This window comes from Orbicella franksi, chromosome 4 (genome assembly GCF_964199315.1).
Source record: "Orbicella franksi chromosome 4, jaOrbFran1.1, whole genome shotgun sequence".
Taxonomy (NCBI): domain Eukaryota; kingdom Metazoa; phylum Cnidaria; class Anthozoa; order Scleractinia; family Merulinidae; genus Orbicella; species Orbicella franksi.
In genome coordinates, this window is record NC_138148.1 from 7211914 (window position 1) to 7333809 (window position 121896).

Sequence of the window (121896 nt, forward strand, 5' to 3'; positions counted from 1 at the left end):
TCGGCCCAGATGTATTTCCCTGGCTGTATCCTCTCTTTAAGCACGAAATATATGGCACTAGGGGGTAGTCTAAATAACGCTCCTGTTAACTTTTAAAAATAGCGTCTGGATAGCTAGTTAGCCTAAATATTACTGACTCGACAGTTGTTAGCTCTCGATCATTGTAAGGGTTAAGTTAACCCTTACAAACACTCCTATCCCACATCGAATCTTACCCTTAGTGCCATTTTGTCAGTTTGTGTTCTTTTAAACACCCCTCTCCCACCACTCCAATATTGAAAATGAGGTTATGAAGGCCTTAATTCTAACTCAGCTCACTTCTAGTTTTTTAATGAAGGAAAACCGCTCGGAGATTAATCTTCAGACTACAAATTTCCTTTTTCTTCACGCTGTGACAGTGTGAGTGCAAGCAAAACTTACGCAAATTAAGTCACGCACGAAACAGACAGGGCGATCAAACACTGACACGAGCGTGTGATCACAGAGCAAACTTCCGGGTAAACTTGGACTAAGTTCATTGGACGAGGGCCGCAAGCAAGAAAATTATCGGGTTTGTAGACAATAGCTCCTTAGACATAAACAGGGGCAAAACTATGAGTCACAAGAAAGACTTCACACAATTCACTTGTGGAGCAAAACGTTATTCTACAAAACGCCAAAATGCGTTTGTCTTTTCGAGCTTGTTTTATCGCAATCTCGATTATACTGGGCGTGAATGCTGACAAATCTCCCCCATCTTGCCCCAAACCATACGACAAGATGACGGCCTGTAACCTGATTTGTAACATGATTCACGATTCGGACGCCAACAATGCCATGAAAATGCTGCAAACAAAACTGGAAAGCCTTACTTCAGTGATCAAGAAACCTTCTTCACATCCAGGTAAGAAATCTAATTTTGCCAGCATGTTTTCAACCTATTCTTGGATTGACGCATTTCGAAAATAACCGGAGTTTTATATTCTTTGCAGCTGTTCCCGCTTCTTCATGTAAGCAACAGTATGAAAAATACAAGTAAGTTGGTTTACACCTTGTATTTTGTTTCAAACTCACTACGGTTTTATTACAGACCTGATCAATCCTTCCTTAACCCCGCGGGTTTTGTCCAGCTCTCGAAGTTGGTACTTCGTAAAAATCGGGGCCGTTTGGTCAAAACCCGGTTAAGTTAACTCAGGGTTAGAGAGAATTTCGATTTTAAAATTAATTTGCAACTTTTCGATAAGTTTTTCTGTTTATTTGCTTTAATTGTCCTTCTGTTTTGAGTTTGAATAATTTCAAACTACAGTGAAAAGCATTTGTATCCAAGAAAAATTAATACATTCAGTTAAAATAACTTAGCGTTAACCGGCTTTCGAACAACCCGACCCTGGGTTCTAAATCAATATTTCCCTCCATGTCTATTTGAAAAATTAAAAAGCGCGTTCTCAATTGACGCACTCATTTCATTGCTGCGCTTCCAAAACAATGCGTTACACAGGCACGCAATACGTCCATAGGGCGACTTAAATTCTGCGCAATTTTGTGCACTCGACAGGGGGTACGTTTCCATTCCAACAATGAAAAACAACCATAATGTAGAGAGCAAATACTGTAATGTTGAGAGATGCATCTGTCAATTTTAGCAGTGCCTACTCCCCCACGCAAAACTTACTAACAAAAAAGACGGCAAATGCCCCACATCAGTCTCCAAAAGAAAACAACGGGTGAAAATGTAAAAATGCAGGAATCTGAAACAACATTACCTGCATTTGCTTTCGGTTTATTATTTTGTACAAGCACATTTCATTGGGTAAATTCAAATTGGTAAATTTAGACAATTTAATATTAAAATGTAAATGTTAAAAAAAAATCCTTAAATACGTGATTCTACATTCAAAAACGAAGAAAAAGAAGTGAAAAGACTTTTGTGAAACTGATCATGTCATAACATAGGCCTAAAATCAATTTATTCCCATTGATCCGCATTTGATCAAGATAATTGAGCAATAACATGTTTGACTACTCAAGAGCAAGACCAAAACCACAAAGGCGCCAAATGCCCCAGGGTTGTCCCATGGGTGGATAAATGCCTGCCCCAGGCATGCACTTCAAATTCCCCACCTGCTGGCTTAAAGCTCAAACAAATACCCACCTAATACCCAGCCATTAGAAGTTGATTGAAATGCATTTCTTTTCACTCATTACCTGTATCATTTTTATGATGAAATCACTTTTCGATGGCTACTGTACTTTAATAGGCCTTTTGCAAAACTTAGTGACGTGACCAATTATTAGGAGCATGTTCCAGTTGCCCAGAAAGAAGCATTCAGACTGGTGTTGTGAAACAGTGACATTTTATGCCAGTTTGAACATTTCAGAAATTTGAAGGTTTTGTGTGAAAGTGAGAGGACCTTGTAGTTAAATAAATTTACTATAATGCCGTATGTCTGTTAAATTAAAATCTCTAAAAAAGAGACACAGGTGCTACATATACACATGTAACAGCAAAAAATTGAAAGATCAGGAGGTTTAAAATTAACCATCATAGAGAATGGGAGCCCAGTTAGCCACATTTAGGGTTGGATTTTGTGGTAGTTTAAACATTTAAAAACTTTGAGGGACTTGTGATGAGAAACACTAGACCGTGACAAAATGGCGATGCTTAAACAAATCCCTTTATTTTCACATGCACACTCCCTTTTGAAATAATTTTTGGTCTGAAAATTTGAATGAAAATTCATTTCTGCAGGCTCTTTCTTCACAGAAATTAGGTAATGTGACTAACTTTTGCAAAAGGCCTATTAAATGGATGAGTTAACCACCATCACTTTGACTGCACACAGGTGGACAAAAAGTCAAGTGCTTCCACTGAAGTTTGGTTCACAAGAGATTCCTGTTTACTGTCACATGGGAGACTTTGGATGTGGAGATGGAGGATGGACGCTGGCCATGAAAATTGATGGCGCAAAGGTCTGCAACTCTCTATTATATTCTACCGGTAACCTTAACAAACTGCAGTTAGGTAACACATTCTTATTGTTTTTTAGAAAACATTCCACTATGATTCTCAGTTTTGGAGCAACCGAAATGCTTATAATCTTCCAGGAGGCAAGACTGGCTTTGACCTACAAGAGACCAAGTTACCGACCTACTGGAATACACCCTTCTCTAAGATCTGTCTTGGTATGAAGATCAGCCAACAGATCAAGTTCATCACCATGACCAAGCAGGCAAACTCTCTGTACTCACTGATTGCTGATGGGAAATACCGCAAAACCTCACTGGGTCGTAGCACATGGAAGTCTCTGATTGGCTCCTCAGCCTCATTGCAGACTGGGTGTAATAACGAAGGGTTTAATAATGTTGGAGGTTCTAAATCTTATGCTAGAGCAAGAATCGGCATCCTTGGAAATGACCAGAGAAATTGCAACACTTGTGATTCCAAAATTGGTTTTGGAATAGGAGGGGCGACAGATGACTCCAACACATGCGGAAACAATGCTATTAAGGGTTATACTGCAGATAATGGTCCCAAAAACATTAAAGCCATGGGATACATCTTAGTTCAGTAGAGGAACTAGCTTGTTCCTTGCTGTAGAAAAGGCCATCAATGCAATAAAGAATACTTGACATCTGACCACTTTTTACTGGTGTTCTTATTCTAAGTGACTGACTATCTGTCTGACTGACTGAGCGACTGAGCAACTGAATGACTACCCACTTGCCCACCTGCTTGCCTGACTCCTGAGACACCACCACCAATTTTTCTGGGAGTACCCCCTGGGGACGCACATGTACAGACGGACGGACGGATGGACAGATGGATGAACGCACTGATGACTGACTGACTGACTGACTGACTGACATGTGCACATCTGAATAAAAAATTAATCACATATGCTCAGGTCAACAGCTGGTCCCAAAACGTATGGAATTTTCACCGGTATAAGTGCCAAAAAACACTCAATTTTCAACCAGCAAATTTATTCGCAATTTTTGAAGTAACGAATTCATTGAAATTGATTGTTGTTTGAAAGATGGTTAACGCTACCCACGAGTTAAAGTATGAGTATTCATTTTTCCTTTGTAAAATTGTTTTCCCCTGGTTTTGTTTTGTATAGTTCAGGTTTGAGATTATTCAAACACAAACTGAAGGATCAACAATAGAAAACCTCACCAAAAAGGTTACAGAGCTGTAATCAAAATTCTTGCCAATCCTGGGTTAGCTTAATTGGGCTTTGAATAACCCGACCCTGAAGTGCTTCTGCTGCCACAGATATAGCCTACAATTTTGCAAGTTCTTCATTCTGTAATCCATGTCAAGATTACACAGTCTAAATCAACCTTGTTTCTTTGACTTACATGTATTAATCCCTATTCACACCTTCGCACCTTGGTTAAATATTAAATTGTTGTTCATTTTAGGGTGATTTGGTGTTTTTTAAAAAAGAGCCTTATATACATACAGTAGTGTGGTCAATTTTTTAATGTACCAACATTTATTAGAAAGAGCCAGCTTTCCTCTTCTAAAACAACATTTTTATCAATGATAATAAAACATACTTTTTCAAAATCCTTTCCAACTGTTGTACAGCAAAAAAGTACAAAAATGTGAAGAGAATATAGAGTGTGGGAAGAAAGAAGGAGAAAATATGGTTTGGTCATGCACAGTACATTAAATTACTGGCACATTAGCATACCAAAGGAAGTAATAATAAAATAACAATTAAACGATCATGGCAGGTAACACTGTCAATATGATAATTAACCAAAATTGAAATTAGAGTGAAATAAAATGATGCATTCTCTAAGTTGAAAACAAGTCCACACGGTATTTTTATAGTCTGTTTGCTGCACGTCTACCTCAGGTCTATAAGAGCCTGCAAAACTTTGCATACCTCATGGAAGATTCTTAAAAATACAGTAATGCTGTTTTGAAGACAGTTAAATAAGATGCTCTCTAATAAACCAACCCTCCCATTCCTTTTTGTTCCTTTCCACCAAGAAACAGTGAGTAAAAAAGCAACGATGCCAAGTCTTGTCATTATTGAGTCATAGTGTTCTTTACTAATTGTCTTATGATCTGGTGATGTGTAGCTTTGCTAGCCGTGGTCGACCCTCATTTTCCTGAAAGAAACAAAAAGTTAGAATGGTTTAAACAAATTTATTAGTTCTAGATACCATCCAAAATTCAAAAATTATCTGGGAGATTGTCAACGTTGCTCAAAGATGCATTGTCTCGATTCTCAGTGCCTAAACATGACCTACACAACAAGTAAAATGGTCCCCAAATTCCATGGAATAAATGTCATCAGCATCCCACATTACTGGGAAGCGCCTTGCAAGGGTACTCATTCCACGTTCGTGTGCTCCCTTTTGAGATTATTCTCTATTCTCTCTCTTTTTTTCATTTGTTATGATTTTAGATAAAGTTGTACATATATCTTCCCAATAAAGCTGATTAAAGATTACCAGTGCCCAAGATAATGCCAAAATCAGTTGGAAACTACATTGCATGACTTGTAATTGCAGTGTTTTTGTGCCTGGAAGGTTTAGCAACCCATGCTGCACACCAGAAGATTCAGTCTGTCTTCAGGAGAGCATGTTGGCATACTAGTATGAAGCAGGGTCATCATTAAGGGCTGTAACCTAAAACACACCGGTTATGGCTGAGAATGCTTGATTGCACGCCCTGTTCGGGCCAGGAGCCGCTGTGGAAGAGCATCACGACTCCCTGTGAGACTAGACTTGTAATGTAGCCACCCTACTGGGGATATTTGTTGTCTTAATGTTATGGGGTGCCAGAACATGTGCTTTTCGCTCGAAGAATTGTACTCATTGTTCGAAGCTAGTACTAGTTTTTCTTCAGATCATTAAAGGGATTGTTTACTGTTGTCAAGAGCAAAGGTTATTTCGTAGCCTGAACAGAACAGGCCCAAAACACCCCAAATTACTGAGATCCAAGGACTAAATTCGCTTGCAACAAGTGTACACTTTCCTTTCTCACATTTTCACTTGTAGTGCATAATTTATTGTTAGCATGTGTTTCCATTTCCACTGACTCTTTCCTATAATTACCTTGAAGTTCATTTTGTTTCCCAAGAACTTGAGATCAACCAATGGTATAATAGAGGGCCTGTGGAAACAACACCAAACCATGTAGTTATAAATCTACATGAACTGAAATTGTAAATATTATAACAAGCAAGCTACAGTGTATGTCCTGTAGCATCAAAACTGACATAATCTTGCAGACACTTTCTAATATCAAAGGCCTCCTGAAACTGAAATTTACTTCCTTTTTGTGAACTGGTGAAACCAACTAACATTAGTCAAGAGTGGTTTTCATTTGAGTGTCGAAAAGCAATTGGTTTTGCATCAACTATGCTACATGCGTCACTTTTCCATTCAATCAGAGGTAAAACCAAAACCAATCGTAACTCATTTGTACAAGTCCTGTTTATGTCAGTTACATGAATGGGCAATTATTTTAAGTTCTGATTGGTTCACTGGATTGTCTGTGCCCTTTGTGATTGGTCAGAGTGATTATTTTGGGTTTGGTTTAACAATACTCACTTGAAAACCCCTCTAAATCACCCCTCATTTCTCTTGTACTTCACAGTTGTTGCTTTTGCACCCACCATGCAAACAGGTTGGGGCATCAAAAGGATCAGCGATAAGATGGTCACTCCACTCACCTGCCATGAGCACACTGAAAAGGTAACTGACACTTGGACAGACACTTGATGAGCTCCTGACACTCACTTCTACCAAGAGGCTCCCCAAACTTTACAGCACCTGAACAACAAAAGACACCTAAGGTTTAAATAAGGATAAAATCCCAATTAGTTGGAGTATGGCTACATTGATGTGCGACGTCCTCGTCATTTTTTGCTAGCCATGTTGTCCATGAAAAAAGAGTTGAATGGTTTTGTAAGTTTAGGCATGCATGTGGTTCTGTTCGTACAGAACTTTATGGTGCTCTGCTTGGCAGCTCTTTGGTCTGCCAGAGCTCTGCTATTAAGGTTTGAAAATACATGCACAGGTGGTACACTGACATTTGAGCTTTGCATAGTTGCATACACATGTACATGTAAGAAACAAAGATGCCAGGAGAATAGTTTAAAACAAGACAGGTGTAAGTGGTTTTTATACCATGGCATGCCTGGGAGCTGATCACTTGAGAGATGACTTTAGGAATCACTGCTGGTACTCCATGTGTGCTTGTAAGATGCTGTTAAGAAGGGTTAAGAGATGTTATTCATTGTATAATGTACAATTTAAATGTTTTCGACCATAAAAATATTTCAGTTTTAATTAACAGAAACACCCAGCCCTGGTCATTCAAAGGGCAGATAATGATATCTGTCAAAACAAAATAAGTGCACATAAGTGTTAACAATTTCAGCTGGTAAAGTAGCCCATGCTGCTGGTGTTTAGTGATTTTTATATCGTGTGACTAGGAGTACAGGTAATTACTTCCTAACATAATTGTCTGGTTGCCCTGACAATAAGCAGATGCCCACTGATCCTCCTGGTTTGCAAGAGGTACTATGCAGGAGAAGCCTCTTGCACCAGAACACAAATTTCTACAACTTCAACCTTACATGTAACCTAGACCCCTTGCTGATTGTAAAAGTTGAAAATTTTAAGTGTATTTTCAAGGAATAAGTTTTAATTACATTTTTCCTGGTTTCTGACAAACAAATGCCCAATCACTTGTGAACAAGTTGAGGAAGGGATTCATTGTCCACCAATGACTGGTAAAACTGCTTGCTTGACACCTTTATGTGGCATTTTCCGATAAAGAGTGGCAGTGTTGATCCATCAGAGCACAAGAGCTGGAAACTGATATCAGCCACCTTAATTAATGATGCAAACTACCTCATCCATAATCGCTGTTATACCACTAACTCCAGACATTCTGTCAATACTTACTTCAAGATGCTCCCTGATCAGCCCCTAATAAGAAATAAAATAACATAATATACATTGAAGAAAGTACATGTACCCATTAAGTTGTGTCAATGCTTATCAAAGGGAAAATAACTTAGCCACTTTTTGACAAAAGATGTATTATTACATGTAGACTATCGCATTTTTTGAAAACTTTACAGAAACAATATGGGTAATAATCAGACACTGTTATCATCTTGCAAATGTAAATGTAGATCTAAGATGTCACTGGTTTCTGTCTCAGTTGGCTTGAAATGATAGGAGCATTGAGCTACATATACTACTACTAAGGTTACTTTCATGAAGTATTTTTTGTCATAGATTGTCAGTGACTTTGTCCATCGTCATAAATGGTAAAGTAAGTCACAGACAATTCAGTACTCAAGATCAGTCACAATGGAGTGGACAGTACGATAGGCCAACTTTCTTTCCATTACAGAACTTTTTCATACAGTTACAAGTAAAGATCACCAAATGATTAGCACAAATTTAGGTCTGTAACGCTCAGTTGTAACAAAAGGTCGGCTAAAATAAATGCTAGACTTCAAATGGACATTGGTACCTTGACCAAGCACCAGGAGTCTTGATTCAACAGTCAATCTAACTTATATACATTCATCATTTACTTCAACCAAACATTTTCAAATACTTTATGAAAGTCAAGGAATATGGTATACCACAGAGACATAAAATTAATGTAGAAAGAATGTCAGTGATTAACATTACATTTACCTTTACTTTACTGATGGCAACTGAAGGCCTTCCACGTTTCACTTCTGATACCTCCCGCTCCACAAACACTGATGGTACACCATGTACAAGGATCACTGTCTCCTGTGAGACTTGTGAAGATTCACTGATCACAAAGCGTATTCCAATACGCTCAATTTCAGTCTGAAATGTTTTTAACAGTTGCACTTCTTCTGGAAACAAGGTAAATTCTAAAGGAGGTGAGACTGAGGACGATTTTATGCAAGGTTTGTCTCTATTCCAGCATATACCTGTATCATCATCTTCAAAGAGTTCTATAAATTAACACAGAAAATACAGTACATACATCTCTAGTTATTAACCAAGCACGAGAGCCGTACTGGGAGAATATTAACCAGGCTGAGGTCCTGACATTATGGACTGAGCACAGCAAGATCCAAACAAAAAGACCAAGGGCAAACATATATTTCCCTGAAGGGTTCCAAGCAAGCTTGGTGAATAAGAGATTTGTTACAAAAATCCACTATCACAGATTGGAAATACATTCTGTACACCATAATAATTGTGATTCTGATAAAAGATCTGCTTTAACATACATGTACACTCCAATTTATTGCTCTCAATAGAAAAAGAAAGAAAGAAACGCAGAAGAGAAAGAAAACAAATCTCTCGTACATATAATAATAAATCTTACAGAAAAATAAGCTCAAAAAATTATAAGTGACAAAACATCTGAGGGTGGTTGCAGCAACTTGCCTTGAAATATTCATGTTGTTTTGCAGCTGTGCGTACCTGATTGTAGATGTTCTAATCGAACTCGCTCATGAGCAGCATGTTGATCCACTAACACCAGCAAGCCATTGTTTTCTCCTACAAGGATGAAGAAAAGGAGACAAGTGAGTCACAAAATGATTACCACATTTTTGAGGGTGTGTTTAAAACATGAAATGGCGAAATAACAAAATGACAAAATGGCACTTAACAGTTAGCCTCAATAGTGCTTTCGTTAGCCTAAATAGCACTCAGGTTAACCTAAATACAGTCATGTATCAGAAGTTGGCTCTCAATAACTATATGGGTTAACCCTTACAGACAACCGTATCCCACATTGACTCTTATCCTTGATGCCATTTCATCATTTCACTATTCCGTGTTTTAAACATGTCCTCTTTTTGAGTCAGTAATTATGTAACCTGCCATCAGGCATTGCTTTTTTTCAGGATTTCAGTAGAACTGAATGATGTTATTGGCCCATAGTGTTCCCAATGCAAACTTTGGAAATTTGCCACATTTCCACTTTTCCATGCTTACACATAGGGGATACATGGTAAGTTCACTCTTAAAGGAAACAATCTCACCTTCTTGTGAAACTACCCCGACAATAAACTTCTCATCCAGCTGTCGCAGTACTCGCATGCTTGTCAGCATATCTCTTGTGAAGCAATATGGGTGAACCACGTTGTGAACTAAGACCTGTGTCTTATCGCTGGCTGCTTTGTTGATCTTCATTATATCCTTGCAAAATATATACAATAAAAACACTGATTTTCAAGAATAAGCAATAATGTGAAAACTAAAATAATTAATGTAGTCTTAGGAAATAAAGCAAAAGGAAGGGAGGATTGAAGACCGGAAATCTAGTGCACAGCAGGACCATTACCACAAAAATTATGACTGAGGCACTGTCCATGGTTAAATTCTCTTTGTAGGGACAGTGCAAATGAGAACTTACAAGGTTTAATGTGTGAAAAAGGCCAACATCATTTAAAATGAAATTTTACTCAAAGTGATGCACAGTAGTGTTCACTTGATCTCATTGACAAAAGTAAATGCTTTAATTTATGTGCCACTTTACCCATTCCTGTCGATGTGATCTCACCTTTTCTGGTGCAGTAAACACAGGATTCTGCCAAGAACCGAGCAGTTGTGCCACAGTTTTGCTTCTGTTATTTAACACATCTCGTTCGTAAGCTTGCAACATGTTGGCATCCTTCCATTTGCAGAGCTTTTCTTTCTGTTCTAAGTGTTCCTTGTATAGATCATTCAACTGAGACATAGGCAAGTCTGTAATGATAAACTGACCTTAATATTACATCAATGAATGAAGAGGGTGGGAAAGAGAAGGCAACAGGGCAATAAGTAGAGAAAGTCTAAAGGAGTGACAAAGTAGTCTAGATGTACATGTTTACAAACTTTTTTCCAACCTCCTGATTATTTACTTAAGGCAACTTACAAGATGAATACTATTTTCCTTGGCAAAAGTGTCAAGGAAAAAAAAATGCTCTTGATGTTTTAAACCTCCCAGTGTGATTTTTCAAACCACTTTGAATTCCGTGCCCCAAAGTATAAAGTCTACAAACTGGGATTGCACTGTAATTTTGCAAAATAACTGAACAACTGAATCCTTCACCAAGTTACACACACAACTTGGGATACTATGTATACTAAAAAATGTCCTCGAGAAACCCCTGAGGCCCTGACCCTCCCTAAGATAGGTTATGAGTCCTTTGTACGTTTTCCCTGAGTAGGATTCTGGGTAGGTCTCATCCCCATTTTGACTGTACTCATTTATAAACCTAGACTATGAGAAGCCTGAGGGTGTGGTGGCCTCATGGTTAGTACGCTTGACTCCAGACAAAGCAATCCAGGTTCGGGTCCTGGCTGGGGACATTGTGTTGTGATCTTGGGCAAGACACTTTTACTCAGGGTGCCTCTCTCCACCCAGGTGTACAAATGGGTAACAGCCAATTTAATGCTGGGGGTAACCCTGTGATGTACTAGCATCCCATCCAGTGGGGAGTAGAAATACTCACTTCATGCTACAGAAACTGGGAAAAGCTCCGGCCTGATGCGCCACTTGACTCATATGCAGACTTAACCTTTTTTACCCACGAGAAGCACTGTGAGTAAAGTGTCTTGCCCAAGAACATTAATCAGTGACCCCCAACCAGCAGACAGGAACTGGACCTCAAGTCCAACTGAACATTAGGCCAGTGCATCTACCACTGAAAGTATTTTGTAACATGTATCGCATACAAGTCAAGTCAGAAATCAAGTATTACCATTAGTTTTACAAAACAGTAGGTTCGCCAATGACATTATGTGTACATACCTTGAGAACACAGAACACCATTTCCATCATCACAAACAGATTTTTGCTGTCTTCGGTCCCCTCGTGGAAGCCATGGAGTGCATGAAAATGACAAGTGGGAAGCACATGGGTGTGGCAAGTGCTGGGAACAGTGTTTTCCTATCTCATTAGCTTCAGGTACAATCTGCCCAAAGCAGTCATCATCTTTAATGCTAAATCTGCAGGGAGCTTGAAAAGATGAGTGCCCAGTTCGAGTGTTGATGAAGACTTTTTTTCCAAGTAGCACATCAAATGTACAATGCCAGTCCTCATTGGGAAAGTTTGTTCTTTCATCAATGTCATTATTATCAACTGATATTAATTTAGGCTCTGAGTTTGACTCTGCCATCACTGAGCAATGATTTTCATCCTGCTCCAGAAACACTTCATTTCCTTCGCTCTCTTTCTGAACACAGTCAAAATATTCTGTACGTTTGTGTGCATTCCTTTGTTTTGCAGTAACATTTAAGTTTGAACCCACACAGCTTAGACTGTCATGTTCTTCACAATACTTGTTTTCAGTGCTAAATCTTGTCCCACACATTTGGCCCCCAGAATCTCCCAAACATGGTTGGATGAAATTGTTAGAATGATCTGTCTCAAAGGTCTTGTCAATTGGCACAGACAAACCAGAAATGGAAGCATCGCAGTTAACTTCACTGTTGTATATGGCAGTATTTGACAATGTGCATGTACCAGTTCGAGTCACAATATTATCACCAGAGGTTGCCGAAAGCTTACTGCTACAATTATCTTCAGGCTTGTGTGTATTGTGGCTACAGTTTGTATCACAATCCCTACCTTCTCCAACCTTAACATTAGCTAATAATTGTCCTGCGTTATTGCAACCACATCTAACTCTTCTTTGACAGCCTCTGTGTAATGTGATGAGTTTTCTATTCTTTGATGGCAATGCCAGCTCAGCTACAGATGTTTCCTTGCTGCTCTGATGTCTCTTTCTTGTGCACTGCCCTTTCAGTGTGATAGGGCGTGGAGAAGTAAATGCCGGCATTGTGAAAGTTCTTGCTTTGTTAATCTTTGTGCTAGAGGTTTTAGTTCTTCTACGTAATGCAACAGAGGGCTCTGGGTCATGACTTCTGCTTGACAGAGGTGTAAATCTTTCCAATTTAGATGAGTGAACAAAACCATTGCTTTTTACCGGCAGACAGTCAGGTTTCTCAACAGAGACTGATAAACCCAAGACCTCATCACATGTAGTTCTTGTGAATGTACTAGAAGTACATACTCTACCATTACCATTCTTGCTTGAGAGGTCATTCAAAAGAGTTGTTGTATGGTGCCCGACACCATTATCACCAGAATGACTGGAAGAAATGTGTTCCAGGTCACTTAGAACACAACAATTGCTGACATCTGACAATGCGCATACAAGATCTGCAGTTGCACATATATCATCTGTTTCATTTTGAACCTCTTTGACAGCGACTGATTTAGTAATTGAGGCACAGCCTTCTGCGTGAGGTACATGGCATGTCTTGTCATTACAAGCAACTTGCTTTGTACTTTCATTCAAGTGTTTTGCATCTTTGTTGGTGCAAAAAGAGAAATGTTTGTCTACATTTATTGTCACAGTATCTGAGACTGCTACTCTTGAAACAGACTCAGAACCCAAAGCTGTGAGATCTCCAGAAATAAAATCATTTGAGGTTGCCTTAGCATCACAATTGATGTGACTGAGTTTTCTATCAGAATGTAAAAAATCTGAAAGCCCTTTCTCAATGCAGCTAGAAGTTTTCTCTTGGCTCACACATTCCCTTTTTGACCTAAACACAGTGGAGGAGTGTAGACTTTTCTTCACATTACTCGTTTCAATCTCTCTTTTGTACTCAAAAGCCTCAAGATTTGTGGGGCGCCATGAATCCCCTGAGTGACAGTCGTCATCATTAGCTTCCGATTCTGTTGAGTTTGCAGAATCATCAAAGTTTAAAATCAAATTGTTTTTAATTAGAAATTCTTCAATACATCTTTTTGTGCAATAGAGGACTTTGTCCCAGTCCTGAAATTCAATCAAAGTCTTTGCTGGTTCAAGGCAAATGTCAAATTCAGTGACAAGACACTCTATGTTGAGGACAAAAATGCCATATTTGTCAACAATCTTTCCATGTTGAGGACTTGTTGTTTTAGTCTGATAACCTTCTGATCTGATACTTTCTTTAACCTCAACCAAAGGCAATTTTCTTAAAAGCTCGGATTTCCCAAGAATGTTATTAACCAGCTTGTGAATACTTGTCTTCAATAGCAGACGGCCATTGACAAACAAAAATTGCAAGCTCTTACTGTGGTGAGTGTCAGTTGAAATGAGACCTGAAACTTTGAAATTCTTGTGCTCAAATGTGACTGGCTGCAGATTCTTGGATCTTTGATTACCAAACAGCTGAGAGAAAGTGGAGACAACCGACTTGCAGACATGAGTTTGCAGGCATTTTGAACCAGTTGAATCATTAATTAACAAGAATGATGTCTTAGGGTGAATGAGAGCAATGGATGCAATTCTGTGCCGAACACGTTCAAAATCAAGAATTTCAGAGACGGTTTTCCGCCTTACTGGAAGGTTTGCGAAAATGCCATGAATTGTTACACTTGTTCCAGCGCTAGTTCTTGGAAATCTAGACTCTGTGAGTTCCAGAACTTGCGAATTTCGAAAGATTTTGCAGTAAGTGTGATAAGAAGACCGGTGGCGAGTGACTAATTCTAGCACATCGCACATCTCACGTAAGCTTGCAAGCGCTTCTCCTCTGAATCCGTAAAAACTCAGCTGTTGCAGATCTTCAAGAACGTGGCATTTACTACTCGAGTATCGTTCTCCGACAGATTTCAGATCACCAAAGGCGATTCCATTACCATTGTCAGACACTTGAATCTTGAAATTAGGGATGTCTATTCGAACTGTTATGCAGGAAGCTTCAGCATCCAGGCTGTTCAAAATAAGTTCTTCCACACACTGCGTCAGGTTTGTGATAGCGACCCCTGATCTCAAATGGGAACGTACTTCTTCCTGCAAAGGGCGGATCATTCTTGGAGAGCTGAGCAGTTACTTCAGTTATTCGACATCAGTAATCTAATTAGTCAAATGAGTTTCTCTTCTTATGTTAGAAGTAAACAAAAACATAAGCTTATCAAGTTAAAATTGTCTTTGGGACGCGCCATATTGAAACTCTTTCGCGCGATATCCCGTAGACCTTTGCGGTTTCTAAAAAAGTATACTTTTCATGGACTCTTACATGACCCATTAAGGATCACCATCTTAGGTTCTTGCATTTTCCAAAAGCAAAGAAGTAAGCTATTTTTTGCTGCTTTTTTCCTTTTAAATGTCACTGGATTCTAAGCTTATTCTTGTCTTTTGCTAATTTTCGGTTTACTTTCGATTTCAGTGGTAAAGTCAAAATCAAAGTAAGTGGCTAGTCTTTGCAAACCACACTACTGTAGGCGAGCCTCTAGGTTCACGGCTATGTTTGACGACCTTATTACGATTTGCTACAGTTGTGAGGGATAATGTTAGCTGAAACCCCAGCTGCTTAAGTTTGAATCTTTTGCTTTACAGAAGAATACACAACCGTGTATTTGCACTCTAAGAGGAGTACAGTTTAATGCTTCGTTCTGCAAAGCACATGCGTTGCGTCTACCAGAGTGTTCTGCAATAATGCAGAAGACTTAAGAATGATATACTGAAATTGAAATTTCTACGGTAATGTAGATGGGAAGTAGGGGTCTGTTGTTGAACTATGTCATATTCATTCACATTTACTCTTATCTCTTCACAATACAAAGTAATTCCTCAAGCAGGGGTAGGGGTTGGAGTGTTAGAGGGAACTTGGTACCAGTTCTTGAGACGTAGACCTACAGTTAAATACCCCTTTTTATGGTTAATTTGTCTTATTTAATTCAACGCGGATGCAAGGCAATTTCGGACAGACTACAAAACTGCCAGAAACTGCCTCACACCTCTTGGCAACTCAGTGTCTGAAAAGTTTCATACATGTCATGGATTTTCAGTATTGTGGGAAATCTCTCATAACACAAAACAGCATTCAAAGAACTCTGTTTACACATGTTGCACAGATCTTAGCATAACTGCAAATTTTGTGTTCTCCTCTGAAAGTTTTTCAATCTTGACTCTGTTATTTCTCTTTAGACGTATAATTGTACGCCTTGTTAGCATGGCTGGGACAGGGTATTACTACATGATGACAAGAAACAGACTTAAACCCAAGCTGGAGTTTATGAAACATGATCCTATTGGTAGGCAACAGTTTAAGAATCACATGTGTTCCAGACAAAGGAGAGTAAAAATGCAACCAAACTGATACATGTACATGATCTGAAAAGCCAAAAGCAAATTTAAACCACTTGCACATACCTACCGGTGTTTGTGGGTCCAACATAGGTTTGGTGGGATGCAGGATAAGAGAAAAAATGAAGGCAGGATGTAGAATGACAGAAAATTTAATGGCAGGACACAGGATAAAAATACTTTGGTGGGAGCAGGATTTTCTCATTTTGATCAGGGAGATGCAGGTTATGGGATGATAACAGAAAATCATGTGTTATGTGGAGAACTGCATCTTCAACCAGGCCAGATCAAGAGAAACATTCTGATTGTGGAAGGATTGAGCTAAAATAGAGGCCAGATGCAGGAGTGAAAAAGTCTATGTTGGACCCTCTTAGACTTCTCAGAAATGCTACTACTAATTTTAAGCCTAAGCTGTCAGCTCCTACTGGATGTATAGACCAAATGGTATTCTACATATATTTATTCATAATTAGAATATTGCATATCCATGGTAAGGAAATCTCTCAGGCAAATTGTGAAGCCTCTGGAAATATCTATAATTATGTGAAAACTGTTTTGTCACAAAAAATACAAAAAGCAAAAAGAAAACAATTTATCTGCCATTTGTTTAGTCAGTTTTCTGTGGCAGTAGTCTGTATTGTGAGAATTTAGGGACGCTTCACATTTGGAAAATAACTGAATTGACAAAAATCAGATTAAACATTTTGGCTGTTTAAATGGGATAATATGGAGCTACCTAATAATAATTATATATTAACAAAGACTGACTGTCTGATGGAGGGACAGACAGACAGACAGACAGAAAACATTATTCTGATATAAATCTTGTTTACCATGTCACATCCCTTTTTTGTTCCCTAGTGAACAAGCATGTGCTATTTGTGGAACAAAAGGTCAAGAAGGGCAAGCAATAAGCACTGGAAACATAGACAGACAACATAGAAACATTCATATATGCAGAATAAGCTAGCATCATCATCTTAAAACTTTGGACGTGTGCCTCAAGCAGCAGAAAAGAAAATATATCCATAGTGTTTGAGGATTGCCATGTTACCACAAGATGTTATTTAACAAAGCAAAGATATATACACCTGAGACTAAAGAATTTTTTTATTCTTGGTAATTTAACATAGTGAAATGCAAGGACCATATCTAGGTTATCAATGAATAATTCATGAACTGGTTTTCAGTACTCTAAGAGTGTGTGATTAACCAGGATCCTAGGTATACAATAGTAATCTGTGAAGTTTTGTAAAGATTGTTTATATTCAATACTTTCAATGCCACTTATCTGTAACATGAACACTAAGTGTGATATATATGAACAATAATCTCCATTAATTTGGTGCGAAAATATGCTCAGATATTTGTCCGCAGACATTATCTGCTCTAAGAAGCAAACAATTTTCTGCGAGTGTAGCTTGAAGAAATCTGTGAGCTTTGAGGAACAGATAATGTCCAAGGACGCTTATCCTAGCATATTTTCATGCCAAATAGAGGCTGTGTTTATTATCCTTCAAGTATTTTTTGCAACATGTGCAGTTTTTAAAATTGGGGAATATCACTCGGATATTCGTCAGCATTAACTGCGGCATATTTAGTTGTGTGACGTGTTTAGACCAATCATGTGCAAGCAAAATATTTGGAATAGTTTAAGTCAAAGCCAGCCTCCCTTTAGTGTGTGAGAACTTCACTCTTTGCCATTTTTTGCAAGCCCAGGCAGCATGAAAAGCATTTAACTCCTAAACCCTAGCAGGTGAAACCTTGCTTAAAGCAGCTATTTAAAATAAGAGCTATTCAGGAGTACTTCATTTGGTATTGTTCATTGTTGCTTCATTCACTGTACAATTCACCGTTATCAAAGTATCAGTGGACACTTTAGTCACAATTTAATTCCATTCATCGGTAATTACTTCGAAACCTAGAAATATATACAGGTGCAAACAAACATGAAACTAAATGAAGAAAAGCAAAGTGAAGTTCGATGCCTCATGACTAACACTTACCCAGTAGCTCAAGAGAGTTATAGCAAAACAAAACTACAACTCAAAATCTACAGTAACCATTACAAGAACGCTGATTGCGAAAAACTGATAGAATATGCTAATACGTTAACTGCAATTATTCATGCATATCTAAGCATGTGCAGGCTCAAAATAACACTTTCTTTTGTGAACGAAACAATCATGCTTTTTCAAACTCATAAATAATTTATCAAAGTGATGACCATGACAGTGTTTGGATGTCTGATCTCAATTAGCACAGTTTTTTTTCTCCCGCGTTTTAGTTTCGATTGAGACAATAATATTGAACACTCAAGACAGTGTTTGAAGTTTGTCAAATATACTCTGCTGCACATCATACTTTCAACTCTCCACTCCATCTTTGAAAATGTGGTCTTTTGTGTTTATATATTATATACAAGGTTCAAATTGTTGTTGATAGCTTTCAAAGACACACACTTTTGTGATTTGTAAGAAAGGAACTTGACACAAATTTAATTTAAGCTCCATGTTTATTATGAACAGTTAAAGTTTCTGAGAAAATAAGATTAAACTAACTAGTGCTGAGTCTCATTCCATTAGTTATTTTTAATCAATACCACCTCCTACCCAGCACAGTACCTGTTTTTTGTAGGAAGCCATTTAAATCTAAATTTTTAAGTAGATTTAGACCAAAATATTATATGTCAGTGACCAACATCATCATCAACATTATTCATGGTAGAATCTTACAGGGATTCAAAATATTTATCTCTGCCATCTAGGCTATTCACTGCACTCACACCAACAAGAAAAAAAATACCCACAATCTTATTTGTTGCTGTTTACATCAATTCAATGTCAAACAGAGACCTATTGCAATTCAAAACAGCGTAATTAAGAGATACATGATCATCTTGTTGAACTGTAATTTAAATTCTCATAACTGGTACAAAAGTAGAAAATAATGTTTTAAAAAATCAATTCATCTCTAAGGAACATTTTTCTGTCATTGATGATATTATAAAAATCACACTTTATCATTCATTGCCCTGTATAAATTTTATTTATTATTTATTAATCCTAATAGTGATTTTGGAGGCAGGCAGGCTTTTAGCCAGGATTTGAGGAGTGGGTGTCCAAAACGTGCTGTAAGGGAACAATTTAAAAAGCAACATGAAAATTACAACACTTTTCTTTAGAAAGTGGGAGTCCACAGGATGCCTGGACACCCATCTGGCTAAAAGCTTATTTAAGATTAAAAGATTATGTCATGTTGTGACAAGAAACCATCAGATGCTGTTAATTACAGGAGTCCAAAAATATTTATTAGTATTAAATCTCCTGATGAGTAGTGATGGATACTGAGACATGCCTTGTATCTGAGTGTTCATAAATGTGACAGAAGTGAACAGAAACAAGGCAAATCAAACTTTGTTCATTACAGGAACAAATGAAATGGTAGATGTAATAACAAAGTGTCCCCACTGCAGAGGTAATAATAATTACGAAATTCAACTCAGTTTCTCTGGGACCAAGTGAACTGCTCGTACCATAAAGGTGCCCACAAGGATGGGTTTGGCTGTATCTAGACAACCAATGTGCTGTCCATTGTTCTCTTTCACCTGAAGACATTCCTTAAAAGCTGCTATGTACATCAGTACTCAACTCCACAAACAGCTATAATATTTAGAGCGATACATAATAATAATTATAATATTATTATTATTACTGAAAATAATATAATTTGTTCTTGATTATTATAAGACTTCTGAAGTTCACGTTGACAATAACCTGTCTCTTGGAACAGTATTGCTAAAGAGAGAAGGGGGCAGTTCTTTTCTTTTCGGATAACTTGACTGTGTCCCTGTGGTCAGTACTGTCGCTCGAGCAATTTCACCTGATCTCCTAACCATCTCATCAAAGGGAAGCCGGTCTTTGAATTTTGCCATGTAAAATGCTAGAGCTCCAATAAACGCATCTCCAGCACCCTAACAGCAATGATACCAGGCATGAGTTATTGTCATATTCAAATGTTTTAATGTAATAGAATACCTTAGAACCTTAGTTAGTCAATTAACAGATGTCTCTCTTAATGAATGCATGCCGATTCTTCCTGTTATCAAGAATTAGATGTTTGAGATTCAACTGAAAAATTCCACACCGATGACATAACATTTTAGCTATGCTGACAGTGATCCGTGCAGTACCTCATGTCATCACCCAAAAGTGACAAACAACCAGGTGCCAGTTGTTCAAGAAAGATGGATAAATCACTATTTAGTTGATAATTATAAAAAACAGGCCATCCGTTACGATGGATAGTGATTTATCCCGTGGATAGCATTATCCACCTTTCAAACAACCCAGGCCAGTCCTGCATGGCAGATTGTTAGCAACAATATTATGAAGCTTCTTGAACTCCTATGCAATAAACTAATTTTAATTATTAATATTAATTTCCAGAAAATAATTATTAAGTACGCTGCATATGAGTAGTAAGTTACCGTTGTATCAACAGGTTCTGCAGGCGTAACTGGAATGTGTTTTGGCATGCGGTTTTCCTGAGTCCCAATAACAGAACCTTTTCCACCAAGAGTTATCACAGCTTTTCCAGCTCCTCTCTCCAATATCATGAGCACAGCTTTCTCAGCATCATCTATTGTTTTTACTGATAAGCCTGTTAATAGTTCCGCCTGAAACAAAATAACAAATATTGTATTAATTAAACAAGGCTTACATCAGCACCATGAGTAAACAAGTATACCAGAGGCACTGGAGGTTCTTTGGCCTCAACCTCAGAATGAATGCCAAGTTCCAACATCCCAAGATGGCATTCAACCAGGGCTCCGGAGGGAAAGAGACAATGTGGTAGACAGAGGGAGACTTGTGAAAAACCACAGAGAAAGAAAGGACAGCCTTTGGTTTTGTGTCATGGAGCGGGGCAGCAGTGGTCGCATGTGACTTCTGACTAATGGACACCTCCTGTGAGTGGACACTCAGTCATGGTCCAAACCATTAAAAACACAATATTTTTAATCTCCCATTATGGAGACACCTCTGACCAAAGCGGACCTGTAGACACTTTTTCAGGTCCCAGGGGTATATGTTCACAAGACGTTTGACTGCACAAAACATTTCCAGCTAGTAAGAACATGAAAAAAAAATATTCTTACAGGTGTTCAAAAAATACATTGCTTTACCGCTCTGCTATTACATTGATGTGCATCTTTGGGAACAATCAGATGACCACAATGAAGAAAATATTACAAACTCTAAATATGACAATAAATCATCAGTGAGGTTTATTTTTCATCAATTAGAGTTTATCAAGTGTATATTCTTACCTCACTTTCATTGGCACAAAATACATCACTTAGTCTATAATAAAAATAATCCAACCATGACAAGGCTGGAGCAGGGTTGAAGATTGTTTGCACTGCAAAGATAAAAGGAAATAAGTACAGTCTCATACCGTTTGCAAACAGGCAGGTAATAAACATAGCATCAAAAAACTTTGATATCTACTGCATGTGGTGACTTACGATTTGTTATTCTCAACCTTTGTCAGGCAAAAAGGTAATTTAGAAGTCTGCATCTGGCCAAGTGGTCAACGTTACGACTAGAGTTTATCCCCATTTCCAAAGCATTAAGTGACTAGGAGTATTTAAAGCTATGTCCCTGCCCCCTGCCCCTCACCCCCTCCCCTGGATGGGGTAAAATAAATATCACTGGGTAAAATAACTAATCTGAACATTGCACTTCCTGCAATACTCACCTCCAGCTTTCTTTGCAAGAGATAGCGTGTAATGTGTCACTTCTGGATTTATTTCCAGTTGACAAACGCAAACTGACGATGATGATATTACAGACTTTGCCTTTTTTATGTCTTCTTCAGAGAGAATATCATTAGCCCCACTCACAATGACAATGGAATTCTCTCCTACAAATAAAACAGATTCAAATGATCAACAGCTACTACAATAAACAACAAATACAGCGCTTTCTATAAAAATATATTGAGGTGCCTCCATTTTGGCAGCACCTGTCAAGGTGCACTCAGAGAGACCATAGCAACTTCCTCTAAAGGGCCAATGTTTGTACACTTTATTAAGAATGAATTATAGCTTCAATATTATGGGTGACAAATATATTATTCCTTAATTTTGGTGCAAAATTTCAGTGTTACTTTATAATTTCACATGAGAAATTACAAAATTACCATGGCAATGTTTGGTGAGAAATTTCTCACTAACAATAAACAAGTCAAAAACCCAGGATTGTAGGTGTAATTTGTCACCCATAAGATTAAAAGGTAACCAACCAAATGTTATACTCGTAAAATAAATAAATAAATTCACTTACCTTTCATCAGAATTCTAATACTGTAATATCCCTTGCCAAAAGGCTCAAAAAAATTATTAGAATTTTCACAAAACGTGTGAAGTTATTTCGTAGTTTCACTCGTCACCATTTGACTACCCATACAAATGACGTAAAGCAGTTACCATTTACCATTTGCATTAACTGAAATTGGAGCAACCCCTGTAGCAGCCTCTTTTGTTATCCCCACATGACCTGTAAAAGGTCAACAGTGAGAGGTCAGAATTAATACGTCAGCCATTAGCTGCCTAACAAATTATTTTAACAAATGTTTGTATTACACGACTATAAATATTTGTATGTGATCAAGCCACAGAGTTTCAAAACAAATGTCAGTTTGAAAATCAATGCAAATGATGCATTGTATAAATAAAACGAACCTGTGTTTACACCATTTTGTTTAAAATTCTCAATGTATCGCTCTCCAAAGGAGTCATTGCCAACCTAGAGAAAAGTTTACAGAGGTATGATTAGCACATCATTCTCCTAGCCACCTGTAGACATAACTGCATGGTTAATTGTGTTTAACAAAATACCCTGCCCTGACCTCATCAGGGACAGAATGCAACAAAAGTCATGTTTCATAGACAGCACAGAATGAATCAGTAGGACTATAATAGCTGAAATAGCTAGATTCAAAATGCTTAAACTGAATAGAGATACTGGCTGGTTACTGAAGGTAATCAGCTTCACATGTCAGGAGACAACTCAAAAAATTATTGAGTTCTTTTTACTCCCATGATTGATTTTTCTTTGCAGCCTTGATGCTTTTGACAAATCCCATAGCCAATCAAAATGAAGAAACACATAACACAAATGATAATACAGCATGTTTTGCTAAACAGAATGTAAACATTCAAACAGACAATTCTGCTCTCTGCTAAGTAAAGTGAGAAAGCTCTAATTTATAGCTTGTTGTGCATACTTTTAGATGCACTCTGTAGTAAAAGTTTGAACAAGGGAATCTCCTCTAAATTTTGTGTAAACTGATTGTTTGCCACATTTTGTCCAAGCTTTTTAAAACCAGCATGAAAGAGATTTGAATAGTTATATTTAACATGCCAAACATGCCAATGGGCATAAGTGAGGTCACGCCATGTAACACTAATTACGGGTTCATCCACAAAGTATAGAATTGCGGCTCTCAGAACTGTCATACAGATTTCATGTTCACGACCCAAGTTGAAAGTCAACTGCCTGCAAAGAAGATTAGTACACAGATGTATTCACTCCATTCCAAGAAAGCTAAACCAACACTCAAAACACAGGCTCGTCCCTACCAACTCCAAATATTTGTCACTTATTTGTTAAGATTATCTCTAAGGCTGTCTTAATATCTGAAAGTCTATAGATCTCACAAAGGAATAACATTCCCGGTGGTTCTTCTGTCAATTTTACTGTCACTCAACTACCCAGACAAACACTCATGAATACAAACTTCCCAAATAGGAAGCGTACTTTCAAAAGAGCATGGGATGTTTTAAGCTTATCTTTCCTCTTTCTGTCTAGCAAACAGCTGCTCGACTGGAGTCTGGAAAATTTGCATTTCAATGGAGGAACTTGTCTGAACCATTAAAAGAGATTTAGCAATTGACATTGTCCAAGAATTTAATTACATCACAACAGGGATGAACAGAAGATTAACGACTTTTGCCAAAACGCATCGATTATTTTCCAGCTGAACTTGAAGTGTTTCTTTAAAATGGCAAGAGAAATCTTTTGTACAGAACAATCCAGAGATCGCTTAGTCGATTTTCGCACTTGTTCGTCAGAAGTTGTGTAATTAAAATTGAAGTACCGTTGGCAGTTTCATCTAGTTTTTAAAGGCAACAAATAGAAGTCTCGCATAGTCTGTTTACTTTTGTTATTTTCATTTCTCGCCATCGGCGATTTCGCAAGCATTCCATATGACTCAAATCGAGAATTGAGTTTTTAGAAGTGATTAACTTCAATTAAAACATACCGAGGCGTGCAGTTTATTTTTTCTGTGATACCTATAGATTTCATTTCTTGAGCTCTTTACCCAGTTTAATACTTCCATATTAAACACAAACAATAAAAGAAATGGGCAACATCTTTACCTGATCTAAACAACCAAGAAGACAAGGTGGACAACATTATGGAAATGATAAAAAGGTTAAGAACCTAATTCAAGGCCGGTACGTATTCAACATGTAAGCTAAGCGTAGCTTACAAATTCCCATTGATTAGGAAAATGTACTGTACAATACCTGATGCTCAAAAAAAAGACACAACTACATTTGCTTCTACACACCTTAGAAAAAATAGCAATTAAAAGCACGAAATCATCAACCAGGTCCTCGGAAAACCAAACACATGTTGGTAGTGATGGCTACAAATTGCAAATTTGCTTGCCGGCAAAATTTAAACTGTGAACATGCCCACATGTTTAATAGTCAACACAGTTCTCTGTGTCTTGAATGAAGAATATCACCATCTCATTTCGTTTAAATCATGTGGTACTCACTTTGGCGACCATTGCTGTTTTAGCTCCCAGTCGAGCAGCCATGACACATTGATTCGCTCCTTTACCACCGAAGCCCATCAAGAATTTCTCGCCATGTATGGTTTCGCCCGCTTTTGGGAGCCGCGGAACGAAGCTGTAGAAGAGCGAAAGTAGAACAGTTATGCAAAATACTTTTCGCGTGGTTATGCAGGAGATGCTAAGGCTGTCGCCAAGCCTACCTCACGAGGTCTGTCATGCAAGAACCGACAACCACAACATCGAAATTTTCAGCCTCTCCCGCCATTTTGAAAGAAAGCGGAGCCGGAAAACCGGAAGCGCAATCTCCCACGCCAGCAGAAGACTGGGAATACCGGAAATAAGGTACTCATGTTTGTAGCCGCTGATTGTTGTGTTTGCGGTAGGGTAGATGGCCTCGTTTTCGTTCAAGAATCGTTCAGAAGCTTTCAGGAGCTATTTCACAGGATAGAGAAGATTTCGAAGATTGCTGTGAATTTCTGATGTGTTTTGAACTTTTCCTTTGAGATGACAGAGATATAATGCCTTTGTTTGACGTTATTGGACTTGGGGGAGAAAAGCATGCTGTTGTTATCGACATTGGGGCAGCCTATACAAAGTAAGAAGGGTCTTATATTGAGTACACAGTAAGCTTTACAACGACACCCAGCCTTTATTTTAGCAACAGACCGCTCAGATTTCTATGGGTTTATCGGCGCAATAAACCCACGCGGGTTGTTGTTATAAGCTCATATATAGCTGATCATGTTCTGGGTAGCTATAGCTGTTGTACTTTAACTGTTTTACTGTGCAATAATTTTTTTAAATTACAAATCCACCACTGGGTCACATTTGACAATTACTCTCTGAATTGTACAAAGGATAGTTCAGGTACTAATTAAGCCTATCAACATCAAAATAGGCTATATTCGTTTTCTTGGTATTGGAGTAGAATTAGCGTACAATGGAGGCTCGTGTAGGTGAGTATCATTAAAACGAGATTAATATCATTTGCATTTGAAAAGACTCCCCATGTAAGCCTTAGTTGCAAGCTAGTTCCAGTCCAGTACCGACAGTACAAATATGGCCTATTCAAGTTTGGAAATACTTTGAGAACTGCTTTTAAGTGGAGAACTGGGGGGCAACAACAATAAGGCGCATGCAGTTAACCTGCAAATGCTGTAGATTTCTATAATTCCAGGTATCCAATTTCAGAAAGCTGAAAATGGACACCCAGATGATTTTACACCAATTACATCACAAATAGAGATGCAGAGAACCAATCACAATCAATAATTAAATAGGTCAGCAACTTGGGAATGTCAAGGTTATATGATATATTTTGACTGAGAATTCATGAACCTGAAAGCTGTACTAATTACTGGCACACCGTCTGTGACTGTCAGTAGCAGCCTTGGAAACTTGGTAGTAGTAGTAAAACACCATTAACAGTAAGTAAGGAAGAGTAAATTGCTTGTCTGCTCTTAAGGACAGGCACAATCAATAACATATTTGTCTATAAGTCCACATCAGTCCTCTGGAACTTGTGGACACATCTGTTTGCCGCACCCTGTTATTAATAATATTGCATGTCGTCAAACACACAATAAATGGAGAGGTACCATTTATAAATAATATTGCTTACACCTCAAGTGATTATTATCAGTATTGTTGTCTTAGTTTTAATCTTTAAATAAAGATGTTATGCTTTTGTATTCAGATGTGGTTTTGCTTCAGAGACAAGTCCTCGTCACATCATTCGCAGTGTCGTCACACACACAATAAATGGAGAGGTACCATTTATAATTAATATTGCTTACGGTACACCTCAAGTGAAATTTTCAAAGTCTTATAGCCAATTGCATTGGAATCACAATTTTTTGAACCTCCTCAGGGCTCAAAAAAATACACATGTAAATTTTTCTGCCAGGCAAGTTATTTTTCATTTTCACTTTCCCAATGGTCAAGGACCCAGGCAAGTCATTGGCAAACTAAAACACAATAAAAGTAAACTAATCTTGACTTTCCCAGGGCAGGAAAAATTTGAGAGCTACATGCTCTGAAGGGCAAGTTGGAATTCAAGTTTTTCAAGCCCTTTTTCAAGCCCTGCTCCTAGGGAAACGAACATTAGTTTGAAAAGTTGTGTACAATTTCAAAAATTGGGGTAAATTACAGTTATTGAGAGGTTTGAAAAATCAAGTCCTGATTTAAAAAATGACAGGATTACACTGTATTTGGAAGTTTCCAAAATACAACCTGTTGATTTTCATTTTGCACACAATGGTTTGTGGTTTTTTCCCTATTCAGATAGAAACAGTGAATGTTATTGCCAATGAACAAGATAGAAGGCCTGATGAATTGTATGCTATCCTTAGAGACTTTCTCCACCAAGTGTACTTCAGGTAAGGCCAAACTAGCATGCAAAACAATAATTGTTTTGCATGCTAGTAGATTATTGTTAAGAAATAGAAAACGTATTGCATTTCTATCGTGCTGAGAAACACGAGTGGAAGTTTGGGAGAATGAGAATTGAGCATTGTGGGAACATGAGCTGAGAGGCGAGCGTTTCCACAGCTTTCTTGAGTTTCTGTCGAGTTACAGAAACATGATTTTAAACCATTTTATCAGCACATATTTAGACTCTTTGCACTATTTTCTAATTTCTTTTGATGAGTTGAATTAAATATAATCAAGCAGGTGAACAGAGTAGGATATGTGAATGAACACTTAAAATTACAAAGTTCATGGAGTATTGCAAGTCATACACTTGCAATTGAACCCTGTTAATTCAGACATTACAGAGACTATCAGGGTTGCCAAATGTCAGAAAAAATGTTTAGGAAAATATTTGCCAGTTCAGGGAAAACTCACTGACAGGGAATTTAGCACATTAGGCAACTGATCAAATAAATGAACATTATTTAAAATAATGATATAAACAAGTGAATATTAAGGTTAAGAGCCGACATTTCAGCATTATCGTGACACCATTCTCAAGACAAAGTGAATAGACTAATGCGAAGATTTGAAGATCATATTTATTTAATTTATTCACTTTGTCTTGAGAATGGTATCACAATGACTCTGAAACGTCAGCCATTAACCTTAATATTCACTTGTTTATGTTTTAAAAGGTTGTTATTGTTCAAGACTTTAAAATAATAATAATAAAATAAAAAATAATTTGGACTAACTTAGGGAAAAGTCAGAAATTATTTGTTTCAATTTGAAGATTGAGTGTTACTGATTATAACAAAATTTTGAAGCATAAATTGTGTACATGTACTTAAGGTTAAAATAAAACAAAAGTTACCTTTTCCCATATCAGGTACCTTCTTGTTAACCCACGTGACAGAAGAGTGGTTATTTGCGAGTCTGTGCTTTGCTCAACTCTTTGGAGGAATACAATTGCAAAAGTTCTTTTCAAGCACTTTGAGGTATAAAATTGTGATTTAATTCTACAATGAAAGAGATCTTTTAATAATTCATCTTTCTTTTCTATAATTTATATAAACACTTGGTGGAAAATTGTGTAAAATATGCATATTTATAAAAACAAATTAAAATGTTTCTTCATGTTATCCATGTATTTGATTTAATATGTATTTGCCATATCAGAGGTCTGTAGCTAATCCCAGTTGTTGCCTTTGTTTTGTCTTTTTGAAAATCTGTGCAGTTTACAAATTAATGTACATGTACTATCATTGCCAGTGCTTCATTTCACCCAAGTGAACAAATCTCTTGACAGACAGTATATAATGGTATTCACTTGTGTTATGAGAGTCGAAAAATAATTGGTCTAGCATTACAATGCCATATGATTGGCTTAAAAAAGTCGCACCACTTTTTCATCCAATCAGAATTTAAACCAAACCAATAACCAATCGTTCGTTTATGTTTTTCCGCTTTTCACATGAGCTACTTTCGTAAGTTCAAGTTTTGATTTGTTCATTGGATTGTTTGTGTCTTTTGTGATAGGCCAGAGTGATAACTTTGGTCTTGGTTTTACAACACTCAGTTGAAACCGCTCGTCTCAAACTCATTAATAATTCATTAAGTTCAAACAAAGGAAATCATGATCGTGACAGTGTTTGGATATCTGATCTTAATTAGCATAGATTTTAACAATTATATTTCTCTGTTTTCTCCTTAGTTTTAGTCTTGATTGAGAAGATATATCAAATACTCAAGATAGTGTTTGACCACATTTCCAAACACCTCTAAGTTCGCCAAAAATACTCTGCTGCGCATCGTATTTTCAACCCTCTTCTCAGTGTTTAGAGATGTGGTCAAACACAGTCTTTTGTGTTTGATATATTACATGGCTAGGAAGCTGGACAAGTTAGCCTCAACCTAATACACTGATTATCAGGCTACACCTACTTCTCTCTCTTTTAACCATTTATTTTGTTACAATTTGAACAGGTTCCATCATTATTGTTTGCGCCCCATCACCTGTTGGCACTATTTACTCTTGGAGTACCTTCAGGCCTGGTCTTAGACTGTGGCCTTACAGAAACAGCTGTCTTACCAATATCCTTTTAATATGTAATATAGATAGGACCCTGTCCGCCCTCTGATTGGTCAAAAACCCATGTTTTATCAGAGTATAAAACATAGAAAAAGCTTGTTTTACTGAGTCTATATCATAAAGCAAATGAAGAAGCCTAAGCTGTGTATTACACTGTGATAAAACACTCTGGACATTTGAGAACACTCAAAAAATGTAGAAAACACTCGCCCGCAGCTCATGTTTCCTACATTTCCCTCATGTTCTCAAATGCCTGTCGTGCTTTATTACAGTGTAACACACAGCTTAGGCTTCTTTATTTGTTAAATATGTACATCAATACTTCTGGAAAACTCAGGGCTGTGCTCTAGAAGCGAGTGGGTGCCACAGGCGACTAAATTTTGCCTTTCGGTGACTGGAAAAACCTACTTTTCTTATATATGCTTATAATAAATGATGGGCACACAGGATTTCATTGTTGGGAACCTTTGGGCTCCTCATGAATTTTTTTATACCAGAACCTTGAAACAGTAAATTTCATTATAATCTATCGTGAATGTTTTTGTTGGCATGTGAAGTGATTGGTCTAAACACATTGTCATGGGATTAAATATGCGCCAGCTGAAACTGAGGAATATCTGAGTGATCCTGCCTGTTAATGCTGCCAAAAATATTTGTAGGAACAAACACAGTAGTCTCCATCTGTCGTTAAAAATATTCTTGTAATGAATATTTGTTCTTGGGCATTATCTGTTCCTTAAAGCTCGCAGTTTTCCTCATGCTTTGCTGTCAGAAAAACTGTTTGCTTCTTGGAACAGATAATGTCTGCAGACAAATATCCAAGCATATTTCTGTGCCAAATAGAGGTTATAATTGTTTATTTATTAGCAAGTTCCAATCAGAAACCTTTCTATGGGCACCTGACAGAGTCTGTCATCAATTTAGAAATTAATTGGTAAACTCATATATGTACCAAGGTATTTATTTGTTTGATATTTATTTTAAATTATATATAGCTGGAATTTGAACGAGATCAAGTTTTAATGTAGCAGAAAGTCAACATAATCCCTTCTCCAGATGAATTGGACTTTTCATGTTTATTTAGAAGTTGTATTACTTGACTCATTTTTGCTTCTGCCATCACATCTATGAAGGGATGGCCATTCTGAAGGCTGTTGAAACAATTCCCCTAGGATCACAAGCCATTCACAAGTAAGATTAACTTATAGCTCTTTCTTCCAAGCATTGACAGAAGTGTCTGTTAAGCCCTGGCCAAATGGACTCGCAAGTATTATTGGAAAGACTTAGTAAAAAAAAATGTACAGTATTTTATGTGACAATGAACATTTTGCAATTTCAGGTACTTAGAAAAGCAGCTTATGGATAGAAGTCTTGTGCAAATAGAAACTGGAATAAAACCTTTGTCATCTGTTATGAGTGAGTAAACTCTGTCATAGCTCAGGCTGATATTATTATAGATAATTATTAAGATTTTAAAAAACACACCAGTCATGAACCTGTGGGAGGTGCAGTGGCCTCATGGTTAGTGCCCTCCACTCCAGATCAAGCGATCCAGCCCTGGCCGGGGACATTGTGTTGTGTTCTTGGGCAAGACACTTTACTCTTGCAGTACCTCTCTCCACCCAGGTGTACATTGTACATGTATAAATGGCCATCCAGGGGGAAGTAGAAATACTCCTAGTCACCTCATGTGACAGAAACTGGTATTAAAGCTCAGGCCTGATGAGCCGCTTGGCTCGTATGCAAACATTACATTTACCCTAGTCATGAACCTACTGTTGCAAACTTGAACTGTGTAAGTTTGGCTTGAAGCTGTGTAGTTTAAAACAGTGATTGTGACAATGATGTGGTGTTTCATAAATTTGGGGTTGCTCTTAAATCTAGAAATTGATTTTTTTGCCGCTAATGTCTTGTAAGAAGAGTGTATCCAACCTCTTGAGAAAATTAGTAAAAGTAAAAAACATAAGTCACTGAGTGATGATTTGTTATTTAAATGATTTTTCAGATGCTGTTGAAACGGAAACTTTGGAAGATATCAAAGGTAAACTTGTCATTCAAGACAAGTGACTTCTTTGACCTGGTCACTACTCAAGACCTGTTTTGCTCTTTCAACTGGCAGAAGTGCAAAAATAAATAAGGAACAGTTCTTTTGATCTGGACAGTCCAGAAAGTGAACCTATTGAGTGGGAAAAATTCTCCTTTTATTAGTTAATTATTAACTGACTGACTGACGAACTGACAACAGACAGACAGACACAGACAGATAGACTAGTAGACAGACAGAAACATACCCTTATGGGTGAACTTTATTTTTACAAACACAATAAAATGTTCATGAAGAATTTTTGTCTTGCACCCTTGTCAATGCAACTCATGGAAGGCTTGACTGATCGTCTGTCATCTTATTTGTAATGTTCAGAGAATTGGTCATAGATCAGCAGGGCCAGATTGATCTCCCAGCTACGAGTTACACATCATCTACTCTGTGTGTTTTGAACATTGTTATGGTTGCTCTGTAGTGCGTACCTGCTTTGTGGCACCAAAGTTCAGTGGCCCAGAGGGAGAACCACGGCCAGCATCACAGGTGCCAAAGGTTGATTATCCACTTGATGGTGGAAGGATACTCAGAATTGAAGGTCAAATCAGGTAAAATAGACAGGACAGGATGTACTGAGATTGTGTAAGGAATATGCTCAAAACACAACCTATTTGACTATAAATAAATTGTCTAATTAATAAGCAAAAAGTCCCTTGCCTGAAGTACTTGCTTTTCACTTTTTCATTTTTACTTTTAGCCGTAACCCCCTGGGGTATTGGGCCAGGAATTTTAGCTGGTTATTTTTGTTTAAAGTGGCTTACTACAGTTTTGATGGATTATAACAGCCCAACTTCTAACTCTTTTGAAAAATGTTCCAAGATGTTTTTCCTTTCTCTATTTGCTGTTTACTTAAGTCTTTTACCATTCTATGTGAAACTTGAACAATTGCATGTAAATGTCAACAAATGGCCAAAATGAACGACCGAGTGCTTAAGGAGAGACTGGGCACTAGTAGGTTAAATCACATTTTTCTCAAAATCTACCCATATGACCCCACCTCAAACTTTCAGGGATAAGAAATTGGCTCTGACTTAACATTCATGCAAAGTAAAAAAAAAATCTGTAAGACAGATTTTTTGCAAACTAAGAAAATGTGAAATCAAAAATAGCTCAAAATGTCTTGCAGATTTTTTATTTTACTTTGCATGAATGTTAAATAAGAGCCAATTTCTTATTCCTGAAATTTTGAGGTGGGGTCATCCAAGTAGATTTTGAGAAAAATGTGAGTTAACCTACTAGTGCCCAGTCTCTCCTTGGGTACTCAGTCGTTCATTTTGGCCATTTGTTGATGTTTAATTGTGCAAGTTTCACATAGAATGGTAAAAGACTTAAGTAAACAGTAAAAAGAGAAAGGAAAAACATCTTGGAACATTTTTCAAAAGAGTTAGAAGTTGGGCTGTTATAATCCATCAAAACTGTAGTGAGCCACCTTAATAGTACAATGCTCATTAGCCTCCTTCGCAGCCATTATTAGGGTTGTCATGCAATGCTTCTCCCCCACTAGGGGAGAAGTGTTGTGCGATGACCCTAATAAGGAGATTATTAAAAGGCTCATAGTCTTTGATTCACATGTAAAATCATTGATTTGACTACTCCTACTACTGGTAAGGTTAACAATTTCTTGATTACATGTATTTTAGATACACTGTATGTATAAGAATAATAGAGGCAGATGAGTCAGGGAGCATGCTAATGCCCAGAGTGACATGTATACAAATCTCAGTTGAAGGATAATATTGTTCTGCCTTGTTTACAGAGAACAGACATTTGATATTCTGTTTGATGGTGATGAGGAAGAAAAATCCATTGCAACATGTGTTTTGGATTCCATACTCAAGGTACATGGTGGACCCAATTTAATCTTTTACTTTTAAGTAATGCTCACAATATCATTGCATTTTTAGTAATAATTAAGTACATGTACCTAATGTTTATAATGTCAACTTGGGTTTGTAGTGTCCTATTGACACCAGGAAAACTTTGGCAGAAAACATAGTTCTCATTGGAGGAACAGTTATGACACCAGGGTTTAAGTAAGTCCCATTTTATCTTAGTACTAACTGTATTAGTATATCATTTTGTAGAGGTACATGTAAAGCTATACATATAATGCAAATAAAGAGTAAAATGTACATTACCACACAACAAATTGTGTTAATATTATAAGACGTAAGTTTCATATTAATTGTATTATTCAACCCTTCTGGTGGAGTACAAATAATATTCCAAAACATATTTCAAATTCCCCCGCTATAAATAAATCTTATGCACCAGGAAACTGGCTACAGCAAGTTGGTTGCAGTTGCCTGAGCACATGCAATGAAAAACATAGTTCAAAGTTTTGTTTTGGAGAAATGAAGAACTGCATCCAGCTGCATGGAAGATGGGTGTCCAGGATGTCCAGGGGCCTCCACTGAGATCAGCCAGTCCCTAGATCATAAAAATCTTCCATGGCTGGCTGTCCTCACAACCCAACCATGAGCCCCCACCCACAGTCATCCAGGCACCCATCGCACTGAAATAACAGTGGAAAAGGGATGGGGAGGGAGGGGCAGAGGAGGACTTGGATGTATCTTCCAAGGTTTTCTTTTCTGAAATACACATTTGAACTGCAGGTTGTCTGGAATTCACACCATGAGAAAAGAAAAGGGGAAAGGGGGTTTTACATAGATGATGATTATTTTAAGTTGACCGGTGTTTTGTATTTCTTTGGTCTAGGCACCGTCTTTTGCAAGAGATTTATTGTTTACTACAGTCACCTCGATACAAGGAGAACTTGTTTATTAAAACCATCAAAATGCATCGGACACCTGTCAGCCCTAACTGTACATCATGGCTTGGAGGTATGTCATCTGACTGTGTGATTTTTTTTAAAAATCCTTGTAGGAAGGTTTCCAAAAGCTGAGTGACTTATAACTGCTGAGTATGTTCTGTAGCATAAAGGATTGTTACTCTCCCACCCCTACACTATTCCACTATCCCCCCCCCCCCCCAAACGGCACCCTTCTTCATCCAGGGGAAGGAATCCAAAATGCTCCTACTCTAGGGATGCAGTTGAGAAAAACTAAGCCAGCTCATCAACAAGCTTAAAGTTAGATAACTTTTCTAGCCAGTGTCCCTTGAGGATTACTATGGGTCTTTGTTTTGTACTGACATTTTGATTTGATTTGATTTTGACCGTAACCCTAAGTGGGTATAGGGCCAGACATTCTCCTTCACCATGTCACACAGTCACGAGCAGCCACTGTTGTCTCGCTCCATGCGCCAAAACCCAATGCTGTTCTTGTACTGACATTTTAGCCAGTGATAAGTTCTCTTAATTTTCCACTTGTAAAATTTTGCCAGTTGCCAGCTCTTAGCTACGTCACTGCTAAGATCGTCCTGCTACAAATGCTATTAAAGCTAGGCATTAGTAGAGATGAGATTTGGCAGGCAGGCTTAATTAACCATTTACCAAACAGTTTCAAGTGTAATGCCAAAATAATGTTGTAAGATCAGTTAGCTGCTTTCATTACAATACAAAAATTATATTTCTTAAGAGCAAGCTTGTCAAATGTCATAGGCAGGATTCAAATAGACGACACAGAATATTACCGAGCATTTAAGATAAAGGACGTGACTAAAATTACACTTTCTTACTTATTAGCAATCTATAGAAATATGACTGCTCATGGTGTAGAATTCATAATTATACTAAAAGATGCTTCTTCCCCCTGTTGAATGTTTCTATCTTCACTCCCAAGCTTATTGTAGTGTGGTTTTGTAGGTGCAATATTTGGTGCTCTTGAAGTGCTGGCAGACCGCTCTGTAACGAAAGAGAGGTACATACAAGATAACAAGATACCAGACTGGGCATCCTGTGAAGTGCAAGCTCTTGATAACATCCCAATATTAGATGCACCACTTGAAAGACCTGTGCTGTCACGTCGTCAGACAAGTGGTATTACCAGCACCCTTAGCAGTATAAGCAGCACACTGTCAAGCCGACTTCTTAGTGGAGGCAGTCCACGCTCTTTGGGATCAAGCTTACTTCAAAGAGCTGGGGCATCCCCTAGTTCAGGTGCTTCTCAGAGTATAAAAGAAACTGACAGAGAAAGTCAAAAGGAAGAAAAGGAATGAATCTGCTTAGACTTGTGTATAAATAATACCACCATATATTATAAAGATACTTGTATGTCTTTATTTCAAGGTTTCTGTTTAAAAAAAGAACTTACAATTATTGTACTGAGGCACTGACCCAGGCCTTCGTGCATTGTGTAAAAATACCCCTCCCAGCCCAAGTAGACTTGTCACAAGTCTATAAAACCAACTTAACAGTAGGAAAGTAAAACTTATGGTTAAGAAAGTCTTTACCCCTGTATAATGAGGACTTTTGCCATCAATTTACAATCAACTGGGTAAATGGATATCAAGTGAAGAAAATAGTAAATTTAAAAAGGTTATTTATTAAACTGTCTCTTGGTCTCTAGTGGACTTTTGACTGTTCTTTTAGCTTGTGAAAAAGCAATAAAATATGTTGTGAAGTGTCAGTGGTTATGATTGTCTGTAGCAATTAGCAAAATTAATGGCAAAGGAATTCAATTGGAGGCATGTAGATGTAGACAACACCTTGACAAGTTCCTGTATGGCTTTATCCCGGGCTTTCATGATCAATTCAGCCCAAAAGGGATTGACCATGGCAAAATACGGAGGTCTAGGAACTTAGGCAAACTGTACCCAGCTTACAAGGTGTTATGATCAGTGGTATTTCATGTGAGTACAGACATATGGCCTCAGGTGTCTTGCGGAGCACGATGAGGAATGAGATGAGACACAATAGGCATTGCATCAGTACTTGGTAGCTATGTTAGAAACTTGCATCTTGCTTATCCAAATCCATGGATCACCCAAGGTACCAACCTTTTTTGTGGAATTATAGTACGTTCAAACTATTTTCCATTGTGTGATTTTTGTGTCATCTCAACTCAGTTTCAATCAACATGCTTTCTAAGAGGACGTCATTATCATCATTTAAAAGTGGCTCATGGAGCCACAGTGACAGATACACCATCAGTTGATCTCTGTTCTTACAGTAGGTAAATTCTGTTACAAGTCTTTCCTTTAAAGAAAGTTCTTTGGTAAATGAATCTAAAAGTCTCTGTGATGCATCACCTGAAAAAAAAAATGCAGGAAACTTCATTACATTTCATCATCAATACCCAATTTGTATTTATGCACTAATTTTCTTTTGGTAGCTCAAGGGAGGGTGCTTATTGAACTAATGACACTCAATGGGGAATGCGTATTAGAAAGAGGGTGCTTATTTGAAGGAGAGCACTACATGAAATCATGCCATAACAGTACATATTTACAAATTTAAGTTTTGATTCATTTTTTTTTATTATTCCTGGTTTTGATATACATGTATACAGATTACTGATTAGATTGAAATCTTAAACTACCTGGTAGTAGTTTTTATAGGTCAAAAAAACTAATGAACAATAATCACTAAAAAACAAAAAATAAGTTAGAATGGCTATGACTGAGGAAGGTTAAGACATTGCAAAAATGATAAAATATTTGTAAAAATTGGCAATTTTTATAAGAAATTATGATGCAACATTACTTAGCTCTTATTGACTGAGCAGGAGGTCTGTATGGGAGAATCTTGACCGAGGTCGTGAGTACAGACCGAACACAGTGAGGTCTGTACACACGACCAAGGTCAAGATTCTCTCATACAGACCAACTTAACTGGGTTAATAAGATGTTTATTATATGGCAAAGAAGAAAACTTTAATTCGTTTAATGTAACTGGTGTGCTGACATTTTGCTTGCAAACGGAAATGAGCTCAACTTAAACCTGCCGAAATTTGCTCGTCCTCTTTACTTTTCTTTTTTTTTTTTTGTCATCGGGCTTTTTGGCACTTCCATAAATGATTGAGAAGAAAATAGAAGAAAATGGTGAACATTTTGAATTTTAGTTTGCTACTTTTTCAACGCAATATGCTGGTCTAGATGGGAAAATCTAGACCGCGCACAATATCAATTTCAGCCAATCAAATTCGTGAATTCACTGGTTCCCAGTCCTTGTGAGACACAGCCATATAATAAATGTTGTGATATAGCTTGTTTGAAACCAAATTGCACTTATTGCATGCATGTTTTGCCCAAAAAATTATATAAACTCAGTGACCCCTGTTAGTGCTTGCCTTGAATGCCCTTCCATATTAGCAGCCATTATGTCACTTGACAAAATACACGTACTTACAAAAACGCTCAATAGTCCAGGTATTGAAGATTCGGTTGTCTGATCCATTGTCATTGTTTCTCTGAATAGACTGTAGTTTTCTTATTGCGTGAAAGTTCTGTACTAAAGCTTCCATTTTTGTATGTAAATCAGCCTAACAGAAAGAGACAGTTTTCAGGGAAAGAATATACCAACATACAAAAACACTCTGATTATATCATTTGTCAGTCAAAGCCCTGTGCTTGCACTTTATCAGAAGGCATTTTGCAGATTGGGGACATGTTGGCAGAAGAAGTGATTCAGGTTTACATTTGGACGGGAAATTAATTGTGTGTCTATGATAAAACTCTCAAACATAACCATAATATTATTATGAAACAAAGCAAGTCCCACAGTCAATAAACATCACACATCAGAAATTACTGTTATGACAAATGCAAAAGAAGATCTCCCATGTCAATCTAAAAAATTGTGTATCCTTGTTTGAGACCCAAAACTGAATATTATAACATGATGGGCTTCTGTTTGTGTGGCTGGAAGGGGAACTTTGCACCTGATATTTCATTCTTGTCCCCAGAGGCCACGCTCCTTTTGGTCAGCACCAAGAATCGTGACCCCTGGGCTGGTCCAACACCAAAAGTCCATGAGTCACAGACTTCCCATCAAATCTGGCAAATCTGATTGGCTGGGAATACAAAGCAAATACGCTGTGCATGCTCAGAAAATCGGGTCCAGTCAGAGGTCGCGATTCTTGGTGCTGACGAAAAGGAGTGCAGCCTCTGAGGATAAGAACGCTGATATTTTTGAGGGATTCATTTAGAGAGGGCTTATTTTTGGGGTTAGGTAAGGCTTATCAGAATTTTTAAGGTAAAGGCAATGGTATGAGTGACATGTCAGGTTATTGTAAAATGCATTACTCTGTAGGGAGAAGTACTGTGTGACGACCAAAATGAGACTGCAAGCAATACAGCTTGAATGTCTTAAGAAATTTTCTAATAAAACAAAGGTTAAAAGAAGATTGCTGCCGATACCAAAGAACTGTAAATTCTTGAAAGTTCTTGGGAAGCCTTTGGTATGTCCCCTTGAAGTTTAAAGGCCAAGTCTTGGTCGTTTGCCAGAGAAAGTGTGGTGCTTTCCTCAACAGCATTGTATCTATTCAATAAAAATGTAATATTAAGCTTATAAGTAAATAAGCTTAACTAATCAAACTTGTGCTCATATTTACAGCAGTTTTAAACGGTAAAAATATGAACTGAATGGAAATTGCAATTGCCCATTATTATAACTTCTCTGCAACATTTCGTACCCTTACAGGTCCCCTATGGATCATCAGATTAATATATCTATTCAAAATAAAAATAAATAAAAAGTTTAAATTTTGGAAACAAATTACTGTTACCTACTCTTTTTGAAGTTGTAAATTAACCAATTTGTTAGCCAACGATGTTCCCAGTTCGTTCAATTTGGACCATTTATTCACGTGCTCATGCCAAGTAGCGCAACAGTCTCTTAGCCTTTTAGCAACATCCGACAAATTTCTGTTGGGAGATGATTTCGGAGAGGTTGACTGCGAAATTACTTCTTTTCTTGATGGAGTTTTCTGAGATTTTGGTGACTTGGACTTTTTCGGCGTAGAGGTCGCCATGTTGGATGAGCTTTCCTGAGAAGACTGGGTTTGAAATTAAAAAGGTTGCTAGGAAACGAAAGACACCAAGAACGATCATAGCAACGAGTATCTTATTTACATAGCAACGCCAATCGGATGTAAAAATAATTCACTAAACATGTAAGAATAATGTACTTACGATCAGACCGTCGTGGAAATTCGCTAACAGGTTTGGAAACTACCGAAAGAGAAAACAATCTGTGCTTGGAGGTGGGTATCTGTCACACGTTTTAACTCGTTTCAAACAAGAAAAGGAAAACTTGCGTCGAATTCTTTTTTTAAAAAAATGGGCTTAGTTTCGTGATTTCTCCCTGGCCTCTCGGATCGCCAGTGCATGAACAATACAGCGCAACTTAACAAAAGTCGATTTTTCTTTACGTCTATATTCTTAACGATTGTTTTATCGTGTGCTAAATTTTCAGACTCATAAAAAGTCTTCGAGTAAACGTGAATACAGCTTACGATTCCGTAAAAGAGAACGCTTTAGAATTAAAAAGACAAATCACAGAAAATGTGTTTCACACGTGCCGCAAACTGTACTTTTTACTTTGGTTTTATTTACCCGCAAGATCTGAAATGTGTACAGACATTCTAGGTTCAGTAAATTCATGTTGTACCTGTACTGATTCGACATTTCAGTATTTTAAACTGAGGATTTCATCCACTGCTATCGATTAATCAAGTGCCATTTTGAAGAAGCCCAGCAGATTCACTGTTCCGAAACATTGCCTGATCACAAATGATTTGAAGCACGTACACTCGGCAAATCATTGTTGTAGTTTACAACAAATGTCGGAAGCCATCCTTGATTACTAAATATTTTATTGACACTTTTGGTATTCAAAATACTATCCCTGTGTTCATTGATTTTGTTGAAATTATTCGAGCCTCAAGAAACAAGAAGTGTTTATGAAAACAAACACCGCAGGGACACTTCAGAATGTCCGTCTTTTTATTTATTGGTGCGGTGTAATTGAGTGATGTGATGTGCGTGTCGACACCCGCTGTCTTTACCTAACAACTGCAAATTTTGGAAAATATGACTGGTTTTCAAACAGTACATAAGGTTACTTCTGTTGATGAAAATCTCTAACATGAAAGACTTTATCAAAGGACACAGCAGTCCTACAGGTTCACATCATAAGGTAATATTGATCCACCAAAACATGGGAAAAGGACACTTCAAATTCAAAGTACATTTTTGTGACATGTGCCATCTGCTGGGACACTGTTCTTCCTTTTGTTGACAGTTTGAATCTACGACTAATTTAAGGGATTTTATCATCTGCAGAGGCTTTACTGATAACTAACAGATTTGTCCAAAAATTAAATAAATTTGTAGCACCCCATTACTGATAAGAAGTGTAATCATTTTATGATGGCCCTCTCAATCACCAGTGGGGTGTGTACAACTTTCTCCAAAACTATTAGCTACATGGGGCCTCTTGTGATCACTCTCACCCTTGAGCTCTCTTCTGTTCTCCTTTGTCTTCAAAGGCAGCCAAGGCAATTTTTGGTGAGGCTGTATGATGAAATTGAATGCCATTCAAACGTATCATTGTTCAGGATTCTTACAATATTATTCCTTTAATTCTAATTTTACCATAGATTAAGTGAGAAACTTCATGGCGCAGATCCTTTATGACAGCTCACCAACGCGGTCACTGCGTCAGTACAACAGCAATGCAGAGATTTCTTCCCATGTCCCTGATACTATGAAGTCAGTCTCGGCAAATATTTCTCAAGCAAATTACAACATGAACCACAATAGAAGTGCCCCAAAAAAGAAGAAGTTATCTCGTCTGGAGTTACTCAGAAATGATTATAGCAAGAAACTTCAACTTGAAAGAGAAGAGAAGATCAATAAGTTGCGAGTTGTTCAACAAGAAAATAGTCTAAAACGAGGCAGTAATGGTGGAGGGATGGTACGAGAATTCTTTGCAGAGAGAAGAGCAATGGAAGCTACGAGAAAAGGACAGAAAAATCCTGAACTGCTACCCCCGATTGAATCACATTTCAAAAAGGTGAAGGAGCAAAAACAGGACACATTTTCACAAGGCATAGTTAAAAGTGAACAACTTTCAAAAACACACATGCCGGCTGGGAGAAGAATTAGTCTGAAACAGGAACCTCTGTCACCACAAAAACCACTGTCTTCAAAATACTCAACAAGGACTCAGACAAGACACATTGGTGTCAGTGTAAGGAAAAGGACAAAGGGTATCGATAAACAAGACCCTCTGCCTCCGGTAAGCAAGCATGGCTCTGATGTCACAAGAAGAAAACCACCAACTCCTAATAAAAGATACGAAACTCATTCCATTTTAGCACAAGATGATGGTGAAGATTTTGAGACTTCTGGCCCATTCATGCCAGTACCTCCTATTGAGAGTAAACCAAACACAAAACGATCAAAGGCTCCATTACCATCCCCAAGTGCTGAAGAATCTGTCAGCGATTATGACGATGCCCTTAGTACCCTTACAGATTATAGCAGTGTACCTCCAAATCTAAGTAAACTGAAAGCAAAAGCTCTGAGGCAAAGGCAACTAAGCAAGCAAAAATTAATAACTACGAATCAGCAAGATAATGTTGATAATGGTAAACTGACAGACTTCCAAAGATGGCAGATGGAACAGGACAGAGAGAGAACAGAGCGGCTGGAAAAACACAAACAGAAATCAGAGTTGTCTCTTTCCCAAAGGGAGAACGAAATTCTTAATAAGATACAAGAGGAGCAATTGCGACTTGATAAGTTAAAACAGCAGAGGAAAGAACTGGAAGAACAGGAGAAACAGCAAAAGGAAGAGCATGAAAAATGGTTGGCAGAAAAACACAGTTTAGAGGAGCATGCCATCTTGCCTCAGCAACATGATCCTGCTGAAGATTCTAAACAGATCAAGAGAACAGTCTCAAAGAAGGTGCCAAACCCCACCAAACAACCAGTGAAAAAAGAAACTCCCCCTCCTACTCAGACACTGGAGGACGAACTTGATCAAAGCGAGAATATCCATGACAATGCATACAATAATTTCTATGATGAAGCAACCAAGGATGTTAATGAGGTTTTGCTTGATGTCTCCCCCTGCTCTATCTGTGGACGTAATTTTGCTCCAGACAGGCTGGCCAAGCATGAAAAAGTGTGCGCAAAAACTGCAAACACAAAACGGAAGGTTTTTGACACAAGAAAGCACCGAAGTGTTGGTACTGAACATGAGAAATATGTAGAGAGTGGAAAATACCTGGAGGAACCCAAGAAAAGGGTAAGTTGCATTTCCATACTACCTGCACCCTTAGATTTTAATAGCTGTTATCAAAACACTATGTGGAGGTGCAGTGGCCTCACAGTTATAAACACACTCGCCTCCGGATCAAACAGTCTGGGTTGGAGCCTTGGCCAGGGAGATCGTGCTGTGTTCTTGGGCAATACACTTTACTCTCCGAGTTCTTTTCTCCACCCTGGTGTATAAATGTGTACTGGCAAATTTAGTGGTGGAAGGTAACCCTGCAATGGACTAGCATCCCCTCAAGGAGGCAGTGGGTATTAGAAATATTCCTAGTCACTTCATGCTAATGAAACTGGAGATAAGCCCCGCCCTGATGGGCCACTTGGCTCACATGCAGACTTAACCTTTACCAGTCAATACACTGCAAATAGATTAACACATCACCTACATCCATCCCCCAAAATGCACACAGGATGAAAATGTTAAGGGTCATAATTTACATGAACCACCTCAAAGTTATTAAAGAAGAATCCCAGCACAAGGCAATTGAATTACTCAAATCTCATTATCTATTATGACTCACTATATACCCCCATCCTCCCCGAAAATTGTTCTGGTAAAAACCTTGGCACAAAAAATTTCTTAATAAACAAAAAATCATCTGTCAGTGTCATAGAATCAATCATCCTTCACACCTGTCCATGACTTTTATTCCCGGGTATACCCCTCCAACTGAGACAATGCCAAAATAGAAACTAAGCTTGATTTTATTTTCATTCCAGCCCAAAGCAGACTGGAGAACTCAGCATGAAAATTTTGTCAAAGCTATCCGGTACGCAAAGGGAGTGAGCAATGAACCTCCGCCTCCAACAGAAAACCCAGACTATGTCCAATGCCCTCATTGCGAGAGGAAATTCAATCCTGCTACAGCTGAAAGACACATACCAAAATGCAAAGACATTAAGGCCAAGCCTGCTCGTTTGAAGAAGAAACGATGAAGATTAGACAGTTCGGTTTTTAGCAAGACTATTTTAGAATTTATCAAAGTGTGAGGAGCTCAAGACATATTTTTATTTTAATTCTGTAAACTTTGGTAAGACTATTTTAGAATTTTATCCAAGTGTGAGGAACTCATATTTTATGCGGCCCAAGATGAAATTAGTTTTTAAGAGTGGAAATGAAAGAGGAAAGAAAATACACATTAAAGAATTGATCACAATGAGACAGATATTGTAAAACACATTTTAATTAATGTTTGAGAGGCAAACAAAACACACTCTTGCCGAACTCTATGTTGTGTTTTGAACAAACAATGTACATGTACGTCTCGGTCCGAATAAATACTCTTCTAAGTTTCAAACTCTCAGATAATCTGACTTACTCTTTTGTAGTTATAAAATACATATGTACAAAATATCTGTATAAATATACTTAAGTAGATAAATATTAAGTCTTCAAGTCAACAAACTATCAGATAAAGAGGACAATTTAACAAGACCTTGTTGTAATGGCTGTTTCACTTAACCAAAACTTGAAAAAGACCTTACTTAAAAGAAAGAAATTATGGGTGCACCTTGCTACATGGGCTCAATAACCAGTCACTATTTGGGAAAGGAGCCTGCAAGGAAATCCAGCTTGCTTATACCACACTGTATCAAAAAGGGAAGGTTGGAAAAATATAGACCTGGTGTTAAAGAAAACTTAATGTAATAGGTTAATGAAGTGTCCAAAGTGAAAAAGCCAAAACAATTCCATACCTATTCTGTAAGAAAGAAAATGTGAAGACTTATAACACTCTCTAATGTCAGGCCCCAGTCATTCAAAAGATGGATAACACTATCCACCGGATAAATTGCTATCCAGTGGACAAGTGTTCACAAAACAAGCTATGTTATCCACTGGATGGTGAAGTCTCCAATAGATAGCGTTATCCACCTTTCAAACAACCCAAGTCAGATCTCCATGTCTATAGGCACACATAAACAAACAAACTTTAGATAGTTGCAGTATATACATTGGAGTATATACATGCCCCAAACAACAATGGCTTTACATGATGAAATGCACCCGATCAGATTTACATTATCGACATAAAGCAGTTATGAGAGAAATCCCTTGGATTTTACAATCAGATTTTATGTGGGAAAACTTGACTAGTAAGACATGAGTGCATATCATTTCATGAAAAATGGTTGATATGGTTGGAAAAAATCACAGAACCTTTAAAATAATCAGTGACCAAACACTTATCAAGTGACCCTTTCTGAGAAACTCCAAACTATACAATACCAAAAATACAAGCTAGTTCTGATGAAAACAAACTACATCCCTAGACCAGATTGCTCAAAAGCTGATGAACACCAAAACAGGGTCATGGTTTGAAATTCTCTGGTATAAAAGTGTTTCTCATTGCTAAATGTTTTGTTTAGTTTGGCATGATCAACATCAAAATGGAAAACAGAAAATAAAAGCAAAAAATAAACAAAACCTCAAAGAAAAGTTACAAAACTGATTTCAACATTCAGGCTTACAATTGTTATGGATCAACTACTCATGCTTTTAACAATCGAATCCAAGTAAAAAAAAATTACTTTAGAATTCAGATCTAACAAAATTACAACCACAGGATACAAGTCTAAGTGATGTACACATTCCCAAGACAAGTTGATACTGGTCATTGTATCCTGCTATATACCATTTTAAAGGTGAAAATCTTTGCTCTCTCCACACAGGTGTTAAAACTTAAGTGAGTACTGTAAGAGTTCAGATGAAAGGAAACGCCAACATGTTTATGGTAGTTTAAATCTAACAAATTACAGCAGAAGTCAGAGGGAGATTGCAAGCTGCTAAATCTGGTAAAAAGTGTATGTTCACTTGTTTGTTGTTTTATTAATTATTTATTCACATTTAAACATTAACTTGGGTTTCTATCAAATTGAATGTGCCATGTACTCTTGAGCTGGAGTGAAATTTGACCTACATTTTCCAAGTTTACTTTTCAATATCCATCACAATCTCCCTCATTCTTCACTGAGTTACTATCACTTCAAAAGTGTATTCTATCATTGAAAAATCTACCACCCTCTGATCTAAAGCTAGCATTGTACAATTTTCAGTCTGCATTTCATGACAGTTTTTGACAGTCATCAGAAATACTTCCTTCACGCATTCCAACAACACAACAAAGCTTGATTGGTAGCTTGCCATCGTTATCAGCAATCCCACACAGAGGGTGACGGAAGCCTGCTTCCCTCATCTGAGATAAGAAAACACTGCCACCAAACTAGCCATGTTTAGTACTGAATCGAACCTTACACCCTCTTTCTGTACAACAGTTTTCAAAAGACACAGAACTGGTTAGAACAAACACAAGATTATTTCTCTCTCTTTCTCTCTGTCAACCATTTGCTAGATTATTGTAACCTACAAGCAAGACTTTCCAATGACGATTTAAAGAGAAGCAAAAAGCTGATCAATAGTACTGCTAAGGCTCAAAGGGTTGTAAAATGGTTGAAGAAGTTTTCATGTGGGATCAACGTGTCAGATCTTTTGTCGAGAATCAGCCACTATCATTTTAGATCACAACAAATGTAAGCCCAAGACAAAGGCATGCTGCAAAAACCAAAAGATAATCTTGAGCATTTTTGGACATCAGAAGTGATGCAGCACAGAAGCAGATAACAAGTTACCAATCAAAATTGGTAAAAAGTTCACCTGCAATACTGCTTTCCTAATGGAAACTTCCTACTTCTCCTGGCTAGTCAAGAGTGACCAATGAACAGAATGAAATAAATCGCTGACACAAGATGTTCGACTTGTGAAAAATGTGGCTGGTCACCTCTACAAGACCTACTAGTAATTTGGCCATCTTCTGAGTTAATTATGTTGGTATCACAAGGTATTGTAACCAGCACATGACCAATTGCACGAAAACTTTCATTTATACATACATATCTAAATGCTCCGAAAATTGAGCAACCATATATATTAAACCGAGAATAAATGAGAGCTAACTTTACTCTGAGTCTAAAGTTGCAAAATGCAAAGCTCAATTAACTGATGTCAACTTGATACAACCTCTGGGCTCTTCTGCCGCTTGTAGGCAACCAGTGACGACACATAAGGTGGGTTAAGACCTGTAAGGTATCTCACTTGTATCCAAGTAATCTACCTTTTTAACGTTCTGTGTGCGACACACACGACTTGTAAAAGGTTCCAGAGTTAGGTACTAATATGTAACCAATAACAGCGTGGAAACACGCCGGCTGAAACATGTTAATAGGCAAAGCCTGGTTCTTCGACTGGTGCAAGACTGAATGATGGGTTCATCTGGATGGGCTTGAATGACAACACAGCTGGGTCACAGCCCCGACCATGTCTACCACTGGAGATACTCTGCAAGGAACGCAAGACGAAAACAGGGAAGGTTATTTAGAACAAGCTGGGAATTGTCATCGGGGCTGTTGTTTAGTTTTGAGTCACCTGTACCCTTGTTCTCCACACCCATAGCAAACTTGTTACTTTGTGGGTGAATTCTTTCAACAACAGGCAATTTCACCTGTAGCATGGAGGGAAAATTAAGCACACTCAGCCGTAACAGGTGTTATGGGTTATGGCCCTTAATGGCAGCTCTGGTCACGTTGCTGATGAGTAACAAGTCCTATCCATTAATATTAACAGAATGATGTGTACTTTCAGATTTGTCACAAACAGTCCTTCAAGGTAACAGTATACTACATTTTTTAGGGACACCATGGGTACAATAACTTTAGAAATTACAAAAAATAATAATAATAACAATAGTGCATGCATGTTTACAGTTAACAGCCTGACACAAACACTTGAACAACTCCAAACTGCATACAAAGGTTTACAATAAGTACTTTGAACTTCTCTCAAAGTAACTCAAGTGTTTGTGTCAGATTATGTAAACACAACATGATAGCATAAGTGTCATTGACTACATGTAGGTAAAATCTGAGAAAAGTTGACAACATTACGTTTACACAGCCTCACACAAACTCAACTGGAAACCTGTCACGTCAAGGGTCACCACTGTATACCCATTATTACCCACAAAAATAAAAAATATATATATAGACTGAATAAAATAGCTAGGGTCTAAATTGTATCTCTAAATACATGTATACATGGTCTTGGAAGGATTTCCATATAGCCATGTATACCCGACTTCAATTTCTTTTATAGTACCCAGGGGCTTCATTACACGTTTCAGCAAGAGGTCAACTGGTTTTTACAGGCGGGCAAAACTTTTTGAACTGAACTACTTTATAAGAAAAACTTTCCTTTTGATGGTCAAACCAGGCAGGCAAAATCATCCTCGCAGCTGGTCAATTTGCCTAGTTCTTAATGAAACCCATGACGGTATCCACCACGAGTACACAAAATAGTCATCATGAATACTGACAATGAGACTCCCAAAATTTCATGTACAACTAAGTATGGGATTTTATGGAATCTTACCCAGACTTTTTGTAGAATGACCATTGCATATCTGGCGTGTATTTTTTACATTAAAATGATCCAACGCTAGGCCTATTACAAAATCATTCATTGCTATTCAGAACATGTACAGCACCACACACAATTTTGTCACAAGTACACCCTTCCTACTGGTGGATCTGTGATTTGACAGATGACAATACACAGAAAAATTATTCTTACAGCATGTTAGCAAGCACATAACTTACCCTTATTCTTACTGGTCTCGGTCTCGACAGGCCATGTGTATGCTTCTTTATTAGCACCGATTTCTAGAAACAGAGAATTTCAGTTAATCAAAAACAACTTGTATACATCTCTTGACAGCACATTGCTACCTATCAAAATTGGTCACATCATAAGCTCTTCTTATTCTCTGTCTTGAGACTGAAGTTCATCTTGAAGGATAGTTGAACACTTCAGTTGACATATGTGAAGATGCGGTGTATTTAATTAATGACCCAAGGTCACGGAAAAATACTCAACCACCTTCAGCCAAGGTGACTGTCACTGGCAGACACTGTTTTTTGACTTTTTTATTCTTTTAGGAAAGGGGACCAAGACAATCACTCAATCCTCTTTGTGTCCTTCGGCGGAGGAGGGGGGGAGGGGGACAAGACATACTACATATATATTTTTCAAGGCAATGCATGTCATTATGTTTTGACAGTGGACAGACAGTAAAGAACCTATCTGGTTTGTGATGGACTACCATTAGTGTCTGCTAATAAAGAATATTCAGTTACTCCAGGCTTGAAATTTGGCCTACTCAACTCATATGACTTTGGGACAAAGGGAATTCCAGACTGTAAGAGGTATTATCACTTTAGACAAGGGCCCTTACTAGTTATCTCTGAGTTTGATATCATAAGCCACCAAAAAAGTTTTTTTTTTGTTACACAGTTCTTCGTTATTTCTTCTCATGCAACACTAGAAATTTTGTATAATTTAATGAGTAATGAGCACAACTAAAATCTGCTATTCAATTTGTCAGCCAATCAGCCTTGATTCTTATCAATCCTGACACAAAGAATTTCAGCAAATTGCATCAGCCTGACATTGAAACACAAAAGGTTCTTTGCACAGGAATTTCTCAATTTCACAAGACGTAACGCCAGCATATCTCAGATTACCCGTTACGGGAACATAAACAAACAGAACTCACGAGGCCAGTGGCAACAACGCAGTCAACCGCAACTCTGCGCGAGTGTCTTTGGAAATAACGAAGGCAGGGCGTTGAATTGCCGCCTCTCAACAAATTGCATCAAAAAGAAGCTGCAGTTCATTGTAGGTCATTTCAAACGGGTTTTTGGTGTCATAATTGTTGTGGTGTTTACACTGTATGCAGGTAAATCATCAGAATAAACACTGGCAATACCACATTTACATGCACGAGTAGGCAGAAATATTAAAACAATGGAAGTTATTGTTTCGACCAAACGAAGGCCTGATAATCTTTACCTGTTGCATCTTCTCGAAGTTTAATGACGGCCTAGAGAAAAATCCATCATCTTCGGCGAAAACGACCCGGTGTTTTTTCCTCGAGTGACCCTCTCTTGTGTATGTCGTTGGCCTCACTCTTGCAGAAAAAGCAGAATGTTTTGATAAAATTGTGACTTTGCCAGGCGGACTTGAGCTGAGCACCAGCGGGCCACTCTTTTTAGAACAAAGTTCTTTGATTTCATCGTCACTCGATGAACTATCGTTGCCAGATGCAAATTGTTGAAGCAGCTTGTGAGTGTTCACTTGAGACCACTTTCGCTTTTCCGCGGCACCGCTTTCTCTACTGGGAATTTCTATCGGCAAAAAACCTCTGTTTTCTTCCCTGTTGTCTCTCGCCGTGTAGATATTCTCCTTTGTCGCCTCATGTTCAACTTGTCCTGCGAAAGATGACTTGATCTTTATAGACTCCTCGTGTATGTTATTGTTGCGGAGTGCTTTGTCGGCTGATGGGGCCAAGTTAAAACGACAAATATTAGTGATATCGATGTTGAGACTGAATAAAACAGAGCAAATTTTTGATTACCTCCATTTATCTCCCTCAGTTCGTCATCTTCGTCTGCACTCTCCTCTAAGTCGGAACTTTCTGGTAAAAATACCTGAAAAAAATATATTGACGAGAAGAAATTAAAAATTACGCTTACCCAGCGTCTATGATACCAGCTATAAGAACAAATGAGTTCGTGTCGACACTAGAGTTATTGCGAAGAAAGGAATCGTTAACTCTTTTACCTGTGGCTCGTAAGGCTTGACTTCATTGATGGATTGGTTCTTGAACTTGAGAGCCAAAAATTTCAGCATTTCTTTGCTGATAAGTCGCTGGGTGAACTATTGGATGGCGGGAACAAGAACGTATTTCCCGCGAGTTCCTGTGGCGTCAAGTTGACGTCGCGGCGCCCTACACGAAGGAAAGGAAAAAAAACAAAAATATATCGGCATAAAAATTTATTTCTCAGACAACGTAATCATTAATGCTTTAAAATCTACGTTCTTCCAAATTCTTCAATTACACTCAGCGAGGGTCCGAAACTCATTGAAATGCAGTTCTTGCGGTTGAGCAGCGATCACAGAAACAAGTCAAAAATGTCAGCTAGAATTCGTGTTTTGCTGCACGGTAAATTTATAATCCCCCTCAAAAATCTAGTTCAACGTGAAATTATAATTATTGGCCCTTCGTCTGAAAGAGAGAATTTACCTTCAAATGAGAGCGACGAGCTAACAAGCTTACGCGCTGAAAACACAACACACAATTCGAAATTGTACATGCATCTAACCGAGCTCCCATCTTCGATTCGCTGTCGTTTTACTTCCAAGGGCTCGATAAAGCAAGGTAAATTTCGAGGAATAAACGAAAATGTCATGAGACGCAAGTAACGCTTAATCCATGAGAGACCTACAAAGGTTCAAACGGAGACGACAGACAAACGCGTTCTTTTTAAACGAGAAAAGTCGGACATTTCGGAAGAGCATAAAAAATTCAGCGGAAGGACGGGTGGTTGTACCCTGCGAAACACCACAATATGTTCAAGATAACTTAAAAATACACACCAACCGTTTGACCACGCTGAAATATTAAGCCCTGAGTAAGACACTGAACTATTCAAGCAAAAACCCTGCCTTCGTTTAACTTAACTAGCGGACGCCAAAATTATGAAATACGTAAGCTCATTTCCAACTCACAATGAGGGCCAGGTGCCGTTGACAAAGAAATGCGTGTTCGTTTCTACTCCTTCGCTCCCCTGCGGCAAGCTACATTTTCGCTATATTTTACTGAGCACTACCAAGGAGTGGAAACAAAACATACTGGAGATACAACAACTCGTAGAATTCTAAGAACGTCAAGCTTCAAAATAATGCCGCAACGAAGAAAATTTCATTCTCAAAGTGTGTACGAGCACAACCATATTTATACATGTTCAACGACGTTTTGAAGCATTAAGGCGAGTCAAAGAGCTTCTGATATCAAGTGTGCACAACGGGATAACGAGAAAAATCGTAATAAAAGGAATACCTTGAAGCGAATCCCGGAAAATCTACCGTGTAGGTTTCATGGTACGTTACAGCTTCCAGTTTGAGTTTGCAAAGCGACGTAAATGAACACCAGGGAACTAAATAAAACTCTTGGGACTGAATTGGAGCGATCTGATTGGCTACTGGCCGTGAAGACAGCCCATTCACTGCACTGACAGTAGTACAGCCGGTGAAAGCCAGTGACATGACAGCCGGCCGTGCGAGCCATGACCCCAGCGATTATCATAAATAGCAAAAAGTACAATTGAGTAATGGTATCAACTTACCTACACATATCAGACATTCTATATTCCCACAAGTTTAGGCACGATACGGCAGCTTTTGTGAAGCGCATATATTGAATTTTCAATGACATGACCTGGACCTAAATCCCTGCTTTATCCAGGCTTTATTGAAAAATGGTCTCCAAAACAAAAGAGAGCACTTCAGTGTGGCAGTGGGGGCGGGAGCCAACAAAAGAGATCACGGTACGATGATAATTTTGAAAGCTGCGCAGAGAACGCGCAATTTCCGCTAGTCTCGTGTACGTGTCCGGCGTTCTTGTTTCAGTGATAAGGGACTTACCTTCGTGGTTTAGTTTTGCCATCTGTACTTTTTCAGTCACAAATGTGACCGAAACATTATACCATACTCTCTGCTAGGTGTACACGATGCTGGACAAAATTTGGTCACGCGAAACAAATGTCAGACGCATCTCGTTAACAGTAAATTTGATTAACTAATAAGTGCGGAATTTTTTCTTCTGTTTTTTCATATTTTCGGGCATTTTCGGGGGAGGACGAAGTACATTAAGAAAACAAAAACTTTTGTTAGCATTTAGAACTATCAAAAATTATGGAGATCAATAGCAGAGCACATGGCAAAACAGATCCGGTCCTTGAATTCGGTTTTGTACCAAGAAGGTCCTTGAAGTCGCTCGAGGAAATTGATATAACCCTTTTGGTACTGGTTCCAAATGAAAAGCTGTCGTTCAAAAAGGCACATTTCAAGGTTTTTTTAAAGTCTTTTTACGAACAACAAGTCAATGTATCGGTGTATTGTACGATAGATAGGCAGGTGGATACAGAGTACTTGAGAGATATACATGTTTATTTTAACCAACCAATTAACATACTACAGATCTGTCCCAACAGTCTGCTTTATAAACGAACTCTGACCGAATAGCAACAACTATAAATAGCGCTCTGTTTAGATTCTTGACATTTGAAAAGGCGTGCCTTTAATTGAGGCCAGTCTTGGGGCATACTGTATGTCCATACTGAAACGGGCAGTCATTAATAGATCTCAGTCGTATAGCACTGGGCTGGAAACAAGCAATTTTTTTTGTTTAATCTAGACTCGATTCTACGACGATGTAATTACTACCTGGTCAGCTATTCATATTTCGTACAGTCGAGCCTAAAAACTTTCGAAGATTTCAGTTACTCCGTGCCTGCAATTCTTCTCATGTTTATTAAACTTCATCCTCGGAGACCTAGGGACTACTAGTCGGAACGATGCGATATTTTCGGGCGAGCGATATTTTCAGGCGAAAGTTTACTTCAAGAGCGGACAAGCCCCTGGGCAGTTATTCTTACCGAACCAGTTCCAGAAGTGTTCGAATCCCGTCCCGCTGATTGGCCAGAAAAATATTTTTTCTGGCCAATCAGCGGAACGGGACAAACCGTGACAAGTTACGGGTACCCCAAGCGTAGGGTAATACATAATATATGAATCTAACGAATGCAATTAAAAAGTTAGTGAAACAAGCCCCCGTGTTGGAATGTCGACCTAAAAGATCCTAAAACATCTCCAGTGCTGAAGAAATAGCCTGAAGATCAGTCTGATTGCACCACATGTAAAATGCACACTGTCTACACTAAATTATGCCCTTTGTTTGCCTTGCATGGCTGTGTTCCTGGTAGATTCTACTCGCCTTTTTAGGTGGTTTTATCCTTGTTTTTCATTCTTCACCACCATGAGCGGAGATTATGACGAATTCTCCGTCATCGAAAGCAAAATGAAAGTGTAATGTGGTGTATGTATTAAATTAAGGTACATGACATCATTAAACATGGCATATTATCAATTTGTGTCGGATCACTGATAGTGAATCTCACCTCCAAATCGAGCTCTAAGCCTGATCGGACAGTGCTCCGAAAACAGTGTCAGAACATTGTTCAGCCTCCATCTCTTTATGAATTCATGATGTGTAAACTATATATATATATATATTGTACTTGATACTTCACGAACATGTCTTGTGAGCAAAGATAACAGATCTACACCAAGCGCTGACAGATACTCGCTTGAAAAAACAAATTTCATACTGTGTTGAAGAGTTACAGCTGTTTTGAATTCTCGGCGGCGCTCCAAACAATCCGAAAAAAAAAAAATTGAAATCTTCCCAGTGGCCTAACCAAACAGAACCGAAAACACAATTTATAGTTTTTAACTTTTTTCCTCTCAAGGAATGAAAAATGTTCAAGGAATATTCGACTGGAGCAAAGGCAGGTAATCGATCCGTTTATAGCTTGGGACTGTCCACAAAGCTAGGGTCATCTGACTGCATACAACACACGAGTTCCTAAAATTTTAATTTAAAAAAATTTAGCTTTGTTTAATTTATTTTCCTAATAGAGCGTTTTCACTCCCGTGGCAAGCACCCGTGTAAATTTATTGGAACAAAAGGAAGGGTTTACATGAGAAAAAAGGTCAACTTTGATTGGTTTGGTACACCAACATGGCCGCTGTTTCATTGTTTTGGAATACCAATATGGCTGCTGTGACGTCTTGAGAAAAAAAGAGGACCAAACACAGCTCGGGAATTTTCAATAGACAGACAGACAGACAGACAGACAGAGAGACAGACAGACAGACAGACAGACAGATAGACAGACAACCTTTATTTAAGACACGCCTATGATTAAAGCTCAGTAGCTTATGGGGTCGTGCGCAATAAATTAAAATTAAATTAAATTAAACCTCGGTACAAATAGCTGTACACAGGACGCCCTACAACTGAAACAGACAGCCGATACAGTGACGATTTATACCGGCTGATATGATCACACCTGAAGAACTTTGTTCGGTGAAGAACGAAAGCAAATTAATGGTGGTGCACGTGATAAGTTAAACGCAAGAAGTTGTGTGGTTATGGTCTAGCCTGAATCCTAGGCCTCGACATCGATATTTTGTCGCGGCCGCTCGTCTCGGATACGTCACTGAAATGAATCGACCATGATGGCCTGAGAAAAGGCCGTACTGGATCTAGGCGAACGCCAGTCATAAAACTACACGGTGAGTTTGATGTGGTGTTTCTCTTCCTAATTTACCACCAGTAACTAGTGTGGGTTTTGTGATTGTCCTAAACCTAAAGTAATCTCAAACGAAAAGTCAAAAAACTTTACGTTGAAGTAATTCAAGTACAGCTTGTTTCAGTTTTCCTGTTCTTGAGCTTAACTTGCTTTTAAAACTCCTGACCAGGACATTTCTCTCCCCAGCCAATCATCCCAGAGCTTTTCTCTATTAAATCCTTCTGTCGCGAAAAAGCAGTGGTCGAAGCGACCGCGAGATATGAGAGAAAATAAACAAACAACCCAGCTTGTTGCTTTAGAAGGGCACCGCCCCTCTTAACCGTCCTCGATTATTTTGACATTTTCAAATACTTTGCGCTGTTATGTATTTCCATAATGTCTGTTTCTGATTTTGATAGAAATCGAGCGAGAAACTAGATAAGACGTCTAATTAGTAAAGGTAGGTATAGTGATTATAATGAGTCAGCTTTTAGCCAAGGTGAAGTTTGCTTTTTACTCCATCACCTGGACATTTATGTAAAAGAACCTATTCTTTCAGCCTCAACGCCGGTAACTTAATAAAAAGCATTTTCCGTACTTCCCAAAGGGCATTCTAATAGTCTTAAACTTTTTAAATAATTTTCGAGCTATTTTCAATTCAGAAACAAACTTTCCTTAATTAGTTTCTGGTTGATATTTTGCTTGCAGTAACGTGGGGTGTTGGAGAAAATGAAAACAAGCCTGGAAGGCAGTTACTATAACATTGATTTCGTTGCTGCGTTTACGAGATAAGGAGTTGAAATTCGACTTTAATTGAGAAGATCCGTTTTTGCAATGCATAAGCCCTCGAGGAATCGCCAATAAAAACATCATTAAAAATAAATAGAACGAAGCTGAATTAAAGAAATATATTTAAAAACAGACTAAAGCATAGAATTGTGGCTTTATATCGTGACTACTGAAATATTTTTGATTTGTATTTGCACGGGTCTCTCGTAAATACAACCAGATCATAAATATAAAATTATGTCAGCGAATAGCATAGCGACCCTTGTACGAATTCGGTCGAATTCAATTCCCGAGCGCTTAAATAGATAATAAAATTCGAATAGACTTCTATTTTAACTGAGTCTAAAATTTGTTTGTTCTTAAAAGCAAAGTGAGTTTAAAAATGGTTCTTGCCGTTTTATTTTCGTGGTCATGATAACTGAATTGAAGACAGGAAAATCGGAAGCAATATCGAAAAGTTGATAGCACTCCAGTGATAAATCAGAGACATTATGAGAAACCTGGCTGAAGGACACACTTTTATTTGTGATGTTAGTTTTTGTCTAGTTGCCTCTTTATTATTTACCTAACACAAGGAGCTTCAACGGGTTTTCAGCGGAAATTGTGATATACTTGACGAGATAATCACGGATAGAAACTATAGACTGAATATGTTAAAATGGACTAAAAATTTAAATATGGCGAGTGATGATACCGACCTAGCTCAAACCTTCTAATTCTGATTCCAACGAAAAATTCTACATAATTGGATTCGCGTAGAGTAAAGATTTCACCCCAAACGAGCGGGTTTCTTGTCTTTAATTTGTGTTTGCATGTCCGTTTGTTTGTTCACTGAGCCATAATTTCTGATTTCTATGACCACTGGGTCTGATGTCTGGTATTTCATTTAGCATAATTGAAACCGAATGAAAACTGAAAACCCGTCTGATGACTGAAGAACTAGAAGGTTCGGAAGAGGAACTAAGAGATGGATTGATCGATTCATTCGATATGAAAAAGAACACCAACTTTAAGTAGTGCGGTGAATGGAAGAAAAAAGTAACATTTGCCTTGAATTGTCTCCTCCGTAATAAATAAATAAATAAATAAATAGATAAATAAAATTGCTAATGACCCTTGTGTTGTGATTCAGTGACATGCAATTCGCGGGCATCACTGAAAAGTTTGAATTTAATCCCAAGCTTTGCAAGGTTTTGAGATCTCAAATTAAATTATGACTGAAAAAATTCGAAACACCTATAAAATATTTGCTATTCCGGACTGGAAAAGAAAACGAACTCGCTGTTTTTCTTATTATTTGGCGCGAGCTCAACAATTAATTTTAGCAAATTAATTTTAGGCGTCTTTGGCCGCCAGTTCCAAGATCACAGTTAACAAGGTCTTACAATAACGTCGTTGATATTGTAGAATGTAGTTAGTCTTCAGGAAAATCTACAACCAGGGCTTATACATATAGTAAATAAATACCAAAACAGATGCATTTTAAAATCAAACGAAAACGAAAAGAAGGTGAATTTACAAAACGTAACTTAACATAACTCGGTGGCGGGTTTTCATAACTGAATTCACAAAATAACTAATTTATAACCAGACATGCAACGTTTGAAATTTTCCGGATTGGTCAATGGACGAAAAATAACATCAGGGATCGGAAATTCGCCAAAGTAAAACATTAAGTTACCAATTATGACTGCGGAAAACGCTGATGAGAATTCGGGGTTTGAAGCGGGTGAGGTGCCGAAATGTGTTTCACAACAAAACCTGCCAAGGGCTGCCGTATTTTCCCATCCCTTTGTCACGAAACCACAACCATTTAAACTGAAGGACAAGTCATAAATTAAATATGTTCGTATAATTAACAGTGTTTGTTCAGACGGGCTTCCCTGGCAACTCGCGTGGTTAAAGCGAGACGTGCGTGGAACGGGTCCGTGGAACGTGTACTACTTTCTGCCGAAAGGCCATCAACTGGTATCGTCAGCTTTAATCCTAGCAACGGCATGAGCCCCGCTGTTTGGCGCAGCAGAGACCCCCAGCATCTCGGAGAGAAATAACTTGAGATCTGTTTCTTGCAGGTGAAAAACGAGAGCACGGTAAATAATATGCAAGTTATGCTTGTGACAACGAGATCTCTATCGGCCATGCCGGTGATCGATTTTTTTACGGCAAATAAATAAATAAAATAAAATAAATAAGTGGGATCTGCGCCATTTAGCGGTGGCACAATCACTCTTTGTCCACTGCTTTCAGACCAATTTGGAATAAAAAAATGTTTTTGTGGAGGGAGGAAAACCGCACAATCCGCGGTCTCTTTTGCGATCGGAGAAAGCGGGGTATTCAAAGGTCAATGGCCAAACAAAGCACGGGCGCGTGGTGAATCTTATGACGATAGCGTGGGTACAAAAGTTAAAGTACTCTACTCGCAAACTTTAAGTACCTTGTGATCTGAATTAATGGAATTTCTAGTAGATTTTTCCATCTTCGAAGTCAGGGATGTTTTTTCCTCTTTCTATTTATGACCGTAGCTACTGTTTTGAAAACAGAGAGCAATAATAAGTGGAGCAAATTTTAGGCTGCCAAGTTGCTAATTCGAACAAATTCTCCTTGCCCCAGACATAGACCTGATACCTACCGGAACACAGGGCATTTAAATGTAAGAAAAGCCTTTAAAATGATTGTAGTTATTTGTTTGTTGGTCTTACGTTCCAACAAACGTGATTTTTTTAATGCTCCACAGTGTACTGCAAAATATTGAAGAGTCGAATACAAGACCTAAAATTGGCATGTCACGAAAGATATGTGCTGTATAAGCAGGTATAAATGTTCCGAGCTAATACCGCGCACAGAGATCGAATACTCCCCGATTTCTAAAGAGATTTGCTAAATTCTGAGGAAAACTGGGTAGGAAATGTAGAAATGATCGTTACCTTGGAATCCAGAAGGCTCTTCGAAAAGGTAACAAAGAAGTGGAATGCGTCCCTCCAGGACAGGAATCGAAAGCGATAGTAGTGGGTCAATCAGGGCTACCGTAAAAATAGTGTAACAGATTGATAGGATAGGGTTTTATCGTAAATGATATACGAGCCGTTTAAATGAAAACACAATACAGATATAATTGACACCAGCCTAATCCGGGGAAACGCGCACGGAAAGCACATGAGGAAAGAAAAGCATGCTAAGAATTATTTTGGTAGGCTTTGTTTTCAAGCGAGGAATTAAACGAAGTGTTGACGTCTTTGGTTTGTAAAATACACGAAAACCTGTGATGCTCCCTGAAGGGTCCTGTAATATTGCTTCATTCAAGACCATGCCCCACCCAGCGGATCGTTTTAACTGTCACGCCATATTTTGAATCTCTCGAATTTATCAAAAACCATCCTGGCTATAGCACTAGAAGTGAAATACTCATCCAAAATACAGCTTTTTACGAGAAAGAAGCTATTTACTCGGCCGTGTACAATTTAACTTCGTTTTCGAGGTGTTACATGGCATTAAATCAGCGAATCAGAATACAGAATTGACTCTTTTGACCAATGAGGTGTATCCAAGCTTATTTCGGTTTCCCGCGGTGGACAATCTCTTCATACACCGACAAGTACTCGTGCGTTACAAAAACTGGGTAACTAGGTATTTGCCGAGTCAGATTCAACTTACACCGTCCAACTTCTCTACGAAGTGGCCGTTGTAGAGAGGTGGCCATTACGGGGAGGTAGGAGTGTAATATGACTCCATTTTTTTTTTCCGGGGTGCAACGTTTTTATCCTTGAAAGATGCTTATTGTAGCATGTAAATACGTAGCACAATCAAAATATATCGATAAAACATTAGCCAAACAGAAACAGATATACCAAAAACGCGCGGTATGGATCAAACTTTGTGACCTTCTAGAAGAAAAAGGGATTTGTACAAACCTGTTCCTCAGACGTTGATTAACTGGGCGTTTTCAAGAGGTTATTTTGGTAAATGTGATGGGCCTCAATGGCCGTTACCGTTGTGGAGAGGTTAAAATATGAGTGAAGGTATGGACTGTCCGCCGGAACAGAAAAAATGACCTTAGCGGAGAGGTGGCCGTCAGTGAAGCTTCGACTGTAGACAATCTAACTAACTGACCGAGCGATCGATGATGAAGCATTCAGTGAATTAATTAAATGAAATTATTTAACATCAGGCGGCGGCTGTACGTGAAAACAGACGCGTAATTCTGTGAACTGTCGCTGATCGACAGCATCCCTCTATATATTTGCACTCGATTGAGATTGCCCCAACGTTTTACAGTCTTTTTGTTATTTGAATATATTTTATAAGAATATCGAGGTTAAAATTTGCGAAGTTTTAAGAATATCTTAAGAACAAGCCCGAGGCTGAGATTTTGAAAAGAATCTAATTTTGTGCGTTGAAAATTTGTAAATATAATACAATTATATGTTTCTAACTAAACCGTATAGAATCCTTCCTTTCTCTAAGCGGCAAAAATAGCCAAAAAACAACACAGTCGGTACTAGCTTTATGTTCGATGCTAACGAATTTTCTGCAAGACGTTTTGTGTTCTGAAGTCTGGTTCCAAAACGGTGTTATTTTAATTTTTTTCTGCAGTCTGGCTCCAAAATTACTTCAACGCCATCAATGTCGTGATAGGACAGATAATCTGACGGCATCCACTTTGTATTCCTTTTATTTAGACCATAGTTAGTTTAGGAGACTACGTTCAGACTGGGCCATGCCAGGAAAGCAATATTCTTATAGAAAAAGAGGGTGTGCAGGAAAACACCACTGAACTAAATTTGATTATGTTGGGTCTTGGTGTGCTTTAAAATCGTTCTATTTAGACTATTCTTACATGCAAGTTCACTAACAAAGTGGAACCACGCCTATATAAGATCAGAAGCATTATTCGTGTGTGATTACCGACCCCAAACTGCTACAGTTTCAGGTTTTTTAATGGACTAAAAGCTGCGAAATGAATAAATTACTTGAAGACTAAGGGATTGTCTCAAAAGCTGCCGATATTTTGTCAGAAGACTATCTTGAAACCTTTATAGTTGCGTAATACACTTTGCTTCCTTCGTCGACGCGTTACACCTCAAGTGAAAAGCCACGAACAAATGCTCTCACTGAATTTCCTCAGCGTTATCATTAAAATCCAGCTAGTAAAAAGAATAATCATAATATTGGTTGTCTTATAACTAGGTGCGGTTAAACTCGGGTTTTATTAAGAGTAAAATTTAAATATATTTGAATTAACAAACAAACCTCAAGGTAAATAAATATTTTGTTATCTTGGACGGAATAAAATATTAATTGATAAGCGTTGCTTTGGCAGTATTTTTGCTGTTGATACAGTTGTAGCATCATGAAAAAAAGAAGACATTTTTTCCCTATTTATCTGGGCTTAAGCGGTCCCTGTATCTTATCGTTCCTACCTATATAATATGCTATTATAACAATAGTCCTTCGAAAACTATTTCATTCATTCAAGTTCGCCCAGATGTGATAAAGTTTGCAAACTAATTTACTGAATTTCTTCGGGTAAAGTCTGTAAAATTAATCTTGTTCTGTTATATTTCCACGTGAGTCGGCAAGGAGACAACATCGCAGCGAAACACACAAAAGAACAGAGTATGGGCGAGAAAAGCTTTTGCGGAAAATATTCCTCCCCTTACAAAGTGATGCATTATTCAGACCGTTAGGTACATCGGTTACGGCTCACACGAATCAAGAAGGAAAACTGTTCTGGGTGTATTGTCCGAGAGGATTTAGCGGAGGAATTTTAGTGAATATAAACGTTAAAAATACTCACGGTTTGTTCAGAGAGAAAGGTTGAGCCGGAAAGGAAAATTCTCGAGAGCTCCTCGCTTCCCCTAGTCGTTGATTAAAATTAGGAAGTCTGTGAAAAGTTTCAATTTTAATTTAGTTCTCTTGACAAATATCGCTTTCGTAAAACAAATAAAGCGGTGTTTTAAATATAAATGTAAATACACATGGCCATTATTTCAACAGTGCGACCAATCACCGCCGTAATATTTCCATCGTAACAGCATAATTCAGAGCGATAACTCAGTGATAACAGTATTGTTTGTAGTGTCATCCCCGAAGGTTCTAGATATTCCCAGACGACGAAGCCAGAGGAAAATTTGGCGAAATGCGAATTCGCTTCTCTCGCACTATTATGGCTGCAATAAAGTCTCCCGGCTGTAGACCACACAAACTTTGTGTTGTGTTGTTCGAGGAGACAAAAGTCTTTCCGTGACTGCTTTGGATACGCGACGTGAAATTAAATTAATTAGTTCGCGGAAAAGGAAGTTTTCATAGTAACAAAAATATGACCCTGGGCTATTTAAATCAAAAACAGAAAGTCTTGGAATATATATCTTGTCTTCTGTTTATCGTTTTTTTTATTATTATTTCAGTCCCGTATATACCTTACGTGGAGATGCATGGCTTTTCTGCAATGATGAAACTAAGACTGTTTTGTCATCGGCTTAACCTTTTTGGGCCGGAAAGACAAAAATAAACCCTGATTGGGCGGATACGAAGACTAGTTGTGATTAAGTCTATGACTTTCTGATTTCGTTCTTTTCCTTTATGGAGATGATTAAACATGGCAAGAGTAGACTCCGCCAAACACTGATAAATTTAAAAGTAAAAAAAAATTAGATTCAACTTCTTACTTTACACATGTTGTCAAAATACTCAGGAGTGTTTAGAATTCTGTTCAGAATTGTCTTTTGAAATATTGTACATGCTGCGCATCAATCATACTTGGCCAAGTCAATTTTTGCAACAAGGAAAATAACTTAATGCTAATTATTCACTGCTATTAGCCTTATTTGTAGAGATATTGAATCACAAAAAAAGTAGAAAATTTTACGTTACCAAATTTTAAACGCAAAGAATAAAAATCCCCAATAAAAACTGGTTGGTCTCAAGGCTTTTCCCTCCCCAGGCCTCAGCTAAGTTTGAACATAATTTTTTTTTAACCCGAGGCTTTGGGAAAGAGACGAATAAAATCTGGTCCGTGAGTGATTTTTGCAAAGGGAAAGCTTATTTTCTGAAACTAAAATGAAAATAGAAAACAATATATATATATATATATTTTTTGCACTTTTGTCAAAGCCATGTAAAACATCTATAATTTGCGTGACTTTTTTCAACAGGGAGCTTGAAACAAAAGCACAGATAATCGGGCTTCCGTTGTAAACAAATGAGCAATCATTTTAACGACTCTGGCATTGTGATTTTACGGCAGGAAATGTTGAGTTTCCGGCTAAAACTCACTTTGCAGCTGCTGCTAGTTAGCTCGAAAAAGTATAGTAAATGGAACTGAATTAGTTGACGAACAATTTAGTAGTCATATAGAGCCTTTTAATGGCTTTCAGTTAAAATTCTTAGATTTCAAATAAGTTAAGTTTCCCATTTCTCCATTCCAGTTGTTCAAGTAATAGTTTCTCTTTACTCATTCAATACAGATTCTCGCAATTAGGTGATGAGAATGAACCGGTCGTATCAATGTACTTCGGAGATGTTCGTCATATGCACTTTCCTGATGATCCGCGAAATTCTCCGCAAGTAGAGGTAGCTGTACTGTAAAGCTAAGAGAATTGATATTTTGAGAGTTAGGTTATTTTCATCATTGATTGCCACACAGATGCTTGGCTTCGTTTAGTGGTGGTTACCTAGTAGTAAATCAAGACAATACAAGGCTCGTTAATTCTTTTACAGGCTTTTACCCTTGACTTGCTTGTGGCTTTTTTCACGACTGACGGTATCACAAGCCGGCCCTTTTAAACTAGTAATACATATTGATGAGTTTGGATAGAGTCACGAACTAGAAATTTTAGACATGCATGGTGTTATCTTTCTTTCCACTGTTTTTTTCCTGCTAATTAAATTTTCGTAGTTAGGTAGGCTGATTCTACGAAGACGGAGATACTCGTCAAAAAAATACTTTACAAGATTATGGCGGTCACCAAAGCAAGGAAATCTGGATGAATCGAGAAGGGCGATATAATACAAGCTTTGTTTCACGTTTGTTCGGTAGTTCCCGAGGACCGGAGATCTTACCGCAGGAAACATTAATAGCAAAATTAATACCCTAAGGGCACAGATCTCTCCAATTGTGGACATCACGTGCATGACCTTCGCATCGTGTCCTTTCCACGCCGTTTCTAGTCGTGAAGCGCGTGCAACAAAGACAAGTGAGAATGACAGGCCATTTAAATATATTTTTTAAGTTTAAAGCTCTTTTCTTACAGTTAATTATTAAAGAAATTCAATAGTTACAAGTGAATGTTCCCGACTTTCCCTAGGAAGAGAACGAGAAATTCAGAAAGAGGCTTGATTTAAAGGAGTCATAGCACGATTTGTTCGTCTTGAAAAATGTAGCCTAAGTCTTTCAAGCAGGTAATTCACATTCCGCGTAATCTTTTCCATCCTTTACCATCCTCGCTTGTTCTCTGGTTCAAATTACCACTGTGGTATTTTTCAGCCTTAGTAAACTGTGATTTCGAAGTTTCCACAAATTGAAAGCGATGTTTTCGTGGCAAAACTTCGTAACATAGCCCTTTTAAATACGCCTCAACGACTGATTAATCCTACAGAATGTACCTCACAACCGAGTGCGAGAAGTCTGCGTCTAACGCAAGATTCCTTTACACCCGCCTTTTAAATATATTTAGCACCATCTCCGCAAAGGATAGACAGCATAAATATTAGACTTATTAAATTTTAATAGAACTGCTAAATAAATACATCCACTGAACCCTTTTAATCTACCAGACACTGATAGCCTGAACTGCCAGTCACCTCACGCCATCAGCCTACTACGATTATCAACTGAGTAAGACGAGAGCTTTGACGGAGTTTTGGTGACCAAGTTTTGGATTCAAAATTATCGTGTTGCCACAGGCAACCTTCCTCGCTTCTAATGGTACCAATACCGTCGCGTGCAATTTCGTGCTCTTTGCTGCCAATTACGTCAAAGGCCGAAGTCGCAACTAGAAACGGAGCTAGTTGCCCGTGACAACAAAACAAGTTGAATCTTAAAACCCGGTCACCAAACTTTCGTCGCACCTTACTCAACTGATAATCGTAGTAATTACCGTCTCTCGCCCGGAGATTAGGCCGAGGGCGGGGGAGATGACTGGCATTTGAGGCCAAGACACTGACCACCCCGTAATAAATACAACATTGACCCAGTGTGCAGTAAATACGTAGGGTCATGAGTTTTGAACCATGACATTAACGATAAATAAATTACATGACGCTTCCGTCTATGCACTGTCCCATTATCTTCAAATATTAGTTCATTCTGTAACAAATAAAATATTCCCTTACTCCAATCCTTTCCCTCCCTATACCCAATGTAAACTATCTAAAAAAATTAACAATAATGAATTTAAAACCGACTAATTATTGATAAAATACTATCATAATAACATCTCTTTGCTAATGGCAATATTTTCAGAGGAAAGAAATGCCACATACAAGCAAATTGTCAAAGAAATTGACATAAAGGCTTCATTTCCGCGTTTCAACATTGAGTTTCTAATTCGTGACAATATCTCTGAAAAGTCACACAAGTCTAGTCACAAAACTCTTGCCAACAATTCTAACCAATTAGGAGCAATGACGGCGTATTTTTAACCAATCAGGTTCAGCATTTTGAACCAATCGTGATAAGGCGCACGCGGCATTTCCCGTGCTTGTCGCTAGTTTTATTTCGAGTTCCAATTGATTCATATTGGAGTTATGGTCTGGCTCGGTCACGCAATTGTCACGCTCTAGAATGACGCGTGACAGAATCGCCTTCTAACGTAGCATGACCTAGCTTCAAAGAATAAATGTTATGATACAACATAAAGTGACAGAAAACGCCTGAAATACGTGATCTAACTTGACTGGAAAGCCTTAAATAGAGTGAGGTAACATGAAGTGACAGACAAGCACGTGACCTATCGTGACAGAAACGTCTATTGAAACGTCTACAATAGAGTGAGCAACCATGACGTGACAGACAAACACGTGACCTAACGTGACAGAAAAGCCTAAAATAGATTGGCTACCATAAGATAATCGCGTTGGGGGACCTAAGGCCCACTTAGTACCCACGGACTAAATAATGCCCAATCTGACCGGGACATATAATTTCCCCATATTTTATTTACCTCGGGGAAATAAATAAGTCACTGCTATTATGTAATGCAAGCTATGGTCCACGATTTAGGAGGCCAAAAGCTGCATCCCTTTAAACAGCGTCCTGGATAGCCTTCTACCGCCAGGGAAAACGTACATCCATCAATACAACTTCGGTGACTTTGAAGGAAATAACCTTGATATCCACTGGCATGTCAGACCTCCCACGTATCGTCAGATGAATCTGTCGAGCTGTGACCTGGGCCGACTCGATCCATATCCTAGTGATGTAATGAGAGACACGAATGTTTCAATCGTTCATCGTTCACGACCCATACCTTTCATTCTGACTACACGAACACGAGACATTCAGTGTGAAAAGTTTATTGAGTATGCGTGCGTTAGTCAGGTCTGATGCAAACGTATCTTAATACCAAACTCTGCATCCTCACAAATTACAACTATTGGTTCTACGCCCCTCCGGGGGGGGGGGTACTCCCTGAAAAATTGGGTGGTGGTGTGCGACCCGCTTCCCAAAACCCTTACCCAGTTTATAACCAAAATCTGCGACATTCCCTACCCTATTTATGACCTGACCAAAAATTCGAAACCCTACTTATGACCTGACCCTTAAATCAAAGCCCTGTTCCAGACTTGCGTTATACTTAGTTTCCTAGTTCAGACCAATGTTAAATTACCGTAAACATAATTTGTGAAGGGTTTCCGTTGATTTTCTTTTCGATAATGATGATAAAGTAGCTTCTTCTTAACAACTTACCCATATCAAGGCTAGAGTGCAAAAATCATACCCTATTTATGACCAAAATGGCCAAAATCAGCTAAAATCGATACCCTATTTATGACCAAAACGGCTGAAAAATCATACCCTTTGGGGTCGCACATACCTATATAGCCCATATAAGGGAGTAAATCCCTTCCCCCCCCCCCCCCCGAGGTTCTAAGAGACACAATAAACCACTAAAAAATCACCCTTTTAGACGTGGCCAAGAATATACATGTGGAAACGTATTCCTCATCTAATGCAGGTCATGCAGTCGCACGAGACCCCACGGAAGGGCACAGAATAAATAAACCACAACACTTTGACAATCTCCTGTCAAATGCTTCAATAAGCCGTAAGCAGCCCATGACACCCGCGAGCTTCTCATTCGTACCGTTAGAATATCAATTTCAAACTAATTCATTGTCACTCAACCGTCAGAAATTACATATTCTAACAGAGAATACGATAACTGAACAACGTTTAAGTTCATTCCAACCACAGGGATTGATAGACCAAAAGCTGTGCGTAATAAATTCCATACTGCAGCATGGAATTCCTGCTGTTACCGCCTAACACTTAGTGTTAATTTGCTTCTCGTATCGTTCATAGTTGAACTCAAGCACGTTTACAAAAACAGTTACTGCAGGCTAAAGATCAATGTAAATTGCTTTTGTACATAATTTGAGTACTAACTAGAATTAAATATTTCTTAGTATGGTTTCGCTATGAAGGCAAACGTAAATGTGTTTCTTAGAACAGATCATACCTTGCTGTTGATGGCGCCCAAAGAAGAAGCCTTTTGACAATCCTTGTGCCATGAATCGATTAACTCCCAGAACTTCCTCTGGTTTGCAACAAAAGTAACGTTCTGGGGAAGAAGACAAGAAACGAACCGTTTACAAGCGGAGCGCATTTCCGATGACGACTGAAACTGATTGTGCGGTTGTTTTGATTTTTTCTTCGTGAACTCTTACATTAGTTTACAAAACTGGTGCAAGTGTTGCAACTGGAGCAACCAATCATAACAAAGAAGCGATCTTCGCACCCAGTCAGATACAGACTGATGGGGGGCCATCGTCTACTTGTCACAGCCTCCCGCGGACTATTGATCAGAACGGGAAGCTAGGACCAAGGAATCCTGGCCCATGGAAGTTATAATACTAAAATGACAATCACATTCCACGTAAAAATCTATACATCTTGGTTATTCTTGAGGCAAGCCTGTCGAGACCTCATTACTTGAATGTTCCCCCAACTATGTCCCCAAAGCATTTTCAAAAACCTACCTCTTGTTGTAAGATCTTCATTTTAGCATTTTGCTGTGACAACTTTCCTCGAAGCTAGATAGCAAATGAAAATTGAATGAGAGAAACCAGCATTATTGGTAGCTTATGTTACTTTCCTAGATTTCAAAATTCCCAGTTCCTTTTTCGAACACCCCGTCTCATCTGGCAAACAATCCAAAGACTTGCAATTACCTTGGTATTCTCCTGCTCCAACTGTAATAGACGGGCCTTCATTTCCTCTACATTGCCTAAAAGGACAACGACACTATGTTTATTTACGTTCCAATTTGCAAAACAACGACAACAAACACAACAATGCTAATTTTGAGAGTCCATCGTTATTTTGGTTCTTTGTGAACTTAAAATATTCAACAGGCAATGTTTTTACCTGGCTCCAGATCGCATTGGACCGCTACAGATGTCGTGGATATTTCCCTGAAATGTCAGAAAAAAAAGAAAAGAAGTCAAAGGCAAGGAAGCCGATTAAAAAACCAACGTGATACTCTAAAGTACCCTATCGTATCAACCGATCGACATTCCGTTTGCTTAAAATGTTATGATAGTTACCAAATTTTACCAACTAGGTTAAGGTCGATTACCAGCCGCTGTTCGGGAAAGTAGAAATCGATATTATTGAAGTATCCAAGAGGAACGGAGAGGAATGTAGACCGGAATCGAGAGAGCGGCGGAAATCGAACCTAAGCCATGGTGGGACCACTTTCAAATCCTCGCCTGAATTACTATGCAGTAACGATCATGGGATAACTCCTAACTCACGGTCAGCAAATAAATTCGATTCTCATTAACGGTATCTAATCATTTTTGCAGTAATAGATGGGAGGATTAAGGGCCTGTTTATGACCCTCTTGGAAGGATTACCCTTCTAGAAGGGTCAAAATGTAGCCCTCTTTTACTTCCTCTTGGTGATTAGCTTTTTAATTCTTATAACTGCATTTCTGACATTGTATTGATATAGTGAGGGCAAAATGATTGTTTTAACAATTAAGTAATTAAATTACTTACTTGTTGTTAAGAGAAGGTGTTGGAGGCTTCGCCTGGCCATGTATAGGAATATACTCCGCCTCACGAAGCTCCTAATACGAAAGCATTGACAATTTGAAATATCAAGCTTGGAAATTTTTGTCTCGAGCGGGGAAGCAGCTGGGCTTAATTACCAGCCGCTGTTCGGGAAAGTAGTTCGCGCTCTTCTTGCGGAGCTAGAGAGGGCCCAGGTAAATCAAGTCTAGAAAGCCGCGAAAACAGTTTGATTAAGACCGCCAGTTTCGGAAGAGATGTTACTAAGAAACATGGCGACATTTAAGCTTTTGGAGCGTTCATGCACTTTAAAAAATTCAAAAACAATTCTACAAACACGGTACTTGCCCAGAAGAATGATTCTGAAGCGAAGAACGTTTTGAGAATATGTTCTTAACTTAATTAAAGGTAATTCTACTGACATAAAAGTGAACACCCAGGCGGAAAACAAGGCATCATCGAGCTGAATTCTGATCATCAAATATCCTTTATCAACCTCGAAAGAATTTTTTTAATTTTTGGTGCGAGAAAAAACAACAGCTCTCTCCTGAAGAAATTCTTTGCCAACGCGCACGTCAAAATACCTATTTTTGTGTCCAACTATCATAATTAAGGAGAGCGGATTTACTACAAACCAAACACATACATTTTTCAACCATGCTGGCACATTGCTCTCTGAACTGGAAAGAGAACGACCATAACTGGACGCGCTAGCCTGGGACGGGCTTCTGTTGGAATCGTGTGAGCCACTCGACTCAATGGAAATGTACTCCGCTTGGTCAAGTTCCTGTGGGGGAAGGAGAGAAAGGGATGTTTAGAAGAAAGAAGTATTCAAATTGTCAAGTACCAGCAATAGGTTACAGAAACTCTAGAAAATGTTGAAACATTTTCTCAATGTCCATGCGTCGAAAGGCCTTACTTCGTTGATGGTGGACCTTGAAAAATAAAGCCTATATATTCAGGTTCCCATTTCGTCATCGATCTCAATTTCAATCTTAAACATTGCTGATTCTTCTTAGTTAGTTATTTTTCTATCTTGGCAACCCATTATTTTGATACTTTCATCTATCTGAAGGTAACTTTACACGTTACAAAAACAACTTCATATGAAGAAGGCGAGAAATGGGTGCTTCAAAAATTCCCTTTTAAAAGTACAAAAATAAAAGCACACTTACGTCTTGAAGCCAAGCTGGTGGCAAGCTACTCTCTTCCAGACTCCTGGGGTCAGAGCCAGACCCTGGTGCCCGGGGCGAGCGACCAACACCAGAGTCCTTCGTATCACCAAACGGATCATTTGGATTGGCAGGTCCACTGTCGTGATTGAGGTTCAGTCTCATCGGCTCGGAGAACACAGAGTCCGCACCATTATCGCCCGCTGTAGAAGACAAAATATTGGTTTTATCATCTGCTCAGTCGTTCTTTTTCTACTGGAATCTTCTAAGCAAACGTCTTTAAATGAAATATTTGTAGAAATAATAAAAACGAAACCCACTGTTTAAGTTGTTGATTGACTTTGAATTTTTGTTTGTTTTCCAAACACTCAGCCAATTAAAAAGGGGGCAATAACACAGGCATTTTAACAGCACGAGGCTACTTTCTCCGCCAAGGACCTCTTCATATGAGCCCGGTAACCGGGCTGGCTCGGTTACCGGGACGAATTTTGTTGTCTGTTCATATGGGAAATTTCAGCCCGGTCTACCGGGATAAAATCCAAGAAACACAACCAAAATGGTAGAACATAAACTTGTATCGTTCGCGGCTCTCGCAGCTTTGTGGACTCTTGTAACTTTACCAATAAAGCTAATTCGCCTACTCCTGAAGTGGAAATACATACAAGGCAAAAATTATGTCATTCTAGCCGCTATGTTGCGAAAGCGAAGTTATTTCGTCTAAAAAGTTGCGTCCCGGTTACCCGGGCTGGAGTGTTCATATGGGAAAATTTTCATCCCGGTTACCGAGATCTCGGTAACCGGGCCAGCCTGGCTTCTCATATGAACACATCGAGATTTTTATGAAGGAAAGAGTGGCCAGGCGAGATCCCGGAAACCGAGCCAGCCCGGTTGACCGGGCTCATATGAAGAGGCCCTAATACTCTGTCCACACTACGCCGGGGGGAATTTGAAAACGCAACACTCACCAGTCATTAAGGATTTGTGGTTGCGGAAAACTCAGTCAGAGAAACCACATGATTATCGAGATGTCACCGTTCCCGAAAAGCTTCGTTTTCAAAATGTTTTCTGTCCACACTTAAACCCCTTTCTACCTTAAACTCCTTACGAAACCGACTTTGTCAGACAGACTAAAGATTGTACTAAAAACGACAAGGTACTGAACACTGCACTTACATGACTGAGACTCAAGCGACCGTCCAGATGACCCGCCACGTTTAACAGTTCGGGAACTAAGAACACGCTCTGTGAAAAAAAAAAAAAAACAACGAAGGATGAGTTAATTTTGATGTGTTATCTTTATTCCAAATATTTAGCAATTATTGCACGAGGTTGACCAAAATGTCGTGATTTGTCAGTGGCGAGGAAAAATTGTACGACCAAAGAAAGCGTCTTGTTAAATTTTAAGTTTGAAACAGTTCAAATATTTTCAGTTACCTGCCACTATTAGAGAGTTCCAGTGTCTACAAGCCACACACGACAACACGTGGAGGGCGCCGAAAATAGGTCGCGGGACAGCCGTGCACGGGATTCCACCCTTAGCCCGGGCGAGGCTGTCAGTCAATACGCCAAGCCGACCATTGTCACCCCTTCCCCAAGAGTAGATCTGATTGTCTGTGGAAAAGAAGATGTAAAACATACATGTATTGGAAGATTACACATCACAAAGAAAATTTAACCACTAAAAAAAACCGAGAAGAAAAAAAGAGGTACAAAGCTGAGAAAGGTTTAGTTCCCGATAAGATACAAAGGTGTTTTATTTTGCGTAGTCAGATATCATGTAAAGGATGGAGGGTTCATACCTGCAGTGGCCACCACAGTGAAGTCATCTCCGCACGCCGCTTGCACAATTCGTTTGCCGACCATTTCCCCACCAATGACACAAGGTCCCGTTCGGGATTTGAAGTCTCCTACCCCCAGCTGACCGAATTTGTTGGATCCCACTGTTATTAGGCGCCCATATGCTGCGAAAAAGTCAAATAAAATAGTTGAAATTACAGCATTGTGATTAAAGGCTTTGAATTTTCCCGCGCAATTAACAACCAATCAGGGACATCACTAAGGATTTTTTCAGATTGAACGTCTCTTGAGCGGGGAAAGAATCGAGAGCGCAGCAGGAAAGGCCTCAGTTCTGTAAGTCAATTTTACACCATTTTGGTTGTAAAGCTTAATTAAAAGTATCATTAAACCCTAGTTCAAACTCAGCTTTGACACTTACCATCTATTACAGCTGAGTGCGATCTACCAGCGGATACAGACGCGATACTGTATCTGAAAAACACAAAACACCCATACATGAAAGGGAGACAAAAAAAAAAAAAAAAAAAAAAAATGAAAAGAAAAGAAAAACGCAAGGCAACCATATTGCTTAATTCAATTACAGAAAGAAAATTGACCTTCTCCCAAAGGAAATTATTAAGCCCAGGTCAAACGTCAAACTTAACATGAGACGAACTAAATTGCAACTTGAGTCCATACATACGGGTAAAGCTTGACTGTTGGGTCAAACGCCGAACTTAATCCGAACTTAGATGGACCAACACGTTTCATCCGTCTGCTCCAGTCAAACGTCGAACTTACCATGAACTTAATCCGCTCAGTTTAGTTCGTCTCGTGCGAAGTTCCACGTTTGACCTGGGCCTTTAATACCAGCATTCAAACACAGATCGAATAGCAACTATTTGCTGATGATCAACCCATTCTTAATCGCCCTTTTCCCCACCCTCCTTGAGGAAGAGATGGCTCACGTGATGGGTAAAGGACCCTATAAGGACTACTCGTTCCATGAGGCTAAGAAGTTGAAAGAGAAGTCAATGTGTACTCACTTGTTAAGCGGCATCACAGGTTTGGGAAGAGTGACGTACGGAAAATGGCCTGTGGTAGACTAAGAGTAAAACAGAAAGTAATATTACAGACTGAAGAGCAATGTTCATGTAAGTCAGATTAACATGTTAAAGGAGCTCAGTCCCGGTTTGCGCATATTGAAAAGTTTAGCCTCAATTTTTCAAATTCTTCGTTTGTAATCCGTGTTAATCTTCTCCATCCTTAGCCATCCTTGTTCCTTTATGGTTTATCATTATGTCTTTGGTGTTTTTCTATCTTATTAAACTGTTATTTTCAGGTTTCCTTCAATTTAAAGGTAATTTTGTATGTGGCCAAAATAACTCAAAATACCGTGACTGAACCCTTTAAAAACTGGCTCAAAGAGTAGTTACTCAACATCAAAATGAAAGAAAACCAAAACCAAAAAAGAGGAATCGATCCCAAAATGAACGTCGAACAAATTCAGTCATCAGCATACCTTAACTTGTCTTTTCCTCAGTGACTGGGGTGTGTCAATTCCTAGTTGATTTTCATCGTTGTTGCCAAAACCCATCAGTCGTCCAGTTGATGTCAGCAAGAAGGTGAAGTCAGAACCACAGCAAACTGATACCACCTTACACTGCAATGGAACATCAACCTGGAACAGAACCAATCATTTTGGTCACTGTTGTACACGTAGCCTATTTCAACTCGCGGATAGTTTCCGTTGATACATAGCTCGGGAGATTTCCTTATTCAATGAGAGCCATTTTATCGCCAGTATCAAAAAATCGCTTTATGAAGAGGCCAATCACACACGACTACACAGATCCTAGTAGTTCGTTGGGGGTCTCGAACAAGAAATTGTGCACTAATTCGCTGACGGAATTTACACGGAAATTTCTGTCTGTAACGCTGGCTACTATACTATACATGCTGCAAAGATATGAAACGCAAAACAAAACTTTCCGGTATGGCGGCTGCGATATAGCCGAAGCAAGTATGCCGGTCCACGCATGGGATCATATTCAAGGGAGCGTGATACTGGAAGGTTTTTAGGAGACTAACTTTCATGAAGGCGTATTTTCAGAAGTTAATGGTATTTTACAAAGACACTGTTATCCGCAGATTACTAGTGGATTAAACAGAAGATCTGGACATGCTTCAGAGTATGGTGCTCTATATTGCAAATACCATTAGCCTGCGAGCAGGCTGCTCTTCGCGGGAAAAATGACGGAGGAGAGAGAGGCGAAATCCGCAAAGAACCTGAGTTCGTAACGAACCTGCTCGCAGGCTAAAACTACCACGGCCTCCACAGCTCCTTGGAGGACGTTCCCTAAGTCACACAATATCCCGTCCACCGATCGACACGTTATAACTGCCAATCTTGAACCTTGCAGCTTGGAAAAAACGTTTCGGTAAAATAGCTAGATTGTAGGTTGACAGCGTCAGTATCACCACAAAACGACATCAGCGTAGTGAGGTGCAAACTCTTACCTTCTGAGGGGCAGCACAATCGTCTTCATTTCCCAGGCCCAAACGACCTAAAAAGACAAAATACTGTCCAAAATGCACTTCTACTCAATAACACAAGAAAATTCTATTTACGGTTTCAAGTAATATATCAAACACGAAAGACCGTGTTTGACCACATTTCCAACAACCCAGAAGAGAGTTGAAAATACGACGTGTAACGGAGTATTTTTGACGAATTTCGAGGTGTTTGGAAATGTGGTCAAACACTCTCTTGAGTGTTTGATATATCTCCTCAATCGAGTGTAAAACTGAGGAGAAAACGGAGAATTAAACTCGTAAAAATCTATGCAATTAAGGTCAGATATCCAAACACTCTCACGGTCATGATTTACTTTGATTAAACTTGATGAATTATTAATGAGTTTGAAAAAGACTACTGAAAAATCATACACTGCAATGAAAATGATTTTTAAAAACAGCTTCTTCTTTTTCAAAACATCCTGTTGGAAACAGAAAGCTGAACAAATTCCAAAATTACATATCAGCAGGCTTACCATACTCTCCACAGCCCCAAGAATACACTTCCATTGAAACTGTATGAAGAAAGAGAAAAAGAACTGAGGTTTAGACGAACAGACAGCAAAGTGTGAAGCATTATATGCACGTCTAGGTTTTCCTTAGTAAAGTTTTCACGTCAAGACCTATTTGGTCACAGTGAAACATATAATAATGTTCTCCGTTGAAAAGCAGAACATCTAGCAATTTACGAGACTAGTCTAGACATGAAACAAGCGACGTGCTGTGACTACACCATCGGTTCACCCCAAAACGTTTCGCACTGAAGCGGTAGTGTTCCTGCGAAAAGGATAACTTAACTTGAATGGAAACCATGAGCTTACAAAACTAATGCAAGGGCAGATGGATTTGCTTTGCAGAAGAACAAGGCCCCGTTTGGGGAAGCTACTTTTAGCCAGCGTCCATACTACGCCAGAGAAATCTGAAAACGCAGTTTTATTTCTACGGTTGTGACTGGCGTCCACACTGATCCGTCACGAAAACAGAGCTTTTCGAAACCGCTCTTCAAACCGAAAGAATTTGAAAACGCCGACTTTGCGTTTTCGTGAGTACGGAAAACATTTTGAAAACGGAGCTTTCCGGAAACGATGGCGTCGCGAGAATCATGTGATTTCCCTGACCGAGGTTTCCTCAAACACAAATCCAAAATTCTCTCGACCAATTAGGAACGGTAACGAAACCAGTCGTGAATAGGATTTGTGGATTGCTACGTGCGCGGTTTTAATAGTAAGCCCTGATTGGCTTGTTGCACTATTCGACTACGTTGTGGTAAGTCAGATAGAGCGATTTTCAGTTGAGCATCGTAAAACCAAAACCAAACCAATAACTTACCAATTAGACTACTCAGCCAATCTCAAACCGTAGGAAAACAAAACCAAAACCAAAGTAATTGCCTGATTACTTTCGAGTATCAATTGTAAACCGCTCTATGGTCAGCTTTCTTCAGCTGCAGACACCTGAAATAACTCTAGTCTAAACGAAGCCGTTAAAACGAAACAGCAGGAAGCTAAACCAACCTGTAAGAGCCACAATATGGCACTCTCCACACGCTACTTGTGACACAGGGTTTTCAGCAAAGAATTCCACTCTGTAAGGCGTGGTAACTTCCTCGTCCAACTCATTGTTACAACCAATGCAACCCCAGTAGTCTGACCCAAATGTGTACAAGACACCTTCCTCTGGTCGAAAATAAAGATATATCAACATCGAAATTATCTACACCACCTTAGATATTTATATTTCCTATATTTTCCGGCTCGGAGAATTAGGTGTTGGATGAAGACTTTACTTCTGGCTTGTGGATTTGATCCGCCTCTATCATCCAGTCTCGGTCAGAGACGCCATTTGGATGTAATTTATAAGACACGAGAGACCAAGTTTCAACACATTTCCAAACACTGAGAAGATTTGTTGATGGACGAATTTACACTAGAGCCAGATTATTCGATGCTGAATTTGTTTCAGGCGACGAGTTATCCTTCTGAGACGATTTATTCGTCTGAGACGGAAAAACGGTCTACACCATGACGCGACTGCCTCAACAACAACAGTTTATTTCTACTACTGTAAAACCACTGTAAACAACTAAAAGAATATGTGACACAAGCTATGATTGGCAAATCTGCGGAAAGGAATGCAGATCGGGTTAAAGCAACTGTAAGTGGGGAGAAGCGTTGCGTGACGAACGCAAATAACGGCTTCGAAGGGGAAAGAAGAACAAAAAGTCATCTCATGTGGAATTTCTACCTGTAACACATGCGGTAAACTCATCTCCACAGGCCACTTGTTTTATGGCGATTCCATGCATTGCCTCAACTGGTTTAGGAATGCGATAAGCTGCAGTGTCACCATGTCCCAGCTGACCCACCATCTGTTTACCACCATGAGCATTCTGGAAAAATCAAACAAATAATATAAACTTCAGAATGTACAGTACCAGCTCTAGGGAATACACTCAGAGGACTCTTTGAACAAGAAGCACTTTGAACTCAACCACACAATACCTGGAAGTTGAATCACGTTTTCGGCTAATGCCAGAGAGCTTAATCAAACCACGAAGGCGATGGCAACGAGAACGCCACCAAACAAAAGGTATAATAAGTAGAACAATGGCTGTGCAAGTGCGCTATAAATCTTTGTTCATTTCTCTGCCGTCCTCTGGAAAATAACAACGTGAAATGACTAAGTTCCGCGTATTTTGTAGAATGAGAACGACGGCCGCTAATTTTTCGTATTTTCGTTTGGAATTGAACACTGGCGTTATATATTTAGCTTGAGCAAGTTCTGAGGCCAATAGGTTCACAATCGCGAAATTCAAAGGTAAAAGTAAATCCATTTTTTTAGTAGGCGTCGTCCTCTGGGTCACCCTTCTCATTGCTTAAGCTATCTACTAACATCCTGTACAGTGTCTGAAATAAAAGTTTACTTTGTACTTACAGCCCAAGTAAAGAGTTCATTTTCTACAGTGACAACAGCAAAATGGGACTGACCAACAGCAAGCTGAAATTACAAGAACGACATCATTACAGGGTGAAAAGCAGTACTGTGCGAGTACGTTCAGAGTATTATTGAATGGCTGAGAAGATGCAAAACTCGTAAGAGATGCGGCTAGAAACATCTGAAAGTGCTGTTCCCACTGAATGCACAGTAAATTCAACCAAACCTGCATGAGAAACTAAAGATGGTCCTTCTTAAAGTGCACCTAACCCCAAAAATTTTTTTTCGCTAGAACGAATCTACTTATTATTTGAAATAGTTCTGCGAAAAAAAATTTGGATTCCGTTAAATCCTCGATTTTCTGTGCCACGACGAAATCTCGAAAATAGCTCCAAAACACCGCCATTTTGTTTCACGACCGAGTTTGAGGAGAATGGGTCCAGCGGCTCTTGTGACGTCTACCCAGGAAGGTTGGATATCTCATTTCCTCTCATTTCCTTCAGGATGGTGCAATACACATTCGAAAAGTGCGCAGAAACGCCTTCCAGAGGCGCTATCGGCTGTTGCAGCAATATTCCAGATTTAAAGAAAGATATACTGTACAATTTACTGACAATGATCGGCTAATGGTGCAATAAAGACGTAAACGATGGTTGATTTTGTCGAACCGAAACAAGCGAACTGAATCTGTGAGAACCATTGAAGAACTCTCACTGGAATTTGTTCCGCAGACTTTCGAACGCTATTTTCATAAATTTTCTGCTTAAAGCTAACCAGCAATTTGTAGAAATACCACCGACAACCTATATCTTCCAATCCCGCAGTATTTATAACATAACCGGCAACGTTGTGTGATCCGGTCATGATCAAGAAGCGTTATACTGATATGTAAATAGATCGCAACTGTACGCCGCTAACCAACACTTATTTCTCTTTCGATTTAGATGAAAGTCGAAGATTAATCCTCTAGAATTACATGATAACAAAATTGTTAGACTCACAGAGTTTTTCGAAGGTTTGGAAATCAGCAGTGTGACAAAGATTCTGTGCAATAGCGTCGAAAATATGACCGCGTAACATTATCTGCGGACCGCTTAGGGAACACACCCTTTCCGCTTATCCGACGAATTTCACTGCAAACTTTGAGAACAATTTACATTGGTTATTTGGAGTTACGACTTAAAACGTGTGACAATGTGAAATCGGTAATTGCATGAAATGTTTCCTTCCGCCTTGCTTCCCGCAGCTTCAAAAATACAGCTCCAAACAATACGATTTTCAATCGATCGAAGCCAATGTTTTGGAGGTCATCAAGTCTCGAAAACTGCAACACGTACGTCGCTCTTATAAACATGAAGCATTCAACTGAAAGTAAAACACAAACTGGATTTAACAGAACCTTGACAAAATACATTCTCGGTAAGGGGCTATAAACACGCGTGGGAATCTTATGTTTAGTTGACGAAATTACCATCCAAAGCAGTCCTTGAGTTTTCTTTCCTGCTGTTCGTTTGCCTGCTCCTCCACTTCGTATCTAGCTTTCCATTCCTAATATACAAGCAGCTCGTCCGCAAAGACGTCTTCCCCGTCGTCGCTTGAAATATTGTAAATTGCTCTCAAAGCTCTAAGCAGTGAGTTCAGAGTTGTCGAACGTGCTCGATCGAAGTTTATTTCGGAGCCTTCCGAATCGAAACTTAACTCTGACTCCAGTGACGAAAAAGAAATCATTCTGAGACAAAACTTGGACGTTTTAGTCCCAAAATACATCGGTACGATTAGTTTTGCATTCTATTTTCTCGAGCAAATACAGTGAGTTGACTGAGGCGCTATTGTGTTTGGTTCCTGGGTAGACGTCATCAGGTACCGCCGCCCCAGACTCCCTAAAACGCGGTCGTGAAACACTTAATCGCGACTTTGAAAGGGCATAGAAAATCGAGGATTCAACCAAATTCAAAAATTTCTTCGCCCAAATGCTTCAAATAAAGCCTAGATTTGTTTTAGCGAAAAAAAAATTTGGGGGTTAGGTGCACTTTAACGCACTTCATTTTGATTACAGTTAAAGAAAACTGAGACAACCAATCAGAGAAGCTACACAAAAGTCAGTTAGGCTGTGTCATCAGTATGGAAGTATTTGAGTTGAAATTATACATGTAGCCGGTAGTCTCTCGAAAATGGGAAGACTAAACATATGAAGGGATACGCAGAATCATAAAAAATACTCAGTTAGGCTTATTTTAACATGATGAAGGGCTAATGCATAAAACGTCTGCTTCACAACTGTTTCACCTAACTGACCCAGCTCAACACTTTCTTAAGAAACTTTAATGGTTTTGCACATGTAATTTCAACATATGTAATGAATACCTGTAAAGCAGAATGTCCTCCCTGGAACATGTCCACTTTATGTGGTGTTTGTTTACCACCTCCCCAGTAAAATACCTGTTATAAATTATGACAAACATAAGCAATGAAAAACCAGGGATGATGTAACTGAACAAGCAGTATTCTGCTGTATCATTGGACCACAATGCATCCAAAGGACTACTGTTACATATTCCTTTTTGGAAATAATCCTTGTTTATCATGCTAACTAGAGTTACAATATGGTGGTAGAGTACTACTACCTAATTGTTACAAATATACTCTTTGCCATGACGTATCACTAATTGATTTTATTAGTAAGAGAAGTGAATGACCTGTAAACATTGTTCACTGCTTTAAGTCTCAATATCGAGCTACCTAAAGGTCTACATTAACAATGGAAGGCCGGAATATTCATGATGTGAATGTTACATTCTCACCTCACTGGTTTTGGATGTAATCACAGGCACAACTTCAGTCAAGCCACTGGCAAGTCTGAAAAAAAGCATTTAACAACTTACAAAAGGCTTGAAAATAATAATCATCTTTATTTGCCCTAGGCAGTACTTATTTATAACACAAAGGCTAGTGGGGCTGAGCAAACGACTGACATAAATAATTCAAATTGAACATAACATTGTTATGAATCCCAACCGGACAGAGGGAAACCAGTTGGCTACTTACAAGTGTGCTGAGAATCATAACAAGCCTACTGTTAGTATTCAATGGGTGAAGAAAATTAAAATCACACCTGTGAGCCATTGTAACAAAGGCCCTCTTACAATTATTGTTGCCTTTCTCGTTTGTTTTCAATTCAGATCATGCACTGCTATGAAGGAACATGTTTCTCAATGTTTTGGTTTAGCTATGAAGCCCTCCTTTGGGTTCTGCACTAACTATGGACTGTATTTTACAAGTCGTTAAGAAATATTTACTAAGTTAGCTACATGTATCTCCAAAAATCTAGTTTTTACATAAACACACGACCCTTGTAAAATAAGTCTGCGTTACTCTAACCTGGCCCTCCTGGTTGTAGCATTCAATTCCCAAACTTTCTTTTCCATCTCTCTTTGAACATTGGAAAGAAAAGATACCTTAAAGAGTAAGTATTAAAAAGTGGAAAACTAGTGTCATAGAAGTACTTTTTTTCCTTCCAGCATAATTCTTTCAGTGTGGTTATATATAGTTCCATATACACTCAGTGACTTATTATAAGTACTGCAGGCTGTAATAATAAATTACACTTTTAATGTTAATTACCAAACTCAGTATTTTTCCAAAACGTAGTGACTTACCTTCCTAAATTGCTCAACAGCGGCATGGCCAGAACTGCATCAACTGTTGGCCTGTCATCTGGATTCTAGTATTAACATTGTTTTACCATTAACAACAATTTTATATTTGATTTTTCGGTAGTCTGATCTATATAGCACATGTTCATATATTAATCAAACATGAACCTAAGGCATTAAGTAAAATATAATGGCTCCCAATAAAATATCATATTGTTCTTACAAGGCAGTGGTCTGCTTTTGTGGAGTAAAAGATGTTGATCCTTTAAAAACTGAGACTGGTGTTCTCCAAAGTGTAATGATATGGGCCTCAATTTTTTGGTGCTTAGTTAGCTTACAGCTTCCACACGCATGTCAACAATATATCGTTAAATTACATGTCCACACTGGAGGCTTATTTACAACTTTATACTGGGTCAGACTTTTTTGTGTTACCTGTGACAACAGTATTGTTACCAGGCTGCTCATCTCACTTGTGTACTGTGGGCTGATATCTTCAAATTCTCCCTTTACTATATCAGAAACTAGTCTAAGAGGATTCTAAAGAATAGAGAGGTGGTCTCACTGTTTTGATCTACACAAGAATTATACAAGATCAGATTAAGTGATTTGTATGTGGGAAGAATCAATCAAGTCCAACAGATAATGTAGAATAACAGTATGTTATAAAGTAGCCAAGCAAAGCAAGTTAGAAAACTAGAGGGAGGGAGTTAGTTCCTATAATAGCCTATATGGGTAGGCTCCACCCAAAAGGGGTGCCTTTTTCAGGCTTCAGGTATATAAAAGGGTAGGGATTTCACAAGTTGAGGTATACAAAAGGAGACGGAACTCTGTCATGTAATTATTTAAAAGGGCCTTAAATTGAAGTGCTTTGAACAAATGCACCTTATGGTGGATCATTTTTAAAAGCACTACATAAAAATAACAAGAGGACACTCACTTTTCTGGCAAATTATTCATAATACATCGGCCAGTTATGAAAGTGTTTAAAACGGGTACATTTTTACTAAGACGTATACAAAAGGGATACCTTTTCAAATGGTATACAAAAGGGTAAGGGGTTGGGCTCATGGGTGGAGCCATATTAATCTGTGTTGAGTACACCCCCCCCCTGGAGGGGGGAGGGGTCAGAAACCATATGCACATGGAACTTAAGGTACATTTTACTTACAGTGGCATCAAACACTTTTCTTAAGGTGAGCATTTCGTACAAGACACATCCCATTGCCCACATGTCGCTCTTCTGGTTGTACCTATATGGAGTGGACATGTATTTCTTAAAAACCAGTGAGGGCTGTACCACAGCAGATTATCACACATGGATCAATTTGACATGAAACTGATAGTTACAGAAATGAAATGGTAAGATGACAAATGGAACAGAATGGAAATAAATAGATGGGCGTTGCCTTTTTTCAGGGTACGTACATGTACAACCTCAAACAGTACCCAGGTTACCTAGGGCTGCTGCTCAGCCTTGCTAATTCCTGCACGTGCAAGGTTCCGACAATTTACTAAACACTGGGTTTTAAGTGGATTGTAAAAAGTACTAAGAATAAGCAAACTACTTGCAGTATGAACCTACTTTTGTCCTTGAACTATTTCTGGTGACATGTAATATGGTGTTCCAACAACCTGATGAGGAGAAATATTCAATCAGTGACTATGTGTAGACAGTATAACTTCAATCTACATTTCTCTGGTCCTTCTATCTGGAACAATTTGGATGAAGAGATAAAAAGTTTATCTGCAAATTTATTTAAACAAACCTTGACTAAGCAATTTCTAAGTTCTTACCCTTAATGCTAGCTTACCGGTAGTATTTTTTCTTTAAGTTACTATCGCTCTTAATTAAACAATGCTCTGTCTATAACTGGTACTGTTAATACTTAAATTGTATATTTCTTTTTATATTTATATCTATCTATATTTTTTTCTCTTTCTATCTCTTCTTTTCTTTATTTTTCCTACAACTGATTTCAAGCGTAATAATTCTTGTAACTACTCAGCTTGTTTAGTTTTCACTATTTTGAGTAGTTTTTTTTCGCTTATTTAAGTTTAATGTATTCTTTTGCTGAATGATATTCTCTGTATTTAATGCAAAATAAAATGGTTGACATTGTTGTTGTTGTTGTTGTTGTTAGATGTACAGGTAGCACAAAGAGGGTGATCTAATATAAAATATGAGACTTAGAAAGAAAATTTCCTTCTTTTATTATTCTTCTGGTTCAATGTTGTTATGCTTGAATTACGTAGTGTACAAGTACTAATTAAGTAGTTCTCGACTGGCACTTTGAAATCTTATGTTTAGACTTGATTAATAATCAAAAGAGTATAAGAATGACACTATTTACAATGAACATCAGTCAGAGATTATACACTGTACATGTACTTACAGATTCTGCCATATATTCTCTTGAACCTTTCAACACAGTTGCAATACCAAAGTCTCCAAGCTTTACCAAGCCAGTTTTAGTCAAGAATATGTTTAGGGTTTTTATGTCTCTGAAAAGGGTTGACAAAAATGAGAGGCTTGCTGCAAAATGTAATTACTTTTATTAATAAGAGTAAATGCCTATGCTGCCAATGAGGGTTGGATGCCCAAGAGCCTGGCAGGGCTGGTACCACCGCCACAAATATGGGTCAGTACAACACCCCATAAGCTTGCCTACCAGTACCCCAACCATGAGCCCCACATGACAAACCCATCCTCAGCCTAAGCACCCATCACAATGATACTAACGTTCAGTGAAAAAATTACAAACAGAAGGGAAATAACTTTGAGAACTGACAAACTAACTAAAAAGATACTTTACTAAAGCTAAAAGGAGAGGGAGGGAAAAAAAAAGAAAAATGAAAGTCTTGAACACTACAAATGCTAAGCAGATTAAAACAATGACAAACAACATACAGTACCTGTGAACTATACCACACTCATGAATGTGACTCATACCAGAACATATTTGGAAAAAATACCAGATCACAATCTGCAAACAACAAAGATCAGCCATAGCGAGATACTTTTATTAATTCATCAATCTGTAACTTGAGAGTGATTTCGTGAAAAACACCATCTTTTATTAACAGTAGCCAAATAGAGGCAGTGTTGTGAAAGTTAAGGGCAAAACGCATTGCTATCTACCCAAAGTACCTCTCTGAGCATCATAAGACAACTTGGCAAGAAGAAAAATGATTATCATAAATACCTCTTCTGCAAATAGTTCTTTTTGACTGCATATCTTGTCATTGAGTGTTCCACCTGAAATTTAATATTAATATAACATAATTTTGTAAGGTTAGGAGGCAGGATGAGAAATATTCAGCCCTCTAAGCATTTAAGGGTGGCCCTCAACCTAAAACTGCCCTTGATTAGCCTAATCAAATTGAAAAGTGCTTCCCAGTTTTCTGGATTGTCCAATAAAAGGTCAGAGAATTAAGTAATACGTACAGTAACACAATACTGTAAGGTTTGACAATGTACATGTCATATGATGGATCAAAGAAATCTTCCAGAAAAACAAGATGCCTAAAAATCAGCATACAGATAATTTACTCATCTGTAACTTACTAAACTCTATGCAGAAAGAGGCCTGACCTGAAAATTCTCTTTCAATAGACTTGACAGAAAAATGGGTGTCAGTTTATTCTGTTACCTAGCCACTTTTGAATTGGTAATAAAACATTATTGCAAGCACTTAATCTTCAAGATTGTACTATAAACATACCATTGCAATATTCCATTTCAATCAGTAGTGATGTACCATCAATGTAATGATTAAAGTATGTCACAATATTGGTGTGATTCAACAAGGACAGGATATCAACTTCTTTCTCAGCATCGATTCTTTCCTTCTCACTTGCACGACTTAAGTTCACTTCCTTAACAACCACAAGGACATTGTCCTGAATGAAGTAGCAAAAAAATAATTTAAAAACAACTCATAACTGTTCTTAACATCAAATTAAAATCATTTCTTTTTATTTTAAAAATATTTAGTATGGATATTTGAAATATTTGTACATATTAAAAAATATATATTTATAAAAATTAAAAATATTTAGCATAAATATTTAAATATAGTACTTAAAAGTACTGTACATGTATTTTTAAAACAAGTAATAAGTTAGCAACAAGATTGATGTGCACTATATATACTGTTTTTTTGGAGCAGGGTAGCCACATGTAAAGTTTAAATTTCGGGGTTTTTCCTCATTAATCTCCATGTTGAGCCAGATTAACTTTTTCAAAGCATTAATTTAGTTTTCATAAGAGAACTTAATATTCTACTGACATTGATTTCATACATTCTGCTTTTCAATGATAGAAATGATCGAATTATTATATAATTTCATGTTTCTTTCTCGGCAACCTATTCTTGGTGCCAGGAAGCTTTATTGAGGGTTGGTGCTAGTTTTAATTTAAGAAAAGCAGTATTCATGTATACGTACATCGTCATTTGTTTCCAACTGATCACGGGCTGATTCATTTTAACTTGAGGAATTTGGATTTCTAGATGCTTAGTAACAGTAATTGGACTGAGTGGAGTACAATTCAGTGAGTAATTCGGCCTTGCGAAGTGCGAGGTCGATTTGAAATTACGAGCATGATTACATGTACTCCTTGAATTGTACGACACGAGGTCCAATTACTAATTAATCGTATCTATAACAAATTTCGCAATTAAAAATGTCTTTTGAGAACCTCGTTTGAGCAAAAACGTCTGTAACGTTTTTCATAAGCTTTGAAAACTGTAGAAAACATTGCGAAGGAAGCCATTAAAGCGCTCGTAATTGATGTGTGAATAACGTGGTATCCTGTTACGGGTATCCAATCTCAAAAAGTTGAAATTGGATACCTGTAATTGGACACTCACATGTTTGCGTGCTGATTATGCCACAAATAGGCACAGGGAGAACCAATCACGCTTGAGAATTTTGTTATAGATACGATTAATGTGACTATATAATTTGATTCTTTAAGGTTGAAAAGATCATTCAACTGGCCAATTACCCAAATTTTCATTTTGTTAACTTATTGCAAAATCTTATATTATTTGGACAAATGAAGGGGTGCGTGGAAAAAAGCCATAAGTGACTCTTGATCTCACATCAAATTCTCCTTTTTTGTACAAGGAAGCGATTTTTTTTTGGAAATTTGCTTGGAGAATCTTGTAATCCATCAGATACCACTTAGGGTCTTTCTCCATGCATCCCTTCAAATATTATCACATGCATGATTTTAGACCAAATTGCACTCCAAGTCAGTTCAATTATCATTATGAACTAAAGATTACATGCTTAATTTCTTCAGAGCAGTGTGATACAGATCTGCCATCTTGTTCTGCATGATCATTGCCAAATAAGAGTGACCTGATACAGTGGCCCATAACTTTAGAATGTGACTACAGTGGAACCTCGATATTACAAAGGGTGAAAGGACTGGCAAAATATGTGCGCTACAGCGAGGTTTTGTTGTATCAAGGTACTTTTCCTTACATTTTACTATTGCTAGGGTGAAGAGTATCATTTGTTATACCAAGGACTTTGTCATATAGAGGTTCGCTAAATCGAGGTTCCACTGTATTAATTTTATGATCTCCAAAATTGCGATAATTTTGAATTGCAGCTTTGTCATGCAACCAAACCCATTCATGGTACAGCTAAAATTATAAAAAATATTGTCCATTCAATTTTAGTTACTGTTTTCTGTGATTGATGAGCTTAAATTTGTCATGATTATGATTTATTTCATCCATCTGGCTGACAAAACATCAAAACTACAAGGGGAAATAAGACATGTTTCGGCCTTGAGAGGAAGCTTGGTATCTGTTGCACATTTTTAAATAAAAGTAAAATAATATTTTTGTGGCCGGACGATCGCGAACAAAAATTCTCTAAAATAGCATGCATGTTTTTCCATAAGGAATATTTTTTCTAGGAAGAAGTCAACTGAAATAAGAGGGTCAAACCACCATTTTGACAAATGTAGCTACAGCTGTGGTCATTATAAATGATTAACGACGAGAATTTTCAACCAGGGAATAACTTTTCCCGCAATCAAAAACAATTCCAAATTATCAATAATCTTAAACACCATTTCCATAATGATAATTTCAGCAGCAGTCGTAACTTGCTGAGAAATAAATTCAAGCTTATGGCAACCGAAACGTGATTTACATGTACAACAAATTGTTGGAGAGATTACTACAAAAAATCAAAATGGTAAAGCTTAGTTGACGTTTTCTAGGAGCCCACAACATCGTGTGCACCATATTCGATTTCTCGAGCAGCTGCCGTCAGCTTCAATGGATAACTCACCTCCGTTTTTCGATATAGCACCGCTTCACCAAAAGCTCCCCTTCCTAGAGTTCGAATCCTGGTATAAGGTTCTTCCGATGCTCTGCCATCGTTAAAAGAATCGTCCGCCATTATGTAAGCGGAAGGAACTCATTAATCAAGTTCTTGGCACAAAATTTAATTCCGAACGGGAGGGGACGCATTAGGAGTCATCTTCCTCGCGAAATTCCCGCGCGCACTCTCGTGCTCAAAGATATCCACGAAACGGTCAGTTTGAGAACTGATCGATCATTTTAAAAAGTGTTTGTTATACGAATGCTATCAAACAACAAAGGAATAATTCTTTTGCGTACTTGTACTACTGCAAGCCCGCAGGCCAAAGCCAATTGGGTGTAAACATGAGCATGTGGTGTATACGGTAAGCGGTAGTTGCTCCAAAGGACACTACATTATCACGACATGACGCACTGATTTCCGTGTTTTGAATCAAATATGGCGGCCGAACAAGAAGCCGCGTTGCGAATGACTCAAGCTGTTGAAACGGCGTTAAATCCGTCAACAGCGCAGAAACAGAGGATAGAAGCTTATGAGGTATAGATTTTTCAAAGGTATTTTCATATTGAGAACGAGTAAATACTAATCTAAAAGAAAAAGAAAGCAGTATTTCCCCACCTCTTTAATTTAATAATAAGTGTCGCTTGCGCATAACTAGAGCCCCATAAGGTGATATAATCAGGTGGTTTCAGTTTGTAGTCTCGGACATTGGTTTGCACATCAGATTTTAATCCTGTATAGTTTATCAGCTCTGTCAGTAGTGACAATTAGCGAGATTTCCCTCGAGAATCGTTGGCAAAAACTGGTCCATTTCGTTTTCTAACTTTCGTCAATGTTTTTTGTACAAACAAAAGCAGGTCATTAGAAATCTTTTGTTAATGATCACCAATATGGCAACGGCAGTGTCACATGAAAACCAAGAAATAATTTATTACAAAAAATGCTAAGCTTGATGCTTGTTCTTTTGTGTGTTATGCAGTTCATCGAGCAGTTCAAAGCCAGCTCTCCATTATGTGTTGCTGTGGGGCTATTGATGCACGATCGTCAAAACTCTGCTGTGGTACGCCATACCGGACTTCAGCTCTTGGAGCACGCTGTCAAGTAATGTGGATTCTGAGGATTGTTTTCTTTCTAGATAATTATTTAACATGCTAAAACCAAGCTCGGCATCTAAATTCTCATCATCATCATCATCTTTATTATGTTGGTATTTAAGCTGATGATTTAGGCTTCACATCAACTGTTAAACCAACAGAAAAGCAAACATATAAAAGACCCAACACAAAATGAAATCCAAGCCTATCTAATGTAAGAATCTTATTATTTCCAGACATACTCTTTAATTATCTTGGAAAGAATTCAGTTTAAGATCTACATGTCTCTTTAATAATTGAGCTCAAGGACTCTACTGTAAAATATTTCCTGTAAATTTATGAGCCATACTGTGCAAAAATTATCAAAACGAAATGAAGATCCATGTTTCACTGACAGTAATAGGTCATGACCGAGAAAATGAGATTAAGAAGATGTTTATTATGTATGTACATGCAATAGATGGATTCCGCTGATGTGTTTGCATCCTGGTTGCCAGGTGATGATTCATTTGGGAGGTAAAATTGTTCTGTTTGTTAATACAAAAACATGCAATCAGTTGCATGTGGCAAGTTGCACAATTTTGTAACCCCTAAATGAATCATCACATGGTCTGAATTGGGTGGCAACAAGGATACAAACACCTTAGCCAAATCCATCTGTTGAACACTATGGAGAAAGAAAATTTGTTTACAGGAAGAGCATGTTCATGTAAGCTTGACCAATCCCAGCATGTGTGCCATCTGAGAGATATTAATAACTACAAACCCCACTAGTCTATTTGAGAGACAATAATTGGCTTGCCTTTTATACCTGAAAGGATTTTTCATATAGAATGCATAAAGCAAGTACAATGTAGACACTACAGTGTGTCATCAGTTTTTGAGGTGCCAGTAGGCGCATAAGGCCGTATGCACTGTATGTTCCGTAGTTTAATTCAAATATTTATAAATTCACCAAAAGTTATTGAAGTGTTGATAAGATTTTTGAGACTTGAATGTTTTTATAACATAATATCTCTGTTATATAATAACAGGTTCAACTGGAACTCAATGAGCAGTGATGATCAAGCAAGATTGAAGGGAATCTCTCTTCACCTGCTTGCACAGGTACAGACTTCGAGAAATTAATTAAAGCCATTAGATTGTACCTTCATCATGATTTTTCATGTATACTTAAGGATGACTAGATGTGCTCGTTAGTTCTCCTCTCCTTTTTCGTTGTGTAGGGACACAACTAACAATATGCAAAGTGCTGGAATTCGTAGAAACATTTTTTACATGTAACTGGTTTGGAAATCAAATTTGAACCATAGTTGATCAATGTCAATGACAATGTCAATTGCTTTGTGCAGGGAAGTGGCTCTTTGCCAGATGAACCTCTACACATCAAAGAAGCATTATCACGACTGATTGTTGAGATAACCAAGAGGGAATGGCCACAGAAATGGGGATCACTTCTTCCAGACCTTAATAGTATCTGTGCATTAGGGGTAAGCTGAGTTTTACTTACAAACTTAAGGCCTTGTGGTCATGTGGTTAACTTTTCTCATGAATCCTAAATTGTACTTGTTTCGCTGACCTTGTGACCTAAAGAAATGAGGACTCCAGGAACAAGAATGGAGTTCTGATGGTCAGCACTCTATGCTGTCAAGTTGTATACGTAGACCTGTGTTTAATACTCACTCTCGTTAGCATTTAATTTTAGTTACAGTTGTAATGACGGCTTTGTACGTTTTATATCTATTCTTTGTCAGGATGTTCAAACTGAAGTGGTTCTAATGATTCTACTTCGACTTGCGGAAGATGTGATCTCAATGGACAGCAACCTGCAACCGACCAGAAAGAAACAGATCACACAGGAGTTACACACACATATGGACGGATTGTTTACCTTCTTTATCGAGACACTTCAGAAGAATACTGCAAAGTTTAGAACTCTAAAGGTGGTCCGACTGCATAATTGCTTCATTTATTAAACTTTGGTGATATTTTAGCAATACATTCAGTTAAACTCAAATATCCATAGCGATATTCTTCTATGCATTACTCCTGAACTGTACAACATGATTGTATGACTTTCTGACTAACTGTATGACTGACCACTTGACGATCTGACAAGTGAAATGGATCCCTTGTTTTGATGTGTGATTTTTTTTTAGAACAACCTTGTCGATATTTTAACTGCCAATTATTTATTCCCAACTCTATTTGATCACTGTTTGAATTTTTGTGATGCAATGTTTATCCACAGAGTGAGATACAAAGCGGAGATGTTAGCTGTCAAGCTCAGGTTAGTAATATGTTTTCTTAATTTTTGTTGTTGGGAAAAAAATAAGACTGTTAATAATGGACAACTGCAAGGGCTTACTGTATATCAAGTCACATGTACATGTAGTCAACCATTCTTCTCCTCAATACAAGAATTTCACAGGTTGCAAGAAAAACTTTCAATTTTCATTTCCATCTTTAATTTGTTCTCAGCCGTGAGAAGTTAACACTTTGGTAATGGAATACATGTACAGTGTATATGATTTTTGAAACATAATAGTCGTAAATTAGGCATGGCTTAAAAGCTCTGTCTAATATTTGAGTATTCTCCCTTCTTCCAGGCAGCAGTTCATCAGCGTCTAGCTGAGCAGACACTGTTAACACTGACTGGATACTTAGACTGGGTAAAGTTTGGAGTGCTGTATGTTCAGGATTGCATCATTCTACAGATGCTGTGCTTGTTACTAGAGGAAGATGCACTAAAAATACCAAGTTGTGAATGTCTTCTCATTATTGTTAGTAGAAAGGTAATTGAAATCAAAGTTATTTTCAGCCACATTTACGTAACAATTTTCATATAACACACTTAGGGCTCAAAAAAGGGTTGTCTGGTCATCCAGGACAAGTACATGTAGATTTTCCTGCTGGACGAGTAACTTTTCATTTTTACTTGCCTGAGGGGCAAGGGCCCAGGCAAGTCATCTGCCAATTATTAAGTATTTAAAAGAAGTAAACCAAGACTTTCCTAGGGCAAGCCAAACAAATCACTATTGAGTAATGAACTTTATATTATTGAGCTTTGAATCTATTTTACATACCTTAAAAATCTGCTAAACGTCTGCAGACTGCCATATTTACCCACATACATGTACCTGTGTAATACAGGCCTGTGTACACACACCCCAATAATTTTGAGGTTAATTCTTGTTATGAACCATGTGATAGGTCTACTGTAAATGCATCATGTGACTGAATATGCCCTAGCTAAATCTGGTAAATAACTGTCAGTGATATCCCCCAATTGTAAAAAGACCCTGCATGTTTCAAAAAATATTTGAAAGATGATAAACACAAGTAGCCTCCTTTTGACTATAAAAAATTATGTTCAGATATTTGTCCTTCAACATTATCTGTTACTTGAAGCTCACAGTTTTCCTTGAGCTTCATTTTCAGAAAACTGTTCACTTCTCAGAACAGGTAATGCCCACGCACTAATATCTTTGGAGCACATTTTCATGCCAAATGGAAGCAATTTTTTGTTTATATATGAATTTGCTTTTATTATTGAAAAACTACTAACAGCGTACACAGGGTATAGTACCTCTTGAAACTTTAATTTGTTCCAGGGAAAACATGAGCAGAGGACACCAATGTTGAAGCTCTTTAGTGAGGATGCCATGAGCGTTATGCTGTCCGCTGCCCAGTAAGTATGAAATAAGTAACCCAGTTAGTGAAGATACACATATAATTAAATTTTTCCAGCTCTGCTGTTGCTGTGTTGCAGTGCCATTACTTTGCTGCATCTTTTCCTGTGTATAATTTTGCAATATGTTTGTCACCTCGTCCCTTGATGAGTTTTTGTTTTGTCAATTTAGTACGCCAATTTCAATACACAAAGGCTTAGGGAAACAAAACAAAAGAAACTGTATATTTATAAATTCATGCATTATCCTGAACGTGATTTCTTTTGTGTTAGTCCCATAAGCCTTGGCGCCTGTTAGGATCTTAAAGTATTGTTAAAAATTGTTATGACTTCTTTTTCTCTCTCTCTGTTATTTTATTAAATTAATATTACCAATCAATCAATCAATCAATCAATCAATCAATCAATCAATCAATCAATCAATCAATTAACCAACCAACCAATCTACTCTTATATCTAATTTTGTGCAGCAATTTTTCTTTGTGTACTCCATTGCTATAAGGTTGTGCGTGGTCCTTCTCAAGATAATAGGGGTGGTGAATGGGTATTGCGAGACTTTGTGAGTAGGCAAGACTTTCTTTGCGAGCCCAAGACATTTTTACTTCTTCATATGTGAGACCGAGAGGCATTTTAAATACAAGCTCAAGATGTTCAGGTTCTAAGACATTCAGACATCATCTATAAAAAAATAAAAACAAATTGTTACTTTGAGACTTTCTTATATCCTTGCAAAAAAAAATTGAGACTGCAAGATGCACATAACCACTAAAAAATGAGACAGCGAGACCCATGGTTTTTGAGGGACAATTTGCTACCCCTAGATATGGTGGGTGTAATCATGAAGAATGGTTTGAAACTGTTGTAAAAAACAAATTGGAGATGTATTAAAAGTATTGTCTTTTCTGTTGTCCTCCAGGAAATCTATTACAGCTGAATTTGATGAGAAGCAGTATCTTTTTCTGAAAAGGCTATGTCAAGTGCTTGTCAATCTAGGGGAAGTACAACTATATTATTTATGGGTAAGAAGAGGAAAAGTTTGGAATCATTTTTTTCCTCAATATTAATATTTAAGATGATTTCTGCTGAACATATGAGCAATATATAATGGCAAAAATAAAGTTTCTAAAAACCCTCAAAGCATGGTTGTAGTAATTTGAATACAGTTAAGAAGAACTTATTGAGACTTAAGCTCTCAAGCTGACCCCATGAGAGAAAACTGTTATCCATATTTTAATTCAAATGGACATTTCAAATCAGTTCAAAACAGCAGGCTTATGAGGTTTCACATTAACTTTCTCGAGAATGCTTGAGAATATAATCACAGGGTCCCTCAGAGAAATGAATTAAAGAGACAGAGATATTTCAAATAGTCATTATTCAAACATTACCATGCTATGAGTATATTTTTAGTAATTTTTGTGCTTACCTGTATTGCTTGAATTTTGAGTGAATTCATCGTGATATTTAGTCAGCTGTGGTACATAATTAAAATGTTGTCTAAAATTGAATGATAAGCTGAAATAAATTAATGTTGTTGATGATGATGATGATGAATAAATCTCTACACCTTTAAATGTAGTTTCTGATACATGTATTTATTATTAATTATTCTTCTCAAGCACTTTTCTGTTTGTTTAGAATGCTGACAAGCCTAAAGAAAGACCTCCAAACTTCAGACAGTATTTAGAAGCACTGATAGCATTCTCAAAGCATGAAAGCTTGGTATCTTAGTTAGGTTTTTCCTTCTTTACACTGAGTGACCAAGGGTATAGCTACATATGCATAAAGCACAGACACAATTGTATTCTCTATAGATCATGCGATCATTAATACATGTAAAAGAATTAAGGATGACGTGGAAGTGGCTGAGAATGATTATTAATAAATGAATCAGAGTCTGAATTGCATAGTCCAGGTTTAACCAAAGCCATGGTCATTGTCTTAACAAGATCTCCACCTTGACCAGGTTCTTTTGGTGCTGTTACACTGGGTTCCCATTGTTTGAGGTTTTAGAGTTCCATGTCTCCTTATTACAAGGTGTTCTACAAGCTGTGTGCTAACACAAAGGAGATTATTTGCAGATATTAGTTATAAGAGAGATATGCTAGGACAGGGTGCAAAGAAAAAAAATCTTTGGACTGAAAATCATTCACACTAGTCCCACCCCAGCCCCCCCCCCCCCCCTCAAAAAAAATTGTCTTTTTGTCTCTGTAATATTAATTTCTTCAAAAAATTTTCCTGAGGTACTATTTCATAATCCCTTCCCAAGTGACAGATAGAATTTAGTAGCCCATCTAGAAAATCCACCAGCCCCTGGCTATCAGACAGGACTTTCTTTGCACACTGTAGGAGTGACATCAGTAATAATTACCCTGATCAATAAAATTTTAGAGTTGTTACAGTAGTGATTTTCTTTTGTTATTATTTCCAGACTCTGCCACACTTGACAAATGGACTCTGGCTTTCGTTGCTGAGAAATCCTGTTATCGCTATTGATGAAACATTTCAGGAAATATTTCCATCACTTCTGGAGATAGCCAAAGCTAAACTTTACAAGGTACAAGTATTTGAGTGTGTGTATAATCAGTTACTGCATCATATCATTGCTTTCAAACAGAATGAATGAATGAATTGATTCATAACTTATTTGTGAGCAAGGTGTTGCATGCTACAGGGTGTTTGACACCACAGTGACAAAATTTCAAGAAATATGTACAGAATGTAATGATCATGTAAGGTAGAAGATAAAGTCTGCATATGAGCCAAGGGGCCGAACTGGCCAGAGCTTATCCTGGTGTCTGTAGCATGAAAAGACTAGGAGTATTTGTACTTCCAACTGGACGGCATGCTAGTCCATCACAAGGTTACTCACAGCATTATCTTTGCCAGTACCCATTTGTCCACCTGAGTAGAGAATTAGGCACTGTGGGAGTAAAGTGCCCAAGAACACAACATAATGACCCGGCCATGGCTCAAACCCAGACCACTTGATCCAAAGATGAGTGCACTAACCATGAGGTCACCACGCCTCCCACATGTGAGAGCGTGTACTAACAAGTAATCAACTAACTAAAGATAGTGAGGTGGCCATAATACAGCAGAGGGTGATTTCATTTTCATGAGACATGATATGTCACATAATTTTATTCCTGTTCTTGTTAGGTTGGTGATCCAGAAGAGGAGGATTCACCAGGAAGTGTTTTTAACCGAGAAGACTTCAACAGTGAGAGAGAATTCACTTCTGTTAATGGCCGTAAGTGTTAAGAAAAAAATGTAGTTGAAAATGTCCTTGTGTTAAATGTAACTGGTAAAAGGTAGTTGTAAGGAAGAGCAAAGTCTACTCACAAAACAAGTCATACAACAGCCATGGATAGCATGTGGAAGGCATGGTGACCTCATGGTTAATGTGCCTGACTCAGGATCGAGTGGTCTGGGTTCGAGCCCATGGGACATTGCGTTGTGTTCTTGGTTATGACATGTTACTCTCACAGTGCCTCTCTCCACCCAGGAGTATAAATTGGTGCTGACGGGAGGGGGGGGGGGGTAGTCCTGTGATAGACAAGTTTTCCTGAACAGTGTTTCTCAAATCAGGCCATCTCTATCTAGAGTCCTGAGTGCTTTCAACCATCAACTTGTTCACTGTGCTTCCACAAGGAATCCAAAGACTTAAGAATGCATGAAGGTCTATATTTTCATAGGACTTAATTTTTGCTCTCTTCATGAGCATGCTATGCTCTTTGAGCAAATGGCAAGCATTAATGTCATGCTCTTTGAGCAAAATGTTCAGCATAAAATTAATGTGACAGTCATGCTTTTTGAGCAAATGTTGAACATAAAATTAATATTATTAAAATAAAAAAAAGGTGATTCCTCAATTGAGATAAAGTTTCTCATTCTGTTATAATCATGAGTCAGCCTGTATACAGTATATCTATAAACAATGAAACATTCTTCCTGTAGATATCATATATCAAAAACCACTTAACAGTGCATTGACCTTACCTGTATAATATTACGCTCAGGAACTAACTTAAGACAAGAGGTGTCTGCCTATAGAGGTGTTTGATAATTGAGGTAGGCCTGAGAAGTATATAAAAGCCATCTTAATGTCCTATTTCAGAGGTGCGAGGGGAAACCATGGACATCATTCGTCAAATAACAATGATACATCCTGTTGATACTTTCCTGTATGGAGCCGACTGGTTGTTACAGCGGGCCACACAAACCCCAGCAGCTGATGTGCAACGTATGTTACTTTGTAATGAAATTTATCTGTGATGTATTAAGTACAATAACTTTGTACACCTAGATGTCAGTGATAAAAATGTTTGAAGCCTTTATTTGTACTGTCATTAGATACTCTACAGTGGGTTTCCTAACAACACAAGGGTAATGAGGAAAGTGTACATGTTAAATTAGATTCCTAAACAGTGTTGGAAATTGGCTTGCACCTTAAGTTTTCAAGTGTTCTTAACAGACTAGTATCTAAATGTAAAATTTATCTCATTTAGTGAAAAACAAACGCAATCCAATGGTCAAACGAAATTGTTTGATTACCATGGTGAACTTAGTCAAGTGCTAAAGAGAGTTGAGTTCCCTCAAAAAAAATTAAAAGCCACATGTACCAGGCTATAGGCTTTGGGAAAGGGTGCAGAAAGCTTTTTAAGTAGCAATCGAGGAGCAAGGGAGGCTCATTATTAAAACTTTGCTGATCTAAGGATATAATACCAGTATAACCTTAGTAGCAGTAAGACATGTAACTCCAGGTCCCTCCTGTTACCATGGCTCTGAATTTGTTAACATGATACAAGCCCCCACTCCCCCCCTCCAAAAAAAAAAAAAAACTAACCAGAAAAAGTGCGGCTGTGTCCAGGGCAGACTTTATTCCCTCTTGATGTACAACGACAAGATTTTTGCTCCCGTACAAAAACTCATGCTTGTAAGTATCATGTACAAAAGCTTTAACACAAGTATGCACTGCAGACCTATATTTTTTCAGTTAGTGCAGCTGAAACAGAGAAGATGATACATGAGTGGGATGGGCTTACTCGCTACTTGGATTCAGTGATGTCCAGATTTTTCAAAGTGGATAATTACGAGGTTAGTAGATATACAGCTCCTTGTTACAAAGGGAAATGAAGTGCTGCAAACTTGAAAGGTGCTAAGATTTACTTTGCAAGGTCGATGGCCCTTTTACCCAGCCCGTTTTATGAAGCTCGAATAGGTGTACAAGTTTTTGTAGAGCGCTACACCTCTACACCTCTTGCGTGTACATATACAAATACATATGTACAGTACATGTGTATTTGTGATGGTTTAATTTCTAAGTTATGTGATGATGTTGAAAAGGTTTGTCTTGTCATGTTCACTTGTCACTCATAGGAGATCATTCAAGGCCAGGTGACATTTCGAGAATCACCCGTGGCATTCGTTGAACTGGTCAGGAAATGCATCCAGTCAACTTTAGCAGTTGACTCAAAGGTAGGAGCAAGTGCTGTGTTTAGACTAGCTGTAAGTCTTTCCCTTTAACTCTGGTCTGTTTGGGTACATTTTTTCTGACATTAAAATTTCGGACGTTTAAGCTTGGACTCTTTGTATCTCAGACACTTTGCTGAAACATAGCTAAGAAACGTAAACGGCATTTTAGAATGAAACAACATCTGTGAAAATGTTAGGTTTACTGCAACCTCAAGGTTTTACAGGTACACTGACAAAAAAAGAAAATATATATGTATATTTATTACTTTTTATTACTTATATTGCCCTTTTTCTATAAAAATAGTCAAAATCAAGATTTGATGACTATCAAGCCATTACGTATCTCATCTAGAGTTCATGCTATAAAGGAAAGTAGCAGCTGTGGAGCTATTCAAAAGTTTCATACCGTACTGTAAATAATTATTTCGGACGCTTAAAAAATTTGGACGCTTTTTTTTTTCAGACACTTTTTTGTCCGAAATTGAAATCGTCCGAAAGTTTTTGCAAGTAATATACAGTGTCTATTTGTTGACATAGTCAGCTCTGGATTACAAGACCAGCTTCTCAACCACTCTGTCTTGCTGCCTCCTTTTACATTTCATGGTCAAAGGTCATTGAAAATAATTTTTCAACAGGTCCCTGATGTGTTGTCTAGTGTGGCTGATGCTACTCAAGCCCTCTATCCTTTCCTTACGTACAACAAAGACTTGGTGATGGACGTCCTTAAAAAGGTAACTAACTTAATGCAAATTCACCCCCAAAATTTCTGCTTACGATAATTATTTCTATGTACTGTCAATCAGTCAGGTGAGGAGAAAATTGAAAAGATCAACTAAGGGACATGAGTATGTTATCTTGATGAACCTTTAACTTCTCAACATTAATAAAAAATCCAGTCAGAATGATCAGTTAGGACTAGTAATTTTGAAGTTGGGATGGACGGTTTTGGGTAAATATGTGACTTTCATAAAAAGCGCTCTACAAATACTGTGGCTCAGCACTTCAAACCTATGCCTTTTTTGTTATTGTAGAAACAATCTTGACTGATAGTGATTCTTAAAGGGCCCCGTGTGTCAGACAGCATAGCATGCAGAAATGTTTGCCAAGTTAATCAAAATAGTATTAATAATTTAATCTAATTTACTTTTGTTCTATGCTTTGTTGATCACACATCATTTACCCTTTTGTAATTTTTTCTTGTGTAGATGTTTCAAGTGATTCTGTTTAATACAACTGGTGATCCAAAGGTATGCACAATGATTAATAAAAGTTGGCTGTATGGGTTGTTGATCAAGCATGTGGCAAGATGGCAGAGTTTTTTACCAATAACTAATAAGTAATAATTCTTTTTGTGTGTGTTTATCCACCAAGACTTAGCCAATGACCATGAACACACGCAAAAAAGAATTTAAGGTTAATTTCCAGCCACCTGGTTGCATTAGTTAGTTAAGGTTTATGGGCGAATCTTTACTTTGCGCAGAGAAGGCTTCATGTTAGGCACAAATTGACTACAAACATTTACACGTAAAGAGCTTCTGGAACTTAGTAATGGGTGAAATGTGTGGGTCTTTGGGTGTAATATTCAAGGAGAAATTGGCATTCAAAAACTGCAAAATTTCTAGATGGCAAAAGCACTAAATAAATGAGCTCATACATTCTTTGTAAAATTTCGAGCTTTTAAACCCATTTTGGGCTCAAATTCCTCGGACAGTTAATTGTGCTGTGCACTTTCAATATTCAGAACTAATGTTTTTGTAGCTCCATCAGAAACTGTATTGCTTATGCTAATAAGGTAAATATTTTAGACAAAGGTTCTTCCATTATGTGGTATAAAGAACACCATTTTTTGCAGGACACAGTGGACACTCCTAAGCAGGAAAGAAGATAGCTGCATCTTTCCTGCTCAGGTGGCCAATCACTGTTAAGTATCTGGTGACCATGTGTTAATTATTTTTTTCTATAGGGTCCCTGGAGTCCTGATGTTCTCCATGCCCGTCGGCATGCATGTGCTGCAGTCATAAAAATTTGCAAAGGTTTTGGAGAGCTACTTGTGGTAAGACTTGGCTTATTAAACTAGTAAACTATTTGGCTTCCTAAATGGTCAAGGTTATCGCCATTGTCAACAACAGAAACACCGCTGTGGCCAGTGTCACCACACATATGTAGCTGGAACATTTTACAAGCTTAGTCTTAAAATAATTAATTATTAATCATTTGTTTACAGTTTCTTTGTTTGTTTCTTTCAGCCAGTGTTTGATGCCCTAAAGCAGCATGTTCAGTCCTTGTTTGTAGGAGAGCTAGTTCCTGTGAAAGACAGATGCACTTTAACTGAAGCATTGGTCATTGCCAGGTTATAATAATGTCTTTCTATGTACAGCATTTAAAGCTTAGAATCTACAATGTTCACATTCTGTGTAACTGCTCCAGACCTTAAACCAGGTCGACAAAAACCTAAAAGGTCTTTATCTCTGTCAGCAAAACTGTTGGGAGGAGGTAGTTTAACTGTTATTTAAGAGATTGAGTAAAGCATTCAAAAACTACTCTTGCTAGGTGTAAGCTAAGTTGTGCTTTTACACTGTTAAAATGAAGCGTTTGCTTGTGTTGTTTTAATTTCAGCAATAAGCTAAGTAGAGAAAAACAGAATGAATTTCTGATTGAGCTGTTGACTCCCATCAGAGACATCTGGCTTAGTGACAAAATGCAAGGGTAAGTGAGTGATCTGTATTATCACAAAAGGTTTTTTTTTTAAAGAAATATGATCATTTTTATCGTCTTATACTTTATCTTAGGGCAATCTCATCTCCAGAAAATTTTCTTTCATTCATTGGAATTGACCAGGATCCAGCTTCTTACTTTCAAAATGGTTTGGAAATGACAGTTTTGTTTTTAAATTTTGTTATTGTATTTTAGAGCAATATAAACTTAATTTTTGTTATGAGAGTCTGCACAACCTTTGTGACAAGCATTGTGACAAAGGCAATACTTTTATGCCAACACTACATTACAAACTATTTTACAAAAGCTGGGTTATAATAAACAATTAGATTATGATCACGTGATAGAAATCGAGAGCAAATTAATAATCTAATTGTTTTAGTCTTTAAATCTACTAGTCGTTCAAAACTTTATCCAGGGGGCCACAAGAATCTGGCTTCATTAACTGCGGCTGTATTTAGGCATTCCTTAAATAAAGCAATCACTGACTGACCTTTTGTTCAGGTTAGACGAAAATGGCGGTATTAACAAGCTGACTGTAGTAATGGGTGGTTGTAAGGCATGGTGGGATTGTACTTAATTTTGCAGATTAAGTTAGATACACGGTCACATAGTTTTAAAATGTTTTGACTTTTTAATAATTACTGTTCATTTTATAATGAACATTTCAGCTGAGTTGAAAGGAAGGAGATTTCAAGTAAGTGAGCTGTTAAATGTAATAAAAATTTAATACGCCACACTGATAATGCAAAGAAAAGTCTTTTTTGTACAGTGGAGCTGAATTGTGGAAATTGATCAATGTTTATTTTATATTGTTGGTACAAGCGGTCAGTCTCGATTTAATTGATTTTTATCCAGGTCATGTTGTGTGTCACCACTATAATGGCCGTTGTTCGAAGCTGTGCTTTACTCAATACCCAGGTGGGTTAATGATTGCAGTTTGATCCTATTGATTACATGAGCAAAGTTTTGTAACTAAATACCAGAGCTGGGTTGTTCGAAAGCCGGTTAATGCTAATCCGGGATTAAAAGTTAACCGAAGTAACAATTTTCCTCCACAGAAATGTTTTTCACTGCTTATGTTTTGTGTAGTTTGAGATTACACAAGCGAAAAAGTGAAGGACAAACAATATAAACAGAAAACCTCATCGAAAATGTACAAAAATGAAATCAAAATTCTCGCTAATCCTGGGTTAGGGTAATCGGGTTTTTGAACAACCCGGCTCAGGCTAGCAGAAACATCTGTGAAACAATTTCAGAATGTGATTAGTCAGTGTTTTGTCAGCATGCTTTTGTAAGAATTTACAGTTCGATTCGTTGCTAAATTGACATCAATAGAACCTGCATTATTTTGGTTCCAAGGGGTAGCACAGGTTTACCAACCTTCTCTTATACTTTTGAATAAACGGGCATTGCTTAGCTGGTTCTCTTCACAAGATGGCAAAATAGAATGGTGCTACAGCCCCCCCCCCTCCGGGGGGGGCGAACTCCCACATAAAAAGGACAGGGGTGCTCGTTGGAAATTTTGAAAAGAACTCTTATGAGGTACCAAGATCTTGTTTCGTGGGTGTGGCTTGAAATTTTTCACCCCTAAGAGGTACGACACATTAACTCCTGTCATATTTTTTTTCGGCTCAACACCCTGAAAGGTACTGCAAAAGCTCCCACTGTGGAGGGGGTACCAAATCTGCGTTTTAGCCCCTAAAAGGCATGACAAGCACCCCCGTCCTTTTTATATGGGAGTTCCCCCCCCCCCCCCCAAACAGCACTGCACGATAGTAATAAAAAGAGGGACGATTAGAACTGTTCTAACTCTTCCCTAGTCCTTATGTTATTTTTAATTGTTACATGTATGTAAGACCAGAAGCATATCGCCATATATGCTTCTGGTATAACTGAATGATCTCTCTAAAGGTACACTCCAGTTATGTATGATTTTAATCAAGATGTATTTCTTCGAAGGTTGTTACAAGTTTTACTTTGATATTATTGTTGGCTTGCATTTGATAAATAGATTTAGAACATGAGGAGTAAGTGATTGATTTTTCCAAGATTCTTGTTGATGGAAGTCTGTTGTAAACTGGTTATAACTTGTTTCTGTGCAGACGGCGACCAGTGAGGGGCTGTCCATTGGGTCGATGCCCAATGGGACTCCTTATGTGCACAACCCGTGTGCACCCCATGTCTTGCCATTACTCGGCAATATTACGGTGTTAGCAAAGTAAGTATTGCAGCTACCTTTGTTTATTAGACTTCCACTCACTCTGGGAGGCATATAGGGGCAGTGGACTCCGGATCGAGTGGTCTGGTTTCGAGCACTGGTGGGTGGGATCTTTGTGTTATGCCTCTCATGACGCAGGGGTAGACAGGGGGATCGGCCGATTGTCAGGGCGACCAGACATGATGCCGTGGGATTTAGTATGTTACACTTGCATGTCATCCAAGGGAGTAGGAGGATGCAGTAGTGCCTGTAAAAGGTTTCGTTTTACTTTAAACGTCCCAATCTCGTGAGTGCTTTTTATATCAGAGTTGCGTAATTAAAGGTGCTTATTCTTTGATCTTAAGTCCGAACCATTCTGTGATTGAGAAATTGAGAAGTAAACATACATGGCATACAGAAGTTTACTACATTACTTGCAAAAAATTTCGGTCGATTCGGATAAGATTGAGTGTCCGAAGTTTAAAGCGTCCGAAATATTTACGGTACCGCATAAAAGTTTTGATTAGCCCCCAAACTCTTCCTTTATTTTATGGAGCGAACTCTAGTTGACACACTGCGTAACGACGTGATAGAATTTGTGTTATTTTCTCATTGGTGTATCTGTGTATGGTTTGGGTGAAACAATGCAGTCATGGTTTCTAAAATAAAGATTTTTGCTTTGACATATTACATCTGTATGTTTGGAATCTTTATTTCTCAGGTGCCTGAACAGTCTGTATGATCCTGTGGTAAAATCAGCCATGACTCCTGCTTACACCGCAGCCCTTGACATGCATGATCTTGATACAAGCGCAATTTATGGTATGAATTACATGTATCAAACATCACGGTCAAAGTTATAAAAGCATAATCTCCTAAAATACTATAATAAAGAATGGTCAAATAGTTGTCAAAAAATAGTTCGTGGCGAGTCTAACGCGCCGTTTCGCCCCATTCAATAGACTCTTCAGGGACCTGCCAGAATTTGCCGTTTTAGAGTTGTGGTTTGCTTAAGGTCCCTCGTATTACAGGACAAGGCGTGGTTAAGCCGTCTATATTTGTTCAAATAAGATAAATGCTGTCTCTTCTTATTTCTTTTCCAGTGCTGCCTTACGAAAGGGTCAAAAGTGAAGTGCCAACTGTCCAAAACCCTCTTGCAGCAACAAGAAGCTTTTTATATCACTTATCTGACACATGGTGAGGATGGAAGTAGGGGAAACATTGTCCCTAAGCAGTTAATTGCTGGCCCCACAGGAAACACCAAGTTCTGTTTCTTCACGACTCTCATTATTCCTGCGCTAGTTAACCTTTCGAATAAAAGCTTTGGGTTGGAACCCTGGAGGGGATTTCCCAAGTAAGAGCGATTTAAGGCTCGGCTAATCAAAATGGTTAAAATCTATGTTCTGTCTCGGGACCAAATCGTTTTGGTCCGAGACAGAGGAAAGATTTTAACCATTTTGATTTGAAATAAGATCTGTTTTACACTCTGGCCTGGAATTTAATGTTTTGTTTAGATGAGACCTGTTTTTGTTTTCCCTGATAAAACTCGAGGAAATTGAAGTTATGCAAATGCTTCAGCCATTCCTGATTAGCCGAGCCTTAAAGACTTACTAATTTTAGAGGTAAATTGGCTATCAGTGTTCGGGTTAAGGCTGAATGAGGGTTACGAAAATCACATATTTTGGTCTGAAATGGGTAAGAGTCGCAAGAAATGTCCAGCATCCCACCACCAAAAATTTGAGTTACGTACTATAACTTAATATATCAAACACGCAAGGTCATGTTTGACCACAATTCCAAACACTGAGAAGAGAGTTGAAAATACGATGCGCAGCGGAATATTTTTGACGAAAGTCGAGGTGTTTGGAAATGTGGTCAAACACTGTCTTGAGTGTTTGATATATCTTCTCAATCGAAACTAAAACTAAGGAGAAAACGGAAAATTAAAATCGTGAAAATCTATGCTATCCAAGATCAGAGATCCAAACACTCTCACGGTCATGATTTCTTTTGTTTAAACTTGATGAATTATTCATAAGTTTGAGAAATTAGTCATTAACAAGGGACTCATCACAAGAACTCTTGAAACATCTGTGATCTGATTTACGTTGGATTTTATCTCTAATTTAGTTACCATGCACTGGGGTATTCAGCGTCTTGTCTTAGCCATGATTTCTACAGTATTCCTGACTTGTCGCGTCTTCTCGCGGACAATGTCATCAAGTCTCTACAGTATGTTCCAAACTATAGACTGAGGTTTGTTGTGCGTATCCTTTGAACTTCCGCAAGTCCAATTTACACCGACTGATATACGGTTCTCGATCCGTAACAGTTTGACAGATCGTAAAAGACAGTTTTCGGTCCGTATACGATCGGAAAATTGTATCTCATCAGGGGTACGTGGAATATAAATCACGTGTTATTTGAGTGAAGGGTGAAACGGTTTGTACAAATCCTGCAGCCTAACCACTGGGCCACACCACCATTACATCCACAATGCTGTTAAAAAAGTTTTTTTTTATTTACTGGTCATTAGAACCTAGGACCATGTAAAAAAAATAAAGTAAAAAAAAAACAAAAAAAACTGGATATGTGTTTGACCGAACAGGTTAAATGTTCTGATACTTATTTATGTTTATGTTATGCTTGTCTTTCTGTGTGTCCTTGATTTCCTTGACATAGCTCAGGTAATTTTTTAAAGTTGTTTATCCTGCACTGCCCCGAGTGTGACTATCAAGATGTAATGATACCTGTCTTGTCTCCATTCTTCTCATTCATGCTTCAGGTATGGTATCCACATCGAGCGAAGAGAGAAATTGTCGTCTTATGTTTGTTTGTTTTTTTGTTTTGGTTCGTTGTTCATCTCATTGTAACTTTACTCGCTTCTTCTGGAAATTGTAGGGTGCTTCTTTAACCAAACCAGGACGGTAGCGACAACGAGAACGTCTCTCAGTCCACACTACGCCGGAGAAATTTGTAAACGCAGCTTTAATTTTTTTTCTACGGTTAGGCCTACCGTCCACACTAATCCGTTTCGTAAACTGAGCTTTTCGAAAACGCTTTTCAAACCGGAGGAATTTGAAAACGCCGGCTTTGCGTTTTAGTGTGGACGGGAAACTTTCTGAAAACGAAGCTTTGAACCCTTTGGATGCCAACTACGCATACGCGTAATTAATGGTCGTGCTCTTTGTACCACTTTTGACGTCATCAATTTAAATGTCATCAGATATTCTTGATAAGCAGATAGTAGTGCTAGGCTAGCCCTTTCCGCACAATGGTCAGGTTTAGATATCGACGACATTCCGACGTCGCAAATCGAAAAACAACGTTATCAGTTTTGGTGCAAAAACGGTGGTAAAATGGTCCACAACGCCTATGATTGGTCAAGGTCCATTTCTAGGCTTCGCCCGTAATTAACATCCAACTTTTCACTGCAGCCAGAAAGAACATACAATGCAAAAGGTAGCCAGTGTAAAAGGGCCGAGAAACGCAGAAAGGAAAGGGCCAACAAACGAAATTGAGCACGGTTAATGGCAAAAAAAAAAAAAAAAAAAAAAAAATTGGCTTATGCGCATGCCCGGCAAGTTTTGCTCAATTTTGTACTTAATCCTCGAAAATCTCTCCTTTTAGTAAAAAAAAAAAGCTTTTTTGCAAAACTTAGGCTTATTTAGCGTCGTGGCAGCTAAAAAAAACCTGACTAAACGGTTAAAAACGGTATTTTTTGGCGAAAGTTTGGTATTCAAACGGTTAAAAGACGATGTCTTACGATAATCACGTGCCCGAGTTTTCCTGAAACACAAATCCAAAATGACCGTTGGTTGTTGCGTTTTCAAATTTCTCCGGCAAAATGTGAACGGAAAACATTTGATGCATTTTCAGAGAAAACACTGTTTTCGAAAAAAACAATTTTTTCCGGCATATTGTGGACGGGGCCTAAACAAAAGGTTTAAAAACTAAAGAGCGTTTTAAATCCTTGTATACGTACACTTCGTAACCGTCCTTTGCACAGCAACAACGTGAAATGATCACGTTCTGCGTACTTCGAAGAACTCGGCCAGATGGCTTATTTTTCGTATTTCCTTGTGGAATTGATCGCTGGCATTGTGTGTTGAGTTTGATCAGGTTTTTAGACCGGTCGGCGTAATGAACAGGTCCAGATAATAGCCAATTTTGAAGGTAAAATATAAATCCCTTTTTGACTTTTTGGACTTGGTGCACATCGACAATTTGCTTGAGCCCTTACCTGCCCGTCAGAGTGCTAACACAATGGTAGTGTTGATAATATCAGGTTAATGTTTTTTGCCACTTCTCATTTTCTAGCACCTTGAAGGACAGTGGCAGATAGTCAGAAAACATCAAGCCGAGAGGTAATTATCACTTGAAGAATTTTGCAAGCACTGTGGTGTTTATGTCAAGATACATTCAGAATTGTACTGATAAGGCCGTTCTTGGGTTCCAGTTAACGTTAACTTAAAAATCATTCAAATGCTAGCAGCAAGTTTCCTATCGAGCTGCCTTCATAACGCACGAAATCCGGTCTCGGACAACCTTGTCATTTTTCAAAATTCCCTGAGGGCAATACCCCGAGAGGCTCCCAGCTATGGCGCTCTCCAAATCGCGCCAGTGGTTTTCTCACGTACCTTTCTCCCCCTCCCTTACATCAAAACGCGTGCCTACTGGCATGAGCTTACAATCTATTGGGGCTGGCTTACAATTTCGTGGGTGTAAGAAGTTAAAGGAAGGTACAGAGACCATACTCTTCCTAAAGCAAAATTTGAGGTGTCTGAAAATCAGACAGTATAGTTACTCTCGAGAAGAACGTAGCAAGATTTTATTTAGCTGGAGCTTTTCAAATTCAAAGGTAGTGGGAAATTGTACTGAGTAATGAGCTTCTTTAAATCAACAGCACGGAAGCAGTAAATGAGGAGGATAACATGGAATCTAAAGAGATCATTGAAGATCAGCTGGTTTCTATTATCAGTAAAGACTACTTGGATGTTTTCAGTAAGTTATTTGCTTTGCAGTTCATCTAATAGGGACCTCTGCTTTCTAGCAATATGAACACGAGATCAAGTTCAATTTAAATCCATTTAGGTTACCAGAACCTCACTCCTCCCTGTTGCGGACCGGTTAAACAGGGGACTGTCAGTACGAAATGCAATAATCGAACTCAAGTATTAGGTTAGAAAAGTCATACTTGTCTTCGATTTCGCCCTCCTACTCTGATTTAAAGGTCCTTAACACTAAAGAACCAAGACAAGATTTCCTTTTATGGACCACGTAGTCCTTTAGTAAACTTTGGCGACGGATTTGTTCACGCCGAACGTCAAATTATCAATATTCAGAGAGGAAGCCACATCAACCTTAGATGGTTTTCATCTGGGTCCTCTATCCTGGTCAAATTGGAATTTGGAGATGTTGGTTTTTGCGGAGGGAGGAAAAACGCAGGACCCGGAGTAAAACCCTCGAGTCAAGGCGAGAACCAACAACAAACTCAACCCACATATGACACCGGGCCGGAATCGAACCCGGGCCACATTGGTGGGAGGCGAGCGCTCTCACCACTGCATCATCCCTGCTCCCCTATCCGTACAAGATGTATGATTTCTGTTATTTTGTAAAATAATTTCAGCTTTGGCGTGTATTGTGAACAAGGATAACCAGTCAGCAACAAGAATGGAGGTCACTGAAGAGGATGAAATGAAAGGTACCTTGTGATCCGCAGGTTATTTCTAATAATTAACCAGTGTTAAATATCTCGATTTGTAACATACAGCCAATCCAGGGCGTAGCTAGGGGATGGGTCTTAGAGTGGCCGTTACCCCCCTTTTTGTAAGCCTTTTTTTTGAGCAAACAACCTACAACGGGTGGCGAAAACAACATGACAATCTGGGGAGTACCCTCACTTTGACACAGTGTGACCCCCCCTTTGAAAAATCCTGGCTACGCCCCCGCAATCAGAATACAGGAAAACCCTTGCGTATTCGATGGTATTTCACCCAACCTCCTTATCGTGCGCTGCATTGGGTATCAAATAGTTATGCAACACTTTCTCGTGGTATACTTAACAATTATTTCATGACCGCGCGTTCGATATGAGATGGTAGATAGGTAGCGAGGCGCGTTAAGCACCTAGTTGGCTATAATCATCACATATCCAACAAGCGCGAGTGGAATAATTATTTCATTAACAGCGCCTCCAAAATATAGAAAACTAAACTAAAGTGAACATAAAAACGCCTCAAAAATCACTCGTACGCTTACCACATTTGTAGAGCATGGTATAATGATTCATAACCCATGATGGCTAAGCCAATAAAAACTCTCGAATTACATTATCCAATTCAGCTTTTCATGACTCGGTTTATACCATAGCATAGAAAATACAGCCAATCAGAATACAAGGAAGCCGTTGTACACTGGTCGGTATTACACCCAACTTTCCCATCTTGCGCTGTGCATGAACTGTATTGGCCTCTATATTTTCTGTGGCATGGTATAAAATAGTTATTCAACACTTTCTCGTGGTATACCATGGAATATCCCACTTGTCACTTGTATTTCTAGGTATAGACACGGGCCTTTATGTGAGAGTTTATACCGAGAAGATACAAGTGGCTTGTGGGATATTCCATGGTATACCACGAGAGAGCATTGCGTAGCTAGTGTGTACTTTCAGGTAAATCCTTCGGACTAACATTCAATAATTTCTTGGCAGTCGTCCGAAAAAGAGGGTTTAATCACTACATCAGTTTTTCCCGGTCGAGGCATTGATCATCACATGTACTAATTGTATTAAATGATTGCAATGAAAGATTTTACCACTGAAAATATAAGTATGTTCGTTGACTCGCTCCAGCTGGAAGATAACCTGTATCCAGGTCTCCTCACTCATCCAGAGTAAAAAAAGATCTGGGTACGATATTAGAGGATAGAGAATCATGGCGTTGTTGCTACGTCACAGTTTGCGTATCATCAAGTTGGCCGTCGGTAATCCGTGTTAATCTTCTCCATCTTTAACCATCCTTGTTCCTTTATGGTTTTTTATTATCTCTTTGGTGTTTTTCTATCTTAGTAAGCTACTATTTTCAAGTGTCTTTCAATTTTAAGGTATTTTTTTACGTGGCTAACATAACTCAAAATGCCGTGTGTAGGTTTGGATCCGTACAATGCCAGATTGGGATCCCTGGGTTTGCTTCTTCTAAGAACAGAGGTGAGAATAAAAGCCATTTTAACAAAAGAAGACTGGTTCTGTTTAGTTGGTTTTACTGTGGTATCTGACTCTTATTGGGTGTCCTCTGTTGGTCTGAACTACCTTGTTACTCGAAACTTTCACATTTTCGCTTCAAAAAATCGCCAAAATTTTATTTCACAAAAAACACCGCGGCTTGTTCAGTAAAACAATGTTAAACAAACACTCCAAATTTGCGAGAGTTTAGCGAAAAATTTAGTTGTATCAGTTTACAGTTGCTTACTATTTGCAATGCAGGATCAACTGAGGCCAATTGTTAATAGAACTTGACTTGGGTTTAGAACTAATATGTGTAGTTCTGAATTTCAGAGTGCGAACATGCAGATGCTGTGTACTGTTTTCGCCTGTATGACGTGGCCAGATTCAACTGTTTGCCATAAAGCTACACGACTTGCAATGTCTTTCATCAAGGAGGTGTGCACTGATTCTCTGTTCTCTTGTTTGCTGTACTCGAAGCATTAGAACCTACAATGGCGGAGAAAAGTCCGTGGGACACTGACGTAATGCAACGAATTATCTTATTCCACCTCAGAAGTTTGCAAACGTACTGCTATCATTTTGAAAATCACTGCTGTTTCTCCCTCCCCCTCTATAGACAATGTGGAAACTCAGAAAAATTGCAGGTTCCAGTGTTCAGCATTGTAGGTGGGGTGGGGGGGGGGGGTGGGGGAAAATGACGTTGTATTCGAGCGTGGTTGTCTGTTTAGCGTGTGCAAAAAAGCGGCAAAAGTACAAATTCGTCCCAAGACAAACAATGTATAATGTATAATAATATAAGGTATAATGTGAATGCAATTAATGGTGAACACACTAATGAGGACATTACGAACATCGAATGAAGACTAACTGAAAGTAAGAACATACTTCAGAAGTTCTGACACTTTCTTCGGAAGCGCAGTTACGGGCATTCGTAGAGAAATTAGGTTAAGTGCGTTCGAGTTTGGTGGTCCATCAGAACGGCGTTTTTCCAGGATTCCGAAGTATTTAGCGACCAGGAGTATTTCCACCCCCCCTCCCTGGATGGGATTCTAGTCCATTGCAGGGTTACCCTTAGCATTAAATTCACCGGTACCCATTTATACCCCTGGGTGGAGTAAGGCACAAAGGCACTGTGAACGCATTAGTGCCACCCTGTGCCACTACCAGTTCTTACATGACTACCAGGCAACTGAATCAGAAGGCCAAGAGGATAGGAAATCAATCTAGTGATTACATTGATTGTGTCTTTATAGATTGTGATGATATGTAAGGAGGCTGGGTCCAGGATTGCAGACACCGTTGTGGATCAGTTGTTCTCTCAGGTCTTGAAGGTGAGGGCTGTTTTTGTTTTTGAAGATGTCGTCTCCTGTTTTGAAACTCTGTACTTGAATGTAACACATCAAACACGAAAGACAGTGTTTGACTACATTTCGATACACCTGGAAGTTCGTCAAAAACGCTCCTCTACCCGTTGTCTTTTCAACTCTCTTCTAGGTGTCTGGTAATGTGGTCAAACACGGTCTTTCCTGTTAGATATATTACGTTTAACAATATAAGATTGGGTGATATATCATATCTTGTTGGAATAAGTGAATCTAATGGTCCAGTGGTGCTTGCTCGAGTTTTGTTATCTGATGTGATATTTTAGCTCTTATTGTGAAGTTACTTTTTTTGTGTGTTACTTTCGTGTAAATGACTGAGGCAAAGCACCATCTCTGTCACCTCCGACATTTCATCACCTGAATCTCATTTACAAGCAAAAAAGAAAGCAACCAAAGAAGTCAGTTAACTTAAAAACAACTTTATGAAACTGATCTTAAAAAAGTGACGATCTCGCATGTGGTGACACTGTTTCAAGCTAACTCTGACGAAGGCAACTGAAAGTGTGTCAAAAATTTAGTTTTTTCAAGTTTTTTTTGTGAGATCATAACTTTTATAGATCAGTTGTTTTTAAGTTAACATATCCACTGTTCGCCCAGATAACAAGAAACCAGTTATTTTGACTTATCTATCTCCAGGTTGGTTTTCTTTGATTAAGCGATAGTACTGTTTTCAATCATTGTACTTTATCTTCTATTCCAGGGTCTCCATGTTCATGGCCAAGGCTCTACCGAAACATACTTGACTTACACTGGACAGAACATGTACGAGCTTCTGGTAAGTGCCTTTTTGTTGACGCTCAGTCCTTGTTACTCTGCAAGGCAGGCATTTTTACAGTTAAACAGCAATGAAGAGAAGTTAGGAGGGTGAGTCAGATAAGAGGTGTGCGGTGGGGGGGGGGGGGATAGGGAGACGGGAAGCCCCCTCCCCACCCCACTCCATTAACCGACGTTTTGATTCGCTTCAATCTTCCTCGTTTTACTGAAACTGGTACAATACATAACGAAATTTAGATCTCATGTTGCGCATGCCACTCTATAAATTCTACTTAGCAGTTACATTAATTATGAGCTCCAGATTTCTATCGCGCGATAGTTGAAGCATAGAAATCGAGGGCGAATAATATAATTGTTATAGTATAAATCTACTAGTGGTTCAAAACCTGATCTAAATCCTCTTCACAGATACTTCGTTAACAAAACCACACATGCTAGGCTACCCGCTATTATCAGAGTAGGCTGAGATAGTGGGTATATAGAGTAGCCAATCAGAGAACGGCACTCGTGATAGAACGCTAGTAGATTTATGCTAAATAAAAATATTACGATTCTCTGCGTGTAAGTCCATTTGTAGAGGTACATTACTGTAATCTCATGGTTAGGCAGATCTCTGTACTAAGTTTAACTCGTTTGACCAGAAGGGCAGCCTGTGAAGGGCTAACAAACCATTCAGGGGACTAGCAGTATTCCTAGTTGATTCACGATGTAGAAAGCAGAGTTAGCCCTGTTACCGGTGGACTGACACACTTGAAACAGACGCAATTGTCATGAACTATTTTGCTTTTCAGAGGCCTCAGTACTCTTCTCTCCAACAAGTTCTCCTTCAAACAAACTGCTCCCTGGAGGATTTACATGTATGTACAACCTTTCGTCCCATGATCAAGAGATTAACTTTGGGTAGTTTTGTACGGAATTCTTTCGTTTAAAGCATGCTTAAACTGTAAAAGAGGTTTTTCTTACCCCCAAAACGGGGCATTTTATGTCCAAAATGCTTGGAAGTTAGACTCGGTGCCATCCCTCTCCCATTGACTTAATTCGTGCATGTAAATGTTAGCTGACGTAATTATGGCGCAGTAAAACTAGAATTCGATATGTAGTGGACTTCTTTTCCTTTTGTGAAATTAAGTTAAGGTATTTTTACTTCAGGGCAGGGGGTGAGCCAGTGAAGATATGATTTCATTGGCCAGCCATTGCTTACTGCGGATACCAATTTGACGCGATTTTATTTATTTATTTATTTGTTTGTTTGTTTGTTTATTTTATTTTATTATTTTTTTTGCAGGCTTTTGAAGCTTCTTGTTTCGAAGGAAGAGAGGTTCCAGAAAAGAGGAAGAAAGATCAGTTCAGGAAACTGGTGTCTGGAATTGTCGGGGTGAGGATTATTAGAAAATATTTTTACATATTATTGCCGCTGGGTTAGGTCATTTGTCAACTTTACAGACTTAACAGTTTTCTGTCAGGACCACCTTGTTCAGGATAATAAATAGTACCACATGTAAGTACTAGCAGAAGCATATCACCTTCTGCTAGTACTTACATGTGATATGCTTCTGGTACTAGTCATTAGCTTTCGCTTGAATGATCGTACGCTGGACTTTCGTCCACGGAAACAATGAATAAATTGTTCTGAATGCGGACACGCCACAGTTAATTAAACGCCTGGCTCGACTGGTTAGTGATAAGCTCAGAAAGCCATGTGTATCACCCTGGCGTTACTTATCTATGTCCGTTACTATTCCATAGAAACCCATTGGCGAGTTGTTCAAGAATGAGATCAAGATCAAAGATCTTCCTCCAATCGAGATTCGTGTCAAGCCTGAACCGACTGGAACTGACGACCTGACTGGACTTGCTGAACTCTTTGATCCATCGAAGAGTTCAGAGATAGCATAAACTAATATAAAGTGAAATCGTTCTCAGAACAAGCTATTTTAATTGAAAGAAACACAGAAAGCTCTCAGAGTTTGGTGTGAATTTTTTTTTTTGGAAAAAGAACCAAAGTTCACAAGAGTCCATTGCATAGTACGTTTCACAATCCATTGTTTTTGACGATTGCTGTAGATGTTAAATAAAGGTCAAACATGCTTTCCATGCTTTAGTGTTGTTCAAATGTGACTTTTCTGTTCTCATTGTATTATTTTTGATGATTGCGGTGGTTATTAATTTAAGAAGGTCAAACACTCTTTCCATAGAGTTGTTGGACGTTTTCCTCTTAGTGCTTTCAGCTTGAAACCAGCAAAAACGTTCAAAATACGCTGTGGGTGGAGAAGGGACAGAGGTGTGCACTTTCCGTTCTCATCCTCCCCAAAATCAGAGTTTGGCTCACTCTTGACATACTCCCTTTTTACTGTTTTCCCCTCTCTTATATTCTCCTAGTAACGATTTTATTGAAATTTTCCGTCGTTTAACGAGGTGACCCAGTGTCAGACGTGGGCGTTCTCGATACATCGAAGTAGTCATTTTGAAACAGGATCAATGAATTGGTCTTTTTAATACTAGGTCCTCTGTTCTAACTTATTTTTGCGCTGTGTGATGTTCAACTGTATACGAAATTCAATTGTCGCTTGTTAGAAGAGTAGCAGAGTAAACAATCAGTCACGAGCTTGTTTATGTTGTTCGCTCTCAACTCATCAGGGAGCTTGTATTCCTAAGTGTTGAAACAGCGCCTCAAGTGAAAATGTGACTCGCATAAGAATATATTTCTTTTCGTTGACTTTTCTTAGCGATTTTTCAGGACTGTATTCCTGAGAATTTCTGAAGCCTTGTTTAGAATATATTTTGCACATGCAGTTACTTTAGCCTCTCGTTCGGGTGGTGCAAAGTAAAGGGTAACCAACATAACGACATCAGCGATTTTTAATTAAAGCCTCCCGAAACTGAAATGTTTTTTTCCATATTAAGCAATTTTTTTTTTTTTTTTTTTACGCGGATAACTGATTTTCACTGAGAACAGGGAACTGTTCACCACCGGGCTTTAATGTACGTCTTTATTTAGGGAGTTATCTGTGATTTAGGTGGGCACATAGTAACCACCGGCATAGCGTGAGGAGACTGGGCTCTTCCCGATGCAATAAAAGGGGGATCACCGCATCGCAACTTCGTAAGAAAGAACGTCGACATCTTTTCCCCCATCGCCACATTTTATTTGTCCTACAGTACAATTATTTTCGCTCAGTTGAAGCGCATCCTCAGTGCTAATCTATTGAGCTGTCACGGTTTTAAGCCTGTTTAACTTTTTTGGTAGAACGGCATCACACAGAGTTCTCATTACTGGACCAAAATATAACCCATGGCTTTGATGTGCTTGTGTCCGTTATCTGGTGAGCGCGTTGCCTCGTTTCCACACGTGTTGGAGTCATCATAATACCCTCCTGTACCAAACCCGATTCTGGAATCACAAGAAGAGCAGTCATTTTGATTGTTACCAAGGATACCGATTCGTGCTTTAGTTGGGTCAGAGCTGTCACCAACGGCATTCAGTCCTTCTTTGTTGCAGTAAAACTGTAACGAGGCCTGTGAACCAATCAGCGTCTTCCACCTGTTACGACCCAATGTGATGGGGCGATATTTTCCATCAGCGATTAGGGAGTACAGAGAGTTAGCCTGCTTGTTGATGACAATGAAGTTAATCCGATGGCCGATCTTCATACCAAGACAAATCCTGGAGAAGGGTGTGCTCCAGTAGGTCGGTAACTTGGTCTCTTGTGTGTCAAACCCAGTCTTGCCACCCGGACGGTTAAACTCGTTCTTGTTGGTCCAGAGTGGAGAATCGTAGTGGAAGGTTGACTACATGAGAGGAAAGAAGAAAAATAAAGACGGGCTTTCAAAACCATATCAACCTAATTAAACATTCGCGACATTTTTTCCATCACAAAACGTCTTTCAATTTTGTCAACTGCTATATGGGAGGGTAAATAAACCAGGATTTTTGTCTTTGTTATACCTTATGGCCATCAGTTTTCATGACCAGTGTCCATCCTCCACCTCCGCATGCGCTAATACTGTGGCTGGTCATGTGACAATAAACAGGGATCTTTCCATTGTCAGTCTGCAGCACGTAATCTCCATTTACTCGCAACCTGTAGAATGGAAATTAGATGTTTCAGGTTCTGGCAAACAAAGTTATTGTTAGTGAAAATATATCGGTTTACAAGGAAAGTTATCCTTGAGGGGTTGGAAGCAAATCATTATTTTAAAACAATTCATGATTACATCTGTAGTCTTGTTAAGTCTCTGATGGATGTCAGTGGGCGAGTAATTGTTTTGAAGTAGAACGTGAAAATATATTCTAACTGTGAACTTACTTGTGTTTGTCATACAGTTCCTTACAGGAAGAAGCGGGAACAGCTGTCAAGAAAATTAAACCTATGTGAGGCGCTTGTTATCGAAAAGAGAAAGAAAAACGAAAGCAAAAAATCTTATGAAGATCGATCAATCTAAGTTTATACCTGGCGGGGCAACCAGCGCGATAAGGTTGTCCAATTTCTTTCCCAAATCCTTAATGGCTGAACAGACATTCATATTGTCACACGTGCCAGATTCAGCGACATGTATAGCGACCAGAATTAGCAAAGGTACGTATAAACAAATAGCGAATAACAAGCGCATTTTAAGAACTTAAGAAGATGACTGGCTGAGTGTTGTCGATAACTGACTTCAGTGATTTAGCTTCTCCTGTTTACAAATGATGTTTTTGTATAAAACAATATGCGCGAATATTTTCTCGCTTGCAGCCACGTCAACCAACCAAACAATTCCAAACTTATTTCTAAGTAATAAAAGTATGCGATCTCTTTTCGGTATAGGGGTGCTTGCGAGAAATAAATTTGTAAGACGAACGACGAAATAGTTGCGAAAGGCTGAAATCTTAACATATTGCGTCGATTTTTCAAAACGTACTGAGGCGAATTTTCGCGAAATACGTTTCATAAATGAACTCATAAATAGCCTTTTGTTTGCAAGCCGGTGTAACAGAATAATTATGCACGTAGCAGACGAAATTGTTCTTTCAAAATTGTTCTTTCAAAATTAGGTAGAAAAGATTTTTTAAAACATCGGTTTAAACATTTGTTACCATTAATCAAATCGTTTTGAGTGATTGTACAATTCGCCCTTTTGCTTTTCAGTGTCATATATAGACGATGTTGCCAGTGTCATTCACTCTTCATGAAACAATCATAAATAATTATATACCAGTGGAGTCAAAACAAATCGTTCACTTTCTTTTGAACAACTGTTGGTTTCGGCTGAGCGATCTTGAATATTTCTTGTGCATATGAATTTATCCTGAATAAATTCACTTTATTGGACATTTACTTAAGGACGTACGCATCAATTGTTTCTGTGTATCCTTACTGCACGCAAATTCACACATTATTTGGGGTGTCTGGAAAACCCGAATAGCGAATAGTCGCGAATAGCGAACAGCGAATAGTACGAATAGTGCGAACAGTCTCAAATAGTGGCGAATAGTGGCAAATAGTGGCAAATAGTGGTAAATCGTAGCAAACAGGGTACCCAGTATCTCGCAGTCAACCTCGAAGCAACGTAGGATGGGATTCTCCCGCTACAAAGCACATACGCTTATCAGGACAAAAGGTGTTTCTAAACGTGATTTCTTCTGTTTTAACTGCTGCAAAAGAGTAAATACGTCTTTGTGACGTTATCCTTGTGTTTTCTGTTTTCTTTATGTCGGCGATGAACAGCCCTAGCCTGAGTCCGGAGAAGAAAAGGTAATAAATTCACTGAAATTCTGTTGCTTATTTGGATAATTAATTAACGCAGGATATTAGATCTAAAGCGGTGACTATTGACGACTATTCGTCACTATCAGGAGCCACAATCGGGGACGGAGACCGTAAGTCTTGGGATCCCCGCGCACCTATGATATGGGACAATTTTTCTATTTTTAGAGCAAATTGCGCCATCCTGACGTCATATATCCGCGCGGATCCACGCACATGTCGGGGGCTCTCGCGTGGATGTTGTCACGTTGCGTGATCAAATGGTGAGAGTTGCGAGATTCTCTTGCAGATTTTTCACAGCGATGGCAGGGAATAAGGCAGGAAATAAGAACCAGGGCTCTTATACGTGGTTTTATGCTCTGAACTAATGGAAAAGGTGAGTTTTTCAGGGTCGAAAACATGACTTCGATTTCGTGCTGTGAATGAATGCTCGCGCTAGTTGTACGCGTAAGCTTTTGCGCTTGTTCTATAAAGAAAAGCTATGTAAGAAAACTCTTTACTCTGGTATCGAGTTAATTTGTGAGTTTCCCAAACAATGCTTAATTATATCCAAACCCTGTTTTGATAGTTTCTTATTGTTTCTGTTTGTTTGGCGAGTTTGCAAAAGTTTTTGAAAGGAAAGTCTGACGCGTACAAGTAGCTCATTTGCATAGTGCAGCGCGTGCACTTTCAAGTCCGAGTCGGTGTTTTCAATTGTCAACAAATCCTGACAAAGATTTCTTTCGGTGTCTTTTGTGCCGCGATGCTGCAACAAGTTTCACCAACGCCAAAAGGCTACTAACATCACGTGTGTTTCTTTAACATAGTGAAATTTAAGACTGCGAAAATAAAATAGACAAGGAGTTTTGATAACTCTACCAACAAAATCGAAATCTTTATTCCAGTACCGTGACTATTCAAGTTGATTAAAGAAAGCTGATTATTTCTGCTGTATTCACATATTTTCAGATAAGCTTTTAATATGTTCTCAAACATTTATCAACCTTAAACGAATTTAAAAACTAGAGATACATGAGTTCGATGTACGTTTCCACACGAAAGTGGGAAAGTCCAATTTGTCATATCAGTTTTACTGACTGTACAAAACACGCATCGGCGGGCGCTCTTATTCATCGACAACAGTCAATTTATTGGATTTTTACACAACCAAAACTGAGCAGCATCTACAGACATAAACTTTATTGTCACTTATTAGGCCTTGATAAAACATCAAGCGTTGCGTACAATTCAGGCGAAATTTTTATTGTTCGATCGAGATAGACTGGTGAAATCCTCGCAAGCGTGGGGCAAGAGGAGGGAAATTTTGAAGTCCTGAAACGCTGCTATATCCAAATATATCCAACTAGTGTTTTGCTGTGTTTTGGAAAAGCTGTTAATCTTCAACATATTTGAAACTTAGAGTGGAGTAATGTGGAACTGTTGCAAAAGAAGCAGCGGAACACACTGACTTGGTCAGTGATATCATAAAGCGGCACATAACTGAAGTCGACACTGTCTTTCTTCACGCAAACTGGAACAGCTTACGACGAAAATACTGAAGCAAAATTCCAACAGACTTGGAAGTATTGAGTTGTGGGCCAAAAGCATTAAACATTTCGGGAATTTCGGACGTCATTTCCCCGCGCCACATCCGCAAAAATCCTCGCAGCATGTACGCGCGTCTGCCGCACGGGATGGCGCAATTTGCTCTAAAAATAGAAAATTGTCTCATATCATAGGGACAGCCCCAATACTACAAATGGCGCGCGCTTACGGTCTCCGTCCCTGATTATGGCTCCTGTCACTATTCACCACTTTTCGCGACCGTTCGCCACTATTCGCACTATTTGAGACTATTCGCACTATTCGGGATATTCGCTATTCGCTATTCGCTATTCGGTTTTTCCAGACACCCCATAATTTCTCACATCATGCCCTGGTTTTGATCAAATAAAAATGGTATGTTATTTTGTTTGTTCTTTAAATGATGGCTACTCCAAGTATCTAGCCCGCACTTCCTAACCGTTGGTTATTTCTATTTTCACTTATTATTTCCGGTGGGTTTGGTCAGGTGGCAACTTTACAGACTTAACAATTTTCTGTTAGGACCACCTTGTTCAGGATAATACACAGGACCAGATGTAAATATACTGCTCATTAGCTTTCATTTGAATGGTCACACTCTAGAGTTCCATCCACAGACGAAAAATTAGAACCACCTTGTACAGTATAATAAACAGTACCACATGACGTACAGCTCAATAGCTTTTATATGAACTGTCAAACAGGGGTATATCTACAAACTTTAAAATTAGAACCACCATACATAGTATAATAAACAGTGCCACGTGAAAGGGCTACTCGCTAGCTTTGATTTGAATAGTCACTCATTAGGGCTTAGTCCACCAACTTAAAAAAAGTTTGAACCACTTTGCACGGTCAGTACTAACTAGTACCGCACGAAATTACTACCCAGTATCTTTCATTTGGATGGTCACACTCTAGGATTTTATCCACAGACTTAAAAGTTAGAGCCATTCGCCACCGCGTATAGCATGATAAATAGTACGTTTCGGTGGCACATCAGGCTCGCTTGGACTCGCTATGGATATTTTGGCTTGACTACGTCTCCTCCAAGGCGAGACCAAACGAGCCTGATGTGCCGCCGAAGCATACAGAAATGGTACGGTTAGGTATTTAACGTACCCAAATGCACGATACCGTAGTCATATCAGGTCACTGACTTGATATCGCAGGATATCAGGATATCAGGACAGTAGACACGGGTTCTGGCTCCACGGCTCCACGAAGTTGGATACGGTAAGACATGAAAGTATTGCTCGTGGGCCTTCGTCCACAAAAACACTCAACTGATAAATTGATCTGAATGCGGACACAGCACAGTTACTTAAACGACTGGCTCGACTGGCTAGTGATAAGCTCACAAAGCCATGAGTATCACCCTTACGTTACTTATCTATGTCCGTTACTATTCCATAGAAACCCATTGGCGAATTGTGCAAGAATGAGATCAAGATCAAAGATCTTCCTCCAATCAAGATTCCTGTTAAGACTGAACCGGCAGGAACTGACGACCTGACTGGACTTGCTGAACTTTTTGATCCATCTAAGAGTTCAGAGACAGCATACACTAAAACAAAGTGAAAAAGTTCTCAGAACAAGCTATTTTAATCGAAAGACACAGAAAGCTCTCAGCGTTTGGTGCCAATCTTTTTTTTTTTTTTTTTTTTGTAAAAAGAACCAAAGTTCACAAGATTCCATTTTACAGTACGTTTCATATTGCATTGCTTTTGACGATTGCTGTAGATATTAATTAAAAGTCAAACACGCTTTCCATAGAAATGACGTTTTCGTTCTCATTGCTTCCAGAGTTACATAAGACGCTTCTGACCAGCAATTTTTTTTAAACCAACGGGGAAAAGTTTAAAATACGGGTGCGGGGGTGGTGTTCATTTCCGTCCTCACCCTCCTCAAAGTCAGAGTTTGTCTTTGTCTCGGCACATTCCTTTATTGCTCTTTTCGCCTTACCTAGATGCCATGACAAACGATTCTATTTGATATTTTTCGACGTTTAATGAGATAACCCGATGTTACAGTGGCATTAAAACCTGTGCCCGAGATCTTGAGACTTAGAAGTTTTGTAGTCGTTCAAAGCGCGTCTCAAAGGGAATCTATTGTTTCGTCCATTGAGCAATTAAACAAAGCACTGTATGCATAATAAATGGTGGGGTTATACGGAAATCTTGCCCTGAGATTTTCCGAAGCTTAAAATGCTTACATGTGCAAAATGCGTATTGTACATATAGTTTAAATTTTCTATTGTGGCTTCTTTTTGGGTGGTGTAATACAAAGAACAGCCAACATAGCGACATAAGCGATTTCTAAATTTAATCTTCCCGAAACTTAAATATGTTTTGGATATTGAGGTAATATTTGTTCTTGCAGATAATACTCCAAAAGGAAAATTAAAGATGACGACTGGTACATTTGCCCATAATTCTTAGCGCATTAAAACTTTAACAACGCTCAAACCTAGCATATACAGTGCCATCGCAAACACTGTCTTTAGCACAGGGACAAATATTGCAAAACTATGGCTTTCCTT

General features: G+C 38.4%; 11 protein-coding genes across 12 annotated transcripts; 5 read left to right on the top strand and 6 right to left on the bottom strand.

Annotated features, from left to right (window-relative positions):
- Positions 1 to 526: 526 nt before the first annotated feature.
- On the top strand, positions 527 to 3559 carry LOC145484443 (putative skeletal organic matrix protein 5). Its single transcript, XM_081463066.1, has 4 exons — positions 527 to 883; positions 972 to 1014; positions 2823 to 2949; positions 3027 to 3559. The coding sequence occupies exons 1-4, from the start codon at positions 661 to 663 to the stop codon at positions 3549 to 3551; spliced, it is 918 nt and encodes a 305-aa protein (XP_081319192.1). The 5' UTR covers positions 527 to 660; the 3' UTR covers positions 3552 to 3559.
- Positions 3560 to 4493: 934 nt separating this feature from the next.
- Positions 4494 to 14810, bottom strand: LOC145484398 (DNA mismatch repair protein Mlh3-like). Its single transcript, XM_081463016.1, has 10 exons — positions 11759 to 14810; positions 10526 to 10710; positions 10005 to 10161; positions 9439 to 9516; positions 8668 to 8960; positions 7918 to 7941; positions 7135 to 7213; positions 6678 to 6777; positions 6058 to 6115; positions 4494 to 5106 (listed from the first exon to the last, which is right to left on the bottom strand). Exons 1-10 carry the CDS (start codon positions 14808 to 14810, stop codon positions 5056 to 5058), a joined length of 4077 nt encoding a protein of 1358 aa, XP_081319142.1. The 3' UTR covers positions 4494 to 5055.
- LOC145484465 (uncharacterized) lies at positions 14775 to 18658 on the top strand. The gene is made up of 4 exons (XM_081463087.1): positions 14775 to 15072; positions 15169 to 15187; positions 15930 to 16036; positions 16950 to 18658. Exons 1-4 carry the CDS (start codon positions 14775 to 14777, stop codon positions 17000 to 17002), a joined length of 477 nt encoding a protein of 158 aa, XP_081319213.1. The 3' UTR covers positions 17003 to 18658.
- A 275-nt stretch (positions 18659 to 18933) lies between these two features.
- LOC145484434 (ribokinase-like) lies at positions 18934 to 25306 on the bottom strand. The gene is made up of 8 exons (XM_081463056.1): positions 25160 to 25306; positions 24942 to 25074; positions 22834 to 22897; positions 22586 to 22648; positions 21849 to 22013; positions 21418 to 21509; positions 20578 to 20766; positions 18934 to 20061 (listed from the first exon to the last, which is right to left on the bottom strand). Exons 1-8 carry the CDS (start codon positions 25222 to 25224, stop codon positions 19849 to 19851), a joined length of 984 nt encoding a protein of 327 aa, XP_081319182.1. The 5' UTR covers positions 25225 to 25306; the 3' UTR covers positions 18934 to 19848.
- A 28-nt stretch (positions 25307 to 25334) lies between these two features.
- Positions 25335 to 36014, top strand: LOC145484474 (actin-related protein 10-like). The gene is made up of 13 exons (XM_081463096.1): positions 25335 to 25554; positions 26656 to 26728; positions 27243 to 27337; positions 28264 to 28372; positions 29361 to 29468; positions 30590 to 30657; positions 30806 to 30882; positions 31472 to 31507; positions 31986 to 32112; positions 33321 to 33402; positions 33521 to 33597; positions 34283 to 34407; positions 35331 to 36014. Exons 1-13 carry the CDS (start codon positions 25478 to 25480, stop codon positions 35681 to 35683), a joined length of 1407 nt encoding a protein of 468 aa, XP_081319222.1. The 5' UTR covers positions 25335 to 25477; the 3' UTR covers positions 35684 to 36014.
- Positions 36006 to 39503, bottom strand: LOC145484455 (cyclin-dependent kinase 2-interacting protein-like). Its single transcript, XM_081463080.1, has 4 exons — positions 39197 to 39503; positions 38825 to 38945; positions 37815 to 37947; positions 36006 to 36715 (listed from the first exon to the last, which is right to left on the bottom strand). The coding sequence occupies exons 1-4, from the start codon at positions 39436 to 39438 to the stop codon at positions 36519 to 36521; spliced, it is 693 nt and encodes a 230-aa protein (XP_081319206.1). The 5' UTR covers positions 39439 to 39503; the 3' UTR covers positions 36006 to 36518.
- A 90-nt stretch (positions 39504 to 39593) lies between these two features.
- Positions 39594 to 43877, top strand: LOC145484408 (uncharacterized). The gene is made up of 3 exons (XM_081463026.1): positions 39594 to 39669; positions 41068 to 42722; positions 43469 to 43877. Exons 2-3 carry the CDS (start codon positions 41085 to 41087, stop codon positions 43682 to 43684), a joined length of 1854 nt encoding a protein of 617 aa, XP_081319152.1. The 5' UTR covers positions 39594 to 39669; positions 41068 to 41084; the 3' UTR covers positions 43685 to 43877.
- Positions 43878 to 43916: 39 nt separating this feature from the next.
- On the bottom strand, positions 43917 to 52785 carry LOC145484451 (uncharacterized). The gene is made up of 6 exons (XM_081463074.1): positions 51700 to 52785; positions 50421 to 50586; positions 50215 to 50287; positions 49650 to 50134; positions 48398 to 48460; positions 43917 to 47081 (listed from the first exon to the last, which is right to left on the bottom strand). The coding sequence occupies exons 2-6, from the start codon at positions 50487 to 50489 to the stop codon at positions 46962 to 46964; spliced, it is 810 nt and encodes a 269-aa protein (XP_081319200.1). The 5' UTR covers positions 50490 to 50586; positions 51700 to 52785; the 3' UTR covers positions 43917 to 46961.
- A 10230-nt stretch (positions 52786 to 63015) lies between these two features.
- On the bottom strand, positions 63016 to 87783 carry LOC145484401 (serine/threonine-protein kinase Nek9-like). Its single transcript, XM_081463020.1, has 31 exons — positions 87447 to 87783; positions 84854 to 85031; positions 84335 to 84387; positions 84045 to 84115; positions 83525 to 83633; positions 82714 to 82763; positions 82300 to 82381; positions 81564 to 81668; positions 81132 to 81196; positions 80854 to 80904; positions 80277 to 80331; positions 79840 to 79914; positions 77476 to 77538; positions 76786 to 76930; positions 76056 to 76217; positions 75018 to 75056; positions 74485 to 74531; positions 73487 to 73645; positions 73011 to 73069; positions 72404 to 72456; positions 71988 to 72149; positions 71623 to 71799; positions 71362 to 71430; positions 70192 to 70391; positions 69663 to 69803; positions 69005 to 69075; positions 68370 to 68416; positions 68174 to 68229; positions 67982 to 68035; positions 67462 to 67563; positions 63016 to 66192 (listed from the first exon to the last, which is right to left on the bottom strand). The coding sequence occupies exons 1-31, from the start codon at positions 87555 to 87557 to the stop codon at positions 66127 to 66129; spliced, it is 2877 nt and encodes a 958-aa protein (XP_081319146.1). The 5' UTR covers positions 87558 to 87783; the 3' UTR covers positions 63016 to 66126.
- A 56-nt stretch (positions 87784 to 87839) lies between these two features.
- Positions 87840 to 114922, top strand: LOC145484399 (exportin-5-like). 2 transcript variants are annotated; one of them, XM_081463017.1, is made up of 38 exons: positions 87840 to 88016; positions 88459 to 88580; positions 89608 to 89680; positions 89926 to 90063; positions 90328 to 90516; positions 90825 to 90863; positions 91183 to 91368; positions 92188 to 92264; positions 93181 to 93283; positions 93903 to 93986; positions 94696 to 94821; positions 95427 to 95517; positions 96385 to 96510; positions 97264 to 97364; positions 97647 to 97745; positions 98378 to 98473; positions 98948 to 98989; positions 99706 to 99795; positions 99989 to 100092; positions 100359 to 100448; positions 100532 to 100605; positions 101129 to 101154; positions 101316 to 101378; positions 102563 to 102678; positions 103379 to 103479; positions 103761 to 103854; positions 104788 to 104924; positions 105345 to 105442; positions 106978 to 107024; positions 107564 to 107661; positions 108290 to 108364; positions 109812 to 109870; positions 110219 to 110323; positions 111142 to 111219; positions 111971 to 112045; positions 112836 to 112901; positions 113330 to 113419; positions 113791 to 114922. In XM_081463017.1, exons 1-38 carry the CDS (start codon positions 87918 to 87920, stop codon positions 113938 to 113940), a joined length of 3627 nt encoding a protein of 1208 aa, XP_081319143.1. In that variant the 5' UTR covers positions 87840 to 87917; the 3' UTR covers positions 113941 to 114922. The 2 variants fall into 2 exon arrangements, with proteins under 2 accessions (XP_081319143.1, XP_081319144.1); XM_081463018.1 differs by having other exon boundaries at positions 87959 to 88033.
- A 1-nt stretch (position 114923) lies between these two features.
- LOC145484449 (putative skeletal organic matrix protein 5) lies at positions 114924 to 116655 on the bottom strand. The gene is made up of 4 exons (XM_081463072.1): positions 116496 to 116655; positions 116352 to 116394; positions 115991 to 116126; positions 114924 to 115833 (listed from the first exon to the last, which is right to left on the bottom strand). The coding sequence occupies exons 1-4, from the start codon at positions 116653 to 116655 to the stop codon at positions 115315 to 115317; spliced, it is 858 nt and encodes a 285-aa protein (XP_081319198.1). The 3' UTR covers positions 114924 to 115314.
- Positions 116656 to 121896: the final 5241 nt, after the last annotated feature.

Excerpts from the sequence above, each read along its gene's own strand:
- LOC145484451 (XM_081463074.1), bottom strand. The coding sequence starts at position 50,489 with ATGCTGAAATTTTTGGCTCTCAAGTTCAAGAACCAATCCATCAATGAA. Across the intron at positions 50,288-50,420 it reads TCAAGCCTTACGAGCCACAG|GTATTTTTACCAGAAAGTTC; the intron begins GTAAAAGAGTTA and ends TATTTTTTTCAG. Across the intron at positions 47,082-48,397 it reads CGAGACCAGTAAGAATAAGG|AGTATCTCCAGTGGTAGACA; the intron begins GTAAGTTATGTG and ends CGTTCCTTGCAG.
- LOC145484449 (XM_081463072.1), bottom strand. The coding sequence starts at position 116,655 with ATGCGCTTGTTATTCGCTATTTGTTTATACGTACCTTTGCTAATTCTG. Across the intron at positions 116,395-116,495 it reads CGCGCTGGTTGCCCCGCCAG|CTGTTCCCGCTTCTTCCTGT; the intron begins GTATAAACTTAG and ends TTTTCTTGACAG. Across the intron at positions 115,834-115,990 it reads TGAAAACTGATGGCCATAAG|TCAACCTTCCACTACGATTC; the intron begins GTATAACAAAGA and ends CCTCTCATGTAG.
- LOC145484465 (XM_081463087.1), top strand. The coding sequence starts at position 14,775 with ATGGGAACGTACTTCTTCCTGCAAAGGGCGGATCATTCTTGGAGAGCT. Across the intron at positions 16,037-16,949 it reads TATGAAACATGATCCTATTG|TGAACAAGCATGTGCTATTT; the intron begins GTAGGCAACAGT and ends TTTGTTCCCTAG.
- LOC145484474 (XM_081463096.1), top strand. The coding sequence starts at position 25,478 with ATGCCTTTGTTTGACGTTATTGGACTTGGGGGAGAAAAGCATGCTGTT. Across the intron at positions 26,729-27,242 it reads CACACACAATAAATGGAGAG|ATAGAAACAGTGAATGTTAT; the intron begins GTACCATTTATA and ends TTCCCTATTCAG. Across the intron at positions 31,508-31,985 it reads AACTTTGGAAGATATCAAAG|TGCGTACCTGCTTTGTGGCA; the intron begins GTAAACTTGTCA and ends GTTGCTCTGTAG.
- LOC145484434 (XM_081463056.1), bottom strand. The coding sequence starts at position 25,224 with ATGGCGGGAGAGGCTGAAAATTTCGATGTTGTGGTTGTCGGTTCTTGC. Across the intron at positions 20,767-21,417 it reads TTTGTGCCAATGAAAGTGAG|GCGGAACTATTAACAGGCTT; the intron begins GTAAGAATATAC and ends ATTTTGTTTCAG. Across the intron at positions 20,062-20,577 it reads CAGAACCTGTTGATACAACG|GGTGCTGGAGATGCGTTTAT; the intron begins GTAACTTACTAC and ends CATTGCTGTTAG.
- LOC145484398 (XM_081463016.1), bottom strand. The coding sequence starts at position 14,810 with ATGATCCGCCCTTTGCAGGAAGAAGTACGTTCCCATTTGAGATCAGGG. Across the intron at positions 8,961-9,438 it reads ATTAGAACATCTACAATCAG|AACTCTTTGAAGATGATGAT; the intron begins GTACGCACAGCT and ends GTTAATTTATAG. Across the intron at positions 6,778-7,134 it reads CAGCTCCCAGGCATGCCATG|GTGCTGTAAAGTTTGGGGAG; the intron begins GTATAAAAACCA and ends TTTGTTGTTCAG.
- LOC145484399 (XM_081463017.1), top strand. The coding sequence starts at position 87,918 with ATGGCGGCCGAACAAGAAGCCGCGTTGCGAATGACTCAAGCTGTTGAA. Across the intron at positions 91,369-92,187 it reads TCATTATTGTTAGTAGAAAG|GGAAAACATGAGCAGAGGAC; the intron begins GTAATTGAAATC and ends AATTTGTTCCAG. Across the intron at positions 92,265-93,180 it reads GTTATGCTGTCCGCTGCCCA|GAAATCTATTACAGCTGAAT; the intron begins GTAAGTATGAAA and ends GTTGTCCTCCAG.
- LOC145484408 (XM_081463026.1), top strand. The coding sequence starts at position 41,085 with ATGGCGCAGATCCTTTATGACAGCTCACCAACGCGGTCACTGCGTCAG. Across the intron at positions 42,723-43,468 it reads TGGAGGAACCCAAGAAAAGG|CCCAAAGCAGACTGGAGAAC; the intron begins GTAAGTTGCATT and ends TTTTCATTCCAG.
- LOC145484401 (XM_081463020.1), bottom strand. The coding sequence starts at position 87,557 with ATGGCGGACGATTCTTTTAACGATGGCAGAGCATCGGAAGAACCTTAT. Across the intron at positions 72,150-72,403 it reads GCACTCAGCTGTAATAGATG|CATATGGGCGCCTAATAACA; the intron begins GTAAGTGTCAAA and ends ACTTTTTCGCAG. Across the intron at positions 67,564-67,981 it reads TGAAGATCTTACAACAAGAG|AACGTTACTTTTGTTGCAAA; the intron begins GTAGGTTTTTGA and ends CTTCTTCCCCAG.
- LOC145484455 (XM_081463080.1), bottom strand. The coding sequence starts at position 39,438 with ATGGCGACCTCTACGCCGAAAAAGTCCAAGTCACCAAAATCTCAGAAA. Across the intron at positions 37,948-38,824 it reads CAAGAATTTACAGTTCTTTG|GCTGATTTACATACAAAAAT; the intron begins GTATCGGCAGCA and ends TCTTTCTGTTAG. Across the intron at positions 36,716-37,814 it reads CTGGACTATTGAGCGTTTTT|GTGATGCATCACAGAGACTT; the intron begins GTAAGTACGTGT and ends TTTTTTTTTCAG.
- LOC145484443 (XM_081463066.1), top strand. The coding sequence starts at position 661 with ATGCGTTTGTCTTTTCGAGCTTGTTTTATCGCAATCTCGATTATACTG. Across the intron at positions 884-971 it reads GAAACCTTCTTCACATCCAG|CTGTTCCCGCTTCTTCATGT; the intron begins GTAAGAAATCTA and ends TATTCTTTGCAG. Across the intron at positions 2,950-3,026 it reads TGAAAATTGATGGCGCAAAG|AAAACATTCCACTATGATTC; the intron begins GTCTGCAACTCT and ends ATTGTTTTTTAG.